We start from the raw sequence: 144,179 nt of genomic DNA on the forward strand, positions 1-144,179 counted from the left end.
GAGCCTCAGGCATGCTATCTACCCCCACCCATAGGCATGAAAATCTTTGCAGAACTACTATGCTATCTACCTCCCCAGCCCTTAATTTTAAACATATTTCCTTTATGCTTTATTATGATTTGTTTCATTTTACTGTTTTTATTTATCCATTTATTTATTGGATAAAAGCAAAGAAATTGAGAGGGAGAGGGAAGAGAGAGAGAGAGAGAGATGACTACAGCAATGCTTCACTCACTCATGACCTACTATGTCTCTCTGTCTCTCTCCCTATCTATCTCCCCTCCTCCTCTCAATTTCTGGCTGTCTCTATCCAGTAAATAAATAAAGATAATAAAAAATTTTAAACAATAGGTTAATGTTCTTCTTAAATCATTATCTTTACTTATTGGATAGACAGCCAGAAATTAAGAGGGAAGGGGGTGACAGAGAGGAAGAGAGACAGAGAGACACCTGCAACACTGCTTCACCACTCTGCAGCTTTCCCCCTGCAGGTGGGGACCGGGGGATCTAACCCGGGTCCTTGAGCACTGTAACATGTGTGCTCAACCAGGTGCACCCCCACCTGACCCCCTAATATTTTATATATATGGAAGCCAATGTGAAATCAATAAAAATATGTCTAAAAAGATCTCAGTGTTAGAGCACTGAACTTGCATTCCCTGAGACCCCAGAGGCTCCAGGCTTAACTCCCTGCACTGTCATATACCAGAGCTGAGTGGTGTTCTCATCTCTCTCTCTTTCTCATAAAGACAAGTACATAAACTTAAAAAAATAAATATCCCCAAGTATGCAACACATATATTACAAAAGAAACACATTTTCTGTTTTACTATCATTTTTACTGGTACATAAACCATGTGGGTACCTGAAATAAATCCCAACTTGACATTACATTTGGGGCGGGGGGGGGGTCTAATTTTTCTTTCATTGTACGTGTATGGAAAGTGATTTTTAAGTCATTTTGCTGTGGGGAACACATTACTTTTGTTGTGATTTAGTACAATTTGCTGTGTATTAAAATCCAATAGAAAATTATTAACTTTGGATATGCAATAATACTGGAGAGACCCAGAAAAAAGAGAGAGAGAGAGAGAGAAAGTCAACTCTAAGAAAGATCCTGGCAGCTATGATTAATGTTCTGTTACCAAGTCAGAGTAGTCACAGACTTAAATCCAATATATTAGGGAATTAACGTTACTTTACCTTTGACAAACACTGTTGTCTGAGGCTTATTATTTTTGCTGGAAAAAAAAAAAAAAAGAAACACAACTACCTTAATGGGAAAGCTTAATAGAACAGACTCCAAGGAGGAATACTAAGTAGAGAATGAGAGGAGAGGTGTGAGGAGAGGGGGAGGGTCATGAAGGATGGCTTCTTTCAGGAAGTGGGGAGTGTGCATTTTGTCTGGAACAAATTGTTTGTGAAGAGAGAGAGTAAAATGAACAAGAGGCCAAAAAAGAGGGAGAGGGTGGTGACCTAGCTTTGGACTTTATCTCAACGTGGTGGGTGAGGGGTGTGGGGGCAGGAGGAGCAGCTGAGTGATAAAATTAATGTGTGACTGAGAGAAAGCTCTCAGGTTGCTTTGTTGTTGTTTGTTTGTTTTTGCTTTTTCCTACCAGGGTTTATTGTGTACCTGCAAAGTTCCACACCCTCATTGGACTCCCTCCCCTGCCCTCCTCATAAGTGACAGAGTCAGGGAAAAAAACACAAAAACTGGTACAGCCACAGGCCCTTTGGAATGTAACTGAAATATGCCTACTAGCTGTCTACAAAATGGAGCGCCCCCAACTCTTCATCTGCACCATTCCAGCCTTTAGGTTCATGATTAGTCAACAATTTGTTGGGCTTTATGTTAACTCTCTTTTTAGCCACCAGGTTCCAGTTGTTACCATAATGCCAACCAGACTTCTTTGGACAGACAACCCCACCAATGTGTCCTGGAGCTCCGATTCCCCAGAACTCCGCCATAGGGAAAGAGAGAGGCAGGCTGGAAGTATGGATCGACCTGTCAATGCCCATGTTCAGCGGGGAAGCCATTACAGAAGCCAGACCTTCAACTTTCCACAATGACCTTGGGTCCATACTCCCAGAGGGATAAAGAATAGGAAAGCTATCAGGGGAGGGGATGGGATACGGAGTTCTGGTGGTGGGAATTGTATGGGGTTGTACCCCTCTTATCCTATGGTTTCGTCAGTGTCTCCTTTTTATAAATAAAATAAAATAAAATAAAATAAAATAAAATAAAATGTGACAGAGAGAGAGAGAGAGAAGGAAACGCAGTCCAGTTCCCCCTGAGCACAGTGCTCCTGGAGTGGCAGCGAGGGGCCTCGAACCTGGGTTCTCACATATAGTCAAGGTGCTCTTGACTGAGTGAGCTAAGGCTTAGGCTGCTATTTTTGAAGGATGGGTTGACAGAGGTTGAGTCTCTTGGGGGAGACAGGAGAGTACTAGCTGCTTTTCAGTGTCACAGTGGCTGAGATGTTGTGTACTGCAGATTTCGACCACTAGGGGCAGCATCGTCTCTTTCTGGGGACACTTCTTTTGTGCAAGAAAATTTCAGTAGTTTACTCTGTGAGTTTGGGGAATCATTTTCTGCATGGGTCTTCATTTTCTTCTAGAAATATCTGGAGTAGAGACATCTAAGAGCTTCAAATGTCGCAGTGCTGTGAGAACGAAGGTGGAGCAGTAGAGAGAATGGAGTTATAGTCCCGGACTGGACGTGAGTATCCTTCTCTAACTTACAGCAAACTGCAGACCCTCGTGGGCTGTCAGTTTCTCACTCTGAAAGGGGATGATGTGAGTGCTCCTCAACTGCTGACTGCACGCAGACACTCATCCCTCATCAGATCCTATTTGGAAACTCAAGGCAAAGAGTTGAACAGGCTGTGATAACTGGAGAATTTCACCATCCTTAAAAAAAAAAAATTTTTTTTTTTAAATGAGAGAGAAGTAGAAATAAAGATGCAGAGAGATCAAGACCAGAGCACTGCTCAGCTCTGGCTGCTGTTGGTGCTGAGGATTGAACCTGAGGGCTCAGAGCCTCAGGCACAAGTTTACTTGCATAATCATTATGCTTTCTCCCCAGCCTTTGAAATATTTGTTTTTATTTGATCTGACTTAGAGACAAGAAAGAGAGAGAGAGAGAAAGAGAGAGAGAGAGAGAGAGAGAACAACAGCACCATTCTGGCATGTGTGGCACAGGGGATTGACCCATGGAGCCTCAGGCATGCAAGTCCTGTACTCCACTAGATGAGCTATATTCCCAGTCACTTCACAGAGATGCTGATGGTGGTGCTAGCCAATAAATAAGGTTATTGCCGGGGCTCAGTAACTGCATGACAAATCCACCACTCCTAGTGGCCACATTTTCCTTTCTCTCTCTCTCTCTCTCTTCCTTCCTTCCTTCCTTTCTTTCTTCTTTTTTTTTTTTATAGGACAGAGAAAAATGGAGAGGAGTTAGAGAGAAAGAGACACCAGCAGCACTGTTTGCTTGTAGAGCTTCCTCCCTGCTGGTAGAGAGCAGGGGCTTATTATTTATTATTTTAAGCAGGACATTGCTCAACTCTGGTTATGGTGGTGTAGAGGATCGAACCTGGGACCTTAGAGCCTCAGGGTTGAAAGTCTTTTTTTTTTTTTTTTTTTTTGGGTTTTCCTGGGAAGGAATCAGAAAGCCGTTTCTAGGATTGACTTTTTTTTTTTTTTTTTGGTATTGTGTAGTCCTTTTATTTATTTTTTTTATTTAAGAAAGGATTAATTAACAAAACCATAGGGTAGGAGGGGTACAACTCCACACAATTCCCACCGCCCAATCTCCATATCCCACCCCCTCCCCCGATAGCTTTCCCATTCTCTGTCCCTCTGGGAGCATGGACCCAGGGTCGTTGTGGGTTGCAGAAGGTAGAAGGTCTGGCTTCTGTAATTGCTTCCCCGCTGAACATGGGCGTTGACTGGTCAGTCCATACTCCCAGCCTGCCTCTCTCTTTCCCTAGTAGGGTGGATCTCTGGGGAAGCTGAGCTCCAGGACATATTGGTGGGGTCTTCAATCCAGGGAAGTCTGGCCAGCATCCTGATGACACCTGGAACCTGGTGACTGAAAAGAGAGTTAACATACAAAGCCAAACAAATTGTTGAGCAATCATGGACCCAAAGCTTGGAAAAGTGGAGAGGAAGTATTAGGGAGGTACTCACTGCAAACTCTAGTGTACTTCTGCTTTCTTACTTTGGTGCCATACTCCAAACTCAGTCAATTTCTGCTTTGCGTTTCTACTTCTTCTTTTTTTTTTTTTTTTTTTTTTACATGCATAACATTCCCCAGATTCCCATTTAACAATACAACCCCGGTTGAAAGTCTTTTTGCAGAACCATCATGGTTCCTCCCTTATCTCAGAGTCTTTTATCTTATTTTATATTTTGCGCCCAGGGTTATTTCTGGGGCTCCTTGCCTGCATGACTCCACTACTCCTTCTCTCTCTCTTTCTTCCTTTTAAGATAGAAGGTGAGAAGGAGGGAGAGAGAGGCAGAGAGAGAAAGAGAAGTACCACAGTACCTCTTCAGCTCTCAGTGCTGCTATGTGGTGATCAGGGGCTCAGATCTGGGACCTGGCACATGGGGACATGGGTGCTCTCCTTCCTGAGCCACCACCAGGCCTTTTCCCCTCCCCTCCCTCTGTCCTTTTGAAAAACACTTTATTTATTATTTAGGATAGAGACCGAGAGAGATTAAGAGGAAAGGGGGAGAGAGAGAGAGAGAGGGAGAGGGAGAGAGACACCTGTAGCACTGCTCTGGTACTTGTGAAGCTTTCCTCCTGCAGGTGGGGATTGAGGGTTTGAACTCAGGTCCCTGAGCACTGTGATATGTATGCTCTACTGGGTGTGCTACCACCCGGCCCCATGAGTCTTTAAATCATAATATGGGGGCCAGGAAGTAACTTAGCAAGTGTGTGCAAAACTTTTTTTCTTTTTTCTTTTCTTTTCTCTTCTTTCTTTCTTTCTCTTTCTCTTTCTTTCTTTCTTTCTTTTTTTCTTTTAGGCAACTATTTTAAGAACCCAAGTGAATTGCAGACATAACAGGGGAAAGTCCGGGGCCTGATGGGAGCAGTCACCAGGGGTGCTTGACTCAGTACTCTGGCACCCAGTATCTCTGATTGCTGGGGCCTTCTTGAAGGTTCATGTGGTGTGAAGGGATGAAATGGGTTTGCTTGCTTTCATCATTGATTCCTTCCATTATTGATTCCACAAGTTTCCGGGGAGCCCCCAAGCATGAGAGCCCAGTCTCAGCCCCTGGAGAGACAGAGAGTGGAGACAGGCAAACACTTTGTGGGGGAGGCTGGCGGCAGATGGGGGAACATGTGTCAGCCCCAGAAGGAGAGGTACCACAGAAACAATACAGGGAGTAGGGCACTAAAGTAAAATCTCTGGGTGGAGGGCGAGGGCAGAAGTTCGGCTTCACTGGGGGGGAAGGGGGGGTTGCGGGAGGATGGGATGGGACACGGTCTTTTGGTGGTGGGACTGGTGTTTATGTTCACTCCTATTAATTTGTAGTCATATAAATCACTATTTAATTAATATGAGAGGGGGAAAATTTATTGAATGTCTCAAACTTTTTAATGCACAGACCATAGGCTGAGTCTTTGATATGTTGACTCTCTTAAAAGCTTAGACCAGGGAGAACAGAAGCAACTGATGGCACAGCTATATACAAATAATGTCAAAGGATATAAATTATGGTGATGTTGCCTATGATCCAGCAAATCCTAACAAAGGGATTTTTCAAAGTTAACCCAAATGCCAAATAATATGATTACAGCAATAACTACTTATTGCCTTCTTAAACCCTAAGACAGCAGGACCCTCCCGCTTCCTCTATAGAGCCTATATTTCCCCCAGGCCTGGAACTTCTAGGGTGGGGCTCACTTTCCTGCATGCTTCTCTCAATTCATACCAAATGATATTGCATCAGCCAATCCCAGCCTAATCAACGCAACGAGAACCACCTCAGCATGCTTCACATCAAACTGTGTCCAGAGATGTCAGGTGTGGAATGTCAACCCTTTAGCCTCATTACTCGGGTAAGACCTTTCCTTTCATAGTATTCTCTAATTCCATTTCAGGTGGTTCACTTCCTAACAAAGTCCCAAAACCTAGATATAGACCAGGTCCCATGAGATAGAGCATATGTCCACGTTTCCATAAATTAGGCAAAATATATACCTGAAAGCAAAAGTACACAATAGTCTGCAGTGAGTCAGTATAAAGTTCCTAATGAAATAGTGTCTACTTGGACTTAGAGACCCTCCTCACCTACTTCCTATTACACTTCCCTCACTCACTCCAAAGCTAACCTTATCAAAGCAAGGACTGCAAAAGTTGAATAAGGGCAAGAGACTGGCATACTTTAACGATGACTCTTTAGTCACTGTCAGGCCACCCCATCAGCTGGGGCCCTATTAGGGGAGTCCTGAGATTCCCAAACAGACATGACGGGCCTAGACCTTGAATAGATCCCTCTCTCCATTGTTACCGGTCGTCTCTATCAGGAATAACACAATTGACCCCTTGTGGGCCCCCATAGGACCGTGGCCTCAGTGTGGACCAACAATGGTAGAGACTGCCAGAATCACATCTGCCACACAGGTTGCTGGGGCTCGAACTCAGGACCTCAGGACTCATGGACAACACTTAGGGACCTTCACAGATGGTAGAGCAGGACAATGGTGTCTCTCCTCTCTTTATTTATTGGGGAGGATTAATGGTTTATAGTAAATACAGTTGTTTATTATGTGCAACATTTCCCAGTTTTCTGTAAAACACTCTCACCCTCTCCACCATCTTGCACAAGAACCTGGAATATCCCCACCTCACCCCCACCCTCCAATCCTTTACTTTGGTGCAATACAGCAAACCCAGTCCAGATTTTGTTTTGTGTCTCCCCTTTCTCAACTTATGTCGATGAGTGAGATCATCCCATATTCATCCTTCTCTTTCTGGCTGATCTCATTTCACGGGATTCCTTCAAGCTCCATCCAAGATGAAGTGAAGAAGGTGAGTTCATCATTCTTTATAGAGGAGTAGTATTCCATCTCCCCTCTGTCTCTCACTCTTCTCTCTCCTCTCTCTAAAAAAAAAAAAAAATTAAGAACAGAAGCTGGGTCAGGGAGGCCACCCAGCAAGGGTCTCACACAGGTGCAAGACTCTAGGCTCATTCCCCAGAAACTTATTTAAAAAAAAAAAAAAAAAGAGGAAGGTAAACGTATATTACAGATGGGGAGGGGAATAGTGTACTGGGCGTAAGAGCACATAGTGCGAAGTGACTCAAGAACTGCCACAAGGATCCTGGTTCGAGCCCCCAGCTCCCCACCGGCAGGGGGGTCGCTTCACAAGCAGTGAGTGAAGCAGGTCTGCAGGTGTCTGTCTTTCTCTCCCTCTTTCTGTCTTCCCCTCCTCTCTTGATTCTCTCTGTGCTATCCAACAACAGCAACAACAACAACAACAGTGAGGGAAAAAAAGATGGCCTCCAGGAGCAGTGGATTCATAGTGCAGACACCAAGCTCCAGTGATAACCCTGGAGGCAAATATATATATATATTACAAACATGGAAACACACCTTTGTAAACAAACTCCACCGACTGCAGACTTTCTCTGTTTTCTTGTCCAGTAATATAATATCAACACCTAGAGTGCTAACAAGACATAGTAGATGCTCACTAAACAGCTTTTGAACAATGTATCTCTTGGCAAGAAAAAAAAAGGAAAAATAAAGAAGAAGGAATCATGAGGCACAGAGTTTCATGAAGCCCTGACAGCAAGGAATGAAAGAACATTTGAGAGGGTACAGTGGGTTTGATTTTTTTTTTTTTCCATTTTGGTTTGCTTTTATTAACCTTGTGTAGTTTAGACATTTTGCAACTAATTCTATAGTGGAAAATTTTTAGGAATGAGTAATTTGGGGGGCCGAGAGGTGGCACACCCAGCTAGGCACACACTATTATGCACAAGGACCTGAGCAAGGACCTGGGTTCGAGCCCTCGGCTCCCCACCTATAGGGAGGGTGCTTCACAAGCAGTGAAGCAGGCCTGCAGGTATTTATCTTTCTCTCCCTCTCTGCCTCCTCCTCCCCTCTCAATTTCTCTCTGTCCTATGGAATAAAATAGAGAGGAAAAAAACAAAAAGATAGCTTCCAGATGCAGTGGATTTGTAGTGTCCACACCGAGCTCCAGCGATAACCCTGGTGGCAAAAAAAAAAGAAGAAGAAAGAAAAAAGAAAAAGAAATGAGTAATTTCTTAAAGTCTGCATTAGTATAATGAGATATTTTTGCAGCCCTAGAAATGTTTTTAGAATCAGCAGACATGTCTATGCCAACATGTTGAGTGGGAAAAAGAACTTGTTTGTGTGGAAAAGATCTAGTCTCCTATAGAAATGCTTAAGAAAAAAAACCCGTTAGGAAGAAATAGATCAATATATTAATAGCTGTTTGTTTTCTTACTACAGAACAATGAAATTATTCCAGTTTTCTTCTCTTCCTCGCTCTCCTTAATACTCTTTTTAGACTCTGAGAACTTTCCATAGTGATAAAGTGTCACTATTATAAAAAGAAAAGTTACAAGCTAAAAAAGAAGACAGATCTCTGGGGGAAATATGTTCTAATACATCAACTTTAACTCAGAATATAATTACACAAACCTCCTCACCTACTTCCCATTTCACTTCCCTTACTCCAAGGCTAACCTTATCAAACAAAGTAAGGGCTACAAAAGCTGGATAAAGTCAAGAGACTGGCATACTTGAATAATGGCCCTTTTGGTCACTGCCAGGTTACCCCACCATCTGGGGTCCTAGTCAGGGATCCTGGGATTCCCACACAGACATGATGCACCTAGACCTCTAACAGATCCCTCTCTCTACCATCACTGGTCACCTCCTTCAGGAACAACACAGAGGACCCTCTTGTGGGCCCCTATAGGACCTTACTCTCAATGTGGATCAACAATGGTAGGGACCATCCCATTCTCTGAAGGGAGATGGGGTCAACATACTCTACCACTTGAGGAAGACGGGTCCTGCAATGAGAGCAGCCTAGAATGTTCCTAGCTGTGACCACAGCATGTGATCTCAGACCTACAGGGATGCAGAGGATACACAGGCTCCTGTGAGATTGATGGGGTTTACAGTTAATGATATTTATATACTTTTCTCATATTTGCAAGCTACTCCCTTCCCTGAACCAGCTTTCTAGTCCTACTTCCAAATCTGACACCATTTCCCCTAGATAATGCTTTTAGCCCACCTACATGTTAGCTATCTGGCTCAGGCAAAAAATTGTAAAGTCATGGGCCCCTTGGAATATACCTAAAATAGACCTACTAGCTTTTTCCAAAATGGAGACTCCAAATCTCATCTGCTCCATTCTTTTTTTTTTTTTTTCCCCTCCAGGGTTATTGCTGGACTCGGTGCCTGCACCATGAATCCACCGCTCCTGGAGGCCATTTTCCCCCCCTTTTGTTGCCCTTGTTGTTGTAGCCTCGTTGTGGTTATTATTATTGCCCTTGTTGATGTTGTTTGTTGTTGGATAGAACAGAGAGAAATGGAGGGAGGATGGGAAGATAGAGAGGGGAAGAGAAAGATAAGACACCTGTAGACCCTGCAGGTGGGGAACCTGGATCCTTATGCCAGTCCTTGCACTTTGCACCACATGCGCTTAACCCACTGCGCCACTGCCCGACCCCCTCATCTGCTCTATTCTTACCTTTAGGTTTCTATTCATTTGTTCTGCCTTATATCTTAATGATTTTTCAGCCACTAAGTTGCAGATGCTACTATGATGCCAACCTGACTTCACTGGACAGAGGACCTTATCAATGTACCTTGGAACCCCACCTCCCCAGACCCCTGCCCTACTGAGGAAAGATAGAAACAGGCTGGGGGGGGGGGCTGGGTAGTAGCGCTGCAGATTAAGCGCACGTGGCACAAAGCATAAGGACCGGCGTAAGGATCCCAGTTCGAGGCCCCCATCCCCACCTGCAGGGGTCACTTCACAGGCGGTGAAGCAGGTCTGAAGGTGTCTTTCTCTCCTCTCTGTCTTCCCCTCCTCTCTCAATTTCTCTCTGTCCTACCCAACAACAACAACAGCTATGATAACAATAACAGTAATAACTACAAGCTCCACAAGGGCAACAAAAATGGGAAAAATGGCCTCCAGGAACAGTGGATACGTAGTGCAGGCACCAAGCCCCAGCAATAACCCTGGAGGCAAAAATTAATTAATTAAATAGAAAAAATAAAAAGAAACACACTGGGAATATGGATTGACCTGCCAATGCCCAGGTCCAGCGGAGAAGCAATTACAGAAGTCAGACCTCCCACCTTCTGCTCCCCATAATGATCCTGGGTCCATGCTCCCAGAGGGATAAAGAACAGGAAAGCTTCTAATGGAGGGGATGGGACTGTACATTAGGGTATGGCTTCTCTTTTTACTACTACTACTACTACTACTAATAATAATAATAATTTTTTTCAATGGAGAGGGGATAGGAAAAATAAAGAGAGACCCCCTGTGACCCTGCTTCACTATTGGTGAAACTTCTCATTCCCCATTCCCTCAGTTGAGGACAGGGACTTAATCTTAGGTCTTTGTGGGTGGTACCAAGTGCGTTCTACCAGGCATACCACTGGTCTGTTGGAGCAGAATCTGGGTTTCTGCACTCAAGAGTTCATCAGATTCAGTTTGCTCAGAAATGAGCTCATGGCACACTCCCATCCCTACCCCAAGAGCCCCTCCTTTCCAATGACCCTATTTCTGAGAGCAAGATGGCTTCTCGGTCTAGAAACTCAAGTCTTTGATTCCTGGCTAAGAGTCTCTGTGTTTATTATGCCACCTGGCTCTTTATTTAAAAAGGTCAGTGTGTGTGTGTGTGTGGGGGGGGGGTCAGTTGGTAGCACATCGAGTTAAGTGCACATGGTGTGAAGTGCAAGGAACGGCATAAGGATCCTGGTTTGTGCCCCTGGCTCCCCACCTTCAGGGGAGTCGCTTCACAGGCGGTGAAGCAGGTCTGCAGGTGTCTGTCTTTCTCTCCCCCTCTCTGTCTTCCCTCCTCTCTTGATTTCTTTCTGTCCTATCCAACAACAACAACAGCAATGACAACAATAATAATAATAACCACAACAAGGGTAACAAAATGGGGAAAATGGCCTCCAGGAGCAGTGGATTCATAGTGCAGACACTCAGCCCCAGCAATAGCCCTGGAGGAAAAAAAAAAAAAAAAAAGGGCAGTGGGTGCGGGTAGTTCCACATGAGGTAGAGAGAGATATGCCAGAGCACCACTCTGGTATGTGTGGTGCCAGTCTGTCTGCTTCTCCTGGCCTCAAGTTCCAGAACCTTTCCTGTCTGCACCCCCCCCACCCCCCATCTACCGGGTGCTTCCCTCTCCCACCACGCTGTTGTAGTACCAACACTCACCTCCAGGGGTGATGAGGTTCTTGCCCAGAAAATAGGGAGGTTCTGATGTCTCTTCTTGCAGAACAGTTGGTCGGCCCCCAAGGGACACCCATTCTCCAGAGCTGACACATGCAAGCCTAAGAGTTTCCTTCCTTTTCCCTCCCCCTTCCCATGCTATACCACATGCTCTGCTTGGCTTTAACATTGCTTAACTGAGGGCGGGGGAAACAGCTCACTTGGATAGTGCAAAGCTTTGCCCTGTGTGTGGCCCAGTCTTGAGCCCAGCCCCAGCACACTACAGAAAGCTTTGGTGCTGTGGTCACTTCACCCCCTCCACCCCCAACTTTCTCTCTCTCTTGTCTCTAGGGTTATCACTGGGGTTCCGTGCCTGCACTATGAATCCACGGCTCCTGGAGGCCATTTTTTCCAGTTTATTGGACAAGACAAGGAGAAATTGAGAGAGGAGGAAGAGATAGAGAGGAAAAAAAGAACAAAAAACACCTGCAGACCTGCTTTACCACTTGTGAAGTGACCCCTCTGCAGGTAAGGAGCCGGGAGCTCTAACCCAGATCCTGCGTGGGGTCCTTGTGCTTCATACTATGTGCACTTAACTGAGGCTGCCACCACCTGGACCCCTCTTCCTCTCTCTCTCTACCTTTCTGTCTCTATCTAAAAACAAATAAAATAACACTAACAGTAATCATAATTATATTATTGATTGAGGTGGCCGACAGAGCACCTGCTCCATCCAGCATACTTGGTGCCTGGGATCGAACCCAGGGCCTCACACATGCAAGCCTTGTATTTTGCACACCCAGCCACCATCCTGCTGACAGCAGTATTCTGCTTCAAAGACAAGAACACCATGGCTCAGAGAGATGGGGCCCTGGCCTGAAATCATGCAGCAGGTGACACAGCATCAAAGGCCCTGCCTGGCCCTCCCTGCCTGTTTGCTGGTCCCAAGCCCTCACTAGAGACCTCCTGTTTCCTCTGTAGGGGTGTGTGTGTGTGTGTGTGTGTGTGTGTGTGTGTGTGTCTGGGGGTCTCTCAAGCTGCTGTGATGCTCTGCCAAATACGGTAGCTTCCCACACAGAAAACTTCTCTCTCTCAGCTCTGGAGACTACAAGTCAGGTATCCAGGTATTAGCAAGGCTATGATCCCTCAGAAACTTCTAGAAGATTCCTTTCTTTCTTTTTCTTTTTCTTTTCTTTTTTTTTTTTTGCCTCCAGGCTTATCACTGTGGCTTGGTGCTAGCACTATGAATCCACTGCTCCTGGAGACTATTTTTCCCATTTTGTTGCCCTTGTTGTTATTATTGTTTTACTATTGTTATAGCTGTTGTTGTTGGAGGCAAAAAAAAAAAAAGACAGAAGAAAAGGAAGAGGGAGTAGGGAGAAGAGGATGGGGAACTACAAAGAGTACAGTGGTAATGTTTGCAACCAGCAACTATATTACAATGAATCTGGTGACTAGACCAAAAACCACTTATTGGTACACTTCAGAGGGGGGGCTTATATGGTTTGTGATTCAGATCTTGATTTTAAAAAATATGCTCCCCCCAAAAAAAAATCCAGGCACCCAGTTAAAAAAAAATCAGCATAAGCACTTACTGTGGAGAACAGTATGGAGAATCCTTAAACAGATACAAGTGGAGATGCCATATGACCCAGCAATTCCACTGCTAGGCATACACTCAAAAGATATAACACTGATTCAAAGGGAGACACACACCTGTGATTATAGCAGCTTTTAAAAAATTGTTTTTTTATTAGTGATCTAATGTTGATTTACAATTTATAGCTTTATTCACAACAGAAAAAAATTGGAAACAACCAAAATGGCCTTTGACAGGTGGTTGGATAAAAAAGTGATGGGACATATACTCAACAGAATATTATGCAGCAGTAAAAAAGGATGATATTGTGTCCTTTGGGATAAAGTGAATAGAATTGAAGTTGATGCTCACTGAAGCAAGTAAGGAGGTGAAGGACGGCTACAGAAGGGTTTCACTCATTTGACGAATATAGAGAACTGAATGTACACATGTGAAAAAACAAAATATCAACCTGTTTTCAAAACTGTGGGAGAACTAGAGTGGTCATCCATGAGGGTGGGGATGGAGACACAGAGCTCTGATGATGAGAGTGTGAAAGAGAGAGAGAGAAAGAAGGAAAGAAAGAGCCAGTCGGGCGGTTGCGCAGCGGGTTAAGCGCACATGGTGCAAAGCACAAGGACCAGCTTACAGTCCCGGTTGGAGCCCCGGCTCCCCACTGCAGGGGAGATGAAGCAGGTCTGCAAGTGTCTGTGTTTTTTCCCCCTCTCTGTCTTCCCCTCCTCTCTCCATTTCTCTCTGTCCTATCTAACAACGACGACATCAATAACAACAATAAAAAAAAACACAAGAGCAACAAAAGGGAAAATAAATATTTAAAAAAGGAAGGAAGGAGAGAGAAAGAAGAATCTAGCAACATAAATAAATAGTTCCCAAATAGTTTTAGTCCTAATCTGAAGTTCCCTAATCTGTTTGATTTTATTTCTTTCATCTTTTTGCAAAGCTGGCAGCTCTCTCTCTCACTCTCTCCGTCTTTAGCAAAGTTGGCAGGTTTTATTTAGGAAAGGGACCCTGCCAAACCCCAAGAGCTAGAGTCCCAAAGTGGGTGCCTCTGCTCTAATGCGAATTCAGTCCCCAGGCGCCTCAATAGATCCCCGAGCAGCAGATCCTGCCCCGCCCCCTACCAGGCAGCACTAGTTGAGTCTCGAGGGGAGCAAACCAAGCCCCGCCCCGCTCCGCCCCAGAGCAGAGGGCGACACCCCCAAGCCTGTTGGACCGTGGGACTTGCGCCGCTTTCGCCCAAGTAGTGTGCCCCAAAACTCGTTAGCCATGGCGGCGGCGGAGGCGGGGGTCCTTTTCCACAGAGCCCGGGACAGGACCCTGGACGCGTTCTCTTCAGGTACGGCCGGCGCCCAGCCCCGGGAGGGATGATGCCGTTAGGGCTGCGGAACCTTCGGCCCGGTGGCGCGCGCCTCCCGCCGGACCACTTCCGGTGCTGCACCCGTGGGCTGGGGGGACCGCAATCTGAGCGCACCGGCCGTGGGACCTCTCGGCTGACCTCGGCCTGACCTCGACTTGATCTGGGGGAGGGGAGCCGGGCTGCCGCGTGTGACTTCCGCCTCGGCAGAACGGGAAATAATGCTGAATATTCTAATTGTTATGTTGCGATAACAGAATGAGCATGATTATTAATATTCGCCGGGAGCTAGCTCAGCTGGCAGAGCGCACGCTGCCACCGCTGTGGTGTCTCTTCTCTTTCCTTCTCTGTCTCTCCTCTGCCTCTTTCCTTCACGGTCTCTCTCTTTTGTCTCTCCTTCACTGTCTTCTGTCTCTCTCCTTTTCTGTCTCTCACTGCCTGTGTCCTCCTCTGTCTCTCTTGTTCATGTCTCTCAACCTGTGTAAAAAGAAGAAGAATTGTAAGGGCTCCCAGCCCCAACAAAAACCCTGGTAAGGGAAAAAAAAAAAAAGATACTGCGTGCTCGAGAGATGAGGTCATTTTTATTTTATTTCTATTTCTCCCCTTCCTTTTTTTTATTGCACAGAGACGGAAATTGAGAGAAGGGGAAAGATAAGAGAGGGAGAGACAGACAGACAGACACACCTGCAGCCCTGCTTCACAGCTCTGAAGCTTCCCCCTGCAGGTGGGGAACAGGGATCTTGAACCCAGGACCTCGCACATGGTAGCGAGTGGCCACTGCTGTTGCTTCTTTTCTGTTATTTTTTACTGGCTGGACACTGCAGTTTTCAGGGTGCAGCTTCTCACCTCTGTGCTGAGACTGGGCACCTTCCCCCAGGTCCTACTGCCTCTCCTCCGCCTCCTGCTACCTCCCGGGTCTAGGTACTTCTTCATTTCTGCTATTCTTTCTTTCTCTCTTTCTTCCTTTTTTTTGGGGGGATTAGTGGTTTACAGGAAACAGTAAATATAGTTGTTGGTATATGTGTAAAATTTCTCAGTTTTTTATAAAATAGTCTCACCCCCCCAGGCCCCCCTCCACCATCCTGCACCAGGACCTGAAAGCCCCCCTCTTTCTCAGAGTCTTTCACTTTGGTGCAGTACACCACCTCTTATTATTATTATTATTATTTTTATTTTTAAGAGCTTTTCCCCTTTGATACTCCACAATCACAGTTACTTACCAAGTTATCCAGCGGGGTGTCTTCTTAGCATTTGATTGATTTAACATTGACTTGTGATACAGTCACACATTTTAGTTTTATTTTACGTGTCTGTATGTGTGTGTGTGTGTGTGTGTGTGTAAGAATGATCCATCATGGGTCGGGGTCGGGGGATAGATAGCATAATGGTTATGCAGAGAGGCTCTCATGTCTGAGGCTCTGAAGTCCCAGCTTCAACCCCCCACACCACCATAAACTAGAACTGGACTGTGCTCTGGTAAATAAAATAAAATAAAAATTAAAAGATCCATCATGCACCAGGCCCGTCACACCTGAAAGAGCCCTGTAGCTACTCCTCACCCATAGGCAATCCTTTGTCTATTTTATTTTATTTTTTGTAGAGCCAGAACTCAGGCCTGCAGAATGTCACCACTCTGCTTTTACATCCAGGCAGACAGAGATACACACACACACACACACACACACACACACACACACACACACCAGCGTTGAACTTCCCTGGGTGCTGTGGTGCCTTCCATGTGGTGCCTGGGTTTTGACCTAGCAAGGGAGGCGGAAGCCCCCGGTTTTATTGAAAGTGCTTCTCTGCTGTGGGTCTGATGCTCTGAGATCTGCCCAGCAAGTTGTGGGCAGAGGATGGGGGGACTTGCTATGGGGGGGGGCTGCTCTTTGCTGGGTTGGACCCTCCCAGGTGGCTTTGTTGCTGTCTCAGAGAGAAGAGCTGGTGGTGCTGGCGGTGCTGGAGGGGTGTTGCTAGTCCCCAGAGGTTCTGAGGGCCATTTGCTCAGCTTCCTGGTCTGTCCAGTTCCCCCCTCCCCCCCCATGGCTCTCTGCTCTTGGCATCAGGTTCCCTCCCAGCATTCAACAGTCTTGGCTTAGTAGATGTTTTCAAGTGTTATTTGTTTTAGGCTGGAGAGAGGGAGAGGGAGAGATAATACTAGCTGGGATGTAGCATAATGGTTCTGCAAGAGACTTTCAGGCCTGAGGCTCTGAGGTCCCTGGTTCAATCCCCTGCACCACCATCAGCTAGAGCTGAGCAGAGCTCTGGGAAAAACAAAAATGAATACCAAAAGCAAGCACCCCGCGCCCCTCCCCCCAGCACATGTGGCGCTGAAGACACTGGCAATGGACTGCCGCCCTGCGCCTCACCCGCCAGCTCTGTGGTCCCGGGAAGCTGCCCGGCTGCCCTGGCGGGTCTGGCCCTGCACGGCTGCCTTGTGTCGTGCCTGCCAGCGGTTCTTGTGCACACAACTCCTGCCAGGATGGTTTTCTTCAGCCTCTGTCTCCCTAGGGCCTTGGCCCTGGGCCTCTGTCTCCGCAGCCATTCCCATCCTGGGCACCACTCAGCTCAGCCCTCGGCCACACTGGCCTGGGGCTCCACCTTTCTGTTCTTGGCCACCCTTGACAGGGGAAGAGGAACATTCTAGGGGGATAGCAAGTGCAGGTTTTTTTTTTTTTGTATATTATTATAGAAATTTTTTTTTTCAGTGGGGCCGGGTGGTGGCGCACCTGGTTAAGTTCACACATTACAGTGCGCAAGGACCTAGGTTCAAGCCCCCGGCCCCCACCTGTAGGGGGAAAACTTCACAAGTGGTGAAGCAGGACTGCAGGAGTCTCTCTCCCTCTATCTCCCCCCTTTCCTCTCAATTTCTGCCTGTCTCTATCCAATAAATAAAGATAATAAAAATATATATTAAAAATATTTTAAATTTATTTATTTTTTATTTTCCCTTTTGTTGTTCTTGTTGTTTTATTGTTGTAGTTATTATTGTTGTTACTGATATCATCATTGTTGGATAGGACAGAGAGAAATGGAGAGAGGAGGGGAAGACAGAGAGGGGGAGAGAAAGATAGACACCTGCAGACCTGCTTCACCGCCTGTGAAGCGACTCCCCTGCAAGTGGGGAGCCAGGGGCTCAAACCGGGATCCTTAGGCCGGTCCCTGCGCTTTGCGCCACCTGCGCTTAACCCGCTGTGCTACCGCCCGACCCCCTACATTTATTTTTAAGATTTATTTCATTGGCTATATAGAGAGAAACTGAATGAGAAAATGGAGATAGAGGTGAGAGAGAGAGAGACAGACCTGCAGCTCTGCTTTACTGCCAATGAAGCTTCCTCCTTGCAGGTGGGAAGCGTGGGCTTGAACCTGGGTCCCTGTGCACTGTAACGTGTGTGCTTAACTGGCTTCAACTCCTGCTCTGTGCATGTTTCAGCCTGCGGTTTGGGGACTTGTCTGTGCTGGTCAGAGCGGCTTAGGTCACTCATTTCCATGTCCCCAGGTCACTTCTCCTCCCATGTGGCTCAGGAAATCCCTCTCCTGGGGGCTTCTTGCATCTGGCTTCCCAGAGGGTTCAGCCAAGGTTGGTGGGGGGGCTGTGAGAGGCCCAAAGGAGAGAGACCTAGAGTGCCGGGGTGCCCAGGCCGGCCGGGTCCTCCCCTCCTGAAGGTTGCTGCTTTTCTCTGACCTTCTCAGACTTGGGAGCCACTTCCTCTTCCCCCTGCAGTCATGTGGGGTGAGCACAGCTCTGCTTCCCTGTTTCCGCTCCCCAGTGTTCTCTCTGAAGCTGTCTTTGGTACCCCTCCCTATGGGGCACCCAGTCACCCAATATTTTGGGGGGACACAAGGGCGAAGACACCCTGGAGTGACCTGGGTTGCAGGGTTCAGTGACCCCCACTGTCGCTGTGTCTTAAGCTCCCTTTCCAAAGCCTCTGCACTGGGGTGCTCCCGCCTGCTGTGCCCTCTGGCAGAGTGTGAGACCCTGTTTCCTTTGCTGTGAGCTCCCTGTCCCTCAAGAAGGATTTTGGCACAAGATGAACCCTCACCCCCTGGGGCCTCTGACAGCCTTTGCGGGCAGGGGAGTGGGGTGTTGGCTGCTGGTGGGGCTGTCAGCTCACATTGGTGGGGGGTAAACTCAGGTCTGATGGGGGTTGCCCTGGGTAGTTGCATCTTTGGGGCACCACTGGGGCCCAAGCTGTGTGTACCTGGTTCAGACCCTGTTGGCATTGAGGGGGCAGGGCAGGAAGAGGAGGAAGGCCACTGGACACACCCAGGACAAGAGAAACAGGACTGGGAGCAGGGAGCTGGGCAGGTGGGGTGGACACAGGTGCCCTGGGGGCAGAGGGATGGGTGTGGCTGTGAGGTGACCTCCGGCAGGACGGCTAGAGGAGCTGTTGGCATCTGGTAGGACTGGCTATGAGGCTGTGAACCAACTGGGAAGCATTCTGCTTGAACAGAGCCACGGGGAGAGCAGACCAGCCGTGAAATGGCATCGAGGGAAGGAAGAAGGTCATCAGCTCAGTGGTGACCCACCATGGTGCCTGGGTCGCCCAGCCCGGTGCCTGCAGGGCCCCTGGGCTAAAGGGGTCACCTCCCCAGCAGGCAGAGTCTTCTTGCAAGAGAAGATACAGGGACTGGTGTCTCCTCCAGTCCAAGAGGTGTGATTGGGGCTGGGCAGTGGCACAGCTGGGTGAGTGCACACAGTCCAGTGCATGAGGACCCAGGTTCAAGACCCCTGTTCCCACCTGCTTCTCGAGCGGTGAAGCAGCTCTGCAGGTCTCTCTCTCTCTCTTTATCTCATCTCTTTCTCCTATTTATTTATTTATTTTAATTTTTGCCTTCAGTTATTGGGGCTTGGTGCCAGCACTACGAATCCACTGCTCCTGGTGGCCATTTTTTCTTTCTTTTTTTTAAATATTCAATAGAGGGGTGGGGGAGATAGAGAGAGAGGGAGAAAGGTAGACACCTGCAGACCTGCTTCGCAGCCCGTGAAGCATCCCCCCGGCAGGTGGGGAATGGAGATTGAACCTGGATCCTTGTGCATAGTACTATATGCACTTAACTTGGTGCACCACCGCCCAGCTCCCCTCTCCACCTCTCCACCTTCCCTCTCAATCTCTCTCTGTCCCTATCCAAAAAAGAAAGCAAACCAGCAGCGGTGGATCCTCACTGAGTAGACACCAAGCCTCAGAGATAACCCTGGCACAAACAACAACAAGGAGAGGTGCGATTAATATGGGTCACAAGGCTCAGATCAAGCCCTGGAGCCGCACGGCACTGCCAGCATGCCCCTCTAGACTGAGCCGGCCAGTTTGTCCCATGCAGCCAGTCTGAGAGGGAGAGAATGCCATCTTGGTTCCCTTCCACCTGCCACTCCCCCAGAGGCTGGGCGGCCCCAGGTTCTGCAGGCTGGCTGCCGGTGGGTTTGCTAAATGAGGGCCCACTTTCTGGGGAGGGGGCTACCAGTTCCCTGAGGTGGCTCTTATAAGGCCACTAATCGCTTTTGTGAGGGCCCTACCCTCCTGACCTGATCGCCTCTGACCCCACCCCCAGTGTCAATACCATCACACTGGGGGATTAGTCCTCAAAGCAAGGATTGGAGGTAGTGGTGTGGGAGGAAAAACCCCTGTCCCCATGGGTTCCAGTGCGCACCTGGGAGTGTGGTGTGCGTCTGCCAGCCGCCTCTGTGCCCTCTCAGCTTCTGTGGCTCTGCTGCAGGTGTCTGTGAAAGGTGAATGCCCCCCCCCACTCACCTGGGAAGCCTCACCCCCCACAGTGTGTGCAAGTAGCCCCTTCAGGCTGTTTTCTAAAGGAAGCTGGCCATTCTGCCTGCCCCTGGGTGCGGCTCTCTGGGCAGCCTGACCAGCGTCTGCTATTGTCTGTCTGATGGCTGCAGAGCACATGGTTGTAAAGGGGACTGTCACCATGCTGTATTTCCCTCGCTGCTAAAGGTTTGTGTGTGTGTCTGTGGTGGGGCGGAGCAGCCTTTCCTGGACCTGTGGGCCATTTGTCCATCTTTGAAGCAGTGTCTCTTCAGATCCTTTGCCCAGTTTTTAATTGGTGTGTTTGTGGTTTTAACTAGTGAGCTGTAAGCGTTCTTTGTGTGCTGGGTGTCAGACCCCTCCTGCCATCCTTCAGGCTGTCGACTCAGTTTCCTGGACGCCCTCTTTTGCAGCAGCATTTTTTGTTTTGACGGTATCTGAACTATCAGGCTTTAAAAACCCACTAAGGAGGAAAAAGAAAGAGAGCACTGCTTCGTCACTCATGAAACTCCCCCTCTCTGCAGATGGGGACCCGGGACTCAAACCTGGGTCCTTGTGCATTGTAATGTGTGCGGCTCAACCACCTGCGTCTCCACCCAACACCATACTTCTTGCCTCTGCTCCTTCCTCACCCCGTCACTTCCTCACCTCCTCTCTCTATTCCTCTTCCTTTGTATAAAGGTTGACTCATGTTTATGGGGGAGATAGTGGAAGAGAATGTGTGTGTGTGTGAAAGGGAGAAGAGGAGGGGAGAGGTTGCACTGCTCAGCTCTGCCTTGTAGGTGCTGGGACTGAACCTGGGATCTCTGGGGCCTCAGGCTTGCCAGTCTTGTGCTCTGACGTGCTGAGCTGTCTCCCTGAATGAAAAAATCCGAGGTTTCTGCTTCTCTTTCTCTCTAAATCCTGTGCACTTGTCTCTCCCTAATTAATGTGACCATATATATATATATATATTTTTTTTTTTTTACCTGATTTCTAGTATTATGTCTTCCCAAAGCATCAATCTCATTTTTATTAGAAAAAAAAATCCCCCCCTTTTTTCTTTTTTATGTTGTTATTTAACTTAAGAAAAGGGATTGGGAGTAGGGGCTGCTTGCTGCGTGTGAAAGGGTTCACAGCAGGAGCTGGGAACTGGTTTAAACAATACAAGGTTTATTAGGGTGAAACAGGTAAAAGGCAAAATAAGCACTTATCAGCAAGGGTTAAGACTACGCTAGGTCCATAAAGCTGAATATAGTTATCAGAGGTTTAGCCCCATAAGATAAAGAATTATCAGCTCTGGTAAAGGTTACTCATGGCTGTAGAGGGGTCTAAAAGTTTACCGGCTAGCAGAGTCACACATGTTCAGTTCCCAGGAGAAGCAGCCATGATGGAACCTGGCGCACCTCCGCCCTGAGATGCTTCTGAAGGGAGAAGCAGCAGCAGCCAGAGAGCGAGTTCCGGCTGGCTGTACTTTCCTTTGGACACCAGCACAGCCTGGATCCGTTCACAGTCCCCCACGCACCTGCACAGACCCCTGGGTACTCTGTCGCCGAGGCTGACGTCAGCACCGTGTCAGGACTTCCATCCATGGTCGCTGGCATACTGCGTCACCACATTTAAATATTATTTAAATATAATAAAATACAGAAAAAGAGAAACAGACAAGAGCACTGCTCAGCTCTGGCTTGTGGTGGTGCTGGGGATTAAACCTGGGACCTCAGACTTCAGTCATGGAAGTCTTTTGCAGAACCATTATGCTGTCTCTCCAGCCCAGGAACATCCCCCTTTTTTTTTTTTCCTTTTGCTTTCATTGCTACCAAGGTTATTGCTAGAGCTCAGTGCCTGCAATACAAAACCACCACTCCCAGTGGCCATTTTTTTCTTTCTATTTTATTTGATAAATTGATCGAAGAGAGAAGATAGATAGCAAGAGAGACACCTGAAGACTTGCTTCACTGCTTGTGAAACTCACCCCTGTGTCCTTGTACATTCTTTCCCTTGTTTGTTTTGTTTTGTTTTGTTTTGTTTTGTTTCGTTTCTATCGGAGCACTGCTCAGCTCTGTGCAGGGGATTGAATCTGGGCCTTTGGATCCTCAGGCTTGACAGTCTCTTTGCTTGACCATTATGCTATCTACCCCCACCTGGCCCCCATTTTTTATTATTTTTAAATTTTTGATAGACAGAGAGAGGGAGGGAGAGAGATACAGAGAGACATCTGCAGCACTGCCCTGCCACTCATGAAGTCTTTCCCCATGCAGGTGGGGACTGGGGGCTCAAAGCTGGGTCCTTGAGCACAGTAATGTGTATGCCTTACTGGTCCTGTTACCACCAGGCCCCAGGGCAAGGGTTTAGGAAGTGGCTGGGTGGGGTGATGAGGACCCCAGGTGGTGGGGGCTCGCTTTGGAGGGCACACACAGCAAAGTCTCAGCCCACGGGGTCTGCACAGCAGGCCACCATGCTGGGCTGTTGACAGAGGTGGCAGTGTCCTGTCCAGGGTGTCAGAGGAGGAGCCGGTCTTGAAGGACAGTGAGGCTCTCACCCACTTCCGGAAGAGCCTGTAGCTTCCACATGCCCCATGACACCAGCACATCACAGTCATCACAGTGACCTTTTTTTTTTTTCTTTAAAAAAAAAGATTTTGAGAGAAAAGGAGATAGAGGAGAGAAAGACAGACAGACAGTGAGTGATCTGGGGGGTGGCTCAGTGGATAAAGCATTGGATTCTCAGGCATGAGGTACCAGAGTGATGTCAGCTTCTTTCTCCTTCTCTCTCTCCCTGCCTATATTTCTCTGGAATAAATAAATACATTTTTTAAAAAGGTGGGGGTGGGTGGGCAGTGGTGCACCTAGTATCCAGTTAAGCACACATAGTACTATGCGAAAGAATACACACATGCATCTGGATTCGAGCCCCCTCTCCCCACCTGCAGGGGATGAACTTCACAGGCAGTGAAGAGGGTCTGCAGGTGTCTGTCTTTCCCTCTTTCTGTCTCCCGTTGCTCTCTCAATTTCTCTCTGTCCTATCTAATAAAATTTAAAAAGGAGGGGGCCAGGCGGTAGCACAACGGGTTAAGTGCACATGGCACGAAGCACAAGGACCGGCGCAGGGATCCCAGTTCAAGCCCCTGGCTCCCCACCTGCGGCGGGGGAGGGTCACTTCACAGGCGGTAAAACAGCTCTGCAGGTGTCTTATCTTTCTTCCTCCTCTTTTCTCCCCTCCTCTTGATTTCTCTCTGTCCTATCCAACAGCAACAACAATAATAACAACAACAAGGGCAACAAAACTGGAAAATAAATGGCAGGCACACAGAAGAGGCACCTGCAGTACTGCTCCACCACGTCTGAAGCTTTCCCCTGTAGGTGATGACAAGGGGCTTGAATCTGGGTGCTCACACATGGTCACCTGTGCACTGTACTGTGTGAGCCATTGCTTGGCCCCATTACACCGTCTTTTGAATTCGTTTACAAAGTTCACATAGTGGCCAGGGACATAGTTCAACTGTTAGAGGGCATTGGGTTTGCACACCGGAGGTTGATCCTAGGCACTGTATGTGCCCAGGAGGTGGTCTGGTCTTCCCCTTCTCTTTTTCATCTTGATCATGTGAAATAAGCAAATCATTTCTTTAAAAAAAAAAAAAACTGACATAGAAAATGTACTTGTGGATATTCCTATGCAAAGCAAGTTTCAGTCAGATCAAATGCTTGATGATATAGTAGTACTCAGTCCCCTATTGACATGATCAGAAGTTAGTGTCAAATGCTTCAAAAGACTATAAATTATGGCCTTGTTTTGATGCCATCTCAGAGATGCAATTTTCATGTAATATAAATCAATCGCACTTCATTCTCTGAGTCATTCTCCAAATCATGAGCTTATCTCAGAATTTGCATTGGTCCTTGTCAGAGTCACTAAGTCACCAGTTAGGCTCCCTGTTTGTATGCTTTTATCAACTTTAGAAAAACAATAACGAGCTATCTGTTGTACTTAAAAAAAAAAAATCATGGTTCAGAGTGACAACATCATGGTTCTACAAAACGACTGTCAGGCCTGTGCTCTGAGCTCTGAAGTTCAATCCGGGCCACTACCATCAGCCAGAAGTCGATCAATCAATAAAATGAAAAATCACTTTATTGTAAAGTGGTTGATTATGACAGTTGTTGTCACATGTGTACAGTTTCTTATCTCTCAGTGATTAAGTGTCTGCACAACAAACCCATCAGCAATTGCAGTCTTCCTCTGCCATTGTGTCCTGGGTCACCAGCTCCCCTTTTCAGCCCCTTTCTGCCTCCCTTGGCTCTGCTGTGAAAGACCTTAACTAGTCTGCATTCCACCCTCCCTTCCTCCCTTCCTCGCTCGCATAAGTCCCACATGTGTGTGAGGTCTGTTGGGATTCCTCCTGGTTTATTGCACTTAACATGATTCCTCCAAGTTCTGTGCAGGATGTGGCAGGTGAGAATGAAATATCCGCGTCATCTCTTACAGCTGAGTGGCATTTTCTGGTCTACCTCTGTCACAACTTTATTATCCACTCACTCAACTCTTGTGGGTTGTTTCAACCTTTTGGCTAATCTCAACTGTGCTGTATAGATCTCTTCAGAAATGTGCTTCTGTCTTTCTGTATACATCCCTGGCTGGGAGAGGAACTGCTGGATCCTATGGTTCTGAACTGTTGTAAATAAAATTAAAGGATTTTCAGGCAGGGGGTTTAGCATAATGTTTATGCAAAGAGACTCTCAGGCCTGAGGCTCCAAAGTCCCAGGTTCAGTCCCCCGCACCACCATAAGCCAGAGCTGAGCAGTGCTCTGGTAACAAAACAAAACAAAACAAAAAACAAAACAAAAAAATTTTGCTGCAGCTATGGTGCATAGTGAATTCAGCTGTGGGGCGGCTGGGAGTGGGTTTAAATAAATCAAAGTTTTATTAGGGTATAGGACAGATATTTCAGTACTGCAAAATAAGCAGTTATCAGCAGATAATTGTGGTTGAGACTATACTAGGCCCATAAAGCCCATGAAGTTCAGCCCCATGAGATAAACAATTATCAGCAGAGATAGAGGTTACTCATGGCTGTAGAGTAGAGTCTAGAGTGGACTGGCAAGGAAAGTCACACGTGTCCAGTTCCCAGGCTGCCGGGCTAGCGTGGGGGTGCCTCTTCCCGGGCATGTGCTCTCTGGGTTGGAGAGAACTCGACCGGAGCCAGCCTGGGCTGCTACTCACTCAGCGACACAGGAGAGAGAGTCTTGAACTCATGGCGGAGTGGTAATGCAATGTCTTTATTGAACAGAGAGACAACGCTTTTACAGGATAGAACCTGAAGTGGCAAGTCTGAACCGGAAATGGCTAGGAAAGGGAGTGGAGAAAGGCAAAAGCAGGCTGGGAAGGTAGAAGCTTCCTTAGCAACTGTTGCGAGAGTTTTTAACTGGTGGGATTAATGTGACCCTGCAGGCTGGGAGGGTCTTAAAGATAGATCAAAGGAATGGAATGGGTGGGGATCTTTCAGGCAAACCTATGATTATGTAAATAGGCCATAGTATCAGGAATGCAGGATGGATCGGGGGGGAGCTGGCTTAATGCCCGACACCAGGCAGCCATGGCAGACACCTCTAGCACCTCAGCTGAGATCCATCTGACCAGGAGAAAAAGCAGCAGCCAAAGAAACAGGACTACTGGCTGGCTGTGCTATTAAGTCTCTTCACTCCACCCACAATCCTTTGTGGGCTTACGCAGATCGTCCCCACCCACAATTCTGTGCGTCTGTGCAGATCATTGTGTGCTGTCCTATGGTCGGCTGGTATATTGCGTCACAACACTGAGCAGTTTCTAGGCTGTATTTTCTCAGGGATGGGTCCCATCTACATCCCCACCGGCAGTGTCAACGGGCTCCTGTCCCCCCCACATCCTCACGAGCACTTGTTTTCATCTTTTCTAATGTGTGTGACCTTCTCACAGGTGGCAAGTGGTCTCTCACTCTTGTCCTGATTCACATTGCTCTGATAATCAGTGCCTTCAAACGTGTTTTTTTCTTTTCTTTTTTTTTTCAATGTCTGTTGGCCATCTTGATATTTATGGTGGAAATTCTGTTTGTGTCCTCTACCCATTTTCTTTTCTTTTCTTTCTTTTAATTTAATTTTTTTGCCTCCAGGGTTATCGCTGGGGCTCGGTGCCTGCCCTATGAATCCACTGCTCCTGGAGGCCATCTTTCTCCATTATTGTTGCCCTTGTTGTTGGTATTCTTGTTATTGTTGTCGTTGCTGTTGTTGTTGGATAGGACAGAGAGAAATTGAGAGAGGAGGGCAAGACAGAGTCGGGGGAGAGAAAGACAGACACCTGCAGACCTGCTTTACTGCTTCTGAAATGACCCCCCTGCCTGCAGGTGGGGAGGCGGGGGCTCAAGCCAGGATCCTTAGACTGGTTTGTGTGCTTCGTGCCATGTGCTCTTAACTCGCGCCACCACCTGGCCTCCCCTCCCCATTTTTAATGGGACAGTTTGTTTTTCGGTTGCTGCATGTTGTGAGCTCTTTATCTTTTTTGGTGATTAGCCCTTTGCGTATGTCCTGTTTCTTTGGCTGCTGCTTCTTCTCCTGGTCAGATGGATCTCATTTACTAAAGGATTTCCCACTGGGACTCTTACCTTGAATTTGGGATTTGGGGATTCTTGAAACTTTGTTTTGAACAAGACTTATTTACTGAAGAAAGAGAGAGAACCAGAGCATAATGTTGGCATATTAATGCCGCAGATCAAGCTTGTTATCTTCTGCCTGTATGTCCTATGCTTGTACCACCAAGCCACTTTCTAGCAGGCAAGTCTTGGGAAATCGTTCCTCTCCTTCTATTTTTTCTGTCAGTCTCTCTCTTTTTTCTTCCCTTCCTTCCTCCTTCCTTCTTCTCTTCTTCTCCTCCTTCTCCTCCTTCTCCTCCTTCTCCTCCCCCTCCTCCTTTTCCTCTTTCTCCTTCTTTTCCTCCTTCTTCCATTTTTTCCCAGAGCACTGCTCAGCTCTGCCTAATGGTGGTACTGGGGACTGAACCTGGGAGCTCAGAGCTTCAGGCAATGAAAGTCTTTTTGCAGAACCATTATGCTGTCTCTCCAGCCCTCTTCCATACCCTCCCACCCCCCCCCATCATTATTAACAAGGGGAAAGAGATGAGAGTGAGAGAGGGCCGGTCAGAAGTGCACTTAGTTGAGTGCACCTGTTATAGTGTGCAAGGGCCCAGATTCGAGCCCTCGGTCCCCACTTCCAGGAGGAAAGCTTTGCGAGTGGTGAAGCAGCTGCAGGTGTCTCTCTGCCTCTCTCTTGACTTCTGGTTGTCTCTACCCAATAAATAAAGATAATAAAAAAAAGAAGAAACTTGTTGGTATGTTCCCTTCCCCCCGACCTCTGAGAAGAATTGGTCTGCCCCTTGCTAGTTTCGGGCCCCGCTTTCTCCCCGCCCCCTATGCTAAGGACGGGCAGAGTCCCAGCAGCAGTGGCGGAGAGAGGATGATGGGGGAAGCACATGGTGTGGTGATTTGCCTGTTCGTGAATAAAGATTAAACTGCAGCTTCTCAGCCCAGCTGTGTGTCCCCGAGTCTCTGTCTCTGGTTGTCTCTGTCTGCCACGGCGAAGCTAGCCCGGCCAGCTGCAGCCCCCGAATTTAACAACATATGGCGCCTACAATGTGGGACCGGACCTGCGCATCTCTCAGATAAGTGAAGACAATTTGGCTACCTATGCACTATGGCCTTCTCTTCTGCTTGTGAAGAGATCTCCAGAGGCATATGCCCTTTTTTCACTAGACTGTTTTGCTGTTTCTGGAACATTTATCTCTGGACCACTCTGTGGTTTCTGCCCAATGCCAGCCCGCAGGAGCCGGCTTTCCGCCGCGTGGCGCGGGGCACTGGGCGTGGGCTCCCTCCACACTGCTCGGCCTCTGGGAGCAGGGCAGCAGACATGGCAGGGCCATGGGGCAGGGCCACAGCAGCCTATCCTGGCCGCCACCCCGGGGCACCTCGGCCCACGCCTTCTGCACGGCTGGCCCGCCCGCCCTCGTGCTATGAAGTCTGGACAGATCCCGGTCCCCACGGAGACCTTGGGCGCCCCCTGGCCAAGATCTCCAGCTTGGGTCTGAAGGCAGACGAGCTAGAATACTCAGAGATTCGTGCAAAGATCGCAACCTACGATTCCTAGAAGTGGAGCTGCACGGGAGGCCACCTCCGGATGGTGAGCCCCCCAACAACTAAGACAGTACAGATCTAAATTCGTGTTTAAAATGACATGTCTTCGTAACAAAAGTTTCTCTCCTTGTATATTGAAGACCATGTGTATGTGTGTGTTTAAAGTTTGGTAACATTAAGGTTAAAAATGTAACTTTAAGGCTATATTCTTACCAGACAAAGTTAAATGAAAAAGGTTTTCAACGTAATTCTCATAAAGATAAAATTAACTTACATTTAAAGTCTGAGGTAAAACTTAGTTAACAATCAATATATTTTAACTAAGTTGGTCAAAACAAAACTTGTGCACACCTAGGGTGTGTCTCCATCTTGAATGGGTGTAACAAAAGGTTAAAAAGACATTGTTGATATGTGAAAGTCTCAAATTCCTTCTCAATTAGAAACATTAGATTGCGCTATGGTTATGCTAATGACAAGTTTTGTTTCATAGTAAGTAAATTGCAGCTGTCAAGTTCTCTACAAAAAAGCAGAATTCCGATGGCTGACATCCCCCATCAAGACAGCAAACACTGACTGCAGCCAGCTGCCTTTGGGACTCTAGGCCGTTCCCCGCCCCCATGCTATAAAATGCCCGTCAAGGCAAGTACGCCCCCCAGAGGCAGGAAATGTTTTTTTTTTAAGCTGATAAACTTTTGCCCACAGAGACAAAAAAATGGCCCCCCTCAGGCCCTCCCTTGGCAGCACACTGGTTCTTGTTACTCGCTTACATGTTTCTCTATGTTTGTGCCAGTTTCTTTTTTGAAAATGCCTGTACGATATAGGTTTCTGTTCACCCCACACCCCTGATACTGTGGTCATTTAGTTAAAAACAGAAGGGGGAATTGTTGGTATGTTCCCTTCCCCCCGACCTCTGAGAAGAATTGGTTTGCCCCTTGCTAGTTTCACGCCCCGCTTTCTCCCTGCCCCCTATGCTAAGGACCGGCAGAGTCCCAGCAGCAGCGGCAGAGGGAGAATGATGGGGAAGCACATGGTGTGGTGATTTGCCTGTTCGTGAATAAAGATTAAACTGCAGCTTCTCAGCCCAGCCGTGTGTCCCCGAGTCTCTGTCTCTGGTTGTCTCTGTCTGCCACCGCGAAGCTAGCCTGGCCAGCTGCAGCCCCCGAATTTAACAACAGAAACTGAGAGAGAGAGAGAGAGAGAGAGAGAGAGAGGAGAGAGAGAATGAGTGAATGTGAGTAAGAGACCCAGAGCATCACTCTGGCCTGCACTATGCTGGGGATCAAACTCAAGACCCCACGCCTCCAACATTCTAGCCACTGCACCACCTGCCAGACCACTGGACTTCTTACCAAGAATCCTGACTGACTTTTGAAAGCCTCCCCTTCAGATAGTCCTGGGTAACACCAAGAAATGTTTAGGGCCAGACACCTGAGCCGGAGATAGCCAGGGACCAGAGCATGGCAAAGAAAAGAGGCAGATCACAGATCACAAACACCAAACCAGGCCCAGCTGAGTCACCCTTAGGAGCACAGCAAACCCCCAGGATCACCATCTGTCTGTGATCTAACACCTCACAGCCTCCGGAGAACACTTCCTGCAGGAGCCGGAGGCCAGCACTTCTCTCTTGAGTCTGCACACACCTCATCCGCAGACAGGCTAGGAGGCAGGTGCCAATGCCCTGCTCTGGGACCGACCAGAGGCTCTGCCCTTGCATCTGCCTCCCCCCTGTAGCCTGGGGGGGAGTGGGGAGCAGCCCTGCCCCCCTCTCCATGTCTTCTTCCTGACTCCTATCTCCCCCCTCCCCAGACAATTCTATATCTCTGTGTGCTTCAACCTACCATTAAACTTGTCTCATTTTTTAAAAATCACCTTATTTCTCTTTCTTTCTTTTTTTTTATTAGTAATTTAATACTGATATACAAAATTTTGAGACAACAGGGGTATAATTCCACACTGTTCCCACCAGCAGAGTTCTCTGTCCCCATTCCCTCTATTGGAAACTGCATAGTTCTCCAAGGTCACAGACATGGGTTGTCTATGATTTCTGTATCTCTCTTTATATGTATTTGCCCTTTTTATTCCCGATGGTCTTGTCTTCTCTTCCTTTCTAAGTCGCACCTACAACTGTTACTACTTCTGAGTGCCCTTTTTCTTTCCTCTTTTCTCTCTGGGTCCTGATGGAATTGGAGTTCAGAGTCCTCTGGTCATCTTCTCCTAACATTTCTCCCCCTCTGAAAGTATGGACCAAAATTATTTATGGGGTGTAGAAGGTGTATTTACTTTATTTTAATGACAGAGAAACAGAGAGAACAACACATACACACACAACCACATACACCCAGAGCTCTGGCTTATGGTGGTTCTAGGGATTGAACCTGGGATCTCAGAGCCTCAGGCATGAAAGTCATATGCAGAACCATTATGCTGTCACCCCTGCCCTGCAGTCAAAATTTTTTTTCTTTGACTAAGAAAAAAAAATGCTTTCTTCTTGTGTGTGCCTCATAAACTTCTGCGTGTCTGGTGGTATAGTGGGGCATGAGGAATGGACCTCAGTTTCCAAAGGTGTGTGACCTGGGTTGCCCGGACAGGACTGAGCAGACACAGAAAGGCGCCGGAACCCTCCTGGCTCCTGAAGGTGTCAGCCACGTGCTGTTATATTCGCGTCCTAGGTCATGCATATACTCCTGAGAGTTCATCTTCGTGCTGTAAAAGCTTCCCCTCTCCAGGGGCACAGCAAATAGGAATCTGCAAACATTCCTCCCCCTGGAACTAAGTGGTGCACACCTCCAATAGCTTTCATTCAGCCTTGAATCAAATTGAAATGAGAGCAAAGACCCCAAGCTTTCCTGCCGGGGGACCTTGATGCGGATCCAGGTGCCTCGGAGAACACAGAGCCTCTCGCAGCAGAGTGGGTGCTGCTGTGTGAGCTGTCGCTCACGTTAGGTCAGATCTATTTATTCTGCACCTTGTCAACGTAAAATTGAGATTCCACCCAAGTCTTGGTTAAGTAAACAAGCAATAACTGAAGATTTATTTTTAATGTCTCCAAGGACTTCCAGCTTCACTAATACCCAGACTCTTTTGCAGGAAGCCACATGTGTTAAAAAGGTTTGCTGTGCAACAAAGGCAACAAAAGGGAAAATAAATAAATTAATTAAAAAACAAAAACAGAAAAGATTTGCTGTGGAAAACGGTTTCTCAAGGCCTCTCACTATGGAAGGCTGATTCATGTGCCGAACTTGAGGTAGCACTTATCTCCCCACGGGGTTCTGATGAACTTGTCCCATCTGAACAGCTCTGCACACAGCCCGAGAATCAGGCCCAGGGCCCAAAGCCCGGCTGGGGGTGTGGGTGGAGAGTTATGACGATGCAAGTAACAGAGAAGTGAAACTCACCACTGACCTTGGACACACAGTGGAGTCCTCATGATGCCAACTCATAGCTCTTATTTTTAATTTTTATTGGGATGAATGGCTTGCAGTCAACAGTAAATACAGTAGCTGGTACATGTGCACAATTTCTCAGTGTTCTGAAAAACACACTCCGCCACCCCTCCACCCCCAGCATCTTGCACCGGGATCTGAGAGCTCCCCTCACCCCTTATCCTTTATGTTGGTGCGATACACCAAATTCAGTCCATGTTCTGCTTTGTGTTTCCCCTTTTTCTTATTTCTCATCCCATATTCTTCCTTCTCTTTCTGGCTTATCTCACTTAATATGATTCCTTCAGGATGAGGTGAAGAAGGTGAAGTCACCATTTTAAACAGCTGAGTGGTATTCCATTGTGTATATAGACCACAGCTTGCTCAGCCACTTATCTGTTGTTGGACACCTGGGTTGCTTCCAGGTTTTGGCTATTACAAATTGTGCTGTTAAGAACATATGTGTACACGGATCTTTTTGGATGGATGTGTTGGGTTCCTTAGGATATATCCCCAGGAGAGGAATTGCAGGATCATAGGGCAGGTCCATTTCTAGCCTTCTGAGAGTTCTCCAGACTGTTCTCCACAGGGGTTGGACCCATTGACATTCCCACCAGCAGTGCAGGAGAGTTCCTACGCCTTCAACCTCTCCAGCATTTGTTGTTGCTGTCGTTTCTGATGTCTGACATTCTCACAGGAGCGAAGTTGCATCTCAAGAGAGGCAGAGAGAGAGATTGAGAACAATCACAGCATCAAAGATTCCTTCAACATGGTGAGGGGCCAGACTTGAAGCTGGTCACACACATGGCAGAGCAGTGCACTATTCTTGCCGCCTCTCTGACCTCTGGTGGCTGACCTGCAGCTGTCTGAGGCTGTGTGGACAGAAGTCAGAACCTGGGAGTTCGGAGCTACACTTGGACCTCAGTGAGCAGCTTCCACCTGGGATCTGAGGCTGCGGGTGTGGAGGGCTAGGCCGGGCAGTCAGCTGGGCTGGGCTCTTTCGGCTTCCCTCATGCCCCTCCCAGCTGCCTTCACCAACCAGTCGCTCAGAGTGTGCCTGTAGTGTGAGGGCAAGGCCAGAGCCAGGGGCAAGTCAGGCTTCTTTCCAACCTGATCGGTTCCATCTCCGATGGCTTTGTCACTGGGCTGGGTGTGACTGGCATGCAGGAAGGTGCACACAGGCATGTGTGCAGAGTCATGATTGGGGCTTGTGCACACTCTGAGGCCATAAGCCAGAATCACGCCTGTCTTCACGCAGTTTCCGGTTAGTATTATTATTTTCCTTATATTAGGATAGAGAGAAATTGGGAGGGAGGCAGAGAGAGACAGAGACCCGCAGACCTACTTTACAGCTCATGAAACTCCCCCTCTGCAGGTGGGGGCTGGGGGTTTGAACCCAGGGTCTTGCACATAATAACGTGTGTTCTTAGCCTAGTGTGCCACAGCCCAGCCTATTATTATTATTATTCATGTGTTGATTTTATATGAGGTGGAGAGAGTGTCACACTCTGGTATGTGCACGGTCGGGGATTGAATCAGGAGCCTCAGGCTCTACTCCTATTGAGCTCAGGGCCTTCCTGCCACACAGCTGGGGCTCAGTGATTAGGAGCTGAGGTGTTTGTAGGTGCTGGAGGTACCCAGGAGTAGCTCGAAAGAGGGGTTGAGGCCCAGCACCTGGGGTTCACTCTGAGGCAAAGGCAAGCTACCCCCGGGTGGAGAGGGTGGCCCTGGGTTTAATCAGGTCAACCTCCCCGCCCCCGGTCCTGAAAGCCAAGGGTCTGGAGCTGTGTTTCTCTGAGCATGGCCACCACTTCCTCCTTGAGCCCTAGAGGCCCTGAGCTCCCAGGCTGGGCCTCTGACGTCAGGGTTGCTATCAGAGCCTATGGCCTGTGTGTCCCATTCCCCCTCTACCACTGGGCCAAGCCTTGACCCCTGCACCCCTCTCTGGGGGCTCAGAAACAGTGGGTCCCCAGTCAACACATTCTGGGTGAGCAGTTGAGTCAAACAGAGATAAGAAGGTTCCAGGGTGCTTTGTTTGTTTGTTGTTCTAGGGGATTGGGACCTGGTCTTGCTCTGGCAGAGGACTATCAGACTTCTCAATATTGCTCCTCCAGGGAATGTTTTAGCTGGAGAGTGTTCTGCCCCTCGCCCCAGCCCTAGCCCCCACTCATACAGAGTCCACGAGAGATGCTGCCCACAGAGCATTCCAGCTCAACTGAGTCAGGCCCTGGCAGAGGACAGTGGAGGGCAGAGCCCCAGTCTAGAGGCCTTGGGCCCGGCCCACAGGGGCAACCAGAAGAGCAAACCCTGATCATTTCACTTCCAGGGCTCCAGTGCCCTTCCCAAGAGCCTAAAGCACCCCCCCCCCCCCACGTGCACACATAGCCCACTCCTGCCAGTAGCCCTCACTTCTTCTGATGCCTTGTAAAGGTTAACATCGATTTCCCATTTTTTCTCTTCTTTTTTTTTTTAAACAATTTTATTTTGTTTTATTTATTTATTTTGCCTCCAGGGTTATTGCTGGGGTTTGGTGCCTGTACCATGAATCCACTGCTCCTGGAGGCTATTTTATTTTTATTTTTTTGGCTAAGACAGAGCAGTTGAGAGGGGAAGGAATATAGAGAAGGAGAGAGAAAGACAGACATCTGTAGATCTACTGCACTGCTTGTGAAGTGACCCCTTGGCAGGTGGGGAGTTGGGGTCTCTAACTGGGATCCTTGCGCCTGGCCTTGCACCTCACACTATGTGCGCTTGACCTGGTACACCACTGCCTGGCCCCTACATTTTTATTTATTTGTTTTAGATAGAGACAGAGAAGGATCCAGAGGGGAGAGAGAAAGAGAGACCCCTTCTACAACCCTGCTTCACGTTTGGTAAAGCCTTCCTTCCCAACCCCGCAGGTGGGGACCAAGGGCTTGAATCTGGGTCCCTGTTGTGCCAGTTTTTTTTGTTTTTTTTTTTTTACATTTTTCTCATTGACACATTTCATGAAAACATTTCTGCACCGTTTCCTACCAGACAAGCCAGAGCTTCAGAGCGGAACAGCAGGGAGGTGGCACTGAGCTTGGCACTCCCGTGCCTGATGCACTTTACTTTGTCGCCATTCTTAGTGTAGCACCTCCCACAGCTTTCAGTTTGGGGGCTTCCCTTTTTAACCCATTTTTAAAAAAAAATTTGTGACTAATAGAGGTTTATAAGATTGTAAGGTTTCAGGGTACACTTCCACATCACCACCCTCCAACTTCTGTGCCCCCAGCCACCCGACAGTAACCCCCTGAGTTCCCACAAGTCTCAAGAGAGTTTGTTTACCTCTGCTTTGTTTTCTGATTTTGCTAGTCCATGTGTTTCATCTCTCTAGGTTCCTCATGTGAGTGAAACCATGCGGTCGTTGTCTTTCATCTCTTTTTAAAAAAATTTTTTAAAAATATTTATTTATTTTCCCTTTTGTTGCCCTTGTTGTTTTTCATTATTGTTGTAGTTATTGTTGTTGTTACTGATGTCGTTGTTGTTGGATAGGACAGAGAGAAATGGAGAGAGGAGGGGAAGACAGAGGGGGAGAGAAAGATAGACACTTGCAGACCTGCCTCACCACTTATGAAGTGACTCCCCTGCAGGTGGGGAGCCGGGGGCTTGAACCGGGATCCTTATGCTGGTCCTTGCACTTAACCCGCTGCACTACTGCTTGACTCCCCTTTCATCTCTTTATTTCACTAAGCATAACCACCTCCGGTTCCGTCCGTTTTGTCCTAAAGGACACAATACCATATTTTTTGATTGCAGAGTAGTATTCCATGGAATATATATCCCATAGTTTCTTGTTGTTGTTGTTTATTTATTTAGCCTCCAGGGTTATCTTGGGGGCTCAGTGCCAGCACTACGAAGCCACTGCTCCTGGCAGCCATTTTTTTCCATTTTATTGGATAGGACAGAGAGAAATTGAGAGAGGAGGAGATAAGAGAGAGGGAGAGAAACATAGACACCTGCAGACCTGCTTTACCACTCATGAAATGACCCTCCTGCAGGAGGGGATCGGGGGCTCAAACCCAGATCCTTAGTACTATGTGTAACCAAGTATGCTACCACCCGCCCCCTCCCATAACGTCTTTAGCCAGTCATCTGTTGATGGACATCTAGGCTGCTTCCACTCTTTGGCGATTGTGAATAATGCAGCTATGAACACAGGGGTGCATATGTCCCTTCAAAGTAGTGTCTGAAGGGCCAGGAGGTGGCACACCTGGCTAAGCTCACACATTACAGGTTCAAGCCCTTGGTCCCCTACCTGCAGGGGGAAAAGGCTTCATAAGTGGTGAAGCTGGGCTGCTGTCTCTTGCCTTCTCTATCTCCTCCCACCCACCCCCCCAAAAAAATCAATCAATAAATGCCTAAGAGAGGCATTGCAGGATCATAAGGAAATTCCACTTTTGTTTAAGGACTGTCCATGCAGTCTTCCAAAGGGGCTGCACCAGTTCGCATTCTGGGGACTCTTTGTAGTTCTAACTATCCCTCCTCTCTGTGGCGCGTTCCGTGCCTCAGGGCTGCATGTAGGCCGGCTCGTTCTCAAATACACAGTCTGGTTGCTAGGCGGCCTCAGCTCACTTGGCTCCCCCCGGCCTGTGGGCACCCCCAGATCCCCGGTGTAATCAGTGTAACTCAGAATCTCCTCGACTGTGACGGGAAAATGGAAGGTTTCAACCGCAGCTTATTAAAATGACCTGTTTTGTTTCGGGGGGGTGGGGGTTGGAGAATAGATCGGTCCAACTCACATGGTTACTTGACCACTTTCCTTGGCAGGTCTTATAATATTTCTTCCCCTTTTTAAACATTTATTTTACTTATCTAATTTTCCTTCTCTCTCTCTCTCTCTCTCTCTCTCTGTGTGTGTGTGTGTGTGTGTGTGTGTGTGTGTGTGTGTGTGTGTGTGTGTATGTATGTCTTGTCTACCTACAGAGGCGGAAAGGGAGTGGAAAGGCCCGTTCTACTTCATCCAGGGTGCAGACCCGCAGTTCGGCTTGATGAAGGCCTGGGCTTCCAAGGACTGCGACCACGGTGGGGACGAGTGGGGACAGGAGATCCGTCTGACAGAACAGGCCGTCCAGGCCGTCAACAAGCTGGAGCCCAAGCCCAGGTTCTTTGTTCTGTGTGGGGACCTCGTTCATGCCATGCCAGGTAGGACGCCCGGTGGTTCTTGTCGCCTGTCCCCCTCCACCCCATTCATTGCCGCACCCAGGTGGGGAAAGGAAAGGGTCTTCTCATCAGAGGCCCTCCGTGGGTGACAGAGTCTGCGCCTGCACACTGCGCACACGCACTCTCTGTTCTGAACTTGGTGGCATAGGTCATGGCCGCTGGGCAGAGCGGCCATCTTAGTAACGGGAGCTTAACCTGAAAAGTGAAACTTTGGTCTATGCCATCATTTCTTCAGCTCCCAGGGACATGGGTGAACTGCTTTCAAGGCACCCTGCCCTCCCAAACACAATCTTTCCCTCTGGTTTCCTCTCTTCTTAGACTTTTATCTCCACTTGCATGTGTTGAGCTTTTTTCTCTCAAGTCACAGGGATCTAACGGGTTAATGGGGTTTTTTTGTGTGTGCCTCCAGGGTTATTGCTGGGGCTCGGTGCCTGCACCATGAATCCACTACTTCTGGAGGCTTCCCCCCCTTTTGTTGCCCCTGTTGTTTATTGTTGTTGTGATTATTATTATTGTTGTTATTGATATCATCATTGTTGGATAGGATAGAGAAATGGAGAGAGGAGGGGGAGAGAAAGATAGATACCTGCAGACCTTCCAGGGGGAAGCTTCACAGGCACTGAAGCAGTGCTGCAGGTGTCTCTCTCTCTCCTCTGTCTTCCCCTTTCCTATTGTTTTCTCTCTGTCTCTGTCCAGTAAATAAATAAAATATTTAATAAAAAAATAATAGTGGTCTGGGAGATAGTGCAGTGGATAAAGTGTTGGACTGTCAAGCATCAGGTCCTGAGTTCAATCCCTGGCAGCACATGTACCAGAGTAATGTCTGGTTCTTTCTCTCTCTCCTCCTGTCTTTCTCATTAATAAATAAAATCTTTATTAAAAAAAAGGCTTCAGGCATGGCTGGATCCAGGGGCTCAGAAGACTTGGTCCCTGGGGTGTTCCACTTTTCCTACCTCTGGGCTCACTCCCTTCTCATCATGCCCTTCTCATCATCTGTGTAGACTGTGGCTCAGGACCTAACGCCAGTCCAGAAACCAGGCGCCTTAATCTTGGTGATCTGGTCAGAATTCCAGCCCAATGCCCAACAGCTCACGTGGGCCCTCAAGCCAGGGTGCGGGGTCAGCTCCCCAGCCCCCAAGAACAGAGTGGACCCTCTAAGGAAAGAAATAGCAGAAATAGCAGAGGCCTTCTAGAAATCCTCCCCACCTTTATTTTTGGTTTCACTCTCACATCACCCTTCCTTCCCCGGCTTCAGGCCTGTAAGCAGATAGAGGCAGCACTGCCCACGAGGCTCCCCCGGCATCCTCCTGTGCATAGCGAAGAGGACCCAGAGGTCACCACAGGACACACCCTCGGGCCCGGCCTCTTGCCTTGACTTCCCGCTGGCTGCTGAGCCTGGCCTCTGCCGTAATCATGGTGCGTCCACTCCTCCTGGACAGACTTTCATGTGGTAGCCCGTCTGTCCATCTGTCCATCCACCACAAGCTCAGAGGGAAGATCTGAGTGTGGAAAGAGGGCCACCTGGGCAATCAGTCCTAAGCCTCTCCACCTCCTTCTGCTGTCTACAAAGTCACTGAGGGCGGGTGGGCACCCAGGGTGCCATCCCCAGAGAAGCAGCTTGTCCTGCTCTGGAGTTTGCCCGAAGTGGGAAGGCCAGGGAGAGGGAAACAGAGGCAGTGGAGCAAGACCTGAATGAGGGTGTGGGCAGGTGTGGGATTGTGATGATCTGGAAAGAGCCTCCCTCCCCTTATGTCCCCCGCCACCCCCTCTGCCTCCCGGGAGCAATAGGAGCTCAAGACCTCAATTTGGGGTGCTGCTAAGAGAGAGGGCAGTCATCCTGTCACCTGTGTGCTAGTGGCACCCCCAGCAGCTCGCACAGAAATGCACCAGCAGGGCGTGCCGAGCTTGGGCAAAGCCACACCTTGAACTTGGACTAACATGGCCCTGAACTCAGCCACTCTCAGGGGCTCTTCACCCCCTTCCTGGTCCTGGGGTGCCAAGACTGCACAACAGTCAAGTGACACCCCAGTTTCAGAAGGGGCTAGGAGCTGCAGCAGGGCTTGGAGTCCTGGTGTAAAGGACTCCCTTGTGGAGGGTCTGAAGGGCACTGAGCTGGTGTTGTGGGGAGAGTCCAGACACCGGTGCCGGTGCCTTCACTCTGGGCCCCACGGCTGCTTCCCTCCTGCTGTTATTGGACCCTCAGAAAGTGAGATCCCAAATCCAACTTTTTTTTTTCTTTCTTTCTTTTTTTTTTTTATTTAAGAAAGGATTAATTAACAAAACCATAGGGTAGGAGGGGTACAACTCCACACAATTCCCACCACCCAATCTCCATATCCCACCCCCTCCCCTGATAGCTTTCCCATTCTCTATCCCTCTGGGAGCATGGACCCAGGGTCATTGTGGGTTGCAGAAGGTAGAAGGTCTGGCTTCTGTAATTGCTTCCCCGCTGAACATGGGCGTTGACTGGTCGGTTCTGTCCAGCACTTTCTTTTCTTTAAAAACACTCTTAGGGGACTCCCAGAATTACATAACATGTTCTCGTGGCTGTTTACCGGCTGGTTCCAAGTTCTGTTAATGTATTCAGTCATACTGCAAACTCGTCTCTGAACTGCAGGCATCTCCACCACGCAGCTACTGCTTAACAGAAATACATGTGGGGCAGGGGCTGGGCGGGGCCTGGGCATACCCAGGTGAGCGCACAGAGTACCGAGCCTAAGGACCCGCACAAGGTCCAGGTTTGAGCCCCAGGCTTCCCACCCGCAGGAGGGATGCTTTACAGGTAGTGAAACAAGTCTGCAGGTCTCTTTTTCTCTCTCCCTATCTCCCCTTCTTCTCTCAATTTCTCTCTGTCCTATTCAATAAAATGGAAGCAATGGCCACCAGGAACAGTGAATTTGTAGTGCCAGCACCGAGCTCCAACACTAACCCTAGAGGCAAAAAAAAGAAAGAAAGAAAGAAAGAAAGAAAGAAAGAAAGAAAGAAAGAAAGAAAGAAAGAAGGAAAGGAAAAGGGAGTCCGGCGATAGCGTTGTGGGTTAAGCGCACATAGCGCAAAGCGCAAGGACCAGCATGAGGATCCTGGTTCAAGCCCCTGGCTCCCCACCTGCAGGGGAGTCGCTTCACAGGTGGTGAAGCAGATCTGCAGGTGTCTATCTTTCTCTCCCCCTCTCTGTCTTCCCCTCCTCTCTCCATTTCTCTCTGTCCTATCTAACAATGACAACATCAATAACAACAACAGTAACTACAACAACAGTAAAAAAAAGGGCAACCAAAGAGAAAATAAATAAATATATATTGAAAAAAAAAAGAAAGGAAGAAAAAATACATGAGGGACGTAAGTAAGTTATAAGAAGGGAGTCTTTCTGGGTCTGCCCGACCAGCTGGGCAAAAGACCCCAACGATGAGAACTGGTGGAATTCTGAGTGCCTGCTTCATATTCAGTCCTGCCTGAGCACAATGAACCATGGGGTTCTGACTCAGCCAGCGAAAGGACTGCCTTGCATGCCGCAGTCTGGGCTTTACCAGATGCTTTGAAACTAGTTTCCATTTTTCAACATGCAGGTCATGGCTTCCCTCTCAGTGAGCTCAGACGCTGGGAAAAGCGATTGTCTGTCTGCTCTGCCGGTCCAGCACCCTGTTAATTTGCCCACGCCTGGGCTAATGGACAGATAAAAGCAGAAGGTGGACTTGTCATTCTGCCGTAAATGTCATCTTGGGCCACGTACGCCATTTTAGGCTCAAGCTGGAGAAGGCCCTTGTGTAAGAGTCATGCCATTTCTTCCTTCTTTCCTTTTCCTTTTTTTTTTTTTTTTTCCCAGTTCTGGTTCATGGTGGTGCAGGGGACTGAACCTGGGACTTAGCAGCATCAGGCATGAGAGCCTCTTTGCATAACCATTACACTATCTACCCCCACCCGAGTAGAGTTGTGCTTTTCCTAAAAAAAAATTGTGACACACCTTCCCCCCCTGTAAATACTGTCACCTTGTTCAGCAACATGATCTTACTGTGTTCTGACCAAGAGCTGGTTGCCAGCACGGTGCTGGATGTGGTTATAACAGAAGTGAGAGCCCCTCTGTGGAGCTGAGACTCTGGTGAAGGAAGCATAGGAAGCCTGGAGTTGGGATCTGGCTCAGGACAGTGTGCTTCCACCAGGCCTCATGCATTTGCTGCCACTGAGGGACACGGGACACTCCATGTGAAGTGGTCCCCGCACTGCCAGGAGCGTCCTTGCCCCTCCTGGACCTAGTGAAGCCATCAGCATTCTAGCTCGGTCCCAGTGAACTTTCCGGAACACCGGGTTTGCCACGCACGCCCTAGACTCGGCTGCTCAGGGCCCTGCATTTCCTGCTTTCTGGTGAAGGGTGTGCAGTGGGTCTCTTACAGAGATGGTAGCGTGGGCTGAGAGACCTGCCTTTGCTGGAGACAGCAGCCTCAGCTCCCACAGGCAAATGCTTGTCCTGTGCAGGTGTTTGCTTTCAGAACAGCAGCGTGAGTGGCGCTGTGCGGCCTGTACCGTGTAGGACCTTGACCAGAACATTCAAGAAGCACTTCCGTACATACCACGCCTGTATGTGCTTCACAAGAGTCTGTGTGGCTGGGAGGAGGGGCCACAATGGGCCCTTTGATCTGGGCCAGGTGCCTTTGCTTGACTCTGACCAGCAGCACAAAGTGCAGAAAGCTCCAGACAAGAAGTAGTGTTTGTTTTTGTTTTTCTCCTCTTGGGTTCAGAAATAGCCCAGTTGGCAGTAAAACAGGTATGAACTGCCACAGCCTGTGCAGACTAGACTCTGTGTCCTTTTGCTTTTCGTTTTTTTAAAGATTTATTGGGGGGGGGGTAGCTAGCATAATGGTTATGCAAAGAGACTCTCATGCCTGAGGCTCCAAAGTCCCAGGTTCAGTCCCCTGCACCACCGTAAGCCATAGCGGCTCAGCAGTGCTCTGGTGGAAAAAAAAGAAAGATTTATTTAGTGGCCAGGTGGTGATGCACCTGGTTGAGTGCACATGTTACAGAGCACAAGGGCCCAGGTTCAAGCCCCTAGTCCCCACCTATAGATGGAAAGCTTTGCGAGTGGTGAAGCAGGGCTGCAGGTGTGTCTGCCTTTCTCCCTATCAGCTCCTTCCCTCTCAGTTTCTGGCTGTCTATCCAGTAAGTAAATAAAGATGAAAATAAAATAAAAAGATGTAATTATCTATTAATAAGAGCTTGAGAGAGAAAGAACCTGCACCATTGCTCTATCACATGTGATGCGGGGACTGAACACAGGGCCTCTCTCATAGCAGAAGCAGTGACCTCTCCCCTCTGACTTCATGTCAGCATGTCACCCCCCCACTCCCCAATGTCTGCCGGGTAGCTTCGCGGGAGAGAGACCAGGAACTCGTGGTGGCGTGGTAATACAATTCTTTATTCATTCGGGGGCTCCACAGTCAGGTGTGAGCACAGCAGGTTAAGCTACATGGCGCCAAACCGCAGTGGCTGCCTCCCACTCTGCACGCCAGCCCTTCTCCAGGTTGGGACGTGGGAGAGAAAAGAGAGCGAAACCAGGAACAGAAGTGGGCTTTACAGGGTAAAAACGCAAGTGGCAAGTCTGGAACGGAGATGGCTGGGAAGGGGGTGGAGTAAAGAAAGAGCAGGAAGGTAGAAAGCTCCCGTAGCAACGGTTGCTAAGGTTTAAACTGGCGGGATTAATGTGCCCTGCAGGCAGGGCGGGTCTCGGGTAGAAAGAAGATCGATCAGGCAAAACAATGATTATGGAAATAGGCCATAGTGTCAGCAATGCAGCATGGAGCGGGGGAGCTGGTTTAATGCCCGGCAAAAGTTAACTTCCTCAGCCTCACTGCAGAGTTCCAAACTGAAAGTGATCCCAGGCATCCAGTATTTGAATTTTCAGGACCATTTCTCTTGGCACCCAAGTGACTTTGTCATGAAAATGGGATTTTGAATTCAGAAGTGACTCTTGTTTAAATGTGATTTAGCGGGCCTGGGGTCTTGCACAGGCATGGTTCTGTCACTCCTGGGCAGAGTTTTTTTTTTCTTTTTTTTAGTTTTTATTTATAAAATGGAAACGCTGACAAGACCATAGGATAAGAGGGGCTCAACTCTACACAATTCCTACCACCAGAGCTCCGTATCCCATCCCCTCTCCTCATAGCTTTCCTGTTCTTTTTTTAAAAAATATTTATTTATTTTATTGTTTATTCCCTTTTGTTGCCCTTGTTTTATTGTTGTAGTTATTATTGTTGTTATTGATGTTGTTGTTGGATAGGACTGAGAAAAATTGAGAGAGGAGGGGAAGACAGAGGGGGAGAGAAAGATAGACACCTGCAGACCTGCTTCACCACTTCTGAAGTGACCCCCCTGCAGGTGGGGAGCCGGGGCCTCGAACTGGGATCTTTATGCCAGTCCTTGTGCTTTGCACCATGTGTGCTTAACCTGCTACGCTACCTCCCGACTCCCAGCTTTCCTATTCTTTAACCCTCTGGGAGTATGGACCCAAGGTCCTTGTGGGGTGCAGAATGTGGAAAGTCTGGCTTCTGTAATTGCTTCCCCGCTGAACATGGGCGTTGACAGGTTGATCCATACTCTCATCCTGTATCTCTCTTTCCCTAGTGGGGTGGGGCTCTGAGGAGGTGGAGCTCCAGGACTCATTGGTGGGGTCGTCTGGCGGGCAGACTTTTTTTCAATCTTCTGTTTGTTAGAGACAAACCAAGATGGAGAAAGTGGGAGCAAAAGCAAAGCACCGCCCCACCATCCAAGGCTCTTCCCTGGTGGCGCGATGCCTCTTTGTGTTGCCAGGGCTGGCACTCAGTGCCCTGTGTGCGGTGAGGCCTGGGCTGTACACTGCACACTGTCTCCCTGCCTGCTGCTCAGAGAGAGCCCCTTGCTGGAGGACGGGTGTGTGCACAGAGATGGCATGTTGTGCGCTGTGGGTGTGTGGGCAGGCCCGGCCGCAGGTGGAGAAGGACAGGGCTCTGCAGGTGTCCCTGGAGAGGGAGGGGCTCCTGGTGGGGGGGCGGTGAGGAAGGGGAGACACACAGTAGGAGCCCCTATAAACATGACCGTGGTTTTCCCACTGACTGAGACTCAAGACAGACCTGGAATATTCTGTTTGTGTCCTGTTTGGTAGCTCCACCCCTTACATTAGCTGTGAGAGCCTGGACCAAGATCCCCTAAACCCTGCCCACCTGGGTGGACGCTGCTGACTGCAGTGGAGGCAACAAACACAGGCAGGGCCGCCTGGCCCTTTGTCCTGAGTCATCCATGCGGCCAGCCCGGGTGGGCGGGGCCCCGGCAGTGCGACACACACGCTGGCACTAGACAGGCGGCGATAAGCGAAGCCTCCCAGGCACACTGTTGAAAACCAAAGCCAGGATTAAGTCTCCAGCCAGGGAAGGAAGGGCTTTATCTCGTCTTTGCAACTTTGACAAGCTCACTGCCCGCCCTGGGGCTTCGGTATGAGTTCCTGAAGAGTGTGTGTGTGTGTGTGTGTTTCATGCCTTAAGCTTCTGGGCGTTTGTTTGGGTTTTGTTAAAGGTATTCAGGGGTGCTTGCTTCTGTAGCACACCTGCTAAACTGGGAGCTGCAGGGAAAATGAGCCTGGTCTCTGCACAAGGACGGCATGCAGATTCATGAAGTGTTCCATTTTTTTCTTTTTTAAAAAAAACATAATGGGTTACAGTGCACAGTGGCCGAATAAATTACAGTACATTTCCCAGCATCCTTAGCGACTAGCGCACAATAGATAATCCAGTGCTCATATCTGGAATGAATGAGTGATCAGCTCACTTAAGAGTGGCGTTGAAGGGCAGGGGTGGTAGATAGCATCATGGTTCTGCAAAGAGACTCTCCTGCCTGAGCTCCAGAGCCCCAGGTTCAATCCCCCATCATCAGCCAGAGCTGAGCAGGGATTAGGTCAGACAAACAAACATATTGGCATTGAAGGTCTGCTTTATGCTAAAGCATTTTAAAAAATCCATGACTGGCCTAGAAATCAGGAATGAGGGTTCAGGGAAACAAGAAATGATTTTTTTTTGGGGGGGGATGGAGCTGGAGCTTCACACACATAGATACTTTCACTGCTGGATCCAGCTACCTCTTCATTTAGAGGGAGCGATACCAGTGCCCCGAGCTTCCTCCAATGCTGTAGCATCTCTGGTGTGGTGCTGGGACTCAAGCCTGGGCTACATTTAATGCTAAGGCATCCAACCTTCCCAGTGAGCTCTCTCTTCAGTTCCAAAATCATTGCTTATGACATGTATACACCATAAACAATCTCTCTAGATCTAGATAAAGATATATGTATATAAAGCCAGAGTATCGCCCTGGCGTATACAGTGCTGGGGGTTGGAGTTTGGGGGGGAGCGCTCCCCCTTGCAAGTCCTGTGCTCTACTGCTAAGCTACCTCCTGAGGTTCATGGACTTCTATCCTTCTAACCTTCTTTTTTTAATTAATTAATTAATTATTTTATTAATCCCTTTTGTTGCCCTTGTTGTTTTATTGTTGTAGTTATTGATGTCGCCGTTGTTGGATAGTTCAGGGAGAAGTGAAGAAAGGAGGGGAAGACGGAGAAGGGGAGAGAAAGACAGACAGCTACAGACCTGCTTCACGGCCTGTGAAGCGACTCCCCTGCAGGTGGGGAGCCGGGGGCTCGAACCGGGATCCTTACTCCAGTCCTTGCACTTTGCGCCACCTGCGCTTAACCCGCTGCGCACCCTCCCAACTCCCTATCCTTTTAATCTTCTATAGGCTTCAACTCCTATACCTATAGCTCTGTCTTACCATTGTCTTATTAGATTTCTCAAAATCATACAGGTTAGTTTGTGAACCTGTGGTCCCCGTAGGGATTTCAGGCCCCCACCCAGAATAAACAGTGATACCCCCGTCCCCGGGCTGGCATGCCGGCAGCCTTGGCTTCAGTATGAAAGACATTCTGTCCCCGTCCCCCAACCCCCAGACCCCCTCCCCAGTCCGTCTGCAAAGTACTTTTATGTCATTCTGGCTGCCAAGGCCATCACTGGGACTGTGTACCTGCACAATCCCATCACTCCTGGAAAGAGTTTATTTTTAGAGGGTGAGAGACAGAGAAGGAGAGATACAATGGCCCCGCTCAGAACTGCCCCTGTGTGGGTGCCCCATGTGGCGGCTGGGGGCTTGAACCCGTGTCCTGGCACGGAGTGGAGCGTGTGCTTCGCCCCCCTCAGGAACCTTTACATCAGTGTTTTCCTGCAGTGAGTTGCATTTTGGGGTGGGAGCTCACAGGGGGTCCAGTCTGATCACCACAGTGAGCCAGGGCTGTCCTGCTGCAGCTGACCCCACGGGCATGGGGACTGGCCACCATGGGCAGACTCTCTCCAGCTCTGAAGTCAGATCCAATGGGCTTTAGCCGCACTGGGGGGAGGAGAGGGCCAGCTAGGCCCCCAGAGGTGGCTCTCCATCTCCACAGTTGCTAGAGCAGCCCCCAAGCCCATTGCATCCGACTGCTCCAGGCGGCCATGTTTTCCTTTCCTTTATTTAAAATTTTGTTTTAATTATCTTTATTTATCATTGAATAGAGACAGCCAGAAATCGCGGGGAAGGAGGCGAGAGAGAAGGAGAGAGACAGAGACACCAGCAACACTGCTTGACCACTCGCAAAGCTTTCCCCCTGCAGATGAGGACAGGGACTCAAACCCAGGTCCTTGCACACTGTGACATGTGCGCTCCGCCACATGGCCCCTTTCAGGACAGGGACTCAAACCCAGGTCCTTGCACACTGGAACATGTGCGCTCCGCCACCTGGCCTCTTTCAGGACAGGGACTCAAACCTTGGTCCTTGCGCACTGGAACATGTGCACTCCGCCACCTGGCCCCTTTCAGGACAGGGACTCAAACCCAGGTCCTTGCGCACTGCAACATGTGCGCTCCGCCACCTGGCCCCTTTCAGGACAGGGACTCAAACCCAGGTCTTTGCGCACTGCAACATGTGCGCTCCGCCACCTGGCCCCTTTCAGGACAGGGACTCAAACCCAGGTCCTTGCGCACTGCAACATGTGCGCTCCGCCACCTGGCCCCTTTCAGGACCGGGACTCAAACCCAGGTCCTTGCGCACTGCAACATGTGCGCTCCGACACCTGGCCCCTTTCAGGACAGGGACTCAAACCCAGGTCCTTGCGCACTGCAACATGTGCGCTCCGCCACCTGGCCCCTTTCAGGACCGGGACTCAAACCCAGGTCCTTGCGCACTGCAACATGTGCGCTCCGCCACCTGGCCCCTTTCAGGACAGGGACTCAAACCCAGGTCCTTGCGCACTGTGACATGTGTGCTCCACCACCTGGCCCCTTTCCTTTTTTTTCTACTTTAGTGCCAGGCTAGCTTCGCGGGCAGGAGACGGACGACCAGGGACTCATGGCTGAACTGGGAACGCAGTTCAATCTTTATTGATGAGCGGGGATGCAGTTCAACAATCTAATCTCTTCTATCTCTTCATCAGAAAGCCCTGTCTTTTATATCTCCTGAGGCGGAAGTGTCAGGAAGAGGAAATACGTAGGATGGGGGTGGGGAGAAGGACAATAGCGTGAACCAGTGGGGATTAAACCAATGAAAACAATGATTATGTAAATAGACCACAGCCTCAAGCAGTGTAACAGAAGGGGTCTTAGAAGCAGGATTTAGAAGCATACCAACACTTTAGGACAGAGAGAAATTGAGAGGGGAGAGGGAGATAGAGAGAGACACCTGCAGACCTGCTTCACTGCTTGTGAAGCTTCCCCCCTACAGGCGAGGAGTGGGAGCTTGAACCCAGGTCCTTGTGCATGGCAACGGGCGCTCAACTGGGTGCACCACTGTACAGCCTCTACATTTGTTTTAAAGACTTATTTGTGCTCATGGGAGAGAGGCAGGCCAGGGCACAGCTCTGAGGCCTCCTGCACGTGTGTCCTGTGTTGCATTGCTGCCCTGTCTCTTTTTCCTGCCCTGCAGAAGGGCTTCATGTAATAATCACATGGAATAAACATGGTGGTTTTAAAATTTTTTTTTTTAAAAAATTTATTTATTCCCTTTTCTTGCCCTGGTTGTTTTATTGTTGTAGTTATTATTGTTGTTATTGATGTCATCATTGTTGGATAGGACAGAGAGAAATGGAGAGAGGAGGGGAAGACAGAGAGGGGGAGAGAAGGACAGACACCTGCAGACCTGCTTCACCGCCTGTGAAGCGACTCCCCTGCAGGTGGGGAGCCGGCGGCTGGAACCAGGATCCTTATGTGCTTTGCACCACCTGTGCTTAACCCGCTGCGCTACCGCCTGACTCCCACACGGGGGCTTTTATTGAAGCCAGGCCTGGAGTTCAGTCCCCAACACCACATATGCCAATGCCATGTTCTCTCTCTGTCCCTAATGCACACACACACACACAAGCTGCATCTCTTTTCTGTCTGCTGCCCGGTGTCTGGCTCAGTGAGAACCGAGAGAGCCCAGCTTCACTTGTGGGTTTGTTCCGTGAGGTGGATGAGAAGGCACAGGTGGGGGTCAGGCAGCTGGCCCAGAGTACACACGCTCCTGCAGGGAGAGAGCCAGGGCCACAGGGAGGAAGCAGGAAGCAGCAGACAGCTGCCAGGGGCTGTTGTGCCCCATTGATTCCTTCCCATCAGCTGGGGAGAAGAGGGAGAAGCTGTCCGAGAGACAGAGTCGTGTCCATATTCAAGGATACAAGGGCTGGATAGTGTCACAGCCGGTGACACACACAGTACAGTGCACAAGGACCTGGGTTCGAAGGGAGGAAGGGAGGAAACAAACCCACTGGGAGTAGTATATTCCTTGTGCAGTCATAAAGCCTTGGTAATAATCCTAGTGGCAGTAAAATAAATAAATAAGTATAAAAGAAGAAAGATATAGTACTTCCCAGAAAATGACATACTTAAAAGGAAAACTTTATGAAGATTTCCCCTCTGGGACACTAATATAACAACCCAAAAGACATTTCTAGAGGCAGTACTTTATTTATTATTATTATTATTATTATTTTATTTTATTTTATTTTACCAGAGCACTGCTCGGCTCTGGCTTGCGGTAGTGTGAGAGACTGAGCCTGGGACTCTGGAGCCTCAGGCATGAGAGTCTCTTTGTATAACCATTCTGCTATCTACCCACCTCCCCACCCCCCACCCTGAGACTTTTTTAAAAAAAATTTATTCCCTTTTATTGTTGCCCTTGTTGTATTTTTTTTAAAGATTTTATTTATTTATTCATGAGAAATGATAGGATAAAGACAATAAAACCCCGACATTATTCTGGTACGTGTGCTGCCGGGAATTGAACTCAGGACCTCATGCTTGAGAGTCCAAAGCGTCACCTTCCGGACTACATCCCTTGTTGTATTTTATTGTTGCAGTTATCAGTGTTGTTGTTGGATAGGACAGAGAGAAACGGAGAGATGAGGGTAAGACAGAGAGAGAGAAAGACAGACACCTACAGACCTGCTTCATCTCTTGTGCAGCGACTCCCCTGCAGGTGGGGCTTGAACCGGGATCCTTACGCTGGTCCTTGTGCTGTGCACCACCTGCACTTAACCCACTGCGCTACCACCCGACATCTGACATTTTTCTTTATCCTTTCTTACCAGGATTTATTTAACAAGAGACACAAAAGCACTGCTCGGCTCTGGCTTAGATGCAGGTGGGGAATGAACCTAGGAACACAGAACCTTGGGCATAAAAGTCCGGTGTACGACAGCTGTGCTATTTCCCCTCCCCAGGCCCTCTGCCTCCCCCCCACACCCTCCACACACACACACACACACACACACCTTTTAAAAAAAAGGATTTATTTCAGGAAAGAAAGCCTGAAGCACTGCTCAGTTCTGGCTTATGTCCTGCAGGAGATTGAACCCGGGGCCTCAGTCCTGCAGGCCCAACGCTCCACCACCGGGCTCTAGCTCCCCAACCCTAGAAGCAAGTTTCTTTCTTTGTATTTACTTTTTAATTTATTTTGGACAGAGACAGAAATCGAGGGGGGGAGAGATAGAGAGGGACAGAGACAGAGAGACACCTGGCAGATCTGCTTTACCACGTTGGGTCGGACTGGGGGCTTGAACCCAGGTCCTTGTGCACTGTAATAATTATACTATGCCAGATATGCCACAGTTGGGACCCTCTTTTCTCCTTTCTTCACCACTGTTTCTATTTGTGATTATGGTGGGCTTGTAAGCTTACAGAATTGTAAAATTACAGATCACAAGATTGTAAGATTACAGAATCTAGTTCCACACCAAACCCACCACCGAAATTCTGTCCCCACCCTCCCAATGATAACCACTATAGTTCTCACAAAGCCCTTAAGACTGTTTAGTTACCTCAGGTTTTCTTTTTTCTTTCTCTCTCTTCATCTTTTCTTTAATTTTTTTTTGTAAGTTCATGTGTTTCGATTCTACATATGAATGAGACAGTTGTACCTGTTTTGTCCCGAAGGACACAATCATCATCTTTGACTGCAGTGTTATATCCCAACTGGTTACTCTCCCCTAAATTATTTTTTAAAAATATTTATTTATTCCCTTTTGTTGCCCTTGTTGTTTTATTGTTGTAGTTATTACTGTTGTTATTGATGTCATTTGTTGGATAGGACAGAGAGAAATGGAGAGAGGAGGGGAAGACAGGGGGAAAGATAGACACCTGCAGACCGACTTCATGTCTTGTGAAGCGACCTCCCTGCAGATGGGGAACGGGGGTGGGGGCTGGAGCCGGGGTCCTTACCTAGGTAAGGACCAACCTAGGTGACTAGGAATATAACCAATTAGGTTGAATCTTTTTGTTTTGCAGAATGTAGCCAACCAAACTGTATCTTTCATTTTGTATTCACTTGCACCTTGGTGTCCAGGATTGGGCGTGGAGCGCAACCAATCCACCTCTTCCTTCCTTTTACATGGACCTTGATGATTCACAGTGTGACCAATCCGTTTGCACAGTGCCCTGTATTTGAGAACACCTGATTGGTTACCTAGTAACCGATCTAAATGTACTTTTCCCAAGCCCTCCATGTAACCAATCAGCTTGCTCCATGCCCACTCTGAAGGGAATATAAGCGGCTTCCCAAATCATGCGGCTGTCTAGCGTGCCTGGAGCCTGCTGGTTTCCACCAGGGTTCGTCCCTTGGATCTGCTGCACCTAGAGCTAAAACACTATAGAGCTGTAGGGCAGTACACGACCCGTGGATGGGCACTGAGGCTGATTCCACGCTTTGGCTATTGCGCATTCCCCTGCAGGTGGAGACCAGGGGCTTGCGTCTGGGTCCTTGCATACTGCAGTGAGTGTGCTTAATCAGTTGTGCCACCACCTGGTCCCAACCCCAGTTTCCACCTGCAGTTGGGGGAAGGTTCATGAGTGGTGAAACCAGGCTGCAGGTGTCTCTCCCTCTTTTTTTTTTCCTTCTTATTGGGTAGGACAGAGAAATTGAGAGGAGAGAGAAAGAGGGAGGGGGAAGATAGGGAGAGAGAAAAACAGTTTCACTGCTTGTGAAGCCACCCCTCCCCCTTGCAGGCGGGAAGCCTGGGGCTCTAAACGGGACTCTTACACAGGTCCTTGCGCTTTGCTTCATACTATGTGATTAACCCAGTGTGAACCCTTCTCTCTCCCTCTCTATCTCCCTACCACCTCAATTTATCTCTGTCTCTACCCCACGTACATAAAAAATTATTTTAAAAAAAGATGTCTGATAGAGCCAGGGCGCTGTTTGGCATCCCTCGGTAAACAGCCACCGCAGACCAGGCTGGCATCTTCCCAGCGCGCTCTGACTGATGGCCCCAGTTCCGCCTTGCCTCTCCTTGTTCTGGCTCTGCACCCTCATTTCCCGGAATGAGGACATTTCTCCTCACTGATGGGCCTGTTTCCTACAGCCAAATGAGACTGAAAAGGAGTGAGATCCCAAGGGAGCTCAATTATCAGGGAATTGTGATTAGAATGTGAAGTGGAAAACGAGAGAGAAGGGGGAGTGGGGGACGGACACTTAGATGCCAGCACTGCTGGCCCTGTGGGTGACTCCGAGAGTGTTCCAGTTCTGTGCTGCAGCACCAGTTTCCCCAGTTTCTGACTGGAAAATGACAGCGAGTCCTGTCTAGTCTGTGGAAAGAAATGACTCCTCTGCTTGAGGTACATTATTTAGGTGGAGTGCTGTTGTCGCCCATAGACGTTCCCAGGGAGATATATATATATATATATAGCCTCCAGGGTTACTTCTGGGGCTCGGTGCCTGCACTACGAATCCACTGCTCCTGGAGGCTATTTTTTTTCTTTTTTTTTCCCTCCAGGGTTATTGCTGGGCTCAGTGCCTGCACCATGAATCCACTGCTCCTGGAGGCCATTTTCCCCCCTTTTGTTGCCCTTGTTGTGGTAGCCTCGTTGTGGTTATTATTATTGCCATTGTTGATGTCATTCGTTGTTGGATAGGACAGAGAGAAATGGAGGGGGGGAAGACAGAGAGGGGGAGAGAAAGATAGACACCTGCAGACCTGCTTCACCGTTTGTGAGACAACCCAAAAACATGTTTTATTTACTTATTTATTGGATAGAGACAGAGAGAAATTGGGAGGGAAGGGGGAGATAGAGAGGGAGATTGAGAGACTCCTGCAGACCTGCTTTACTATTCATGAAGCCTCCCCCCCAACAGGTTAGGACTGGGGGGCTTGAACTTGGGTCCTTGTGCGTTGGAACAGGTGCACTCAGCCAGATGCGCCACCTCCTGGCTCCAGGTGGAGATTTTGTACTGATGACACAATAGGTAGCGACTGCTGAGGCCCCTCCCTTGGAGGACATCACCCTCCCAAATCTTTTTCGCCTCCCAAGAAACATTGAGGTGCCTACCTGCCCTCCCAGAACCTCCTGTTCTGCCCAGCTCCGTTCCTGCGCTCCTGTAGCTCTTTGGGCTGCTGGCACAGATTCAGCAGCGAGCTGGCTTGGGAGCCACCTGTATATCAAGCCGGGGCTGCTAGATGGGACATTAAATGACTCTTGTCTAATAATATGTATAATTTAAGAACCTGTGGAACCCGATTAAGCTTGCTCTGTTAGCTCCGCGGTGCCCAAGCGCTACATGAGCAATGTCTATGCTCACAGTGCGTTTACAAACCTCCATTAATTAGGAGGAGGGAACAGCAAGGATCTGGGGGGCAGGGAGGGTGAGGGCCGGTAGAGTCTTGGAGCCTAAGGAAGGTGAACGCCGCTAATGAACAGGATAGGTCATTTCTCACGTCAGCCTGTGCCGTCCTGAGCCCGGCCTGGTGCTGCTCGGCCCAGCTGCCCTGGCCTGTTGGCAGAAGGAGCCAGGCAGTATGATTTCACCTCATTCTCTCATCTGTCTGTCTGTCTCTACTCACTAAAAGTCACTGAGCGCTTGCACCCGCTCCCTGTGCCCATCCCCAGGGTCTCCAGGGGCTCTCAGGGCAGAGAGAAGGGTGAAGGAAGTTCACCAGCTGTGGGGATGCCGCCCCAGCGCTGGAGGGTACAGCAGGCACGGTGCCCATCCGCTCAGTGTGGTGGCTTCTGGAAGGGCTGCCCCAGCACTGGTTCTGTTGGGCTGCATGAGGATTTCCACAATGGAGTTGAATCAGAAGGTGTTTAGGAACGGGGCGGGGGGGGGGGGGCGACCAGGGGGTGGCACGGTGGTAGGACTTGCAAACAGCAGTCCTGACTTCAATGTACTTTATATGCCAGAGAGAGGCTCTGGGCTATTTGTTCATTCTCTCTCTCGTTATGAATAAGTCAGTTTTTCATGACGCTGCCAGGGTTATCTCTGGGGCTTTGCAGTGCCTGCATGATTCCGCTGCTCCCAGTAGGCTCATTCCCTGCCCCCATAGATGGTGAGGGGCAGAGAGAGAGAGAGAGAGAGAGAGAGAGGGAGGGAGGAAGAAGGCTGCCACAGCACTGTAGTTCGCCTCCACTGTAAAGCCCCCCTACCCCCACCCACCCCAGGAAGGTGTCCCCCTATGGCAGCTGCAGACTTGAACCCCAGTATCTGAACATCACCTTGGTTTTTTAGGATGAGAAATAGGTTGAGGTTCCAGGTAGTGATGGCCGATAAATAAAGATAATGAAAAGTTAAAAAAAAAAAAGTGTTGGTGGTGACAACTGGGAATTTGGCTGTTTTCCTTTCTTTCTTTCTTTCTTTCTTTCTTTCTTTCTTTCTTTCTTTCTTTTCTTTTCTTTAAAAAAATTATCTGTCAGGTGGAGGGGCAGGCAGTGGTGCACCCAGTAGAGCACACAAGTTGCCATGTGCAAAGACCCGGGTTCAAGTCCCCTGCCCAATCCCCCCCCAGAGGAGAAGCTCATGATCAGTGGAGCGGCGCTGTCTGTGTCTCTCCTTCCTCCTCTCTGGCTCCTTTCCTTATCTCTGTCTGTCTCTCACCCTCTATCAAAAAGAAAGAAAGAAAGAAAGAAAGAGAGAGAGAAAGAAAGAAAGAAAGAAAGAGAGAAAGAAAGAAAGAAAGAAAGAAAAGGTTTCTGTGTCAGTTCAGGAGAGCAGTAGAGTGCTCACTAGCCACACACAGGTGCTGAGGTTCGAGGCTGCCTCCTTGGTATTCACTCCTTTCAAAACTGTCAAGAAGAAAGGGCAGTGCACTGGGTTGAGTGCACATGTTACCAGACAAGGACCAGAGTTCAAGCCCCCAGCCCCTACCTGCAGTGGGGAAACTTCACGAGCAGTGGACCTGTGTGGCAGGTGTCTCTGTCTCTCCCTCCCCTCTGGATTTCTCTCTGTGTCTCTATCAAAAATGAACAAATGAAAAAAAAAATGAAAGAGAGCTCTTAAGATGGAAATGAGGGTCCCAGGGTGCTCAGCCTGAGAGAGGAGTTCTCTTGCCTTCAGACAAGACCCAGTTGGCCATCTCAGTGAGCTGAGAACCTGGCCTGCTCAGTCACAGTCCAGACTTCCTTTCTCACCATTTCTATTATTTTATTTATTCTTATTTATTTGATAGGACAGAGAGCAATTTTGCGAGAGAAGGGGAAGATAGAAAGGGAGAGAAAAAGAGGGACACCTGCAGACCTGCTTCACCACTTCTGAAGCTGCCTCTCTACAGGTGGGGACTGAGGACTCGAACTCAGGTCTTTGTGCACGGTAACGTGCTCTCAGCCGGGTGCACCAGTGCCCTGTCATCCTGTTCGTGGTTTGAACTAAAAAGATTTGGGTTGGAAATGAAAATTAAAAAAAAAAAAAAACAGCTTCTGGAAAGAAGCAGATCTTGACTGGCTGATGTCTATAACCTTTCACCTCTTTTCCAGTGGTCACTTCAGAAGCCAGGCTGGGGCGGGGGTGGGGTAGAAACTGGCTCAGCGGGCAGAGGGCCTGCCTTCCATGGACAAGGCCCCGGATTCAACCCCAGCACCAAAGACACCATGACAAAAATGGGTGGAAGTCCATGGATGGTGGAACAGTGCTTTGCTCTCTCTCCTTTCTCATTTCTCTCTCCTCTCTCTCTCCTCTCTCACTCTCTCTGTCTCTCTCTCCTTCTCTTTCTACACACACACACACACACACACACACACACACACACACACACACACACACACGTTTCTCTCTCTAAAAAAGAAAATTTTCAAGCAACTGGTCCAGGGAGGTGCCTTAATCATATTTCACTTGTGGAAGATTCTGCATTTATTCCCTGGGGTGTTCTCCTTGACTCCTTCTTTATCATTAGATACAACAATTTGCCACCTGAAAACGGTTTTGTGTTTGCTTCAGCCAAAGCTCTGCTCTGTTCTGCTCTAGCTGTTGGCAGCGCCAGGGGTCCAGCCTGAGCTTTCGAGCTTGTGAGTCCAGTGTGCCCCCCACCCCCACACTCGTTCATCTGCAGGCCTGCCAGGAAAGCCCTCCAGTCACCAGTTTGAGTTGCTTAATCAATTTGAGCTACTCAAAACCCACGCCAGTGGATTGATGCCCATCTACCAGGAGACAGCGGCCTGAAGGAACAGAAGGCAGTTGAGGGGGTTGAGTGGGAGCTGTTGGGATGAAGCCGGGCTTCCCTGTTGGTGGGGCTCAGGCCTCCATTTCTCAACCAGCTAGGCGGCTTGTTAAAAACCCACAGACAGAAGCTCAGGTTCACATCTTGCTCTAAACCAACACCGGGCAGGACATGTCCACCCAAGTCCCAGCTCCAGTCAGCAAGTTTCTTTCTTTCTTTTTTTTTTTTTAATTTTTATTTATAAAAAAGAAACACTGATAAAAACCATAGGATAAGAGGGGTACAACTCCACACAGTTCCCACCACCAGAACTTAATAGGTTTGAAGAGGGGGCCTTTTCTTTTTCTTTTTAATATTTTATTTATTTATGAGAAAGACAAGAGGAGAGAGAAAGAAGAGAGAGAAAGAACCAGACATCACTCTGGAACATGGGCTGCCAGGGATCAAACTCAAGAACTTAAGCTTGAGAGTTCAATGCTTTATCCATTGCACCACTCCCGGACCATGAGGGAGCCTTTTCTTTTTAAAATAGTGCTGCAGCACTCTCATTTTCTCCCTCTCTCTCTCTCTCTCTCTCTCTCCCTCCCTCCCTCCCTCCCTCCCTCCCTCCCTCCCTCTTTCACTCTTTCTCCCTATCTCCCCTTTCCACCTCAGTTTCTACTAACAAATGATAAATAAATAAAATTTTAATGAAAAAAATAGTGCTCTCCCCTCTGCCCTCTGCCTGCTGCGTTTGACTGTGTAGACTCTGATGAGTCTAAACTTGATGCTCCAGGCACAGTCGTGTTCACCGGCTCATTAGCTCAGGGCGTGCAGGGAAGGGCTGGGGCCTGGAGCGCAGACAAGACTGGGTCTGGATTCTGGTACAGCCCTTGCCTCATGCCAAGCTTCTGGGCAGCTCGCTGGTATTTCTGACTCCATTTTTTTTCTAAAGTATTTTTATTGGGGGACAGGCTGTGGCACCTCCAGTTGAGCACATACATGACCATCTGCAAGGGCTGGGGTTTGAGCCCCTGCACGCCACCTGCAAGGGGGAACCTTCACAAGCTGAGCGGTGAAGCAGGTCTGCAAGTATCTCCCCTCTTCCCCCCTCCCTCTCTACTTCTCCCTCTCCTCTCAATTTCTATCTATCCTATTAAATAAAATAGAATTTTTTTTAAAAAAAAGGGAGGAAATGGGGGAGCTGGGCGGTAGTGCACTGAGTTAAGCGCACATAGTGCAGAGTGCAAGAAATGGCGTAAGGATCCCGGTTCGAGCCCCTGGCTTCCCACCTACAGGGGCGTCGCTTCACAAGTGAAGCAGGTGTCTCTCTTTCTCTCCCCTTCTCCATCTTCCCCTCCTCTCTCAATTTCTCTCTGTCCTATCCAACAATAGCAGCAGCAACAACAACAATGGGAAAAAGATGGCCATCAGGAGCAGTGGATTCGTTGTGTAGGCACCAAGCCCCGGCGATAATCCTGGAGGCAAAAGAAAGAAAAAACAGTGGCTTCATCTAGCAGTGGATTCATAATGCAGACATCGGAGCCCAGCAATATAGGCAGAGAGAAGTTGCGAGGGGACGAGGAGATAAAGAGGGAGAGACAGAGACACCTGTAACACTGCTTCACCACTCATGCTGCAAGTGGGGGGTGGGAGACCAGGGGCTTAAACCCAGGTCCCTGAGCACTGTAATGTGTGTGCTCAGTGAGGTACCCCTGCCCAGTCCTGTCTCCGTGTTATTTGTGAGTCATTCAGCAGAGCAATTTCTCATCCCTTTCATTATTGACCCTTACTGAGGGTCAGGGATTGGGCAACATTTTTTTTTAAGTTTTAAAACCTTCCAGCTCGCATTTTCATTTTGAACTCAAAAAGCACAGAGGACACTGAAAATAGCCTGAAGATGACTAGAATGAACACACATAGACCGACCAGCCCAACAACAAAATCAAAAGGTGACATTTCTGCTGAAGTTGCTGAGTACCCGTTTGCGTCAAGGATTAAGGATGTGAGACAGAAAGTTTCCAGGTCATGGCGGCTCACGTATAGTGTCCTTTCTGGTGACAAGTTTGGAGATTCCAGGAACCCAGACTTTCCTAGCTTTATGCTTCTTCATTTTAGGGTGTGGCCTCTGCTTTCAGACATACAGAACGGCTGCTGGGGCTGCAGCCATAACATGTGAATCCCATGAAGGCTGAAAGACCAATGGCAATAGGGAGTTTTCTGAGAAGACCTATCCAGTGCCTTCCCTTCCAGAAGCTAAGAATTATATTAGAAAATGTAGTTATTAGCAGAGACTTTCTGCTGCTCAAAGTGGGAGAAGGGGTTGGAGATAAGGAGCTAGCAGCCCCTCCACCCTCACCCCCAGAGGTAAACACTGCCCTAAATTAAGAATTTTGTCTTTAAATTGCATTTCTACCTTTTTTTTTCTTGCCTCCAGGGTTATTGCTGGGCCTGGGTGCCAGCAATACGAATTCACTGCTCCTGGAAACCATTATAGAAATGTGGGGGCTGGGCGATAGCGCAGTGGATTAAGCGCACGTGGCACCAAGCTCAAGGACCAGTGTAAGGATCCCGGTTCGAGCCCTGGCTCCCCACCTGCAGGGGAGTCACTTCACAAGCGGTGGAGCAGGTCTGCAGGTGTCTATCTTTCTCTCCCCCTCTCTGTCTTCCCCTCCTCTCTCAATTTCTCTCTGTCCTATCCAACATCGATGACAGCAATAACAACAGTAAAAGTAACAACAATAATAAACAACAAGGGCAACAATAGATGATCAGGAGTTGGGCGGTAGCGCAGTGGATTAAGCGCACATGGCACAAAGGGCAAGGACCTGCGTAAGGATCCCGGTTTGAGCCCCCGTCTCCCCATCTGCAGGGGGATCGCTTCGCAAGTGATGAAACAGGTCTGCAGGTGTCTGTCTTTCTCTCCCCCTCTCTGTCTTCCCCTCCTCTCTCGATTTCTCTCTGTCCTATCCAACAACAACAACGTCAATGGCAACAATAACGATCACTAAAACAAGGGCAACAAAATGGAAAAAAATGGTCTCCAGGAGCAGTGGATTTGTAGTATAGGCAGCGAACCCCAGCAGTGACCCTGGAGGCAAAAAAAAAAAATTAAAAACGCCCCACCTGCATGGGGAAAGCTTTGCAAGTGGTGAAGCAGGGCTGCAGGTGTCTCTCTGTCATTCCTCCTCACTATTTCCCCCTCCCCTCTCAATTTCTGACTATCTCTATCCAATAAATAAATAAAGATAATTAAAAAAATTTAAAAAAGAAAACAAGAAATAAATTAAAAACGGGGCCCAGCAGTAGCGCAGTGGGTTAAGTGCACATGGCACGAAGCACAAGAACCAGCATAAGGATCCTGGTTCGAACCCCCTGCAAGGGGGTCGCTTCGCAAGTGATGAAACAGGTCTGCAGGTGTCTGTCTTTCTCTCCCCCTTTCTGTCTTCCCCTCCTCTCTCGATTTCTCTGTCTTTTCCAACAATAACTACAGCAACAACAACAATAAACAACAAGGGCAACAAAAGGGAATAAAATGGCCTCCAGGAGCAGTGGATTCGTAGTGCAGGCACTGAGCCCCAGCAATAACCCTGGGGGCAAAAAATATATAAAATAAAAATAAAATAATAATAAAAAATTTAAAATAAAAAACCCTGTTCAAGGTTTTTCTCTCAGACTGGTGCAAAAAGGAACTGCCCCCATCCCTGCAAGCATTGCAACTCTCTCTCTCTCTTTAAGAGATGTTCCTTTTTATTTTTATTCCCTTTTGTTGCCCTTGTTTTTTTTTTTAATGTTGTAGTTAGTATTGTTTTTGATGTCGTCGTTGTTGGGTAGGACAGAGAGAAATGGAGAGAGGAGGGGAAGACAGAGAGGGGGAGAGAAAGATAGACACCTGCAGACCTGCTTCACCGCCTGTGAAGCGACTCCCCTGCAGTTGGGGAGCCAGGGGCTCGAACCGGGATCCTTATGCTGGTCCTTGCACTTTGCGCCACGTGCACTTAACCCGCTGCACTACTGCCCCACTCCTGCAAGTCTCTCTTTTGGGGCTGAGGAGACAGCACAGTCAGAGCACGGAGCACTAGCACAGAGAGGTCTAGGTTCAATCGGCGGTAGCGCCGAGAACCAGAGCTGCATGGTCCTCTGGCCACACAGTCAAGTGTCCTGTCTTTGTGTCTGACCTGGGCTGGTTCCCAGCATGCTCCTCTTCCTCGGCATGGAGCAAAAGTGCATCCTGGCTGTGGCTTTTATTTCTTCCTTGCTGTCTGTGCCGAGACCAGTGAAGCCTCTTCCCACGAGCGTTCTGACCACATGGGCTCCCTCCTCTCTGAACTGTCTGTTCATTTTCTCTTCCACTGAGGTGTCAGTCTGTTTCTTAGCAAGTTGGAGTGGTTCCATGTATATATATATGGGTCAGCCCTTTGGCAGTTTTCACTGGCTACTGCTTTCTTGCCTTTTTTTTTTTTAAACTCTTTTTAAAAAAAATTTATTTATTCCCTTTTGTTGCCCTTGTTTGTTTTTTTTTATTGTTGTAGTTATTATTGATGTCATTGTTGTTGGATAGGACATAGAGAAATGGAGAGAGGAGGGGAAGACAGAGAGGGGGAGAGAAAGACAGACACCTGCAGACCTGCTTCACCGCCTGTGAAGGGACCTGCCTGCAGGTGGGGAGCCGGGGGCTCGAACCGGGATCCTGACGCCAGTCCTTGAGCTTAGCGCCACCTGCGCTTAACCCGCTGCGCTACAGCCCGACACCCCTGCTTTCTTGCCTTTAAAAGTTTGTTGTTGTTGTTTGTTTTGCCTCCAGGGTTATTGCTAGGGTCTGGTACCTGAGTTATGAATCCACTGCTCCTGGTAGCCATTCTTTCTTTCTTTCTTTTTTAGATAAGGCAGAGAGAAATTGAGGGGGTGATAAATAAGGAGAGAGAAAGATAGACACCTGAAGACCCTGCAGGTGGGGAGCTGGGGGCTCAAACTGGGATCCTCGTGCAGGCCTTTGTGCTTCATACTATGTGAGCTTAACCCGGTGCGCCAAAGTTTTTGTTTTTTTATGAACTTTATTTTGTTTAATAGGACAGAAAGAAATTAAGGGAGAGGGGAATATATAGTGAGAGAGAGAGAGAGGCCTGCAGACCAACTTCATCAATTGTGAAGCTGCCCCCCTGCGGGTGGAGACCAGGGGCTCGGACCTGGGTCCTTGTGCATAGTGATATGGGCATTTAACCAGGTGTACCACTACACAGCCTCTTAACTACTTTTTTTCTCTCTGTGTCTTCCTTTTTTTTAAATTTTGCTTTTTTTTTTTTTTAATGAGTGAGAGATGGAGAGAGAGAGACCCCACAGAGCACTGCTCAATTCTGGCTTATGGTGGTGCTGAGGATAGAACCTGGGACTTCAGAGCTTCAGGTGTGAAAAGCTTTTGCAGAACCATTATGTTGTCGCCTAGCCCACCTTTTTATCCTTCTTCTTCTCCTTCCCCCCCCCCCCCCCAGCCAGTGCTTCTCTGGGGCTTCATGCCTGCATAATTCCTCTGCATTCAGCAGATACTTACTCTGTCCAGACAGGAGAGAGACCGAGCAAGATAAAAAAGAAAAGATGAGGCCGGGTGGTGGTGCACCTGGTTGAGTGCACATGCTACAATGTGCAAGGACCTGGGTTGAATCTCTGGTTCCCACCTGCAAGGCGAAAGCTTTGTGAGTGGTGAAGCAGGGCTGCAGGTGTCTCTCTTTCTCTCTCTCTCTTTATCTCCCCCTACCCTCTCTACTTCTGGCTGTCTCTATTTCAATAAATAAAGATAATTCAAAAAATTAGAAAGAAAGAAAAAGGAAGGAAGGAAGGAAGGAAGGAAGGAAGGAAGGAGAAATGGCACAGTACTGCTTCCCTGCCTGTGAAGATTGCTTCTTGCCTGGTGCTCAGATGTCAGGCCAAGTACTTGAACCTGCGTCCTTGAGCATGGTGTGTTCTACCAGCAGAGCCATCTGTGATCTTTTCACTTGCAAGACTGAGGGTTTTTTTTTTTTTCTAAGCATAAGTTTCAAGTTTCAGCTTCTTTATTTTTGGCCAGCGCACTTTCTTGTTTTGGTTGGCAGATTTTTTTTTTTTGGGGGGGCGGCTAAAGTCACTGAGAATTTGTGTTGTTTCTAAGAGGTCTGAGGCTCTGTAATGTTGTTCCCTTTAGTTGGCTTGAAATGTCTTTTCCTGTGTGGTAGTGGTTGGTTTTGTCTAATTTAATTTTTTTTTTCCTGGCTGATGTGGGCAGTGACCCCAGTACCAAGTAGTGAGTCTATCCAGGTATGGGAGGTGGGGTGAGGAGTTGTGTTCACAAGCTCAGCCCTGCGCTGACATCCAGCAACCTGGATTCTGGGAGGCAGCGTGCAGGGAGGGCTCCCATAGACCATTCCTGGATCTAAGAGCCTCCCAGTGCCTGAGCCTTAACAAACAACAGGGTCCCAGCTGAGCACCTCTCTCCTGGTGTGAGCCTGACATGTTGAGAAGGACCAGGCAGAGTCTGCCTGGCCACCCCTAGTCAAAAAGCAGGGCTTGGGGTCTCTGTGAGCTTACTCAGTGGACGGCGCATGGCATATGCTGTCACAGCTCCCCACGGGGAGCCTGGCGTGTCCCCCGTGACTGCCCTGCAGCCCTTCCCTGAGCTCTCCCTGGGTACTTATGCTCAGTCCACTTGCAGCCTCCAGCACAAATATGTGCAGACCCTCCCAGCAAGCCTTTAATAAGCTTGGGGGTGACCCCCACAGCACTGTCCTTTCCCTGCAGGCATCTAAACAGTCTTAAGAAGGTGACATGGAACAGCGTTGTCAGCAGTGCCCTTAACCACCTCCCACCCCTGCCTGTCCCAGACCCAGGCCCCTCAGTGAGCCCCAAGAGAGACCAGCAGGAAGGGCCACATTGATGGGGAGGGAGGTACCGAGTATCCCCCTCCCCCACGCTCTTGGGCAGGAGTATTTTATATCATCATAATTAGTGAGATAAATCCTCCTATATTCGTCTGAGGCTAGCAATAATCCATCCACCCGTTCATTTCATTTCATTATGTTTTTATTGCCACCACTGTTATCTCTGGGGCTCAGTGCCTTCATAGTGATTCCACTGCTCCCGGTGGCCTTCTCTCCACCCTCTCCCCCCCTTTTTACCCCTTTCATTTATTTGATAGAAATTGAGGTGGTAGGGGGGGATAAAGAGAGAGAGAGAGGAAAAAGAAGCATCTGCTGTCCTGCTTCACTACTCGTGAAGCCTCCTCCCTGCAGGTCGGGATCCAGGGCCTGAACCCAGGTCCTTGCTTCTGGTAATGTGTGCTCAACCAGCTGTGTCACTGCCCAGCCACTCCTTGTTTCTTTATGATCAGTTTAGAATATAATCGCTTTTTTATCCTTTTTTTTTTTTTTTTTTTGCCTCCAGAGTGATCGCTAGGGCTCGGTGCCTGCACTAGGGCACCCGATTTGTTCCATTTTATTGGCTAGGACAGAGAGGAAGTGAGAGAGATAGAGAGGCAAAGAGAAAGATAGACACCTACAGATTGGCTTCACCGCTTGTGAACCGGACCCCCACAGGTGGGGAGCAGGGGTTCAAACCCAGATCCTTGCTCAGGTCTTTGAGCTTCATACTATGTGTGCTTAACCGGGCACACCACTGCCCGGCCTTGCATCTGTATCCTTAATTGGAAATCATCTACATTCTCAATCCTGTCTGGGAACTAGAAAATCAAAGCTCATTTAGCTGACTTTGCGTTCCAGCTTTCCTGTGGCGCTGCTGGTTGGATGTGATGCCTCCCTGTCCCCTACCCCCACCGCCAGGAGCCTTGTGTTGAAAGACTGATTCCTCCTCCAACGGAAAGGGATGGTTTCAGGATCTGGGGCCTTTGGGAAGGGACTGGGGCTTGAGGGTGGGGCCCCCGCAAGTGGAATTCATGTCCTTTCCACAAGGGGCATCAGCAGACACTTACTCCTCTCCCTGTCACGTGAGGAAGGACAGGTAGAGCGGCCAGCCTTGTGTGACCCCAGCAGGCTGTCACCGGAGCCCAGCAGACAAGCACCTGTCCCCCGACTGGGACTGCCTGCTTCCCGGAGCTCAGTCACTGCAGCCCCAGCTACTGTGCTCCGGATCCCTTTGGTTAGAGCTGCTTGCCGGGCCTGCTGTCGTCCACAGCTGGTCCCTCCCTTCCCTGGCAGGTCATTTTTTGTGGAGCCGTCACATCAACGTGTTCGCAGACACGTGCTGGTAGTTATTCAGCCCTTCGCCCGCCCCCCAGCATGATGGTCTTTGCTGTCTGATGCTCAGCTCTCCTTTCTGTCTCGTGTCTCGCGTCTGAAGGACCTTTGGCCTCGGCTCCCTGAGAGAGTGAAGCCAGCACTTGGCCTCCCAGAGCAAAGAGTCAGAGCCCAACAGTGAAGCCTGTCTCAGCAGAAACAGTCTGCTAGTCATCTCGCAGCTGGAATTTGGGGCGATGGTATCTTTTTGATTATATTATTTTATTTACATTTTTATTTGTTTGATAGAAATTGAGAAGAGAAGGGGGAGGGAGAGGGGGGAGAGGAAAAAGAGACACCTGCAGTCCTGCTTCACCACTTGTGAAGCTTCCCCCTTGCAGGTGGGGACAGGGGGCTTGAACCTGGGTCCTTCTACACTGTAATGTGTATGCTCAAGCCAAGCACACCACTGCTCTGACCCTGAGGGATTTTATCTTTGGGGTGTCACAAGGTGATGATTTCTAGTCCAGGGCCCTGCTCCATCAGCTCCATCAGCTCCTAGCAGCTTGGTCCCTGCGCTTGAATTTTACCCTGAGTGGTTCGCACCGTCTCTTCCCGTGTGAATGGGCAGGGTGCCTTGCCAGGTGCTTCTGCTTTTCACCATTCAGGAAAATCTCCGCGTTCTTGTCTGGAATCAATGAGACACCGATCGTCTGTGTTCATGTCACCACCTTCAGCGACGCCTCAGCGAGCCAAAATACCCAGGGACGCTTGTCCCTGTGATGTGTATCTTTTTGTTTGTTTGTTTTCTTTTTAGTAATGTGTGTGAGGGTTTTTGTGTGGTTATAAAAGTAAGAGATGCCCAATTGAAAGGCATCTAGGAAGCAGAGGAAGGAGAGAATCGCTCATGATTCTGTGCCGCACAGAGGCGGTGAGTGTGAACCCCCTGCATCCTCCCCTCACCCTATCCTGGGCAAATACCTCTGTACAGGAGTGGGGGGGCAGTTCAGGGCCACTTTGCCCTCATGGCATCAACAAAGCTCCACCGTCTACCATCCTTGTGTGTGTGTTGGGGTGAGGACGTGCCTCCACTGAATTCCTCATGCCTTTCTGAGTTCTGAATTCTCATGCTCACAGAAACCAGTGACCCCGGAGGTAGAAGTATTTCTGCCCTGTGTATCTACAGGAGCATTCTGGTTTTGTGTCTTTTTCAGATATATAGATGAATTAAGAACACAGACTGGGGACTAACCCCCCACCCCCCTGCCCCGACTTTGTATGACTCTGTGAGTATAGGATTATATTTGGGGTTGTCAGAAGGATTAAATTATGTTCAAGTCAAATTAAACCTGAGGAAATTTAGCCTCATAATGACTTAGCATTTAATAATATCCTAACATGTACTTTTGCAGTATCCCAGCCACTGAGCCTTGAAGTACCCTAGCATTTATGCTTATGATATCACAGTTCTCAACCTGGTAATGGCCCAGCTTCTAGCCTGGCCATGTCCCCAGCTTGTGCCCCTTCCCCCTTTGGGATTGAGCCCTGGTTTCCCTCTGGCCCTCTTGCCACTCAAGGAGGGAGATGGGTGGCTGGGTTGTCAGTGAGGAGTCCCAGCTGTGGTCTCTGCCCACTGTGGTGGCTGGTAGACCAGATGACTGGCAGGTTCCAAGCCCTCAATTCAGCTGAGCTTCCAGATACAGAATGCTCCATCCTGGAGGCCCCTCTCCTGGACCTGCCCTCTGCCCTCTGCCCTCTGCCCTCTAAGCTCTTCACCTACCCCTCCTGCAGCTCAAAGACTGCGTGGCCCCATTTCTTCTCCCTTGTTGCCGGCTGTTGTTCCAGTGTGGCTTTGCTCAGTAGGGTGGCAGTAGCATGAGGAGGGGCCCAGACAGCTGGTCAACCAGGCCTGGCTGGCTGAAGCTGGCTGAGGCCCGGCTGGCTGAGGTGCTCAGCACACATAGGGGCTCTTATGAGCAGCGGCTGGTGTGGTGTTTACCGTGGTTTCTTATAGCCTGAGCTGAGAGCCCTTGGCTTCATGTGGGCAAATGCTCACACTACCACCCGGGCTCACCTCACCTCATTCTTGGGGTTCCTGAGAATATCATGGGCCTGCAGACCCTTCATCTTTATGTCCCCTGAGTGTCATCTGTCACAGATAGGTTTATTTATTTATTTATTGCCACCAGGGTTATTGCTGGGACTCAGTACCTCACAGTTCCACCATTCCTGGTTGCCATTAAAAAATTTGGGGGTGGGTGGGTTGGGGTGGGGAGAATACAGGTCCAAAAAGGATGACAGAGGACCTAGTGGGTGTTGTATTATTATATGGAAAACTGGCAAATGTTATGCATGTAGAAACTATGGTATTTACTGTCAAATGTAAAACATTAATTCACCAATAAAGAAATTTAAAAATATATATATATTTTAAAAATTTATATTTATTTATTCTCTTTTGTTGCCCTAGTTGTTTTATTGTTGTAGTTATTATTGTTGTTATTGATATCGTTGTTGGATAGGACAGAGAGAAATGGAGAGAGGAGGGGAAGACAGAGAGGGGAAGAGAAAGACAGACACCTGCAGACCTGCTTCACTGCCTGTGAAGCAACTCCCCTGCAGGTGGGGAGCCAGGGGCTCGAACCAGGACCCTTCCGCCGGTCCTTGTGCTTAGCGCCACATGCGCTTAACCCGCTGCACTATTGCCTGACTCCCATATATATATTTTTATAGGGGACCAGGCAGTTGTGCAGCTAGCTGAGCACATGTTACAATGGGCAAGGACCTGGGTGCAAGCCCTCAACCCCCACCTTTGGGGGAAAGCTTTGCAAGTGGTGAAGCAGGGCTGCAGGTGTCTCTGTTTTTTTTTTCTCTCCCCCTTCCCTCTCGATTTCTGGCTGTCTCTATCCAATGAATAAATAAATTAGGTAAATAAATATAATAAAAATGAATTTAAACAGTGAAATGTTACTGAGAATAGTGGATTTGTCATAGAGGCACCAACCCCCAGCAGTATGTCCGGTAGCAGTAAATAAGAAAGGGCTGGGAGACAGCATGAAGGTTTTTCAAAGAAACTCTCATGCCTGAGGCCCAGAGGTCACAGGTTCAATCCCCAGCACCACCATAAACCAGAGCTGAGCAGGGCTCTGGCCTTTCTCTCTCTTTTTGTATCCTTCTCTCTGTACCTCTCATGAAAAAAATAATACATATAATAGGGGAAAAAACAGTATCAAACATTTAATGATAGAAATAAAAGGGAGGAGAAAGGAGAGGAAGGGAACAGAAGGGAGGAAGGAAAGCTCTCTGGAGCAGGACGGAGACTCCCAGCACTGCTGCCGTGATCCTGGGTCCCGCCGTGGGGGACCCCTTGCAGACACCGTGGAGATGGAGGGCAGCGGCGTTGCTGTGCTGGCTGTGCCTCTAGCCGAGCCTGGTCATTATTTTCCTGTCAGAAGCCGGAGCTGTAATGGGGAAGAGGGACCAGGACACCTGTGTTCTGGGAATGAAGTCATCTGCCGGGAGGCCCCATAAGCACTGAATCTTGACGTGTCCCCATTCTGACATCAGCCTCACAGCCAAGACCCCATCTCAGCCCTCCCAGGGCCCCACTGCCACGCCTGAGTAATTAGGATGTTGTTTCACCAGGAGCCGTCCCAAGCACACGCTGCTATTTATTTTTAACCTCCCTGGCCCCTGCAGGCTTCATCTCGGGTAAGCGAACCTGAGGACAATCTAGAGTTGTGTGCAGGCACCGTGAGCTGACTGTCAGGCGTGCTCTGCTCAGAGCTTGGTAAAGGCCAGGAACCGAGTGAGCAGAAGGGACCCCCCCCAAGATCTGCTGGGCACAGAGAGACAGAGACAGCTGTGCCTGAGAATGGCCAGGAGGATGGAGCAGTCTCCTCCAGGAGCCTGAGCACAGGGCCTGAGAAGAAGGAGCAGAACAGGAAGCAGTGGGGGTCGGGCGGTGACACACCCGGTTAAGCAAACACAGTACAAGGATCCGGGTTTAAGCCTGTGTTCACCACCTGAAGCAGGGATGCTTCACAAGTGGTGAAGCATGTCTGAAGGTTTCTGTCTTTCTCTCTCCTTCTCTATCTCCTCTCCCCTCTCAATTTTTCTCTTGTCTCTATCCAATAAAATGAAAAAAAAAAGGCTGCCAGGAGCCCCAGCAATCACCCTGGAGCAGAATAAGAGGCAGCTGAGTGTGCCCCGGCTCTCTCTCTCTCTCTCTCTCTCTCTCTCAGACAAATATATATATATATATATATATATATATATATATATATATATAATACTTTCATTGTTTATATGTTTTAGGAAATCAAATTCATTTAAAAAATAGCTAGGAGAGGCTGGGTGGTGGCACGTACTGCAAAAGGACCCCAGTTCAAGCCCCTGCTCCCCACCTGCAGGGGGGGAAGCTTCATAAGCAGTGAAGCAGGGCTGCAGGTGTCTCTCTCTCTCTCCTTTCCTAGCTCCTCCTTCCCTGTCAATGTCTGTTGTCCCCACTACATATATATCAAACATTAAAAATAGCTAGAGAAACAACTCAGTGGGAGAGAGTGAGCATCACTTCTTGTGGCGCCCTCCCTGGAATCCCAGCGCCATAAATAATCAAACAAGAGAGAGCAGGAAAGCTAAGAGCTGACATTTGCCTTCCATCTACATTAAAGCTCGAAATTAAATTCTGCTGCAACAGGAAGAGAGCACAGAGTTTTTACGTAGTTTTTACGTAGTAGATTTTTCATGCCTGAGGCTCCAAGGTCCCAGATTCAAATCCCCAGCACCAGTATAAGCCAGTGACTTACTTCATAAGAGGTGAAGCAGGTCTGCAGGTGTCTATCTTTCTCTCCCCCTCTCTGTCTTCCCCTCCTCTCTATATTTCTCTCTGTCCAATCCAACAATGACAACAACAACAACAATAACTACAACAATAAAAAAAGAGGAAAAGAAAAAAAAAGCTTAAAATTTAGAAAAAGGAAAATAAAGAACTGTTGCTAATATTTCATATCCTAACAGCTCTGTGTCACTCAGTGGACTTGGACTGCTTTGAGCATGGGATTCCTTTACATGTGCCCAGCTGAGTATGTTTTTTGATGAGAGAGAGAGAGAGAGAGAGAATGTGTGTGTGTGTGTTGGGCAGGATCCAGGGGAATGAACCCAGGCCCTCCTGCATCCATGTTGCCACCACTAAGTGCCCTCCCCAGGCCAGTTTTTCTATTCATTTTAAGAAGGGAAAGGAAGAGAGAAACACTGGAGCCTTAGCTCCACCATTCCAGGAGCTCCCCCAGGGCTGGCATGGTGCTCCCATGCGGTGCCAGGACCCAAACTCAATGCCTCGTGCTGGGCAAGGTGTGCCCCCCCGCCAGCTGAGCTGCCTCCCAGCTCCGGATGCCCCTTTTTCTCTGGTGTCAGTGGCTGAGGTGAAGACACGGCCACCTCCACACACACCCCCCCTCGTCCCTCCCAGGCACACGCTGGCGGAAAGAGCAGACAGAGGACTTGCAGCGGGTGCTCGCGGCGGTGGACAGCGACATCCCGCTGGTGCTGGTCAGCGGCAACCATGACGTCGGCAACGAGCCCACGGCCGAGAGCGTGGAAGAGTTCCGGCGGACCTGGGGCGACGACTATTTCAGCTTCTGGGTGGGCGGCGTGCTGTTCCTGACGCTCAACTCGCAGCTGCTGGCAGACGCCTCGCGCTGCCCGGGCCTGCGGGCCGCCCAGGACGAATGGCTGGAGGGGCAGCTGCGCCAGGCCGGGCAGCGGCAGTGCCGTCACGCCGTGGTCTTCCAGCACATCCCGCTGTTCCTGCAGAGCATCGACGAGGACGACGACTACTTCAACCTGGCCCGCGACGTGCGCAGGGACCTGGCCGACAGGTTCACCAGGGCAGGTAGGGCCTGGGGGTGGGGGTAGGGGTGGGGGACAGGCTTCCAGGGCCTTCTGCCCCTCCGCAGCTGGGCTCAGAGGACACAGCAGCTCCTGGCAGAGGGAGGGTGGGGGCTCACACCAGCTCCCAGGGCGCCACTGAGATGGGGGTTCCTGGAGGCAGGGGCAAGGGGTTCAGGGTCCGAGTGTGGTTGAATGGGCCCTGGGAAGCCACCCAGTGTCACATGTCCAGGGGAATCCTGGGACTTTCCCCCAGTTCTCAGGAAGCAGAAGAGGCAGCCTGTCAGATCACGGGCCACCCGCTGTCCCCTTTGAGCCCCCAGCTCCGATGGCCCTGGCCTGGACCTATCCCTTTCTCCTGCCCATGGCCCCTGTGAAACCAGGGTCTCTGCCCCTCTTCTGAGCCACCTGTAACATGCCAAGCTTCAGTCCTGGGAGCAAAGTGTCTCTTCTGGATCTGCCCCTGACGTCGTTCACCCATCTTTTTCTAAAGTGTAGATGCAAGGAGAATGGGCAGTGGTGCGCTCAGCGCGTGCAGCAGGGAGACTGGCGAGCGGAGCAGCAGGTCTGCAGGTGTCTGTCTCTTTCCCTCACTGCCCTCCCCTCTTAATTTCTCTCTGTCCTCTCAAGTAACAATAAAAGAAAGGAAAGACGGAAGGATAGAAGGAAGGAGAGGGAAGAGGAGGGGAGGGAAGGAGGGAGAAAGGAAGAGAGAGAGGAAGGAAGGAAGGAAGGAAGGAAGGAAGGAAGGAAGGAAGGAAGGAGCGAGCTTCTGGGAGTTGTGGGTTTGTGATGCCAGCGCCGAGTCCTAGCAATAACCTTGGTGGCAAAAAATTAAGAAAAGAAAAAGATATAGCCCTCATAGCAACAGGTGGACGCTGAGAGAAGCACTCCCCTTCCTCTCTGAGCCCCGGACACCCACTTGTGCGGCACACAGTGGGTCCACCTCTGCTTCCAAGATGGCCCTCGAAAAGCCAGCTTGATCAGAGATGATTTTCCAGCCATTCCCGGAGGTGAAGTTGGGAGCCATCCGTAGAGGCCTTTGCAGTGCAGAGTGGGTCTGGAGGGGATGTGGGGACCCAGGGAGAGGAGGGAGGATGTGGGGGCCGAGTCAGGAGTCAGGGCATCCACCTCTCCAAGACAGTGGATAGGACCAGGGACCTGGGACACTGGGTGCCGCCTGACAGATGCTAAACGCTGCTGGGTCTCATGAGGCTTGTGGCTCTGGGTGCCAAGGCCCTGGTGGGCAGATTTGGCAATTAGGCAAAAAACCATCTGATCAGTTGATCTTTTGTGCAGGAGTTAGTCATTTCACAGAATTCTAGTTTTTACCTGTAATACTCATGCTTTACGTGAACGAAAGAGAGCCAGCTCAGCTGGCTATAGTGTTATTTTACTTTATTTCATTTCATTTTATTTTATTTTATCTCCACGAGGGTTATTGCTATTTTGGTACCTGTCTGACTCCACTATTCCCTGTGGGAACAGTGTGGAATTGTACCCCTATCATCTTAAAATCTTATAAATCAACATTAATTCACTAATACAAGCTATTAAAAAATAAACCAAGGCACACCTGGTTAAGCGTGTGCATGCAAGGATCTGGGTTCAAGTCTCCCACCTGCAGGGGGAAAGCTTGACGAGTGGTGAAGCAGGGCTGCAGGTAGGTGTTTCTCTGTCTCTCTCTCTCTCTCTCTCTAGCTCTTCCACCCCTCTCAATTTCTCTCTGTCTTTATTCAGTGATAAATAAAAATTAAATTAAAAAAGCAAAACGAACAAAAAGTTAATCAAAAAATAATATTCTATTCAAAAAAAGGAAGGGAGGAAGGAAGGAAGGAAGGAAAGAAAAGAAGAAAGAAAGAAAATCATGAGCAGGACCAGGAGATAACACACCTGTGAAAGCATTCACCCAACTGTGCACGAGGCCCTGGGTTCAAGCCAGGGCACTACATCAGAGCCCTATGGATGGTGGAGTACTGCTGTGGCATCTATCTCTGTCCTTATACGCCCCCCCCCCCAATTCCATATAATTCCCACCACCAGAGTTCCATATCCCAATCCCCTCCCTTGATAGCCTCCCTATTCTTTATCCCTCTGGGAGTATGGGCCAGAACTCTTTATGGGGTGCAGAAGGTGGGAGGTCTGGCTTCTGTGACTGCTTCTCCGCTGGACATGGGTGTTGGCAGGGCCTGCACTAGTTTGCATTCCCACCAGCAATGTAACAGCTCCAGATAAGCAACTCTTTTCACCAAGAAGTGTGTTTGGCTGCAGTCCTTTCAGGAAGGTGGAGATTTTAGGCAGCAGCACCTGGCACTTCTCCTCTTACCAGAAAGAGGTGTCAGTGGTGTTAGAGCTCCGGGAGTGGGGGCTGGGCCTGCATGAGGCCCAGGCTCTGTCCCCAACACTGCGGACGCCTGAGTGGTGCTCTGGATCTGTCTCTTATACATGAATCTGTTTGTTTTGTTTGGATTTGATTTGTTTTCTTTAAAAGTCTTTTAAGGGTAGGGATAGATAGCACAATGGTTATACAAGGAGACTTGTCATGCCTGAGGCTCCAAAGTCCCAGGTTCTATCCCCCACATCACCATAAACCAGAGCTGAGCAGTGGTCTGGTCAAACAAACAAACAAGAGTCTTTTAAAAGAGAGGATTAATTTGAGAGTGTGGAAAACAAGGGCTGGGAAGATGGCATCATGGTTCTGCAAAAGTCTCTCAAGCCTGAGGCTCTGAGGTCCCAGGTTCAATCTGCAGCACCACCATAAACCAGAGCTGAGCAGTGCTCTGGTCTCCGTACTTCTCTCCCTCCCCCTCCCCCTCCCCCTCCCCCTCCCCCTCCCCCTCCCCTCCCCCTCCCCCTCCCCTCCCCCTCCCCTCCCCCTCCCCCTCCCCCTCCCCCTCTCCCTCTCCCTCTCTCTCCACCCCACCTTATTAAAATAAACTATTAAAGAGAAAAAAAAGATTTTGGTAGCACTGGATTAAACAGGGGAGTCCCCAGGGAGCTCAGCAGTAGAGTTGCATCAACTCTGGCTGAGGAGCATGTGGGTGAACACATTCTCGAGCTCGTGACTCACACACGCAGGCACGGTCAGCAGGAATCCAGCAGATGTGTCACAAGACAATGCCAGCCGGTGGCCCTGCGGTGCTCTCTGTAAAGCACGTGTTTAGAAGCCACCCGAGTGATTCCTGCGTTGTTAAGCCAACCTGTGTTGCGAGGTTGTAAACATCCCTTGTTAAACACAGACAGTGACTAAACATTAACGATTGAGAGCCAGAACATCACATGCCAAGCCCGGGGATCAAACTCTGGGCCTCCTACTTTTAAGTCCAAGATTCTAGGCCCTGCGTGGGCCACCTCTCAGTCTGCCAAACACCCCACCCCCCACCCCTTTTAAGCATCTGTAGAATCCAAAGGTTCTGGGGGCTTGTCATCTTGAGGAAGTTTAACCTCTTTAAGTTGCATTTGAGGTGCCAGGTGGTGGTGCACCCAGTGGAGTGCACAGGTTATTAGTAAGAGCAAGGACCCAGGTTTAATCCCCCAGTCCCCTATCTTCAAGCGAAGTAGTACTACAGGTTATCTTTCTGTTTCTCTCTTTCTCTCTCTGGTCCTCTCCTCTCAATTTATTTCTGTCCTGCCAAAAAAAGAGAGAATAACATTTTTAAGTTGCCTTTGGTCTCCGTGCCAGGAGGCCCCGTCTTTTGAAAGTTTTTTTTTTAATTGCTACCAAGTTATCACTAAGACTTGGTGCAGGCACTACAAATCCACTGCTCCCAGTGGCCTTTTAAAATTTTTTTTCCTTTTTAAATTTTTCTGTCTTCTTTGATAAGACAGAGAAATTGAGAAGAGAGGAGGAGAGAAAGAGAAACCTGTAGACTTACTCCACCGATCATGAAGCTTCAGTGCAGGTGGGGAGCAGGGGCTCCATCCGGGTCCCTGCATGTTGTTAACTGTGCGCTCAACCGGGTGTGTCACCTCCAGGCCACTTCTTTGCATGCTCTGATCAGCTCACTGTGAAATATACTCAAGCCACCTGCCTTCTGCACGCCCTCCTCTGGGGGACGAGATAAAAAACCAACTGCCAGAGCTGCGTCTGGTAGGTAACGGTGGATGGCGTCTCTCTCTTTCTCTGGAGGGATCTTTTGAGCTAATTACTGTTAAAATCAAGTCTTTCGATTGTATGCGTCGGTCCTGGATTTAAGTCAACATTTATTCATTCAGCCGTCAGCCAGGGCCCCCAGGACAGGAGCGGGAGAGGCAGAGAGAGGTCCGGCTCTGCTCGTGGGTCAGTCTTCCATGGAGAACGAGGCTCTTGCCCAGAAGCCAGGTCACGGGGCCTCAGTGAGGAGCCACAGGCGCCGGCGGGAAAGCCGGGTCTGTTTCACTTTGCCAAGTCAAAATATTAGCACTGCTCATTTTCAGGTCCTGTTTTAAAAACAGCAATTAGTGTCATTTCCATCGGAGCAGTGGGATTCCTCTGTGAAATGGAAGTATCTCAGGCTCGTCCTCCCTTTTCTAGTTCAGAATATATGTGTTTTCCTTTAAAGTGTCCTGGTCTTAATTCATTGAAAAGTTCTTTTTTTATTAAATTTTTTTATTATCTTTATTTATTTGTTGGATAGAGGCAGCCAGAAATTGAGAGGAAAGGGGTGATAGAGAGCTTGAGAGACAGAGAGACACCTGCAACCCTGCTTCACCACTTGTGAAGCTTTCCCCCTGCACATGGGGAACGGGGGCTCAAACCTGGGTCCTTGCACACTGAAACCTGTGCGCTCAACCAGGTGTGAAAAGTTCTTCTGAGAAAGTTCTGAAACAATAAAACAAAACAGAAGCAAGCAAACTGTAAGACTTGTGAAAACTATAGTGGTCATCTGTGGGAGGTGGGAAGGTGAGGTCACAGAACCCTGGTGGTGGATGTGGTGTGAACGATATACACTGTGATCTTACAATCTTATAACCTACTATTAATCACAATTTTTTTAAATGAATAAAAAATACAATAAATAGAATATTGAAATAAAAAAGATTCCACGACAGATGAAAAGTTCTTCTGAGAAATGGAAGAGATTCATAGCTTGTTTTTGTGCTGTGTTGTGCTGTGTTGTGCTGTGTTTGTGCCGCCAGGGTGACTGCTGGAACTTGGTGCTTTCTTGGCTCTGTTGTTCCCCAGCAACATTTTTCCCTCCCATCCTTCCTTCCCTCCTTCTTTCTTTTTGTGTAGAAGCTTTTTAGTTTCATGTAATACTATCAAATTTCTATTTATCTTGGATAGTCAGAAATTGATAAGGGTGGGAAAGATAGAGAAATAGAGAAACACCTGCAGGACTTCCGGGAGGCGTGGCCATGGAATAACTGGGACCAAATCACCTCGTCTCAAGCCAACAAATAAACACAGCAAGAGACCCAACTGAAGTCATAATCTACAGCCGAAAGTTCTGCAGCCTCAGGGGGGTCTTGGGTGCGGTTGGAGCGAAAAGGGGGTGCCTGGGCGCTGGTTGAAGGACAGCAAAGTCAAATCAGAGCTCTGGGAGCAGCGGCCACTGAACCACACCGTTTTGGCGATTTCACTTTAGGCACAGCAAGCAAGTAACACTGTTGCTAGTGCCAGGAGAAAAGAGACAGGGGCTTAAAACCTCTCAGTCTTCGACTCAGAGGGGCTTTAGCCTTCTGAATTTAAGGCAAAAACACAACATAAAACAGGGCATTTGGGACCACAAGACAGCCCAAAGCAACCCCCCCCCACACACACACACTCTATCCCACCCACCTCAGATCATACAAACAAGAGAAACCTAGAGATGACAACATCACCACCTGCTGGCCATCAATAACCAGCACAAAAAAATGTGCAAGCAGAGAAATAGAACAGCCAACTGTGCTGTATCAGCCAGACAGAAGTGAAACAGAGACAATCCAAGGAATTACAGATTTAGAGAGACTCTCAGAGACAGACTACACAGAGCTCATTGGGAGGGTTTTATGAAGAATTTAAGCAAGAATTAAAGAGCATGTTACTATGGAATTAAAACACACGAGAGAGGAACTTATAACAGAGTTCACTAAGAATCTTCAAATCTTGAAAGAAGAACTTCAGTCAGAAATCCAGGGAACAGCAGACCCTCTAACTGCAATCCATGCCCAGGTAGAAGGCTTAGGAAGTAGATGCATACATTCAGAAGAAAGAATCTCCAATCTAGAAGATACGGCCAGCCCACTCTTTCAATTCAAAGATGAGGGAGAGAAATGGTTCAGAAAGACTGAAGCAACTCCCTGTGAAACTGCAGACTCCTTCAAAAGATCGACTATAAAAGTGATTGGTAGGGAGTCGGGCTGTAGCGCAGCGGGTTAAGCGCAGGTGGCGCAAAGCACAAGGACCGGCATAAGGATCCCGGTTCGAACCCCGTCTCCCCACCTGCAGGGGAGTCGCTTCACAGGCGGTGAAGCAGGCCTGCAGGTGTCTATCTTTCTCTCCTCCTCTCTGTCTTCCCCTCCTCTCTCCATTTCTCTCTGTGCTACCCAACAACGACAACAATAATAATAACTACAACAATAAAACAACAAGGGCAACAAAAGGGAATAAATAAATTAAATAAATATTTTTTAAAAAGTGATTGGTATATCTGAAGAGAAGGACAAAGCCAAAGGCCCAGAGTCCATTTTCAAAGCCATTTTAGCTGAGAACTTCCCTCACTTAGGAAACCATCAGAACATTCTCATTCAAGAGGCAGAACAGTCACCCAGATTTATAAATACAAAAAGACCAACATCAAGGCACATTATTATAAAACTATCAAAAGTCAATGATAAGGTAAAAATTTGCTGGCTGCTAGGGAAAGGAAAGAAGTTACATACAAAGGCAGCTATCAAGACTTTCCTCAGATTTCTCTTCACAAACTCTAGAGGCAAGGAGAGAGTGGAATGACATATTCAAAGTTCTAAAGGAGAGGGAATTCCAGCCACTGTGAAGCTTCCCTCACCCCCCTGCAGGTGGGGAGCAGGGGCTTGAACTTGGGTCTTTGTGTGTAGTAACGTGTATCCTCAACTGGGTGCACCGCCGCCTGGCCCCCTTGATTAGGGGCCCTCTAAATCATTCTTTGGTGGCATTAGTAAGAAATTCCTTGGGGGGGGGGGCAGGTGGTGGTGCACCGGGTTAGGCACACATAGTATGAAGCACAAGGACCGGTGCAAGGACCCTGGTTTGAACCCCAGCTCCCCACCTGCAGGGGGTCACTTCACACAGTGTAGCAGGTCTGCAGGTGTCTATCTTTCTCTCTCCTCTGTCTCCCCCATCTTAGTTTCTCTTTGTCCTATCCAACAACAACAACAGTGAACAATAACAGCAACAACAACAGACAAAAGATGGCCTCCCGGAGCAGTGGATTTGTAGTGCAGGCACCCAGTCCCAGCAGTAACCCTGGAGACAAAAAAAAAAAAAAAAAAAGTTCCTCTTGATTTTAAAGCTGAGATCACACATGAGAGCATTTCAGCTCCTGTCATCAGACATTTCTCCCCAGCATCGGGACAGAGCTCACCTGGCCCAGCACAGACCTCGCTGTGTGTGAGGCTTTGGGTTCCAGTTGGTCCCACACAGGGGCACCGTGGAGGTTCCGAGGATGGAGGAGCAGTGATGTGGGGCCTGTCCTTTCTCTGTCTCTGTGTCTTTCTCCCTCTCTCTTCTTAAGAAAATAAAGAGGGGCTGGGTGGTGGCATACCACATGAGCTCACATGTTGCCATGAGCAAGGGCTGGGGTTCAAGCCTCTGCTCCACCTGCGGGGGGAGAGGGCTTCATGAGCTGTGAGGAGGGCTGCAGGCGTCTGTCTCTCCTCCATGTTCCCCTCCCCTCTCAATTTGTCGTTATTCGATAAATAAGCTTTTTTATAAAGTGAAAATGGGGGGGGGGGGGAGGGAAGAATTGGACCAGGGAGGATTCTCAGCAGTACTATTGTCTCCTCGCCTCTTTAAAACACTTTCTTAAAGGTTTATTTTATTTATCCTAGGAGAGAAAGAGAAAGGGAGGCAGGGAGGGAGGGAGAGCCAGCATGCCACAATGGGGAGTGAACTCAGGACCATAGGATTTAAAAAAAAAATTCTTTACTTTTTAGAAGAGGGGAGAGAGAGAGACATCGAGAGAGAGAGAGAACCTCACTGAAGCTTCCTTCAGTGTGGTGGAGGCCGGGCTCAAACCTGAGTCGCACACGTGGCAAAGCAGCGCACTATCCAAATGAGCTATCTCACTGGCCCAGGAACTTAAGTGCTTTTACCTTTGTAATTCCACCACTGCACCATCTCCCAGGCCACCCCTTTGAAGCATTTTAAAAATAAATATTGGGTGATGGGCAGTAGCGCAGCGGGGTAAGCACACATGGCACGAAGCACAAGGACCCGCAATGTAAGGATCCCGGTTCAAGCCCCCGGCTCCTCTCCTGCAGGGGAGTTGCTTCACAGGCGGTGAAGCAGGTCTGTAGGTGTCTATCTTTCTCTCCCCCTCCTCTCCATTTCTTCCTGTCCTATCCAACAACAATGACATCAATAACAATAACAACAACAATTAAGAAATGAGCAACAAAAAGGGAAAATGAATAAATACATTTTTAAAAAATTTAATTTAAAAGTAAATATTAATAAATGGGGCAGTTGGGGGAGGGAGAGAGACCCCTGAAACATTACTGTGGCTTGTGCAATGTGGGTGACTGGATTTATGGGGGTCCCTAGCCCTCTGGCCTGAGGACCCCATCCCTTCATGCTGAAGCTAAATACCTCTGGTCCAGCAGGCAGTCATGATGGAGGATGTTGGCTATTGCCGTATAAAACTTACATAATTACGTTTTTCTTTTTGTGTGTGAACTGAGAGAGCACATCTCACACGATGTTAATATTTGTGGTCTGTGGGTGGTGGGAATATAAATGTTATTTTCTTTCTGGGCTCCTTTGGAATCTTCCAAGTTTCTCAAACAAAACGAGAAGAGAATCATAAAAAGCATCCCTGTCGTGAGGGCTTAGGCAGGAGTCAGTAGAGTGTTTCTGTAAAGGGACAAATGATCTATGGCTTAGACTGCGTGGGCCCGGGGACAAAGAGGAGGTGATCACCCTGGTGTCTAGATAGAACCAAATGCAGCCTTTAAGAAAGTGGGATGCTTTCGAGTTCCCAGATGAGCCGGGTCAGCAAACAGGTGACCGTGGTCTATCCATTCTGGTTCGGGTACTTGGACTAAACCACTTCTGTTTTGGTTTTGCTACCAGGATGATTTCTGGGGTTCAGGGGCTGCATGATGAATCCACCACTCATGGAAGCCCCCCCCCCTTTGGTACCTTTTATTTTTTTAATTGATTTAATAATGATCAACAGGGATGTAGGATAAGAGGGGTACAATTCCATACCATTCCCTCCACCAGAGTTCCACATCCCATCCCCTCCATTGGATGCTTTCCTATTCTTTATCGCTCTAGGATCATGGACCCAGGATCATTAGGGGGTGCAGAAGGTGGAAGGTCTGGCTTCTGTAACTGCTTCTCCACTGGACACAAGTATTGGCAGGTCGATCCATACTCCTAGCCTGTTTCTATCTTCCTGGTGGGGCAGGGCTCTGGGGAGGTGGGTGGAGCTCCAGGACACATTGGTGAGGTCATCTGCCCAGGGAAGTCAGGTTGACATCATGCAACCTGGTGGCTGAAAAGAGTTAAGATATAAAACAGAACAAATTGTTTAATAATTAGGAACCTAAAGATAAGACTATAGCGGATAAGATTTGGGGTCTCCATTTTGGAAAACTCTAGTTACGTCTATTTTGGGTATATTCCAAGGAGCCCATGACTTTACTAAATTTTGCCTGAGCCTGACAGCAAACATGCAGGTGTGCTAAAGGCATTGTCTGGGGAGATAGTGTCAGAGTTGGAAATAGGACTAGAAAGCTGGATCAGGGAAGACAGAAGCTCCCAAATATGGGGAAAATGTATAAATATTATTAGCTATAAATCCCATTGATTTGATCTGGGGCCTGTATTCAGCACAGGAGTCTGTGTAACCTCTGCTGGGGCTTGGTGCCAGTACTATGAATCCACTGCTTCTGGAGGCCGTATTTTTTCCACTGTTGTTGTTGGTGTTGTTATTGTTGTTGCTGCTGCTGCTGTTGCATAGGACAGAGAGAGGTTGAGAGAGGAGGGGAAGACAGAGAGGGAGAGAGAAAGATAGACACCTGCAGACCTGCTTCACCACCTGTGAAGCGACTCCCCTGCAGGTGAGGAGCTGGGGGCTCAAACTGAGATCCTTGCACTGGTCCTTGCCTTTGCATTGTGTGCGCCTAACCCAGTGCACTACCACCTGATTCCAGTAACTTTTATTTGATAAGACAGAGAGAAATTGAGAGGGATGAGAAGAAGGAGAGAAACAGAAAGACACCTGTACACATGCTTCACTGCTTGTGAAGCTTTCCCCCTGCATGTGGGGACCAGGGCCTTGAACTCGGGTCCTTGGGTATTGTAATATGAGAGCTCTGCTTGGTGTGCCACTGCCAGGCTAGTGTGGGGGTGCCTCTTCCAGGGCACGTACTCTCTGGGTTGGAGAGAATGCCACCGGAGCCAGCTTGGGCTGCTGCTCACTCAGCAACGAGAGAGATGACTCAGGAATAGACTCGTGGTGGCGAGGCAATTCAGTTCTTTATTGATCAGAGAGCCAAGGCTTTTAAAGGGCAGACTCGGAAGTGCCAAGTTGGAAACAGAAATGGCTAGGAAAGAGGCGGAGAAAGGCAAAAGGGGCTGGAAAGGTAGGAACTTCCTTAGCAACTGTTGCGAGGGTTTTAACTTGTAGGATTAATAATACCCTGCAGGCAGGGAGGGTCTTGAGGGTAGAAAGAAGATAGATCAAAGGAATGGAATAGGTGGGGATCTTTCAGGCAAAACAATAATTATGTAGATAATAAGTCTGATAAGACGAGAGGATGGATGTCCCCTCAACTCAAGCCCTGCCAAGCTCAACCACATCCTCACAATTTCCTGACATGCCACCAATTTGACTCCTCCAGAAGAGGATCCTCCTCAACTCTGAGTTCTACATGGAGACCCAGGTGTCAGAGTCATGATTCAACCCAGGACAGAGTCGCTATAACAATACCCATTGCTTTCTGACTGACCTTTAGGGCTCCCTGGGGCAGGACTGATGGCTCCCCACTCCCTTTCGGGGCTTTGACCGTGATGAGAGTGTCTGTACCATGGACATGAGTAAACATACTACAAATCAGGCAGCAGATGTGCAACTGTCACTTGCTTGTCTCCTGCCATCCCTGGAGCCGCCTGCAGTTTGGGATGGTGGTGGTGGTGGGGGGTACAGGTTGGATATTCTGCCCACAGAAAACCCCCTCAGCCTCTGTGACAGCTTGGGGTCAGCGCCCAGCGTTGCTGCAACCACCTCCCACCTCCTACCCACCTCTACCCCTCATCTCTGTGCCCCTGGGCCCTGGCCCACCGCTGCCTCTGTCCGTGGTGCCCTTTGTCATGCCTTGTCCTGGTGGGAGAAGCTTGCAGTCAGCTTCCTAAACCTGTGCCCTCTCAACTACACTCTAGGATTAGCCTTCTTCCTAGGCCTGTAACTCCTCCCCCTATAGCCTCGAAGCCCTTTCTCCAGCCTCCTCTTTCCTTCCCTCTCTCCCTTGCTGGGTCTTATCTCACTCTGCTTGGGCCCCAGTGCTTCTCTGTACCATGTGCTAGTAACACACACTACACAGGAGTCATACCATGTGCTAATAACACACGCTACACAGGAGTCATGCCATGTGCTAATAACACACACTGCACAGGAGCCATACCATGTACTAATAGCATACACTGCACAGGAGTCACACCATGTGCTAATAACACACACTGCACAGGAGCCATACCATGTACTAATAGCATACACTGCACAGGAGTCACACCATGTGCTAATAACACACACTGCACAGGAGCCATACCATGTACTAATAGCACACACCGCACAGGAGTCACACCATGTGCTAATAACACACAGTATGCAGGAGTCATGGACTATGTGACTCTGATATCGCCTATGTAGCCTTCTCCTGTGTCATGCACCCACCGACTGCAGGCACTAAAATATGATGCTGTTTTGTTTCTGCAGAAGCCAGAGCCCCAGCCCCTCATGAGCCCTCAGGCGCTAACCTCTCCCTCCCACCCCCCCACCCCCGCAGGCATCAAGGCCGTGTTCTCGGGCCACTATCACCGCAACGCCGGGGGCAGCTACGGGGACCTGGAGATGGTGGTGTCCTCGGCCATCGGCTGCCAGCTGGGCCAGGACACCCACGGGCTCCGAGTGGTGGTGGTGACCGCCGATGCCATCGTCCACCGCTACTACAGCCTCGATGAGCTGAGCAAGCAGGGCATCGGAGAGGACCTGCTGGCCTTGTTGAAGGACAAGTGACCACTGGGAGGACAGCTCCCAACCCCCTCCCCATGGAGATCATGGCAGACAGACAGGTGGACATGCAGCTTGTGGCTGCAGGCACAGGGCCAAGCTTGGAGCCACCCTGAACTCTCTCCAAACACAACTGCCCTCCCTGATAAATAATAATAATAATAAAGGTGGGGAGCCTGGAAATAAATAAAAGAGTGTCAGTTGGCTTTCGCTCTGGGTGTGTGACTCAGTCCCAACGCCTGGAAGCAGGTTGTGCGCTGGCAGCATTTGGTCCATGGCAGCCTCACAGCTGACGGTGATCTCTGAGGACTCCCTGAGAGTGTGGGTGCCAGGGAGGAGTTACCCCATCACCCTCCTCACACTGGGAGGCACCTTCTACTGCCAGACCACTGAGGCCCATTTCAGCCTGGGACCCACTCACTGGCAGCTTGTTCCAGGCATCTTGTTGCTGCAGACGCCTTCCCTTCCGATGGCAGAAATCGCCGGCATGGCAACGGGCCACACACCAACATTTCAGCCCAGAGAACCAGCTCCGGACGCCTGAAGCCACTGGACGACTGGAGTTCTCCTGCCGTCAGAACTCCCCACCCAAAACTCCGCTGTGACGGCACAGGTAAGCGTCTGTATATTCAACATCACGGAAATGAATCAGGATTCCGTGGGGCAACACCAGCTCAGCCATGTTGTGGGCTGTTGCTGACGCTGGCTCACTGCCCTGTTGCTGTGACCCTGAGCGGGTGGGTCCCACTGGGTGCTGCTGCAGGGGTCTGCTCCGTGGTGTCTTTCTGTGGCCCCTCGTCCTGCACCATCTCATCCTCCAGGTCTCATCTGGCAGTTGTCCCTGGGGAAGGGGGACCAGGAGCTCTCACTCCCCCCAGCCAGGAGCATTTAGTCAGCCCACTACAACTTCAGAACCCACCTGGCACAGGTGAATCTCGGGATCCATTCAGCCAGAAGACTTGCTTTTTAAAGTTTTTTTCCCCACCATGTAGTGAGACGGCAAGAAATTAAATGGGAGAGATAACTGGATGTGTCAGCTAGAGGAAACAAAAGACTGTCGGTTAAACTCAGAGTGCATGGCTCTGTGGCAGTGTAAGTGAGTGAATCCCAAGGGGACAACGCTCTCCTCCAGGTGTTGCCTTGGATCGGCTGTTATCTTTATAACTGGTGGGTATCCGAGATCAAGAAGCAGAACCCGCTAGGAGGCCACAGACTCGAGGCCTGAGACGTGGCGTCTTTCCATCCTCGATCCCAGGAGTTTGTCCCAGGACTGTGCTCACAGCTCATGAGAGAGGCTCTGGAGGCCAGGACCAAAGTGTCTGATCACAGCAGGTGGATGGAGTCCTCTACTATATGACGTGTGTAGAAAGCTCTAGACAGTGGTGTTTGGGGCTTGGGGAACGATGCAAGAGAATTAAAAGTGATAGAAATGCAGTGAAGTCGTCTTACCCAGAAACCTGTGGTCGGAAAGAACCGATTCAAAACACAGCGAAGATATCTCAAGAACAGGAAATGGGGGAGATGGTGAAGCACCCATTAGAGCACACATGTTACTGTGCATAAGGACCAGGTTTCAAGCCCCCGGTCCCCACCTGCAGTGGGAAGTTTCATGAACAGTGAAGCAGTACTGCAAGTCTCTCTCTCTCTCTCTCTCTCTCTCTGTGTGTGTGTGTCTTCCCCTCCCCTCTCAATTTCTCTGTGTCCCTCTTCAATAAGTAAGTAAATAAATAAAATACTTTTAAAAAAACTGAATAGGGATTCAAGGCCTACCAAGGTAGCTCGCTCACCTTCATGGGGCACCTGCTTTGTCATGTGAACGTCCCGGGCTCAATGTCAGCCTTCACACATTTCCCAATGTGTGAAGGAAGCTTTGGTACTGTGGTGTCTCTCTCTCCCCCTCCCTCCCTCTGTCCCTCCCTCTTTCCATCTCTCTTTCTCTCTCTCTGATTTTCTCTATCTGAAAAGGCCAGCTCAGAGCAATGAAACCCCAGAGATGAAATTTAGCATAGGGTGTGTATGACATTCTTTCCTTCACCCAGCGCCATTCATGCTGTTCCTGCACCATTCCAGGGCTCGAACCCAGGGCCTCGACTATGGCGAGGTGCGTGCTCTGGCCGGGCAAGCTAACCCCCAGTAAGTGAGTTGATCTCCAGTTTCCATCAAGTTTCTTTTGGGGCCACAGAAGCTGGGCCAGAAAATGAGAGTGAACTCAATGGAACCAGAAAGCAAAGGTTCTGCCTCGTGTGTGACCGCCAGCCCCTGATAGCTACAAAGCAGACACGAGTTTGCAGCCTGAGCATAATCCCTCCAGGACCTGTCACCTTATGTACCTGCAAAAGAGACGGAGTTATCTGTGTCGGCAGAGGCCACACACACACACACACACACACACACACACACACACCACGATTGATAATGCAGCCTGTGAATTCTGGAGAAAACGGAGCCCAAACACCATTCGCATTTGTCTGAACCCTTAGTACTAATTCCCCCAGGCAGTGCCTCAAACAGCTGGTGCAGTCGTGGAGCTAAGTGGCAATATTGTATTGAGCCGGGTGTGTGTGTGTGTGTGTGTGTGTGTGTGCGCGCGCCAGGGGAATCCCCCGCTGGGGCGAGTTCTATTAAAAATGCTCAGTAGCTGACGCAGGGGGTTTCTTGTTCAGATAGGCTGAGCCGTTGGGGTGGCACAAGTGGAAGATAGTGCTTGACAGGTAATACTGATCTTTTGGATGACTTCATATAATTCCAGCTTGTGCCAATGGAGAATTCTTAGGGGTGTGTGTGTGTGTGTGTGTGTGTGTGTGTGTGTGTGTGTGTGTGTGTGTGTTGGAATAATAATGAGCTCTGAAAAATATTTAACTAGCTAAATTCACTTTCAGATTTCTACGCTCACTTTCTTCTTTTTTAAAAAATATTTTATTTATTTGTTCATGAGAAATGATAGGAGAGAGAGAAGCAGAACCAGACATCACTCTGGTACTTGTGTTGCTGGGGATTGAACTTGGGACCTCATGCTTGAGAGTCCAAAACCTTATCCACTGCGCCACCTCCTGGACCACCTCACTTTCTTCTTTTTAAAAAAGGTTTATTGTTGGATAGGACAGAGAAATTGAGAGGGGTTGGGGAGGGGGAGAGAAAGAAACACACCTGCAGCTCTGCTTCTCCACTCATGAAGCTTCACCCTTGCAGGTGGGGACTGCGGGGGCTTGAACCTGAGCCCTTGTGCATGCTGACAGCTGTGTTTAACCAGGTGTGCCACCACCCAGTTAAACTCTCCCACTTTCTTTGTAACACTGGTGACTTCAGGTCCCCCAAAGTTCATAGGCCGAAGCCCCCGCTCTCCATATGATGGAGTCTGGAAGTGTGAGGCATTTGGGAGGTGACCAGATGGGGTCCCCAGGGTGGGGCTTCTCTGTCTCTCACTGTGCCCTTTGAGAACGGAGGAACACAGCTGTCTGCACCCCAGCAAGAGTGCTTGCTGGCAAGCTGAACACACAGCTGTGGCCTGTCTCCATGTGTGTTGCCACAAAACCCTTCCTGATCGCTGCCCCACTGTGGGTGCCTGGACTGTTCTTATAAACGGCATTTTGGCGAATGCAGGTGCGATGGAGCTTCAGAATAAACATCATTTACTATTTGTTATACATCACTATTTATTTTGGATAGAGATAGAGAGAAGTTGAGAGGATGAGAGGGAGAGAGAGATACCCGCAGCACTGCTTCACCACTTCTGAAGCTTCCCTAATGCAGATGAGGACCAGGAGCTTGAACCTGGGTCCCTGAGCACTGTAATGTGTGTGCTCAACCAGGTGCACCACCGCCTGACACCCCATGTCTTATATTCTTTGTATTGAAGACATAGGCCTGGGGTTGCTGGGACGTATGATAAGTCTCCTGTCAGCATCTTGGCTCCCCTCCGGCCCTGCCCTCTCCTCCACACCCTGCCCAGCACCTGGTGCACCTGGCCTCTGTGACACAGGCTGCTCTCACAGGTGGGAGGGGACACGGCGTTGGGGTCACCGGCCACGTGCAGCCTCCTCTCACCTCCCCGTCAGACATCTTCACGTCTTCATAGGAGGAGGGTCTGCTTGTTGCTTCTGCCTGTTTCGGGCTGGGTGATTTGACTTTTTGTGGTTGAGTTTTATGAATTCTCTATCTCAGATAGTCATTTCATGTTGACTATTTTATGTGAAGAGTTTTTTTTTTTTTTTTCATTCAGTAGGTTGTCTTCTTATTTTACTGGGAAATTTTCCTTGAGCAGAAGGGAAGACTTAGGTTATTATTATTATCATTAGTGATTTATAAAACTACAAAATAATAGGGATACAATTCCACAGTTCACACCACCAGAATTTTGTGTCCCTATCACACTCCAGCAGAAACTGCACTAGTTCTCCCCAGGCCACAGATATGGTTTGAACATTTATATATATATATATATATATATATATATATATATATATATATATATATATAATTTGTTTGGCCCATTTGTAGTCACTTCCTTTCCAAGTCACAGCTACATCTACTATATTTAAGAGTGTCCTTCCCTTTTCCTATTCTCTCTCAGATAAGCGAAACAGTGCCTGACTTCTTCTGGTGTTTTCCAGATTCTCTTCCCTTTGAGAGCTGGTATAAAAACAAAGATTCCTGGTGACAAGTTTTCGAGTTCAGAGCCCTCTGATCATCTTCCTCTAATAGTTCCCCTTTCTGGGAGTATGGACCAAAATTCTTTTTGGGGTGCAGAAGGTGGAAGCTTCTGTACTTGCTTCTCCACTGGGCATGGGTGTTGGCAGGTCGATCCACACTCCCAGCCTGTTCCTGTCTCTCCCGAGTGGGCAGGGCTCTGGGGAGGTGAGGTTCCAGAACACATTGGTGAGGTCGGCCGTCTGCCCAGGGAGATCAGGATGGAATCATAGGAGCATCTAGAACTTGGTGGCTGAAAGGCAGTAAAATATAAAATAGGACAAAATAGAAGCCAAAGAGTAGATTATAGCAAATGAAAATAGGGACCTAGAAAGAAAGAAAATAGGGACCTGAGGGTGGAAAGAAGCTGGGATATCTATTTTAGGTGTGCTCCCAGGCACCTAGGACTTTAGTATTCTTTGCTTGAGCTTGACAGCTAAGACGGAGGTTGACTAGAAATATCTTCTGGGGGCGGGGGAGACAGCATAATGGTTATGCAAACAGACTCTCATGCCTGAGGCTCCAGAGTCCCAAGTTCAATTCCCCCACACACCATAAGCCAGAACTGAGCAGTGCTCTGGTGTTTCTCTCTGTGTCTCTCTCTGTCTGGATCTCTCTCAAAAATAAAAAAAATAGTGGTCCAGGAGGGGGCACAGTGGAGAAAGCATTGGATTCTCAACCATGAGGTCTCAAGTTCAATCCCCGGTAGCACATGTACCACAGTGATGTCTGGCTCTTTCTCTCTCTCGTCCTATCATTCTCATGAATAAATAAATAAATTCTTTAAAATAAATAAATAATAAAATAAATAAAATATTTTAAAAAGAAAGAAAGAAATATCGTCTGGGAGGATGGTGTCTGAGTTAAGAATAGAATTTGAAAGCCGGGTTAGGGTAGAGAGTAGTTCCCAAACTTGAGAGGAATATGTCAATACAATGAGGTGTTCACCATATCCAGCGTCCATGTCTATTCACAGACAGCACGGGTGCCTGTGTGACCTCTCAGTCCCTGTCAATCTGAACTCCTTGGTCACAGCTGGGGAGATTCTAGGCTGCACTCATTTCAGGACCTGTCTTCCTCGAGTGGCAATAGGCTCACTGGGGCTGTGATGAGTGTGGCAGCCCCTACCATTGCTGCTTTCTAGTGAGGGCAAGGTCCTGGAGAGGCCCACAGGAGGGCTTAGGATGACGTTCCTGATGGAAGTGGCCGGGGATGGAAAGCCTTAATTTTTACAAACTCAATATGATTAGGCCAGCTGTTGGCTCACCTGGTAGAGCGCACATGCTACCATGCTCAGGGACCTGAGTTCCAGCCTTCAGGGGGGGATGTTTCACGACTAGTGAAGCAGTGCTGCCAGTGTCTCTCTTTCCTCTGTCTCTTTGATCTCTGTCAAGGAAAAGGAAAAAAATTAGTGGCCACCAAAGGCAGTGGGAAAATAAAGTGAGGTACAAGTCATGCAGAAATGATATTAGAGTGCAAAGGAAAGCTCCCGGGGGCAGACCCAGGAGAGCTGTGAAGAGAGAAAAAGCCCAACTCGGCCTCTTCTCTCGAGTCCCATCTGTTCAATAGATCACACCTGGGCTGGCTTCCCATTGGTCCACTGACATCACTTGTCTTCCCTGTTGGTTCCAGCTCCCCACGTGTGATTTCCTTTCATATATATATATTCCTTGTTGTTGCCTTGTTGTTTCATTGTTGTAGTTATTATTGTTGTTGTCACTGATGTCATTGTTGTTGGATAGGAGAGAGAGATATGGAGAGAGGAGGGGAATACAGAGGGGGGAGAGAAACATAGACACCTGCAGACTTGTTTAAATGCCTGTGAAGTGACTTCCCTGCAGGAGGGGAGCCTGGGACACTACCCAAGATCCTTACACCAGTCCTTGTGCTTCACACCACGTGTGCTTAACCTGCTCAGCTACCATCTGACTCCTGTGATTTCCTTTCTAAAACTCCTCCCACCATGTAAAGCTACTTCCTTCGTGCTCTTCAATAACTGTCATACTACTTCACGGTGCAACCTTTAAGTTCTTCTCCACTGGTCTGGGGTAAACAAGTGATAGCATGAAACAAACTGGCCATGTCCTGTCAGAACTGTCCTTGACATTACCACACTGAGCACTGTACTCCCCATCCCTGACATTACCACACTGAGCACTGTGCTCCACCTCCCTGACATTACCACACTGAGCACTGTACTCCCCCTCCCTGACATTACCACACTGAGCACTGTGCTCCACCTCCCTGACATTACCACACTGAGCACTGTGCTCCACCTCCCTGATATTACCACACTGAGCACTGTACTCCCCCTCCATGAAATTAACACACTGACCACTGTACTCCCCCTCCCTGACATTACCACACTGAGCACTGTACTCCCCCTCCCTGACATTACCACACTGAGCACTGTACTCCCCCTACCTGACATTACCACACTGAGCACTGTACTCCCCCTCTCTGACATTACCACACTGAGCACTGTGCTCCCCCTCTCTGACATTACCACACTGAGCACTGTGCTCCACCTCCCTGACATTACCACACTGAGCACTGTACTGCCCCTCCATGACATTACCACACTGAGCACTGTACTCCCCCTCCCTGACATTACCACACTGAGCACTGTGCTCCCCCTCCCTGACATTACCACACTGAGCACTGTGCTCCACCTCCCTGATATTACCACACTGAGCACTGTACTCCCCCTCCATGAAATTAACACACTGAGCACTGTACTCCCCCTCCCTGACATTACCACAGTGAGCACTGCACTCCCATCCCTAACATTACCACACTGAGCACTGTACTCCCCCTGCCTGACATTACCACACTGAGCACTGTACTCCCCCTCCCTGACATTACCACACTGAGCACTATACTCCCCCTCCCTGACATTACCACACTGAGCACTGTACTCCCCCTCTCTGACATTACCACACTGAGCACTGTACTCCCCCTCTCTGACATTACCACACTGAGCACTGTGCTCCACCTCCCTGATATTACCACACTGAGCACTGTACTCCCCCTCCATGACATTACCACACTGAGCACTGTACTCCCCCTGCCTGACATTACCACACTGAGCACTGTACTCCACCTCCCTAACATTACCACACTGAGCACTGCACTCCCCTCCCTGACATTACCACACTGAGCAATGCACTCCCCTCCCTGACATTACCACACTGAGTACTGTACTCCCCCTGCCTGACATTACCACACTGAGGACTATGCTCCCCCTCCCTGACATTACCACACTGAGCACTGTGCTCCCCCTCCCTAACATTACCACAATGAGCACTGTACTCCCCCTCCCTGACATTACCACAATGAGCACTGTACTCCCCCTCTCTGACATTACCACACTGAGCACTGTGCTCCACCTCCCTGACATTAACACACTGAGCACTGTACTCCCCTCCCTGACATTACCACACTGAGCAATGTACTCCCCCTCCATGACATTACCACACTAAGCACTGTACTCCCCCTGCCTGACATTACCACATTGAGCACTGTGCTCCCCCTCCCTGACATTACCACACTGAGCACTGTGCTCCCCCTCCCTGACATTACCACACTGAGCACTGCACTCCCCTTCCCTGACATTACCAATCGAGCACTGTACTCCCCCTCCCTGACATTACCACACTGAGCACTGTACTCCCCCTGCCTGACATTACCACACTGAGCACAGTACTCCACCTCCCTAACATTACCACACTGAGCACTGCACTCCCCTCCCTGACATTACCACACTGAGCACTGCACTCCCCTCCCTGACATTACCACACTGAGTACTGTACTCCCCCTCCCTGACATTACCAAACTGAGCACTTTACTCCCTCTCCCTGACATTATCACACTGAGCACTGTACTCCCCCTCCTGACATTACCACACTGAGCACTGTACTCCCCCTCCTGACATTACCACACTGAGCACTGCACTCCCCCTCCCTGATATTACCACACTGAGCACTGTACTCCACCTCCCTGACATTACCACACTGAGCACTGTGCTCCCCCTCCCTGACATTACCATACTGAGCACTGTACTCCCCCTGCCTGACATTACCACACTGAGCACTGCACTCCCCTCCCTGACATTGCCACACTGAGTACTGCACTCCCCTCCCTAACATTACCACACTGAGTACTGTACTCCCCCTCCCTGACATTACCAAACTGAGCACTGTACTTCCCCTCCCTGACATTACCACACTGAGCACTGTACTCCCCCTCCTGACATTACCACACTGAGCACTGTGCTCCCCCTCCCTGACATTACCAAACTGAGCACTGTACTCCCCCTCCCTGACATTACCACACTGAGCACTGTACTCCCCCTCCCTGACATTACCAAACTGAGCACTGTACTTCTCCTCCCTGACGTTACCACACTGAGCACTGTACTCCCACTCCCTGACATTACCACACTGAGCACTGTACTTCCCCTCCCTGACATTACCACACTGAGCACTGTATTCCCCTCCTGACATTACCACACTGAGCACTGTACTCCCCTCTCTGACATTACCACACTGAGCACTGTATTCCCCCTCCTGACATTACCACACTGAGCACTGTAATCCCCCTCTCTGACATTACCACACTGAGCACTGTATTCCCCCTCCTGACATTACCACACTGAGCACTGTACTCCCCCTCCCTGACATTACCACAGTGAGCACTGTACTCCCCTCCCTGACATTACCACACTGAGCACTGCACACCCCTCCCTGACATTACCACACTGAGCACTGTACTTCCCCTCCCTGACATTATCACACTGAGCACTGCACTCCCCCTGCCTGACATTACCACACTGAGCACTGTGCTCCCCCTCCCTGACATTACCACACTGAGTACTGTACTCCACCTCCCTGACATTACCACACTGAGCACTGTACTTCCCCTCCCTGACATTACCACACTGAGCACTGTACTCCACCTCCCTGACATTACCACACTGAGCACTGTATTCCCCCTCCTGACATTACCACACTGAGCACTGTACTCCCACTCCCTGACATTACCACACTGAGCACTGTACTCCCATTCCCTGACATTACCACACTGAGCACTGTACTCCCCTCCCTGACATTACCACACTGAGCACTGTACTCCCCCTCTCTGACATTACCACACTGAGCACTGTACTCCCCTTCCATGACATTACCAAACTGAGCACTTCACTCCCCTGACAATACCACACTGAGCACTGTATTCCCCCCATGACATTACCACACTGAGCACTGTACTAAACCTCCCTAACATTACCACACTGAGCACTGCACTCCCCTCCCTGATATTACCACACTGAGCACTGTAGTCCCCCTCCATGACATTACCACACTGAGCACTGTACTCCCCCTCCCTGACATTACCACACTGAGCACTGTACTCCACCTCTGTAACATTACGATACTGAGCACTGCACTCCCCTCCCTGACATTACCACACTGAGTACTGTACTCCCCCTCCCTGACATTACCAAACTGAGCACTTTACTCCCTCTCCCTGACATTATCACAATGAGCACTGTACTCCCCCTCCTGACATTACCACACAGAGCACTGCACTCCCCCTCCCTGATATTACCACACTGAGCACTGTACTCCCCCTCCCTGACATTACTACACTGAGCACAGTACTCCCCCTGCCTGACATTACCACACTGAGCACTGTACTCCACCTCCCTAACATTACCACACTGAGCACTGCACTCCCCTCCCTGACATTACCACACTGAGCACTGCACTCCCCTCCCTGACATTACCACACTGAGTACTGTACTCCCCCTCCCTGACATTACCAAACTGAGCACTTTACTCCCTCTCCCTGACATTATCACACTGAGCACTGTACTCCCCCTCCTGACATAACCACACTGAGCACTGCACTCCCCCTCCCTGATATTACCACACTGAGCACTGTACTCCCCCTCCCTGACATTACCACACTGAGCACTGTGCTCCCCCTCCCTGACATTACCATACTGAGCACTGTACTCCCCCTGCCTGACATTACCACACTGAGTACTGCACTCCCCTCCCTGACATTACCACACTGAGTACTGCACTCCACTCCCTAACACTACCACACTGAGTACTGTACTCCCCCTCCCTGACATTACAAAACTGAGCACTGTACTTCCCCTTCCTGACATTACCACACTGAGCACTGTACTCCCCTCCTGACATTACCACACTGAGAACTGTGCTCCCCCTACCTGACATTACCAAACTGAGCACTGTACTCCCCCTCCCTGACATTACCACACTGAGCACTGTACTCCCCCTCCCTGACATTACCAAACTGAGCACTGTACTTCTCCTCCCTGACATTACCACACTGAGCACTGTACTCCCACTCCCTGACATTACCACACTGAGCACTGTATTCCCCCTCCTGACATTACCACACTGAGCACTGTACTCCCCCTCTCTGACATTACCACACTAAGCACTGTATTCCCCCTCCTGACATTACCACACTGAGCACTGTACTCCCCCTCTCTGACATTACCACACTGAGCACTGTATTCCCCCTCCTGACATTACCACACTGAGCACTGTACTCCCCCTCCGTGACATTACCACACTGAGCACTGTACTCCCCTCCCTGACATTACCACACTGAGCACTGTGCTCCCCCTCCCTGACATTACCACACTGAGCACTGTGCTCCCCCTCCCTGACATTACCACACTGAGCACTGCACTCCCCTCCTGACATTACCACACTGAACACTGTACTCCCCCTCCCTGACATTACCACACTGAGCACTGTGCTCCCCCTCCCTGACATTACCACACTGAGCACTGTACTCCCCTCCTGACATTACCACACTGAGCACTATGCTCCCCCTCCCTGACATTACCACACTGAGCACTGCTCACCCCTCCCTGACATTACCACACTGAGCACTGTACTTCCCCTCCCTGACATTATCACACTGAGCACTGCACTCCCCCTGTCTGACATTACCACACTGAGCACTGTGCTCCCCCTCCCTGACATTACCACACTGAGCACTGCACTCCCCCTCGCTGACATTACCACACTGAGCACTGTACTCCCCCTGCCTGACATTACCACACTGAGCACTGTGCTCCCCCTCCCTGACATTACCACACTGAATACTGTACTCCACCTCCCTGACATTACCACACTGAGCACTGTACTTCCCCTCCCTGACATTACCACACTGAGCACTGTACTCCACCTCCCTGACATTACCACACTGAGCACTGCACTCCCCCTCCCTGACATTACCACACTGAACACTGTACTCCCCTCCCTGACATTACCACACTGAGCACTGTACTCCCCCTGCCTGATATTACCACACTGAGCATTGCACTCCCCTCCCTGACATTACCACACTGAGTACTGCACTCCCCTCCCTAACATTAACACACTGAGTACTGTACTCCCCTCCCTGACATTACCAAATTGAGCACTGCACTCCCCCTCCCTGACATTACCACACTGAGTACTGCACTCCCCTCCCTAAGATTACCACACTGAGTAATGTACTCCCCCTCCCTGACATTACCAAACTGAGCACTGTACTTCCCCTCCCTGACATTACCACACTGAGCACTGTACTCCCCCTCCTGACATTACCACACTGAGCACTGTATTCCCAGTCCTGACATTACCACACTGAGCACTATACTCCCCCTCCCTGACATTACCACACTGAGCACTGTACTCCCCTGCCTGACATTACCACACTGAGCACTGCACACCCCTCCCTGACATTACCACACTGAGCACTGTACTTCCCCTCCCTAACATTATCACACTGAGCACTGCACTCCCCCTGCCTGACATTACCACACTGAGCACTGTGGTCCCCCTCCCTGACATTACCACACTGAGCACTGCACTCCCCCTCCCTGACATTACGACACTGAGCACTGCACTCCCCCTCCCTGACATTACCACACTGAGCACTGCACTCCCCCTCCCTGACATTACCACACTGAACACTGTACTTACTCCCCCTCCCTGACATTACCACACTGAGCACTGCACTCCCCTCCCTGACATTACCACACTGAGTACTGCACTCCCCTCCCTAACATTACCACACTGAGTACTGTACTCCCCCTCCCTGACATTACCAAACTGAGCACTGTACTTCCCCTCCCTGACATTACCACACTGAGCACTGTACTCCCGCTCCTGACATTACCACACTGAGCACTGTGCTCCCCCTCCCTGACATTACCAAACTGAGCACTGTACTCCCCCTCCCTGACATTACCACATTGAGCACTGTACTCCCCCTCCCTGACATTACCAAACTGAGCACTGTACTCCCCCTCCCTGACATTACCACATTGAGCACTGTACTCCCCCTCCCTGACATTACCAAACTGAGCACTGTACTTCTCCTCCCTGACATTACCACACTGAGCACTGTATTTCCCCTCCCTAACATTACCACACTGAGCACTGTATTCCCCCTCCTGACATTACCACACTGAGCACTGTACTCCCCCTCTCTGACATTACCACACTGAGCACTGTATTCCCCCTCCTGACATTACCACACTGAGCACTGCACTCCCCCTCCCTGACATTACCACACTGAGCACTGTACTCCCCCTGCCTGACATTACCACACTGAGCACTGTACTCCACCTCCCTAACATTACCACACTGAGCACTGCACTCCCCTCCCTGACATTACCACACTGAGGACTGCACTCCCCTCCCTAACATTACCACACTGAGCACTGTACTCCCCCTGCATGACATTACCAAACTGAGCACTGCACTCCCCTGACATTACAACACTGAGCACTGTACTCCACCTCCCTAACATTACCACACTGAGCACTGCACTCCCCTCCCTAATATTACCACACTGAGCACTGTACTCCCCCTCCATGACATTACCACACTGAGCACTGTACTCCCCCTCCCTGACATTACCACACTGAGCACTGTACTCCACCTCCCTAACATTACCACACTGAGCACTGCACTCCCCTCCCTGATATTACCACACTGAGCACTCTACTCCCCCTGCCTGACATTACCACACTGAGCACTGTACTGCACCTCCCTGACATTACCACACTGAGCACTGCACTCCCCTCCCTGATATTACCACACTAAGCACTGCACTCCCCTCCCTGACATTACCACACTGAGTACTGCAATCCCTCCCTAACATTACCAAACTGAGTACTGTACTCCCCTCCCTGATATTACCAAACTGAGCACTGTACTTCCCCTCCCTGACATTACCACACTGAGCACTGTACTCCCCCTCCCTGACATTACCACACTGAGCAGTGCACTCCCCCTCCCTGACATTACCACACCGAGCACTGCAGTCCCCCTCCCTGACATTACCACACTGAACACTGTACTTACTCCCCCTCCCTGACATTACCACACTGAGCACTGCACTCCCCTCCTTGACATTACCACACTGAGTACTGCACTCCCCTCCCTAATATTACCACACTGAGTACTGTACTCCCCCTCCCTGACATTACCACACTGAGCACTGTACTCCCCCTCCTGACATTACCACACTGAGCACTGTGCTCCCCCTCCCTGACATTACCAAACTGAGCACTGTACTTTCCCTCCATGACTTTACCACACTGAGCACTGTACTCCCCCTCCTGACATTACCACACTAAGCACTGTGCTCCCCCTCCCTGACATTACCACACTAAGCACTGTGCTCCCCCTCCCTGACATTACCACACTGAGCACTGTACTCCCCTCCATGACATTAACAAACTGAGCACTGTACTTCTCCTCCAAGACATTACCACACTGAGCACTGTATTCCCCCTCCTGACATTACCACACTGAGCACTGTACTCCCCCTCCCTGACATTACCACACTGAGCACTGTACTCCCCCTCCCTGACATTACCACACTGAGCACTGTACTCCCCTCCATGACATTAACAAACTGAGCACTGTACTTCTCCTCCCTGACATTACCACACTGAGCACTGTACTCCCCTCCCTGACATTACCACACTGAGCACTGTACTCCCCCTCCCTGACATTACCACACTGAGCACTTTACTCCCCCTCCCTGACATTACCACACTGAGCACTGTACTCCCCCTCTGTAACATTACCACACTGAGCACTGTATTCCCCCTCCTGACATTACCACACTGAGCACTGTACTCCCCCTCTCTGACATTACCACACTGAGCACTGTATTCCCCCTCCTGACATTACCACACTGAGCACTGTACTCCCCCTCCGTGACATTACCACACTGAGCACTGTACTCCCCTCCCTGACATTACCACACTGAGCACTGTGCTCCCCCTCCCTGACATTACCACACTGAGCACTGTGCTCCCCCTCCCTGACATTACCACACTGAGCACTGCACTCCCCTCCTGACATTACCACACTGAACACTGTACTCCCCCTCCCTGACATTACCACACTGAGCACTGTGCTCCCCCTCCCTGACATTACCACACTGAGCACTGTACTCCCCTCCTGACATTACCACACTGAGCACTATGCTCCCCCTCCCTGACATTACCACACTGAGCACTGCTCACCCCTCCCTGACATTACCACACTGAGCACTGTACTTCCCCTCCCTGACATTACCACACTGAGCACTGCACACCCCTCCCTGACATTACCACACTGAGCACTGTACTTCCCCTCCCTGACATTATCACACTGAGCACTGCACTCCCCCTGCCTGACATTACCACACTGTGCATTGTGCTCCCCCTCCCTGACATTACCACACTGAGCACTGCACTCCCCCTCCCTGACATTGCCACACTGAGCACTGTACTCCCCCTGCCTGACATTACCACACTGAGCACTGTGCTCCCCCTCCCTGACATTACCACACTGAGTACTGTACTCCCCCTCCCTGACATTACCACACTGAGCACTGCACTCCCCTCCCTGACATTACCACCTGAGCACTGTACTTCCCCTCCCTGACATTACCACACTGAGCACCGTATTCCCCCTCCTGTCATTACCACACTAAGCACTGTGCTCCCCCTCCCTGACATTACCACACTGAGCACTGTGCTCCCCCTCCCTGACATTACCACACTGAGCACTGCACTCCCCCTCCCTAACATTACCACACTGAGCACTGCACACCCCTCCCTGACATTACCACACTGAGCACTGTACTCCCCCTCCGGACAATACCACACTAAGCACTGTGCTCCCCCTCTCTGACATTACCACACTGAGTACTGTACTCCCCCTCCCTGACATTACCACACTGAACACTGTACTTACTCCCCCTCCCTGACATTACCACACTGAGCACTGCACTTCCCTCCCTGACATTACGACACTGAGTACTGCATTCCCCTCCCTAACATTACCACACTGAGTACTGTACTCCCCCTCCCTGACATTACCAAACTGAGCACTGTACTTCCCCTCCCTGACATTACCACACTGAGCACTGTACTCCCCCTCCTGACATTACCACACTGAGCACTGTGCTCCTCCTCCCTGACATTACCAAACTGAGCACTGTACTCCCCCTCCCTGACATTACCACACTGAGCACTGTACTCCCCCTCCCTGACATTACCAAACTGAACACTGTACTTCTCCTCCCTGACATTACCACACTGAGCACTGTACTCCCACTCCCTGACATTACCACACTGAGCACTGTACTTCCCCTCCCTGACATTACCACACTGAGCACTGTACTCCCCTCTCTGACATTACCACACTGAGCACTGTATTCCCCCTCCTGACATTACCACACTGAGCACTGTACTCCCCCTCTCTGACATTACCACAATGAGCACTGTATTCCCCCTCCTGACATTACCACACTGAGCACTGCACTCCCCCTGCCTGACATTACCACACTGAGCACTGTACTCCCCCTGCCTGACATTACCACACTGAGCACTGTACTCCCCCTCCCTGACATTACCACACTGAGCACTGTACTGCCCCTCCCTGACATTACCACACTGAGCACTGTACTCCCCCTCTGACATTACCACACTGAGCACTGTGCTCCCCCTCTCTGACATTACCACACTGAGCACTGTACTCCACCTCCCTGACATTACCACACTGAGCACTGTACTCCCCCTCCATGACATTACCACACTGAGCACGGTACTCCCCCTCCCTGACATTACCACACTGAGCACTGTGCTCCCCCTCCCTGACATTAGCACACTGAGCACTGTGCTCCACCTCCCTGATATTACCACACTGAGCACTGTACTCCCCCTCCATGAAATTAACACACAGAGCACTGTACTCCCCCTACCTGACATTACCACACTGAGCACTGTACTCCCCCTCCCTGACATTACCACACTGAGCACTGCACTCCCCTCCCTAACATTACAACACTGAGCACTGTACTCCCCCTGCCTGACATTACCACACTGAGCACTGTACTCCCCCTCCGGACAATACCACACTAAGCACTGTGCTCCCCCTCTCTGACATTACCACACTGAGTACTGTACTCCCCCTCCCTGACATTACCACACTGAGCACTGTACTCCCCCTCCCTGACATTACCACACTGAGCACTGTACTCCCCTCCCTGACATTACCACACTGAGCACTGCACACCCCTCCCTGACATTACCACACTGAGCACTGTACTTCCCCTCCCTGACATTATCACACTGAGCACTGCACTCCCCCTGCCTGACATTACCACACTGAGCACTGTGCTCCCCCTCCCTGACATTACCACACTGAGCACTGCACTCCCCCTCGCTGACATTACCACACTGAGCACTGTACTCCCCCTGCCTGACATTACCACACTGAGCACTGTGCTCCCCCTCCCTGACATTACCACACTGAGTACTGTACTCCACCTCCCTGACATTACCACACTGAGCACTGTACTTCCCCTCCCTGACATTACCACACTGAGCACTGTATTCCCCCTCCTGACTTTACCACACTGAGCACTGTACTCCCACTCCCTGACATTACCACACTGAGCACTGTACTCCCCCTCCCTGACATTACCACACTGAGCACTGTACTCCCCCTCTCTGACATTACCACACTGAGCACTGTACTCCCCTTCCATGACATTACCAAACTGAGCACTTCACTCCCCTGACAATACCACACTGAGCACTGTATTCCCCCCATGACATTACCACACTGAGTACTGTACTCCACCTCCCTAACATTACCACACTGAGCACTGCACTCCCCTCCCTGATATTACCACACTGAGCACTGTACTCCCCCTCCATGACATTACCACACTGAGCACTGTACTCCCCCTCCCTGACATTACCACACTGAGCACTGTACTCCACCTCCCTAACATTACCATACTGAGCACTGCACTCCCCTCCCTGATATTACCACACTGAGCACTGTACTCCCCCTCCCTGACATTACCACACTGAGCACTGCACTCCCCCTCCCTGACATTACCACACTGAGCACTGCACTCCCCCTCCCTGACATTACCACACTGAACACTGTACTTACTCCCACTCCCTGACATTATCACACTGAGCACTGCACTCCCCTCCCTGACATTACCACACTGAGCACTGTGCTCCCCCTCCCTGACATTACCATACTGAGCACTGTGCTCCCCCTCCATGAAATTAACACACTGAGCACTGTACTCCCCCTCCATGAAATTAACACACTGAGCACTGTACTCCCCCTCCCTGACATTACCACACTGAGCACTGTACTCCCCCTGCCTGACATTACCACACTGAGCACTGTACTCCCCCTCCCTGACATTACCACACTGAGCACTGTACTCCCCCTCCCTGACATTACCACACTGAGCACTGTACTCCCCCTCTCTGACATTACCACACTGAGCACTGTGCTCCCCCTCTCTGACATTACCACACTGAGCACTGTACTCCACTTCCCTGACATTACCACACTGAGCACTGTACTCCCCCTCCATGACATTACCACACTGAGCATGGTACTCCCCCTCCCTGACATTACCACACTGAGCACTGTGCTCCCCCTCCCTGACATTACCACACTGAGCACTGTGCTCCACCTCCCTGATATTACCACACTGAGCACTGTACTGCCCCTCCCTGACATTACCACACTGAGCACTGTACTCCCCCTCCCTGACATTACCACACTGAGCACTGTGCTCCCCCTCTCTGACATTACCACACTGAGCACTGTCCTCCCCCTCTCTGACATTACCACACTGAGCACTGTGCTCCACCTCCCTGACATTACCACACTGAGCACTGTACTCCCCCTCCATGACATTACCACACTGAGCACTGTACTCCCCCTCCATGACATTACCACACTAAGCACTGTACTCCCCCTGCCTGACATTACCACACTGAGCACTGTGCACCCCCTCCCTGACATTACCACACTGAGCAATACACTCCCCTCCCTGACATTACCACACTGAGTACTGTACTCCCCCTCTCTGACATTACCACACTGAGCACTGTGCTCCCCCTCCCTGACATTACCACACTGAGCACTGCACTCCCCTCCCTGACATTACCACACTGAGCACTGCACTCCCCTCCCTGACATTACCACACTGAGTACTGTACTCCCCCTCCCTGACATTACCAAACTGAGCACTTTACTCCCTCTCCCTGACATTATCACACTGAGCACTGTACTCCCCCTCCTGACATTACCACACTGAGCACTGCACTCCCCCTCCCTGATATTACCACACTGAGCACTGTACTCCCCCTCCCTGACATTACTACACTGAGCACAGTACTCCCCCTGCCTGACATTACCACACTGAGCACTGTACTCCACCTCCCTAACATTACCACACTGAGCACTGCACTCCCCTCCCTGACATTACCACACTGAGCACTGCACTCCCCTCCCTGACATTACCACACTGAGTACTGTACTCCCCCTCCCTGACATTACCAAACAGAGCACTTTACTCCTTCTCCCTGACATTATCACACTGAGCATTGTACTCCCCCTCCTGACATTACCACACTGAGCACTGCACTCCCCCTCCCTGATATTACCACACTGAGCACTGTACTCCCCCTCCCTGACATTACCACACTGAGCACTGTGCTCCCCCTCCCTGACATTACCATACTGAGCACTGTACTCCCCCTGCCTGACATTACCACACTGAGCACTGCACGCCCCTCCCTGACATTACCACACTGAGTACTGCACTCCACTCCCTAACAATACCACACTGAGTACTGTACTCCCCCTCCTGGACATTACAAAACTGAGCACTGTACTTCCCCTTCCAGACATTACCACACTGAGCACTGTACTCCCCTCCTGACATTACCACACTGAGCACTGTGCTCCCCCTACCTGACATTACCAAACTGAGCACTGTACTCCCCCTCCCTGACATTACCACACTGAGCACTGTACTCCCCCTCCCTGACATTACCAAACTGAGCACTGTACTTCTCCTCCCTGACATTACCACACTGAGCACTGTACTCCCACTCCCTGACATTACCACACTGAGCACTGTATTCCCCCTCCTGACATTACCACACTGAGCACTGTACTCCCCCTCTCTGACATTACCACACTGAGCACTGTATTCCCCCTCCTGACATTACCACACTGAGCACTGTACTCCCCCTCTCTGACATTACCACACTGAGCACTGTATTCCCCCTCCTGACATTACCACACTGAGCACTGTACTCCCCCTCCGTGACATTACCACACTGAGCACTGTACTCCCCTCCCTGACATTACCACACTGAGCACTGTGCTCCCCCTCCCTGACATTACCACACTGAGCACTGTGCTCCCCCTCCCTGACATTACCACACTGAGCACTGCACTCCCCTCCTGATATTACCACACTGAACACTGTACTCCCCCTCCCTGACATTACCACACTGAGCACTGTGCTCCCCCTCCCTGACATTACCACACTGAGCACTGTACTCCCCTCCTGATATTACCACACTGAGCACTGTGCTCCCCCTCCCTGACATTACCACACTGAGCACTGCTCACCCCTCCCGGACATTACCACACTGAGCACTGTACTTCCCCTCCCTGACATTATCACACTGAGCACTGCACTCCCCCTGCCTGACATTAACACACTGAGCACTGTGCTCCCCCTCCCTGACATTACCACACTGAGCACTGCACTCCCCCTCGCTGACATTACCACACTGAGCACTGTACTCCCCCTGCCTGACATTACCACACTGAGCACTGTGCTCCCCCTCCCTGACATTACCACACTGAATACTGTACTCCACCTCCCTGACATTACCACCCTGAGCACTGCACTGCCCCTCCCTGACATTACCACACTGAACACTGTACTCCCCTCCCTGACATTACCACACTGAGCACTGTACTCCCCCTGCCTGACATTACCACACTGAGCACTGTACTCCACCTCCCTGACATTACCACACTGAGCACTGCACTCCCCTCCCTGATATTACCACAGTGAGCATTGCACTCCCCTCCCTGACATTACCACACTGAGTACTGCACTCCCCTCCCTAACATTAACTCACTGAGTACTGTACTCCCCTCCCTGACATTACCAAATTGAGCACTGCACTCCCCCTCCCTGACATTACCACACTGAGTACTGCACTCCCCTCCCTAAGATTACCACACTGAGTACTGTACTCCCCCTCCCTGACATTACCAAACTGAGCACTGTACTTCCCCTCCCTGACATTACCACACTGAGCACTGTACTCCCCCTCCTGACATTACCACACTGAGCACTGTATTCCCCGTCCTGACATTACCACACTGAGCACTGTACTCCCCCTCCCTGACATTACCACACTGAGTACTGTACTCCCCTGCCTGACATTACCACACTGAGCACTGCACACCCCTCCCTGACATTACCACACTGAGCACTGTACTTCCCCTCCCTAACATTATCACACTGAGCACTGCACTCCCCCTGCCTGACATTACCACACTGAGCACTGTGCTCCCCCTCCCTGACATTACCACACTGAGCACTGCACTCCCCCTCCCTGACATTACCACACTGAGCACTGCACTCCCCCTCCCTGACATTACCACACTGAGCACTGCACTCCCCCTCCCTGACATTACCACACTGAACACTGTACTTACTCCCCCTCCCAGACATTACCACACTGAGCACTGCACTCCCCTCCCTGACATTACCACACTGAGTACTGCACTCCCCTCCCTAACATTACCACACTGAGTACTGTACTCCCCCTCCCTGACATTACCAAACTGAGCACTGTACTTCCCCTCCCTGACATTACCACACTGAGCACTGTGCTCCCCCTCCTGACATTACCACACTGAGCACTGTGCTCCCCCTCCCTGACATTACCAAACTGAGCACTGTACTCCCCCTCCCTGACATTACCACATTGAGCACTGTACTCCCCCTCCCTGACATTACCAAACTGAGCACTGTACTCCCCCTCCCTGACATTACCACATTGAGCACTGTACTCCCCCTCCCTGACATTACCAAACTGAGCACTGTACTTCTCCTCCCTGACATTACCACACTGAGCACTGTACTTCCCCTCCCTGACATTACCACACTGAGCACTGTATTCCCCCTCCTGACATTACCACACTGAGCACTGTACTCCCCCTCTCTGACATTACCACACTGAGCACTGTATTCCCCCTCCTGACATTACCACACTGAGCACTGTACTCCCCATCTCTGACATTACCACACTGAGCACTGTACTTCCCCTCCCTGACATTATCACACTGAGCACTGCTCTCCCCCTGCCTGACATTACCACACTGAGCACTGTGCTCCCCCTCCCTGACATTACCACACTGAGCACTGCACTCACCCTCCCTGACATTACCACACTGAGCACTGTACTCCCCTCCCTGACATTAACACACTGAGCACTGCACACCCCTCCCTGACATTACCACACTGAGCACTGTACTTCCCCTTCCTGACATTATCACACTGAGCACTGCTCTCCCCCTGCCTGACATTACCACACTGAGCACTGTGCTCCCCCTCCCTGACATTACCACACTGAGCACTGCACTCCCCCTCCCTGACATTACCACACTGAGAACTGTACTCCCCCTGCCTGACATTACCACACTGAGCACTGTACTCCACCTCCCTAACATTACCACACTGAGCACTGTACTCCCCCTCATGACATTACCACACTGAGCACTGAACTCCCCCTCCCTGATATTACCACACTGAGCACTGTACTTCCCCTCCCTGACATTACCACACTGAGCACTGTGCTCCCCCTCCCTGACATTACCATACTGAGCACTGTACTCCCCCTGCCTGACATTACCACACTGAGCACTGTACTCCCCCTCCATGACATTACCACACTAAGCACTTTACTCCCCCTCCCTGACATTACCACACTGAGCACTGTACTCCCCCTCTCTGACATTACCACACTGAGCACTGTACTCCCCCTCCATGACATTACCAAACTGAGCACTGCACTCCCCTGACATTACAACACTGAGCACTGTACTCCACCTCCCTAACATTACCACACTGAGCACTGCACTCCCCTCCCTAATGTTACCACACTGAGCACTGTACTCCCCCTCCATGACATTACCACACTGAGCACTGTACTCCCCCTCACTGACATTACCACACTGAGCACTGTACTCCACCTCCCTAACATTACCACACTGAGCACTGCACTCCCCTCCCTGATATTACCACACTGAGCACTGTACTCCCTCTGCCTGACATTACCACACTGAGCACTGTACTCCACCTCCCTGACATTACCACACTGAGCACTGCACTCCCCTCCCTGATATTACCACACTAAGCACTGCACTCCCCTCCCTGACATTACCACACTGAGTACTGCACTCCCCTCCCTAAGATTACCACACTGAGTACTGTACTCCCCTCCCTGATATTACCAAACTGAGCACTGTACTTCCCCTCCCTGACATTACCACACTGAGCACTGTACTCCCCCTCCCTGACATTACCACACTGAGCAGTGCACTCCCCCTCCCTGACATTACCACACTGAGCACTGCAGTCCCCCTCCCTGACATTACCACACTGAACACTGTACTTACTCCCCCTCCCTGACATTACCACACTGAGCACTGCACTCCCCTCCTTGACATTACCACACTGAGTACTGCACTCCCCTCCCTAACATTACCACACTGAGTACTGTACTCCCCCTCCCTGACATTACCACACTGAGCACTGTACTCCCCCTCCTGACATTACTACACTGAGCACTGTGCTTCCCCTCCCTGACATTACCAAACTGAGCACTGTACTTTCCCTCCCTGACTTTACCACACTGAGCACTGTACTCCCCCTCCTGACATTACCACACTAAGCACTGTGCTCCCCCTCCCTGACATTACCACACTGAGCACTGTACTCCCCCTCCCTGACATTACCACACTGAGCACTGTACTCCCCTCCATGACATTAACAAACTGAGCACTGTACTTCTCCTCCCTGACATTACCACACTGAGCACTGTATTCCCCCTCCTGACATTACCACACTGAGCACTGTACTCCCACTCCCTGACATTACCACACTGAGCACTGTACTCCCCCTCCTGACATTACCACACTAAGCACTGTGCTCCCCCTCCCTGACATTACCACACTGAGCACTGTACTCCCCTCCTGACATTACCACACTGAGCACTGTACTCCCCCTCTCTGACATTACCACACTGAGCACTGTACTCCCCCTCCCTGACATTACCACACTGAGCACTGTACTCCCCCTCCCTGACATTACCACACTGAGCACTGTACTCCCCTCCCTGACATTACCACACTGAGCACTGCACACCCCTCCCTGACATTACCACACTGAGCACTGTACTCCCCCTCCGGACAATACCACACTAAGCACTGTGCTCCCCCTCTCTGACATTACCACACTGAGTACTGTACTCCCCCTCCTGACATTACCACACTGAGCACTGTGCTCCCCCTCCCTGAAATTACCAAACTGAGCACTGTACTCCCCCTCCCTGACATTACCACACTGAGCACTGTACTCCCCCTCCCTGACATTACCACACTGAGCACTGTACTTCTCCACCCTGACATTACCACACTGAGCACTGTACTCCCCCTCCCTGACATTACCACACTGAGCACTGTACTTCCCCTCCCTGACATTACCACACTGAGCACTGTACTCCCCCTCGCTGACATTACCACACTGAGCACTGTACTACCCTCCCTGACATTACCACACTGAGCACTGTATTCCCCCTCCTGACATTACCACACTGAGCACCGTACTCCCCCTCCCTGACATTACCACACTGAGCACTGTACTCCCCTCCCTGACATTACCACACTAAGCACTGTACTCCCCCTCCCTGACATTACCACACTGAGCAGTTTACTCCTCCTCCCTGACATTACCACACTCAGCACTGTACTACCCCTCCCTGACATTACCACACTGAGCACTGTATTCCCCCTCCTAACATTACCACACTGAGCACTGTACTCCCCTCCCTGACATTACCACACTGAGCACTGCACACCCCTCCCTGACATTACCACACTGAGCACTGTAGTCCCCCTCCCTGACATTACCACACTGAGCACTGTATTCCCCCTCCTGACATTACCACACTAAGCACTGTGCTCCCCCTCCCTGACATTACCACACTGAGCACTGTGCTCCCCCTCCCTGACATTACCACACTGAGCACTGCACACCCCTCCCTGACATTACCACACTGAGCACTGTACTCCCCCTCCTGACATTACCACACTAAGCACTGTGCTCCCCCTCCCTGACATTACCACACTGAGCACTGTACTCCCCTCCTGACATTACCACACTGAGCACTGTACTCCCCCTCTCTGACATTACCACACTGAGCACTGTACTCCCCCTCCCTGACATTACCACACTGAGCACTGTACTCCCCCTCCCTGACATTACCAAACTGAGCACTGTACTCCCCCTCCCTGACATTACCACACTGAGCACTGTACTCCCCTTCCCTGACATTACCACACTGAGCACTGTACTCCCCTACTGACATTACCACACTGAGCACTGTACTCCCCCTCTCTGACATTACCACACTGAGCACTGTACTCCCCCTCCCTGACATTACCACACTGAGCACTGTACTCCCCCTGCCTGACATTACCACACTGAGCACTGCACTCCCCTCCTGACATTACCACACTGAGCACTGTACTCCCCTTCCCTGACATTACCACACGGAACACTGGACTCCCCCTCCCTGACATTACCACACTGAGCACTGTACTCCCCTCCCTGACATTAGCAAACTGAGCACTGTGTTCCCCCTCCCTGGCATTACCACACTGAGCACTGTATTCCCCCTCCTGACATTACCAAACTGAGCACTGTACTCCACCTCCCTGACATTACCACACTGAGCACTGTACTCCCCCTCCCTGACATTACCACACTGAGCACTGTACTCCCCCTGCCTGCCTTTACCACACTGAGCACTGCACTCCCCTCCTGACATTACCACACTGAGCACTGTACTCCCCTCCCTGACATTGCCACACTGAGCACTGTATTCCCCCTCCCTGGCATTACCACACTGAGCACTGCACTCCCCTCCTGACATTACCACACTGAGCACTGTACTCCCCTCCCTGACATTACCACACTGAGCACTGTACTCCCCCTCCCTGACATTACCACACTGAGCACTGTACTCCCCCTTCCTGACATTACCACACTGAGCACTGTACTCCCCCTCCCTGACATTACCACACTGAGCACTGTACTCCCCCTCCCTGACATTACCACACTGAGCACTGTACTCCCCCTCCCTGACATTACCACACTGAGCACTGCACTCCCCTCCCTGACATTACCACACTGAGCACTGCACACCCCTCCCTGACATTACCACACTGAGCACTGTACTCCCCTCCCTGACATTACCACACTGAACACTGTACTCCCCTCCCTGACATTACCACACTGAGCACTGTATTCCCCCTCCCTGATATTACCACACTGAGCACTGTACTCCCCCTCCCTGATATTACCACACTGAGCACTGTACTCCCCCTACCTGACATTACCACACTGAGCACTGTGCTCCCCCTCCCTGACATTACCACACTGAGCACTGCACTCTCCTCCTGACATTACCACACTGAGCACTGTACTCCCCCTCCCTGACATTACCACACTGAGCACTGCACTCTCCTCCTGACATTACCACACTGAGCACTGTGCTCCCCCTCCCTGACATTACCACACTGAGCACTGCACTCCCCTCCCTGACATTACCACACCGAGCACTGCACATCCCTCCCTGACATTACCACACTGAGCACTGCACTCCCCCTCCCTGACATTACCACACTGAGCACTGTACTCCCCTCCCTGACATTATCACACTGAGCACTGCACTCCCCCTCCCTGACATTACCACACTGAGCACTGTACTCCCCTCCTGACATTACCACACTGAGCACTGTGCTCCCCCCCCCCCAGAACATGCCAGGGAACTTGCATGGTCTGAGGTAGACAGAGACCCCACTTCCAGTGGACTCTATTTTCCCTTTTGATTAGAGGGTGAGACACAGTGCGAGAGAGGCAGAGAAGGACAGACAGCACAGTGGTGCTCCATGCTGGAGCTCCTGTGTGATGGTCAGGGACTAAGACCACAACCTTCATCTCAGCTGAGTGTGCATTCTACCAGTTGAGCACTTCCCCGGTTTCCAGGGGATGCTAGTTTTTATTTATTTGTTTATTTTTATTTTGTTATATAGAAGCAGAAAAAAGAGGATGGAAAGGGGAGACAGAGGGGAAGAGAGAAACAGGCACCTGCAGATCTGCTTCACAGTTTGTGAAGCTTCTCTCCTGCAGCTGGGGATTAGGAGCTTAAAGCGGGGTCCTGGTGCACTGTAAGGTGTGCACTACTGAGTGCACCCCCTGCCGTGTTAGTTCTGACAGAGGATGAGGGTGAAGGCAGTAATGACAGCTGGCAATGGTGAACTGAACCCAGAGCACAGTATCACTGGCTCCTCTGACCCTGTCCGCCAGCTTATTTCCTGCACTGGGTCACCGGAGTGAGAGAGGGAGCAAGTCATAGAAAGCAACAGAGCCGCAAAGAAGCCCAGTTGGCCCTGCGGACATGGGGCTGTGGCAGAAATGACAAAGGAGAGTGGAGAGACAGAAGGAGTGCAAACAGGGCAGATAGACTCTGGCTGGATGGAGGTAGTGTCATTGCAGAGCCGGCCTTTGAGGTCTACAAGGGTCTGTGGCACCTTTAGTCTCTTGCCCTTCCCCTCCCTCTCTATTCCCTCTCCCTCCCTCCTCCTGGCAGCCTGGCAGTGATGCCCCAGGAGGGTGTGGGGGGTTGTCAGCCCCCTGACATTCAACTGCAGGGAGCCCTGCCTCCCCTCCCCGTGGTGGAACCCATGACTGACACCCCACCCACCCCTGCGGTCATGTGGCCCCTGCTATTTCCATCACCCCCACTTTTAGCTCCACAGGAAACAGAAGGGGGGTCCTTCCTTTTCCACTGGTAATGGCCCCAACCCCCCCAGGTGGCTTTCCACTGTCTTGCTGGATGCAAAAGGAGAGGGTGACTCACCCCACAGGCTGTGAAGGGATCACAGAGCAGAGGCCACCCCTCCGTCCCCCCACCCCACAACCCCTGTGTTGGGGGGGTTCTTCCCTGCCACCACCACATGCGCAACCCCACAGACACCCATCACAGCACAGCATGACTCCCCCAATTCTCCTGACACCCACCACCACCTCAGATCTGCACTCTCTCCACATTGAGTTAAGGTAGCCCTGTCAGGTTCCCCTCCTATGGTCAGAGAGAGGCCCAGCCATGGGGCAGGGTGAGCACAGTCTCCTGAGCTGCCCGCTCTGTGGTGCTCTATCAAAATATGATGCTGGATACCAGAGGGCCCTTTCGCATCTCAGTGTTGAGAGAGAAAACTTCAGAGCCCCTTCCCAGTGAGTCGAGAGACCTGGAGATGGACACGCACACACACACGCCACACTCCAGCCGTGGGCTGTGCTCCGTGTCTGCGTCTCTCAGCAGAACTTGAACAGTGTTCTGCAGCCAAATGTCTGCACCACCTCGGAGCGTGGAACGAGAAACACCGAAAGCATCTTTGAAGGGGGAGACACAGATCATGGCCCTTTGTGCCAAGCACTGTGGGATTGCTGTGGGACCCTGTGGCCACACATCCTACGGTCTTCTGGGGGGGGGGGGGTGTTTGTCACGGGTGCAGTTTTAGTGTTTGGTCTCAGGGTCAGTCAGCTCAGGACACCCACCAGATGCCTGGCCCAGAACAGGAGTTTGAAGCCAGAAGGAAGAACGGGAGACCACAGGAGGTGCGCCTTCGTTCCTCTTGTTCTAGCCAAGCCCACAGCAATCGGGATTACACTTCAGCAGAGAAATCGCCAATGTGCCCATAAGAATCAGGCATTATGATTTGGGAGTCTGCGGTCCTCAAGAAATCAGGGATTAAGAAATCGGGGTGGGGGTGGGGGCGTCTCCAGCAGTGCTCAGCACAGACTGGATGCTGCTGGAGAGAAGAAAGACATGTTTCTGTAATCCCCACGCAAGGACGAGCCGGGACACGGGTGCACGCCCTACACCCCCTCTCCAGGCGTGCGTGCTCAGGCATGTACACATATTGTATGTGCTCACATGAGCACCCCTGTACCCTGCATCCAAACCCGGAAGCCCAGCACCCTGTATCCCAGCACCCCAGCCCAGCACCCTGTACCCCAGCACCCCAGCCCACAGGCTGGGTTTCTTGGGGGATTGCTTTAAAGCCTTGACCTGGATTATGGGGACCCCCTGAGCTCCAGGGAGCCTGAGTGGTTAGAAAAACTCACCCCCCAATTCCAATATGGGCAGATAGGCAGGAGATAGAGTTTATGACCTGACTCCTTGTATACTTGACAACACACACACACACACACACACACACACACACACAAGCATGGAGCTAGGGTTGTGAGTACTTCCAAGGTGTGCACATTCACAAATACCCCAACTTCATGGGGACAACAACCCCCCCAGACCCCAGCCGACGCTGTGGCCTCCCCGTGTCCCCACCACAACAGCCCATCTGTGCGGGTCCTGCCCAGCGTCTGGCCGCCTGCACCAGTGACTGCGTCCTCTCAGCTTCTGACATGCAGACCCTGGGGGCAGTCAGGACTGAGGCCAGTGTGCATGGTGGAAGACAAAGGAAGTGCATAAATCCGTCTCCCACAGGTGTTCACTTTTTAAAAAATAGTTTATTATTTAACTACTATTTTAAAATATTTATTTATTCCCTTTTGTTGCCCTTGTTTTATTGTTGTAGTTGTTATTATTGATGTCGTCGTTGTTGGATAGGACAGAGAGAAGTCGAGAGAAGAGGGGAAGACAGAGGGGGAGAGAAAGACACCTGCAGACCTGCTTCACCGCCTGTGAAGTGACTCCCCTGCAGGTGGGAGCCAGGGGCTCGAACAGGGATCCTTAAGCCGGTCCTTGTGCTTTGCGCCACGTGCGCTTAACGCCACGTGTGCTTAACCTGCTGAGCTGTCACCTGACTCCCTATTTCATTATTTTTGATGAGAGAGAGAGAAAGACACCAGAGCACTGGTTTAAGGTAGTGTTGGGACTGAACCTGGGACCTCAGAGCCTCAGGCAGGAAAGTCTTTTGACATCACCACTAGGCTGTCTCCTCAGCTGTCATTTTTTTATTTGATAATTTGCTGTCATTTCCAAACTCCCCAGCAGGGGCATCTGAGGTTTGAAGACGTGTTTAAAAACACGTATTTAATGAGATAGGCAGAAATGCCAGAGCACTCTGCAGCTCCTGCTGACGGTGGTGCTGGGGATTGAACCTGTAACCACAAAGCTTCTGGCAGGAAAGTCTTCTGCAGAACCACTATGCTGTCTGCCCATCCCTGAAGGTGTTTGTAAGCAGGGTCCCGGTAATGAGAACGCTCAGCTCCACTCCCCACCTGCAAAGTATCTGGCCCTGGTGAGTAAGAGCCCCGTTGCCCACTAAGGAAAGTCTAGTGGGGTGGGGGGAGCAGTGATACACTACCAGGAGAATAGTCCAGGTTCAAGGCCCCGCTCCCCACCTGCAGGGGGGCTGCTTCAGGAGGAGTTAAGCAGGTCTGCAGGTGTTTCTCTATCTCCCTCTCTGTCTCCCCCTCCCTTCACAATTTCTGTCTGTCCTGTCCAATAAAATAGAAAGGGGTAAAAAAATGGCCTCTAGGAGCAGTGGCTTTGTTGTGCAGGCAGCGAGACCTAGCAGTAACCCTGGTGGCAATAAAAAAGAATTAAATCAAAAATAATAAAAAAAAAGAAAAGAAAAAGAAAGTCCAAGCACAGGCTGAAGGGGTCTGGTGGAGGCGCCTCTGAGCCTGGTGCTGAGCCTGACAACACAAGCGATGCGATACAGGGAGCCTGGGAACGGGGTCCCCACACTGGCCTCTGTGTGTGTGTGTGGGGGGGGTGCAGGTGGTCAGTGAGCACGGCCCTGGCGGATGCAGGTGAGTCCTGCAGGTGTGGGGACGCCCACCCCACCCTCCGCCCCACCCAGGAGGAGGGCGCCCTTGGGAGCTAGGCCCCAGCTTCCTGCCTGCTGGCTCAGACCCCATGGCTGCCCCTGGGAGCCAGAGGTGAGTGGCCCCATCCTCTCACTGCACATGACCAGGCCTCTGAGCCCCCTCCACTGCCCGGGACTCACTTGGCCACAGTTTCGAGGTGGAGGTGACGGGTGGGGGGGAGGTGCCATCTGTGGAGTGAACTGGGGGAGGAGTGAGAGGGGGCATGGGGGTTAACACAGAGTGGGCTCTTCAATGACAGGATTGGGGGCTGTGCCCTGAGCGTGGGAGGGATGGCCAGAATGGGGGGGGGTAGTCAGGGGTTGCTGACTGCCCTCCCGTTGCAAGTTCATTTATTTGTTGTTGTTTCTAGTCCAGCTTATTGGGAGGGTAATAATAAGGTGCCGACTTAGTTGTCACTCGTGTGCAGTTTCTCTCCTCATGAGAGGCGTTCGCCGCCTCACTCAGCACCCAGTGGCAGCTTCCTCCACTGTGGGTACTGGGCCCCCAACCCCCTTTCCGCCGCTTTCCTGCCCCCCCTCTTATAAATTATTTATTTTTAATTTCATGAGAAATCGAGAGGGGAGGGGAGATGGAGAGGGAGAGAATGAGAAACACCTGCAGACCGGCCCCGCCTCTTGTGAAGCTTCCCCCCCACCTCACAGGTGGGGCCCGGGGGCTTGAACCCTGTTCCTTGCGCATGGTGACTCAAGTGGGCTTGCTACCTCCGGGCCCCTTGTCTCCCCCACTTTGGGGTTCTGCTGCAAGAGGCCACAGCTAGTCTGAGCTTCACCCTGCCCCCCCCTTGGTTCCTTAAATCTCACCTGTGAGTCAGGCTGATGGTATCCCAGCCCCTACCCCTCCTCATCTCACATGATTGCCTCAGGCTCCACACGGTGGCAAGGAGAAAACTGATCATTTTTCACAGCTGAGTTATATTCCATACACCCCCCTCAGAGAACGCCTAGGGATGCAGAGAGGAGAGTGGCACCCCGTCTCCGCACCCCTTTGCAGTCTAATGAGGACAGCCACCGCCACCTGAGTGACACCTGGCCTCAGGGACCTCTAACCTGCCTCCACCTTCCCCAGTGAACCTCCCTGGAAGAGCGCCTTGATATGGGGGTCCTTGCTGGAGGAGCTGAGGGCCTGGAACCTATCCAGCACCTGGTGGGGGAGCTCCTCTCGCCACCCACCTGAGCTGGGGTATCAGACACAGTGTCTGAGTAAAAGGGAACAGGGTCACCAGCAGCTCTGGGTGTAGGAGCCTGGGAAAATCGGGGCAAAGGTCAGCTGCCCTTGCTTTGGTGGAGGCAGGTGAAAAGCGTCAGTAACTGACCCTCACCCTTTGGCTTGAGCGAGACTAAGGGGCTGGGCTGCCGGAGGAAGGGGCCTTGACCTTTCCCAGCAGTCAGGGAGGATTTCCTGAAGGAGGTGGTAGCAGCAGATAATTAAGGTCCCTGGCAGGCACAAGTCAGGGTATTTACCAAGGGAGCAGCCCTTCCAGGACATTGGTGGGCCCTTCCCGGACGGTGGCGGGGGCGTTGTTCACTGAGCAGCAGCTCTCAAAGTGGCTTCTGGCCCTGTAGGCAGCACTGCTGGACATTGATTAGGCTGGGCAGTGACACAGTCTGTCGAGCACAAGGACCGTGATTCATTTCTGTAAGGGGCGGGGGAGGAAAGAGGAGTCAGGTGGTGGTTTACCCGGAGGAGCACATGTGTTACCATGTGCCAGGACCTGGGTTCAAGCCCTCCAGTCCCCACCTGCAGCCAGGAAGCCTTACAAATGTTAGGCTGCAGGTGTCTCTCTCTCCCTTCCCTCTCAGTTTCTGTCTTTCTATCCAGAAGAGCTTGAAAGAAAGCAAGGAAATAACAAGGCAAAGAGACCACTGGAAATGATGGATATTCATGCAGAACAGAGCCCCTGTGATAATCCTAGTGACAATGTCAGCGCTCTGGTCTGACATCTGGAGGGGGCCTGGGGGTGTGGGGGCACGCTTGCTCCCCTCTGCAGCCGAAAGCTACTGGCCCTTTGGTCCCCCAAACACTCCCACCCTGTGTGGGCCTGGGTGTTCAGGGGTGGGGAGGGCACGAGGTCAGTGACTGGGCCTTTGGAACCCCCCCCAGCCACTTCCTGTCTGTGAACTGGTGGGCGGGGTGGAGGGAGGGGTAATGCAGACATCAGTGCGGCTCTGTGAGTGGAAGCTGGGGCTTCTGGTCAGTCCTGCACTGATTCCCCGTGTCATTTACTGTCCAGACCAAGAGGTGATGCCTGATTAGAGAGCAGCAGGGACAGAGAGGGACTACCACTGCGGCAGGAAGACTGGACGGCACATTGTGGGAGCACTACGGAGGTGAGTCTTGAGAGCCTGGGACGTCGGCAGCCCTGGAGGCTGACCCCAGGGGCAGGTGGGCACTGGGAGCCATTGCCCAGAGGTGACATGTACCCGTGGGACCAGAGGCTTAGACTTGAGTGTCACTTTAGCCAAAGCACATTTTCAAGCCCTGCCCTCGGTTGCTGGGTCTGGAAAGACTCGGGGACACAGCAGGACCTTTGAACTGAAACCAAGGTCATGGTTAAGGTACATCTTTGGCCCTTGAACTTGCTGGGGTTCTGAGAGCTCCCCCCACACACACACACACCATTAAAGAGCCACCTAGAACCTTAGACTCCTCCCCCCCATCAACTATGAATAAGCTGTTGAACAGAAACCAAATCGGAGAGGAAATTTGCAAGGCCGGGGAGATGGCATAGTGGCCATGCAAGTAGGCTGCCAGGCCTGAGGCACCAAAGGTCCCAGGTTCAGTCCCCAGCACCACCATAAGCCAAAGCTGAGCAGTGCTTTGGTGGAGAAGGGGAGGGAGAGAGACGAGAAAGAGAGGAAGGGTTAGGGAAAGTAGGAAGAGGAGGTGGAGAGAGAGAGAGAGAGAGAGAGAGGGAGGGAGGGAGGGAGGGAGGGGAAAGAAAGAGAAGTGAAAGAAGGGGGAGAGGAAAGGGAGAGAAAGGAAAAAAACATCAGCACCAGACTCCCGGATCACCTGTGTAACTTCTGAGGGGAAATCCGCGCGTAGGCTGGACCCACAGAGTTCAAAGCCGTGTTGTTCCACACTCCAGCCTGCTTCCTGTGAAAAGTTAGCATCTGGATTTAGATGTGGTCCGAGAGTAAAAGCACACACCCACTTAGGCAAGAATGAGAATCAGTGGACGCATGTGTGCACGCCCATATAATGTGTGGATTGTCTGTGTGTGCATCTCTCTCTCTCTCTCTCTCATAATCGCTTTGCCAGAGGCCGTGCTGCTGCAGGTACTCGTTTTCCTGTGAGCTGTGTTTTCCATTTGCACGTAACTTTTTCTTGTTGAATTTTAGCTGAGTGTGTTCATTTCTACTCTGTTTTGCATCCTGAGTTTGGTCATTCCTGGCTACAACATTCTTATATTTTGCCCAGTTTTTCATATCACCTACTTGGTACAATCACGGCAAGTCTGGAGTTTAATAAACATTTGTGTTTGGGATGTTTTTAAACAGCCATATTTAATGTTTAAAAAAAATCAGATAAAAAAAAAACATGGTGATATATTGTTAGATAAATTACATTTTCTTCTGGTTAGTTTTGCTTCGTATATGTGAATTCTGGAAAGTTTTGATTTGTATGCCTGGTTCGAATATACTCTGGGAGCTTCATGTGCCTTTATTTAATTAATTAATTTTTTTTTGCTCACCTAATCGGTTGTTAATGTTTTACATTTTGGCTCATTTCTGTTCTAAAAATAGCATCTCCTTGTGATTTCTATCTCCTTGATTGTCACTGGGGGTGGGGGGGCAGATACTTCCTTGGGTCCAGTGGCTGTTCATTTTGGAAGTTTCCTCTCTAGCTGTTAGAAGATTGTTTACACATGGGCTTGTGGAAGGTGTTTTTTTGTTTGTTTCCTATGTATTCAGTGTGGTTTCTGTCGCGTTTGAAGGTGAAGTTTTCTGCCCATTTGTCTCAGCTCCGTGGGCCTCAGTGTCAAGCAGCTTGAGTGCCCGGTGTGGCCGGACAGGTCTTGATGCTGAGCAGCCGTTTTCCTGGCTGCTCATTTGCTCTTTGCCGACTTCACCTGGGCCAGACGTGGCAGGTGGTGCTGCGCGCTCACGAGGCCCTGGGGGCAGCAGCTCATTAAGGCCAATGATTGGGGCCAGGCGGTCAAGCACCTGGGTGATTGCACGTGCTACCTGCTCAAGGGCACAGGTTCAAGCCCCCTCCACCTGCAGAGGAGAAGCAGTGCTTCCACAAGCAGTGAAGCAGGGCTGCAGTATTTCCCTTTCTCTCTCTCCCCCTGCCCCCCTCCCTCTCTCTCCTTTCCCTTTTGATTCCTGTTTTTTTATTCCAAATAAATAATATTTCTCCCTTTTGTTGCCCTTGTTGCTTATCGTTGTTGTTGGATAGGACAGAGAGAAATGGAGAGAAGAGGGGAAGACAGAGGGGGAGAGAAAGATAGACACCTGCAGACCTGCTTCACCGCCTGTGAAGCGACTCCCCTGCAGGTGGGAAGCCGGGGGCTCGAAGTGGGATCCTTATGTCGGTCTTTGCGCTTCGTGCCACATGTACTTAACCTGCTGCGCCACTGCCTGGCTCCCAAATAATATATTTTTAAAAGACGAGTGACTGAATTTTATCCTCTTATGCTTCATTATTTTTTTTGGGGGGGTCATAGTGTATGTTTTCTATTGCATAATATGTTTTCAATGATTCACACATTTCTTTAATATATAACGTGATAAATATATATACACATATATATACAGTCGACGCTCATTTATCATGGTGGATCCATCCCAGAATACCATCTGTACCTGGTGTTGGAGCATTTGCAGGGTGCTTGAATACACAGGCCCCCAGTCCACACGTGCAGGCACTTTAATGTCAGTTGTAACACAGGGTGTGTGATCGACTCACACAGCTGAGCCTGTGCTCTATCATTTTTCAGTCTCGATCAACTTTTTTTTTTACCTCTAAGGTTATTTATTGCTGGGGCTCGGTGCCTGCACCATGAATCCACTGCTCCTGGAGGCCATTTTCCCCCTTTTGTTGCCCTTGTTGTTTATTGTTGTTGCTGAGGGGAGAATCCTGCCCCTTGGCCTTGTGATGCGGTTGTGGAGAAGGGAAGAAACGCTAAAGGACCTAGAACAGGTGGGACGGTTCACCCTGAGGGAGTTTCCCGTCGGTTAGGGGACCCACTCTCACATCAGCACTGCTGCTTACCAGCTGGTCACCCACACGTGGGCATCTGGGTGGGCACCGGAGTGTGGTTCATGCTTGTGGGCACTGGGCAGATGTGTGTGGAGGGGAGGAGGCAAGGGGCAGGATTCTCCCCTCTCGTGTTTTGTTTAGTATCTTTACAGATGTAACCCCACTCTACTGAGGGAGCATGGACCCACAGGACAGCGTCGTCACGAGGCCCCTTTGTAGGTGTGGCCATATTTCACCACACACACACACACACAGACACACACGATCTCCAGAAGGTGTGCAGTGCTCAGCCTCTCAGTGGTGTGTGCAAATGTGCGAGCACATTCAGGCTTAGGGCTGCTTAGCTGGATAGTCTTTTATTTTTTCTTTTTGCATTCAAGATTATTATTTCTGGGGAGTCGGGCTGTAGTGCAGCGGGTTAAGCGCAGGTGGTGCAAAGCTCAAGGACTGAAGGAAGGATCCCGGTTCGAGCCTCTGGCTCCCCACCTCCAGGGGGGTCACTTCACAGGTGGTGAAGCAGGTCTGCAGGTGTCTATCTTTCTCTCCCCCTCTCTGTCTTCCTCTTCTCTCTCCATTTCTCTCTGTCCTATCCAACAATGACAACAACAACAACAACAAAAAACAAGGGCAACAAAAGGGAATAAATAAAATAAATATTTAAAAAATATATTATTACTGGAGCTCGGTGCCTGCACTACGAATCCATTACTCCTGGTGGCCATTTTTTTACATTTTATTGGATAGGACAGAGAAAAGGAGAGAGGAGGGGGAAGACAGAGAGGGAGAGAAAGATAGACACCTGCAGATCTGGTTCACTGCCTGTGAAGCGACTCCCCTGCAGGTGGGGAGCCGGGGGCTCAAACCTGGATCTTTACGCCAGTCCTTGCACTTTGTACTATGTGCACTTAACCCGCTGCACCTCCGCCCGGCCCTCGATGGGGTCTTATTCTATTTACTTTGTAATATTTTATTTCCTGGACAGAGAAGTCACAAGTGTAGGGGGAGACAGAGAGGGAGAGAGAACGAGAGCCACCTGCAGACCTGCTGTACCACTCGTGAAGCTTCCCCCCCATGGGTGGAGAGCGGAGGCTTGAACCTGAGTCCCAGCACTCTACCAGGTGTGCCACTGCCCAGCCCCAGAATCTTCTTTTTATTTCTCCAAGTGGCATTTCTGACTGCTGATGACGTTGCGCGTCTTTGCACGTGCTCTGTGTGTGTGTCTGTCCTTGTCTGCGAGTCTCTCACAGCCACTGCTTACACTCCCTCCTTTCGCTGTTGTCGCTAGAGCTCTCCTGCTCCAGATCAGCTTTTTTTTTTCTAGATAAAAAGACACACATGGGGTGCGGGGCAGGTGGTGGTGCACCTCGTTGAGTGCACATGTTACAATGTGCAAGGACCCAGGTTCAAGCCCAGTCCCCACCGGCAGGGGAAAAGCTTCACGAGTAGTGAAGCAGGTCAGCAGGTGTCTCTCTCTGTCTCTCTCCCTCTCTATCTCCCCTCTCCTCTCAATTTCTCTGTCTCTAGCAAATAATATTTTTTAAAAAGAAAGAAAAAGAAAACCCCCGAGGGAATGAACCCCTTTCTCTTAGGACACACTGAGATAAAGTTTAGTCAAACTCAAAACCACTAAGCTAGAACAGTAAGACAGGAGCAGGTGTTCATAACCCTGGGCTCTAGAGGCCGTACAGATAATGATGGCTTTTCAGTCACCAGTGGGCTTCACCTCTCCGACTCATTTTTATTCTCCCAGATAGACAGACAGACAGACACCACAGCACTTAGGCTGCCCCCACCCACCCCCACCCGTGTGGTGGAAACTAGGCTCGAACCTGGGTCATTTATGTGGAAAAACAGGTGCCCTACCCAGGTGAGCTAGTTTATTGACCCCAAATAAGATGCTTGAAGTGTAAGAGATTGATAAATCTGACCACACTGTGAGGTTCTGCAACACAAAATACGGCACACGGCGAGCTGCAGACACCGCCTAGAATATATCTGTGACGTAAAAAACACAAGCTGTGGGGCAGTCTCTCTTGAGGAACAAACCTTTTTATATTGGTATAAAAAAAATCAAGGGGGGGTAGATAGCATAATGGTTCTTGAAACAGACTCTCATGCTTGTGACTTCATAATCCCAGGTTCAATCCCCCGCACCACAATAAGCCAGAGCTGAGCAGTGCTCTGGTTAAAAATAAATAGTGGTCCGGAAGGTGGCAGAGTGGATAGAGCATTGGATTCTCAGCCATGAGTTTGATCTCCAGCAGCATATGTACCAGAGTGATGGCTGGTTCTCTCCTCCTATCTTTCTCATGAATAAATAAATAAATAAATTCTTTAAAAATAGTGATGATAATAATAATAAAATCAAAAGATAGCTCACTTGGATAGCAGACCTGCTTTATCATGCACATGGCCCAGGTTCAAACCCAACCTCCAGCCCTGGGGGAACCTTGTTGCTGTGCTGATTTCCCTTTACCCCCATGTGTATCTTTATTATTGTTGTTGACGTTGTTTTATCTACTTATTTATTGGATAGAGACAGCCCAAAATTGAGAGGGAAGGGGGAACTAGAGAGGGAGAGACAGAGAGACACCTGCAGCCCTGCTTCCTCACTTGTGAAGTTTCCTCCTGCAGGTGGGGACTGGGCTTGAACCTGGGTCCTTGCACATTGTAACATGTGCACTCAACGAGGTGCACCACCACCTGCCCCGCACCCCATGTGTGTCTTTTTATCTAGAAAAAAAAAAGCTGATCTGGAGCAGGAGAGCTCTAGCGACAACAGCGAAAGGAGGGAGTGTAAGCAGTGGCTGTGAGAGACTCGCAGACAAGGACAGACACACACACAGAGCACGTGCAAAGACGCGCAACGTCATCAGCAGTCAGAAATGCCACTTGGAGAAATAAAAAGAAGATTCTGGGGCTGGGCAGTGGCACACCTGGTAGAGTGCTGGGACTCAGGTTCAAGCCTCCGCTCTCCACCCATGGGGGGGAAGCTTCACGAGTGGTACAGCAGGTCTGCAGGTGGCTCTCGTTCTCTCTCCCTCTCTGTCTCCCCCTACACTTGTGACTTCTCTGTCCAGGAAATAAAATATTACAAAGTAAATAGAATAAGACCCCATCGAGGGCCGGGCGGAGGTGCAGCGGGTTAAGTGCACATAGTACAAAGTGCAAGGACTGGCGTAAAGATCCAGGTTTGAGCCCCCGGCTCCCCACCTGCAGGGGAGTCGCTTCACAGGCAGTGAACCAGATCTGCAGGTGTCTATCTTTCTCTCCCTCTCTGTCTTCCCCCTCCTCTCTCCTTTTCTCTGTCCTATCCAATAAAATGTAAAAAAATGGCCACCAGGAGTAATGGATTCGTAGTGCAGGCACCGAGCTCCAGTAATAATATATTTTTTAAATATTTATTTTATTTATTCCCTTTTGTTGCCCTTGTTTTTTGTTGTTGTAACGTGAGTGCTGAACCAGGCGCACCACCTCCTGGACCTCCTTGGATGTTTTCTAAATGCAAAGCTGATGGCTCAAAATAAATGACTGAAGACCTTCCCCCTCTCCTTGTGTGGCCTGGCCACTCTACGAGAGCACAGACTCACTTCGCAGAGGGCGCCTGTCCCTTCCTGCTCCGGCACCACACCAGGTCTGTTTGAGACCGGATGGACCAAGTGACCTTTCATCCCCCACGCCCAGCTGGCTGGACTCTCCTCTTCAATCACAGAGTTAAGTTTGTCCAAATGCAAGAAACGCCTTGCTGGGACTTTGCATTAAATGCAGAGCTGGGAACTTTTGACCTTTTTCTGATAGTCTTCTCACTCCTAAGCATGGCCCGTCACCCCCGTTGATATGAGACACTTCTTCTTCTTCTTCTTCTTCTTCCTCTTCCTCTTCTTCTTCTTCTTCTTCCTCTTCCTCTTCCTCTTCCTCTTCTTCTTCTTCTTCTTCTAGCGTTTGCCCTTCTTCCGTAGCCAGTTAACAGCGTCAGGTTGAGCCTGATGTAAAGTTTCGAGACCTCCTTTGAATCTGGAGAGGTGGCAGTCGTAGACACTTACAAGTCAGTCCACGTGTACGATCCTCAGGCGGACAAGATAGCACATGTGGATAGTGTGCCTGCTTTGCCACACACAACCCAGGTTCAAGCCTGGCCTCCACCTCACTGGAGGAAGCTTCAGTGTCTCTCTCCACCCCCCAACCTCCAGTCTCCCTGTCTTATCTGACAAAGTCAGTCTGAAATACTGAAGCCCTGGTGATAACGGGGGAAAAGATGTACTATTCATATATATATATATATTTATTTTCATATTTTAAATATATTTATTTTCCCTTTTGTTGCCGTTACTTTTTATTGTTGTAGTTATTATTGTTGTTGTTATTGATGTCATCGTTGTTGGATAGGACAGAGAGAAACGGAGAGAGGAGGGGAAGACGGGGAGAGAAAGATAGACACCTGCAGACCTGCTTCACCGCCTGTGAAGCGACTCCCCTGCAGGTGGGGAGCCGGGGACTCAAACTGGGATCCTTACACTTCGTGCCATGTGCGATTAACCTGCCGTGCTACCGCCTGACCCCCCATTTTTCCTATTTTTATGGGAACATTAATAGTTTACAGTAAATGCCATTCGCGGTACATGTGTATAGTTTCTTAGATTTTTGCACAGACTCTTACCCCAGTCTAGGTCCTCCTCCGCCATCATGCATCAGAACCTGAAAGGCCCCAACCCCTGTGTTCCCCTCACTTCCCCCACGCCGAGTCCTTTACTGTGGTGCAATACACCAACCCCAGTCCAAGTTCTGCTTTGTTTCCCTTCTGTTCTCGTTTCTCAGTTTCTGTCCATGAGTGAGATCACCCCATATTCATCCTTCTCTTTCTGGCTTATCTCACTTAACATGATTCTTTCAAGCTCCATCCAAGTTGGGGTGAAGAAGGTGAAGTTACCATTTTTAATAGCTGAGTAGTATTCCATTGTGTATATAGACCACAACTTGCTCAGCCACTCATCTGTTGTTGAACACCTGGGTTGCTTCCAGGTTTTGGCTATTACAAATTGTGCTGCTATGAACAGATCTTTTTGGATGAGTGTTGGGTTCCTTAGACTATATCCCCAGGAGAGGAATTGCAGGGTCATAGGGTAGATCCAATTAAATTGTTTTAAATTTTATTTCCAATAGAGACAGAATTTAAGAGGGAAGAGGGGGGTGGAGGGGAGAGAGACAGCTGCAACACTGCTTTACCAACTGTGAAGCTTCCTCCTTACAGGTGGGGACAGGGGGTTTGAACCTGGGTTCTTGTTCTTGACCAGGTGCACCACCACCCAGCCCCCAAAGATGCATCATCTCAACTCTCACAAAGCTTTGTGGCTATGAATTCAACATTTAAAAGCTTCCCCCTTCATCTTACTGGATGTGTGTTTAATATCGTCACATTCTTAATGAACGGTCTTTCTACTCCTTGTTCTCAGAAGGCTGGCTCCAGCCTTGGGTCCAGCCTGCCAGGCACAGGGTGACATGGCCCTGCCTGCCCTCCTAGCTGAGGTCTGGTCCCTCATGGGGTGGGCGCATTTCTGAAGCTGTGCATCGGACCCACTAATTGGCGGGTTACTTCTTGTGCTAGTGACACGCTGTTCTATTCATGGCTGCTGGGTGTCATCAGCACACGCACGTGGCTTAGTCACCAGCAGTCACTTCTCTAGTTCTCCTCCTCCCCATTCGTCTCCTGTCTCTTCCTCAGCTTCGAGAGTGTGAGCGGCTCAGCTGGACAGAGCTTCCCCACCCCCACCCCCAAAAAAACAACCCTATCCCCTTGAGTCCTGACATCAAAGAGAATCCTGTGACCTGTGGTGGTTAAACTTTGTTTTGTCTTCTGGGGTATTTTCAGAGAGTAGCCTTCTTACATTGGAGACTTTGAGAACATTCCGCAACTCTGAATTTCCTTAAAGACTGTCTTCTTGGTGTTTTAATTCCATGTGTGTATGTGTTTTATTTTTTTAATATTTGTTTTCCCTTTTGTTGCCCTTGTTTTTTTATTGTTGTTGTAGTTATTACTATTGTTGTTATTAATGTCATCATTGCTAGGACAGAGAGAAATGGAGAGAGGAGGGGAAGACGGGGAGAGAAAGATAGACACCAGCAGACCTGCTTCACCACCTGTGAAGTGACTCCCCTGCAGGTGGGGAGCCAGGGGCTTGAACCGGGATCCTTATGCTATGTGTGTGTGTGTGTGTGTGTGTGTGTGTGTGTGTTTTAAGGATTCTTTTCTCCTCCTCCTCCTCCTCCATCCTCTGATCTTCTTTCCTTTCTGGCCTTCAGGCCATGCTTCTGCTTTTTGGAACCGATGAATCATCCCAACTCCCCTCATTCCCACTCCCACCCCCTTGTCTTGAGTGTTCACTGACTTAATGTGCCATCAGTGCAGGGGCACAGGGCCTGCATGGGGACTCCACCACTCCTAGTGGCCAGTTGTTTTTTGTTTTGTTTTTAATAGAAACAGAAAGTGTTGTTATATGGAGAACTGGGGAATGTTAGGCATGTGCAAACTATTGTATTAACTGTTGAATGTAAAACATTAATTCCCCAATAAAGAGATAGAAGAAGAAGAAAGAAAGAAACAGACGCCAGCAGCCCCGCTCCATAGCTCCTGAAGCTTCCCTCCTGCAGGTGAGGATCAGGGGCTTGAACCCAGATCTTTGTGGATGGTAGTGTGTGTTCTATACTGGGTCACCCACCACCCTGCCCCGTAATACTTAAATCTTGGTGGTGGTGGTTGTTGTTCAGTTTTTTCCTTCTGTGCCTTGCCCAGCCCAGGATCACTAAGATTCCACCCCCATGTTTCCTAGACTGTTTCATGGTGGGAGGAGTGGGCTGTGGGACACAGTGTCCCTAAGACTTTGCTCCATCTTACTCCTAGGTGTGGTGTCTCCCTCTGCATCTCTCCTCTCTGTCTCTCCCTTCATCTAAAAGCAAAAGGCTGTTGGGAGCAGTGGACCATCTGCAGGGGTGAAGCCGCAGTGACAATGCCCAGGAGTGAGCAGTGAGGGGGAGGGCAGCCACCTATGAGGATTCAGGTGTGCCCACTGGCATCCAGCAGCTCTGATGGTCCCTTTGCTCTGAGGTGACAGCCCCACTCTGGCCTGTGGTGCTGCTGGGGACTGAACTAGGGACTCCCGAGCCTTGGACAGGAACATTTTTTTTTCTCAATTTTTTGTAAAACCATTTGGGGCTTGAACTTAGGTCGTCAGGTGCAGTGAAGTCCGTGCTCTGATAGGGCCAGTTGGTTGGTGGCACACCTGGCTGAGCACACACATTACAGTGCACAAGGACCCAGGTTCAAGCCCCAGGTCTCCCCAGCAGGGGAGAGCTTCACAAGTGGTGACACAGTGCTGCCTATGTCTCTGTCTGTCTCTCTCCCTCTCTGTCTCCCTCTTCCTCTCGATTTCTATGTCCAATAAATAAAAGAAAAAATAGCTTTTAAAGTCCATGCTTTAACATGTGAGCTCTCTCCTACTCCCTGTAAATGGCATTTAAAAACTCATTTATTTATTTATTTAATCTAGTAAAGACAGAAATTGGGAGAGGAGGAAGGGAAGGAAGGAAGTGGGGGAGAGAAAGACATCTGCAGACCTGCTTCATTGCTTGTGAAGCATCCTGCCTAAAGGTGAGAATCTGGGACTTGAACCCAGGTCCTTGCACATTATAACATGTGTGCTCAACTAGGTGCTAACTGGCATTTTTAAACATCATTTTCCAATTACTCACTGCTAACTTAATAGAAATTCTACATGTCTGTGTGTGGGGGGGGTTGTCATATCCTGCAATGCAATACGACAGCTAGATTGACTTACTAATTCTAGAAGGGTTTTGAAATTCTCGGCAGACTTTCTTAGACTGTCCACATACACAATCATGTAATTGAAAACAATGGCTCAACCTCTGCCGTCTGTTACCTCCACCTCTGCCCAGGACCCCCTGTCACATGGAGACACACATGTAGTCAGAGCAGGGCTGGGAAGACAGCACAGTGGTTCTGCAAAAGACTCTCATGCCCGAGACTCTACGCTCACAAGTTCAATCCCCAGCACCACCATTAGCCAGAGCTGAGCTGTGCTCTGGTGACAAAGGAAAAAAGCGGTTAGTCAGCACAGACCCTGGGCTGGCCCGGCTTCAGGGAGGTGGTGCTCAAGTTGAATAAAGGAATTAATTTTTTATTGTATTTTATTGTTGCCTCCGGGGTTATTGATGGGGCTCGGTGCCTGCATCATGAATCTATTGCTCCTGGAGCCTGTTTTTTTCCCCTCTTGTTGCTCTTGTTTTACCGTTATTGTGGTTACTATTGTTGTTATTGATGCCATCGTTGTTGGATAGGACAGAGAGAAATGGAGAGAAGAGGGAAAAATGGAGAGAGAAAGACAGACACCTGCAGACCTGCTTCACCGCTTGTGAAGCGACTCCCCTGCAGGTGGGGAGCCGGGGGCTCGAACCGGGATCCTTATGCCGGTCCTTGTGCTTCGCACCATGTGTGCTCAATCTGCTGCACTACCACCCGACCCCTAAGGAATTAATTTTTTAAAATCCTTGAATATATCAATAACCATTGTTTCGGTGTCCTTGTCTACTGATTCCCTCCTTCCTGTCCTTTCTGGGGGTGTCTCCACACTCAGCCTCTGCCTCGTGCTTGTGAGTCCCTCCCTGCTTCTGCTTGGCTAGTCTGGGTGTCCCTGTGGGCTGGCAGCCCAGAATCTGGCACTGGTATCTGGTGTGGCTGCTTCATGAACTGCTATTCCATCTTCATGCACTGGGCTGGGCCTTTGGGCTTGGACCTTGACTGTAGGGGCTCCTGGAGCCCTACTGGCTTATTTTTATTTTTATTTTTTTGCCTCCAGGGTTATTGCTGGGGCTCAGTGCCTGCACCATGAATCCATTGCTCCTGGAGGCCATCTACCCCCTTTGTTGCCCTTGTTGCCTTGCCATGGTTATTATTGTCGTTGGTGTCGTTCATTGTTGGATAGGACAGAGAGAAATGGAGAGAGGAGGGGAGGATGGGGAGAGAAAGACACCTGTAGACCTGCTTCACTGCCTGTGAAGCGGACCACCCCCCCCCTACAGGTGGGGAGCCGAGGGCTCGAACCGGGATCCTTACACGCTGGTCCTTGTGCTTCGTGCCACATGTGCTTTACCCACTGCGCTACTGCCCGGCCCCCTTTTATTTGATTTTTTAAAAGAACGATTTATTTAGGGGCATGGAAGATAGCATAATGGTTATGCCTGAAGCGCCAGGGTCCCCAGGTTCAGCCACCAGCTCTGGTGAAGGAGGAGGGAAACAGGGAGGCTGTTAGGAGGGAGAAGTGCCAGAAGGAGGAAGGAGGAGAACTACAGCACCAACGACGTCAGGACAGAGAATGAGAGAGGTCCAGGGCGCCACTCCAGCATAAGTGGTGCTGTGTTGTTAAAATTCCTTGGCTCTTGCCGGGCGGGTCTAGCTTCGCGGTGGTGAACAGAGACGCGGAGACAACGGCTGGGCAGGGAAGCTGTATTTCTTTATTCAGGAACAACGATTCATAAACTAAGACAAACTAATCACCAAACAGAACTCGGCTGTCTCTTTGCGGCGGCGCAAGCACTCTCTCTTACTCTCGAACTCGGGAACCCTCTCTTACTCTGGAACTCAGGAACTCTCCAACTCTGGCACTCCCCGAACTCAGGAACCCAGGAACTCTGGCACTCTGGAACTCTGGCACTCAGGAACTCTCCAACTCTCGCACTCCCGAACTCTGGCGGGGTCCCTGGGGGCGGGGCCAAGCTGGCCCGCGAAATTAACTGGACTGATCTAATTCTCTTGGTGGGGGAGAACTAGAACCCAATGTAAAGCATACAACAGTGCTGAGGATCAAACCCGGGATCCTGTGCCTGCATACCCCATGCTCTGCTGCCCACAAGCAGTGAATCGGGGCTGCAGATCTCTCTCTCTATCTTTCTCTCTCTCTGTCTCTCTCTCCCTCTCACTCCCTCCCTCCCCTCTCTCCCTTTCTCCCTCTCTCACTCTTTCTCCCTCTCTCTCTCCCTCCCCTCTCTCCCTTTCTCCCTCTCTCACTCTCTCTTTCTCCCTCTCTCTCTCCCTCTCTCACTCTCCCTCTCTCACTCTCCCTCTCTCTCTCTCACTCTCCCTCTCTCTCTCCCTCTCTCACTCTCCCTCTCTCTCCCTCTCTCTTTCTTTCTCCCCCCTCCCCCTCTCTCCCCCTTTCTCTCTCTCCCTCTCTCTCCCTTCTCTCTCTCTCCCTCTCTCTTTTTCCCTCTCCCTCTCTCTCCCTCCCTTCCTCCCTCCCTTCCCCTCTCTCTCCCTCTCTCTCCCTCTCTCCCTTCCTTCCCCTCTCTCTCCCTCTCCCTCTCTTTATCACCCCTCCCCTCTCAATTTGTCTCTACCCAACACATAAATGATAAAAATGTAAAGCTTTATGTTGTCAGTGTGACACCAAGGCCTTGTGTATGTGTGAAGCCTCTGAACAACATCACAAACCCAAGTTTCTTTTCTTTGCTTTTTATTTATTTATGAGGGAAGAGAAAAATCACAGAGCCAAGCACAGCTCAGCTCTGGCATCAGGCAATGCCGGGAACTGAACCAGTGGCCTCTGCGAATCAGGCGTGCCAGTCCTGTGCGCTGACAGGTTGAGCTGTCTCTATGGCCCAGGCGTCTGCATCCTCTCTGAGCCATGGCTGGGCTGAGGATGTGTTGACTGCATTTCATACTGAGTCTCCGGTCTCTGACTTCCTCCTGCCTGAAGGTGGAGTCCCAAGTGGGAGGGTCCCTAAGCTGTGGGGGCCAGGTTGTGTGCCAAAGAGATCTCCTTGTTCGGCTGCCTCCGTTCCTCTGTTTCTGAGCAGTTTCCACCATTACTGAGTGCGGGGCAGGGAGGCCCAGCTGTGGCTCTAGGCTGTGGACTGTGGGCATCGTTTCCCTCCTGTTATCTGTTACTAGATCCTTGCTCACCTCTGGCTCATGGTGGTGCTGGGAGCTGAACCTGGGATCTGTGGGGCCTCAGGCATGAAAGGCTTTTTGCATAACCCATTATGCTATCTCCCCAGCCCTTTATTATTTATTTTAGTTATTTTAATGAGAGCGAGGCACTAGAACTCTGCTCACCTCTAGCTGATGGTGGTGCAGAGGATTGAACCTGGGATCTCAGAGCCTCAGGCATGCAAAAAAGCAGAACCATATGCTCTCTCCTCATTCTTGAGTCTCTTACTTACAGATAGCATCCCTTTTCTTTTTTAATTTTCATTTCTCTGCACATTTTTAGATTTTTAAGATTTATTTTTTAAATGTTATTTTGGGTAGAGATAGAGAAATTGAGAGAGAGAGAGAGAGAGGGAGAGAGAGAGCTAATGAAGCATCCCCCCCCCCCTGCAGCTGCAGACCAGGGGTTTGAACCAGGGTCCTTGGCCCCTGGTAACATGTGCTGTACTGGGCATGGCTACCACTGCCCAGATCTTAGTTTATTTTAGTGACAGCACTGCCCAGCACTGGCACAGGGTGGTGCTTGGGATGGGACAGGAGGCCCCCAGAGCCTCGGGTATGCAAGTCCTGTGCCCTGACGCTGAGCTATGTGCCAGCCCCTCTTATTTGTAAAGACTCTGCCTGGTTCAGGGTTCCGGCTTTGAGCCCCACCCAACACTGGGGCCACCACACAAAAGGGGAGCTAGCAAGCAGTGAGGTGCCTCCCTCCCTCTCGATCTCTCTGCCTTTCACCTGTTAACTGAAATCGGGGGTGCTGGGGTTCTTGTATGTGAGAAAGAAGCCCGGTGCCTGGCGGGAGGCAGAGGTGGATGGAAAGAGAGGAATAACTTGCTTGTCCAGGATAAGCTACAGTTTATAAGGTGGAGAACATATATGCTTTTCAACCTTTGCTGAAACCTTTAAAATTAAGCTTCAGCTTTATTATCTTATTGAAAGAGAACAGTGCTCAGAGCGCCACTCAGCTCTAGTGTACGGCATTGCTGGGGCCTGATCCTGTGGCCTCGGGTCCGCGAGTCCAGTGCACTTGTCACCATGCTGTCTTGGCTCAGCTTCCAGGTGGGCATCTGCTGCCCAGGACACTGGTGCTGCCCCTCATGCCCGTGTCACCAACTGGAGGTCAGTTATGGCTTCTGGGGGCCTGTGGCCTCAGTGTGTCTGTCCCTGGGGTGGCACAGAGCAAGGTGTGTCTGTCCAAGCCTTGCCCTCTGGCTGCCTCCCTAGAGGGAGCTGACCTCACAGCAAGCCCTGCTCAAGCTCCCTCCCTCCCAATCTCTCTTCTCTTTCTTTTTTTTAATTTTTTTTTAATATTTATTTTATTTATTTATTCCCTTTTGTTGCCCTTGTTGTTTTATTGTTGTAGTTATTACTGTTGTTGTCGTTGTTGGATAGGACAGAGAGAAATGGAGAGAGGAGGGGAAGACAGAGAGGGGGAGAGAAAGATAGACACCTGCAGACCTGCTTCACCGCCTGTGAAGCGACTCCCCTGCAGGTGGGGAGCCGGGGTTCGAACCGGGATCCTTATGCCGGTCCTTGTGCTTTGCGCCACCTGCGCTTAACCCGCTGCGTTACAGCCCGACTCCCCTCTCTTTTCTTTCTTGCTCTCTCTCTCTCTCTCTCCTGATCTCTTCCCCTCCCTCTTTCCTGCTCTCTTGCTCTATCCTCTGCTCTTTCTCTTGTGCTCTCCTTGCATCTGCTTTCTTGGTGGTGGCCCTGAAGACTGCACCTCTCTGGTCCCCAGGAACCATCAGGAACAGACATGGCAGCTAGACGCAGGGAGCCCCTCTCTCAGCACCATGGTCAGCACCCAGGGAGCTCCATGGATGGTGGGGGAGGGCTGTGGGGTCTCTCCTCTTAGAATAGGTGGGGCCTGGGTGCCTACAGCTGGTGAGCTAGCTCACCTGGACAGTGTCTGCTGCTTTGTCACGTGTGAGACCCAGATTCGAGCCTGGTCCCCAGCCTGTGGAAGGAAACTTCTGTGTTGTGGTCTCTGTCTTGGTCTCAAAAATCAAACAGAAGATAAGGAAGCCAGCATTCCTGGTGCCATCCCACATCCCTATGGGCTTTAAGCCAATACAGACTGCCTGGGGGGGTTGTGACCCCCTTCTCACAGGGCACCTCAGCTAGGCCCTGAGCCATATCCAGTGGCCACTGACAGTGTCTTCCTCTGTGGGGAGCCAGGCACCCCCGGGTGGGGGCAGCCCCAGGTGTCTGTACTGTCCCCCACTGCTGCATCCATCCCCAGCCATGCCCACTGTGGACACAGGCCCACCTGCATTCTGCACTCAGGGCAGTGGATGAATATGGAAGGTTGTTGTTTTTTTTTTATTGTCACCAGGGTTATTGTTGGGGCTTGATGCCAGCACTATAAACCCACTACTCCTGGTGGCCTTTTTCTATTTTATTGGACAGGAGAGAAATTGAGAGTGAGGGGGAGATAGGGAAAAAGACACCTACAGAACTGCTTCACTGCTCATGAAGTGTTCCCCCAGCAGAGGGGGAACAGGGACTTGAACCCGGATCCTTGTGTGTGGTGATATGTGCGCTTAACCATGTGTGCCAATGCCCACCCCTCCTTTTTAAAATAACACATGGTGTTATGTACACATGTGTACATGTGTGTATATATATTTTTTCTTCACATGTTCACCTGAACAGGAGGGAGCTCATTCATTCTTGGTGTAGAGCCAGGACCTTGATTTTATTTTAATTCGGATGGAGACACGATAGCACCAGAGCTTCCTCTAGAGACACAGTACCTCCCATGTGGTGCTGGGGCTCAAACCTGGGCTGCACACAGCTCAGTACATGTCCTCTCCTGTGAGCAATCTCTCAAGTGAACTTACATATTTATTCAGTGCTGAAGCTTCTTCCCTGAGTTCCCTATGAACTTTTTTTTTCCCAGAGAGGAAGACCTGGAGGAGACACACCACAGCACAGCTCCACTGCTTGTGAAACTGCCCATTTGTAGACTGCTCCCTTGAGGTGGCCCGGGGCTCAAACCCTGCCCCTCACATGTGGCAAAGCATGTGTCCTACCTGCTGAACTATTCCCTGCCCCCTGTTGTGCATTTCCTGTCAAAAACTTGAGAGAACGACAGTCCAAGCATCTGTTATAAAAAGTCGCCATGTTTATTCCGCGCCATCGGGAGGTTTGAGTCCACCCGGCTGTCGCAGAGTCACCACGGCCCGTCCCAGGAGGAGAGCTCCCTGTGAGGGAGTAGAAAAGTAGACACGTTCGCAGAGAAAAGTCTTGCGTGTAAACCTGGATGGGGGAGGGTCATCAGTGCCGCCTTCCTGGGGGGCCTATGTGGACTCCAGAAATATGGAGGGTCCCTCCTGCCTTCAAGAGCCGCCGTCTCCAGGAAGTCTGCTAGGGGAGTGGGGGACATGGGTTTTGTGGGCATCCGGGGTGGCAGAGTCCCCTGCAGAGAGTGCTGTGGGGTGCCTTCCTTCCTACGGGCAGCCCTGGTATGCATACCCCCCACATGGGGCCAGAGGGAGTAGGGTACATCCTGAGGGGCTGTCTGTGGGGGGGGGTCCTCTAGCTCTCAAGTATCTACTGCTGGATTTGGGGGATCTCCCTTCACACATGAAGGCCAGAGGAAAGGCAAGCGACCCATGGAGGTGGGCGCTGAGGGGGGGAAGGCTGAGCCCCCCCCCCCGCCTTTGTGGGGGACCACAGGAAGACTTGGCACAGACCCACTGGGCACAAAGCCACTGCCCAGGGTGCACGGGGTTGTGGGGACAGAGGGAGATGGGGCGCCATGTTAGAATGGTTCTGTGCTCAAGACCCAGTTCTGGAGTAGACGCCTGGCTGGAGGTGGGGTTGGCCCCCCCATGTGGCCAGGGGTCCCCCAGGAGGTCCAGGACAGTTATTGCCATTGAGGTTGAAGCTGGAGTGTGGGGATGCCCTGCCGGGGTGCCTCAGCCAGTCTGGATTCTTAGGGGACAGTGTTGGGCCATTGCAGGGTGGTGCTTCTGGAAGGGGGGACACCTCTGTGGGGGCCCATCATCACATGGAGCCTGAAGGTGGGGTTCTTTGGCCTGGAGCCCCATGACCCCAGCCTACAAGTGGGTGAAGTGACCTTGGCAGGGGTGAGGGAGAGTGTTAGCCATCACTAGAAGCCGGTTCCAGCGCTGGAAACTTCCCCCACACAAACTGGGGTTACCAGGCTTCGCGCAGTAGCTGTGCCCCACCCCCACCCCTGGTGTGACTGTGCCCTCGATGCCAAGGCTCCTGTATCCTGTGGCCACAGAGCTGGTGCCACCACCAGAGCTTGTCCCCAAGCCCTGCCTGCGGCTCCCCTAGATCAGGTGGCCTCTAGTCACTGGGAAGGCTTGGGGGTTTCCGGGCTCCTGGGGTAGACGGGGAACCCCCTGCTTGTCCATGGACCCCTACACCCCAACTCTAGGTGGGGCTGTGACCCCAGCTTTTGGCCACCACTCCTCAGTCACAGCAGCAGGCTGGCCTGGGTCAAGGGTCAGAGGTATGGGATGAACCCAGCTGGTCCATCCCGGCACCTGGTTCTCTCTCTCTCTCTCAGCGACAGGCAGCTCCGTGTTTCCTGAGTTTGGTTTCAAGGGGAGAAGAGTGGGCAGAGAGGTGACCCATGGTGGTGGCCCTGGATGGGATATGGAGACACCAGGACCCCGCCTCCCCTGAGCTGGGGCCCACAGCTGGCCTGGCCTCTCTGCAGGTAATGCTGAGCACTGTCCATCCCAGAACCTGAGGAGCCAGGCTGTCCTGCCCCCCAGGTGTTTGTCCTCCGCCTCCCCTTCTCTGAACACTGGGCATTCTGTTCATTAGGGTGCAGAGCAGGGTGGGCAAGGACCTCCAGAACCTTCTCTGATTCCACAGCTCAGGCGTCCAGGAGCGGCTTGGCCGGCATGGTGTGCGTGTGTGTGCGCTAACAGGTTGAGCGGGCTCTATGTGGAAGGTGACCACGGTGTAAAAGGGGAGCAGCCAGCCAGCCACCTAGCGGTGCCCAAGGATGGGGTGAGAGGCAAACAGAGCCAGACCCCTTTCTCCACTCAGGCCCAGCCTCAGCCCCTTGTCTTGGCTTTGAATTTGGGGTGCAGCCCACGCCTGGCCAGGCTGGGGCTGGGCACCCACAGAGACTGGCCTGGGGAGCCCCCCTTTCACATGGGCAGGACAGAGGGGGTGGCATCTGGGGATGCAGCTGAGTGTCCTGGCAGTCCTGGTGGTTTTGAGGAAACTGGGGGTTGGGAGGTGCAGGCACAGCACAGTGGGTGCAGGGTCCCTGGACACCTCTTGGGCGCCTCCAGGTTCCTCTGCACCCCGGGAGTAGACGCGGGGACCCCCATCTCAAGGTGGCAGGTCCAGGTCGCCATGTAGGCTGGTTCTCCCAGCAGGATGCGGCTTCAGGAGGGCACAGCCCCCGTTTCTGTGGGCATGCTCTCGGCTGCACTGAATGAGCTTCCGTCAGTTGGCAGGACTACAGGGCTGCTTCCTTCCAGAAGTTTCCTTGGAGCCCCCTCTGGCCCAGGGCGGCCTGATTCTCCGGCGTCTGTTTCTTGATCCTTCTCAGGCTCCTCGTGCCTCTGAGATGAATGCAGGGGGGTGGGGTGGGGGGCTGTGTGCCCAGGCCCTCCTCTGGGATGACAGGAGTGGAGGCCCCATGAGGGGCACTTGAGGAGCGGGGGGCTGGCGGGCACCCCCAAACCTTGTCTTTAGGGGACCCTCAGTGTTGGTGTCTGTCCACAGAGCTGCACCCCAGGACCTCCTGGTGGTCCCTGGAGTCCAGGTCCCCTTCAGAACCCTGAGGCCTCTCTGCCTGTGAAGCCAAGCCCCAACTTCCAGCAGCCACTGTGGGGGTGGCGGGGATGGGGTCCTTCTTGGGCCCGCCCAAGGGGGCACAGGCAGTCACACTGACACAGGGCACAGGGTCTCAGTCACTCTAATGGTCATTCGTGTCCCCGTGGGGGAGCGTGGGTCTGAGCCGCCCCCGCCCAGCCATGTCTCAGGCCAGAGTCCCCCTCCTGCTGACCCCCAGCTTGAGGAGAGGCCCAGGGAGTCCCTAGGGGCAGAGCCACGGTCCAGCGCGTCCAGCCTCCAATGGGACCATTCTGACCGGGCGTTGGGCGTCGGGAGGGTGGACGTGGCAGTCGCCTCGGAGCCGAGGTCAGAGGTCGCCACTCTGGGGCTCCACGCTGCGTGCCTCCCGTGGATGCCCGCGGGCCAGCTTGGGGAAGCGGGGGGCCGCCCGGGGCCGGCTGCTCCTACCGGGGGGCTCTCCAGGCGGGGGGAGGTCCCTGCAAGACAAGGGGAAGAGGGTGAGACAGCCTCAGGCCACTGACTGGATTCCCGCTTACTATTTTTATATTATTTACGTATGTTTTTGTTAGAGATAAACTGTGAGAGGCGGCCGGGTACCAGCATACAAGGATCCGCACAAGGACCCCAGCTCGAGCCCCTGGCTCCCCAGCTGCAGGGGGGGGTCGCTTTGCAAGTCATGAAGCAGGTCTGCAGGTGTCTATGTTTCTCTCCCCCTCTCTCCTCTCGGTATCTCTGTCCTGCCCTATTAAAAAGAAAATGGTGGGGCAGGGGTAGATAGCATAATGGTTATGCAAAGAGACTTTGATACCTCAGCCTCCAAAGTCACAGGTTTGATCCCCTGCACCACATTAAGCCAGAGCTGATCAGTGCTCTGTTAATAAAAAGAAAAAAAATGGCCTCCAGGAGCGGTGGATTTGTAGTGCAGGCACTGAGCCCCAGTAATAACCCTGGAGGCAAAAAAGAAATGGGGAGGGTCATCAGCACCCCACCTTCCGGGGGGGGCCTGTGTGGACTCCAGATATATGGGGTCGCTCCTGCCTTCAAGAGCCGCCGCTACCAGGATGTCTGCTCAGGGAGTTAGATGGCAAAATATTATCCAAAATAATAAAACACATTTTAAAAATGAACATTAAAAAAGGATTTCTCATGGAGAGGCCTGGAGCACAGGCTCTTAGCAGCCCTTCAGTCCTCCAGAGTCTCTGATCCCTCCTCCTCCCCTGGTGCCTGGCTGCCCCTCCTATTTGGGCATCCCCACCTGTCACATGGGAGTGACAGTCACCCACAAGGTGGTGCAAAGCTGTTTTTATTTCCCCTTAATTATCATTTATTGGGTAGAGACAGACCTGCAGCAAAGCTTTCTCCCTGTAGGTGGGGCAGGGACTTGAACCTGGGTCCTTGCACATGGGAACATGTTCGTTCATCCAGGTGCGCCACTGCCCAGCCCAGATTCTGATCTGTCCATGGTTCAGTTGGGTGCCTTTGGGGCACCCTTGGGGGGGCCAGGGGACAGCAGCTGTGACTGCAGAGCTGGCCAGCAGGCACAGGCTGGGGCTTCCTGGGTCCCCCATGGCACGCAGGGAAGGAAGCTGAGTTTCTGGAGTGAGCACAGGACTCATCCCACAGGAAGGGAAGCTGGTGCTACTCTCAGGAGATGGGGGTCTCCCACTGCCCCCCAAAAGTGTCAGCCAGGGGTACCCCCAGTCTGGCAGTACCCACTCTAGTCCCAGGAAGCTCACTTTCACATGCCCCCTACTCCAGTCTCCTGCCTGCTAAGCCGAGTCCCTGAAGCTGTCCCCACATGGAGTCATGGGAAACACAAGGTACCGGGGGAGAGGCACTGAGCCCAGGAGCTGCCAGGCTGTGTATCCCAGTGGTCAGTGCTGGGCCCACAGTGGATACAGGTGTCTCCCCCTCTTCCGCTCTCTACAAGCAGTGAGGGGCCAGGGGGTGGCTCACCCAGTGAAGCAAACGTGTTATCATGTACAAAGGACCTGGGTTCAAGTCTCCTCCCCCCCTGCAGGTGTGGACGTTTCAAGAACAGTGGGCAAGTGTCTCTGTCAGAGAAAGAAAAAACAAGCCCGCTGGTGACAAAATCCTTCCAACAAACAAAGCCCAAGAAGTGAAAAGAACTGAAAACGGCATGCTGGGAGGCCATGCAGAGGCCTGTTTCTTTCTCCTGTGGGTCGGTTAGCACTGAAGCCTCCCCCCGCAGCACTAACACTGCCATGTGGCACCCAGGGCGAGGCGGACACGCTGGCAGGTGAGCTCTCTCTCTCCAGCTCTGGGTAAGTAGGTGGCCTGGTGACAGCCTCTTTGTGTCACAGTGGGGCCCCCAGTCGAGGGGTGGGACTAAAGCCGCCTCACTCTGTGGCCTGGGAAGTGGCCTCGGGCCCCGTGACATTTCTAAGCCCAGGGGATGAGGAACGTGTGTAGGAGGAGCCTGCTTGTGACACTGGGCAAGGGACAGCCCCCCCATCCTTGGGCTCCCAAAATAGTCCTTGGAGGGGCAGGGAGATAGCACAGAGATTGTGCACAGAGTTCCGTGTCCGGGGTCATGGATTTGAACCCCAGCTTCGCGAGCAGCCAGAGCTGAGCGGCGTTCTGATCCTTTCAGAGAAGCTCAACATCTAGTTAGATAGCAGCTGCACACACAGGCTCTGCCAGCCCTGCCCCAGGCCAGGAACAGACTGCTGGGTGGAGAGTTTTCTAGAGAGGCCCAGGGCAGGGCTCCCTCTGTGTGAGCACAGCCGGGGGGGGGGGGGGGGGCTTGGCGGGCTCCAACACTGTGCCCTTGAGGCCGTTCACACCGGCACCCCTCCTCTCTGCAGAGTCTCCCCCACACCCTCGCTGTGCCCAGGCTGCGTGGGATGGAACTGTCCGGTGGTGGGTGAGGGGGTCACAGAGAGCAAGCGAGCACATCCTGTGCCCTGGTGTCCCTTCTGCAGTGATGGGGACCCTAGCTGACTATGAGCCTCTTCCGGGCACAAGTCTGTACCCAAGCAGCCAGCCGGAGGAAGCCCACACGGCCACAGTCAGTCCCCGCAGGGACGGGCCAGGCTCATATCTCCTCCCCAGAGCCCTTCACTCGCTGCTCATCTCCTAGCAGTGGCAGCTGGAGGGGTGCAGGGGCCACGCAGCCTAGTCCTGCCCACTCACCCACTGCTTCTGCACCAGCACTGAGGAGGGCTGCCCACTGCCTGGCCCCTGCCAGGGGTTAGGGTGGACTGGACGGGGCTCCCTGCTTCCCCGGGCAGTCACTGGAAAGATGTCCTGAGTCGCTGCATAGCTTCTAGAAACACAGGTCTCAGTCTCCACCCTCCCAGGGCTGCCCCCCTGCATGAGCACAGCCCCACCTCCTCGGCTGTATGCCAGGCTCTAGTGACCTATTTGCCGTTTCTGCACAAGAAAGCACTTCACAGTCCTGTAGCATGCTGGGGGCAGCAGCTCCTTTCCTGGTGGGACAGTGGTCCTCAGTACAGCTGTGGGCACAGGGGGCGTCCTGTCTTGGATGGAGCTTGAAGGCATCATCTCACTTACAGGTGGAACTTAGGACAGAGGAACCGGACGGTGACGTACACGTCATCATGGGTAAGGACCGGGGTTCAAGCCCTTGGTCCTCACCTGCAGAGGGGACCCACAGGCAGTGAAGCTTGGACAGGATGTGGCGAACGATAGTGGGAAGGCATCTGGGGTGTGGGGGAGTGTTTTGTACCCACGTGCCAACACCTGTGCCTTCTCTGCTCTCCCTCCAAGAGCCCACAGGTGCCAAGCTTGTAGCCCCGGTGATGGCCCCTCCACACCTGTCTCGACACAGGCAGGAGACCCCCAGGTAAGCCACACGCCAGCCAGCCAGCCAGCGAGCTTGTGCTATGTGCCCACCCCCTCTTCAGAAGAGGAATCTTGAGGCTGAGAGAGGTCACCTGGCCCCAGGTGAAGAACACACATGGGGGCTGGGGAGATGGCATAACGGTTGTGCAAAGAGATGCTCATGCCTGAGGCTTCAAGATCCCAGGTTCAATCCCCAGCACCACCAGAGGCCAGAGCAGACAGTGCTGGGGGGGGGGGGACACGCAGGTCCCAATCAGCCCTGCTAAACCCCAACTCTCAGTGCTGGGTGGTCCACTGACCACAGGTGGGGAGAGGGCAGGTGGTGGCTGTTTGCTCGATTTGTAAATAAAGTTTTATTGGAACACAGCTCACCTGTTCATTTCCATGCTGTCTAAGGTGCTTTTTCCTCTCCCATGGGATCTTGCAGGGACCAAGTGGCTAGCGGAGGGGAAGGGATTTGCTCCTGGTCCCTAACTTTCAGCAGGGCACCCAGCAGTGAGGCCTCTCCCTGCCCTATGCTGATGGGTATGGAGCCCTCAGCCTCCAACTGCAGACTGAAGGACAGACCTGTCAACAGCTGCTGGGGGTGAGGGGACACAGATGCGGGAGTGTGGCCCCTGGGTCTCTGGGCTAGTCTAGTGCACAGGGAACATCGAAGACACACACACACACACACACACACACACACACACACGCTGAGAGAGAGGACTGGGTCCAACTCACACCCAAGTGGCTGAGCTGTGGGACCCAGGTCTGCCTCCAGGTTATTTAAAACGGGTTTTTCAGCCTTGATGTATGTCCCTTCCCCAATTGGGACTGATGCGGGTGGCGGTGCCCATGGTGATAATCCACCAGCCCCTCAGATCGCCTGAGCATGGGTTTCAGGTTTTGTTTTTTTTTGGAGGGGGAGCAGTTCATCCTCTGCAGCCCTAAGCACCTGCTGGGGCTCAAACCCAGGGTCTGACTCCCCTCAGGTCACTGATTCCTGTGCTGTCACCCCCTGCATGTGCCAGAGTGAGGCTCTGGTTCTCTCCCATTAGTAAATGAATCTTTCTCAGAAAGGGGGTGAGGGGGAGACAGCATCATGGTTCTGCAAAAGACTCTCATGCCTGAGGTGCTGAAGTCCCAGGTTCAGTCCCCAGCACCACCATAAGCCAGAGCAGTGCTTGGAAAGAAAGGGAAGAGAGGAGGGGTTGGTGGGGAATGAGGGCTGTGTGCTGCCTGCGGCCTTCCCAACACGGCTGAGTCGCTGTTGCTTGTTCACCCTCAGCCCAACAGGACAGGAGGCAGCAGGCCTGAAATAAGCTCATCTGCCTCCCCAGCTCAGAGCTGCATTTTCAACTGCTCCAATGGTTAAAAATAAAAGGTGTGAAGTAGGGTAAGCCGCTGGCATCTTGTCTGAGTTCCTAACTCGGACCCTCTCAGGCTGGAGCAAGGGGTGAGACCAGGCTGAAATGGCTCCCCCGGGGGGCGGCACACACCAGTCCCGGTCTACAGATGGGGAAACTGAGGCACAGAGAGGTCAGGGAAATGAGGCAAGAGTGATGACCCTGAAGCTTAAGTCCTATAAAAAGGTGTTCACAATGCATAAGGACCCAGGTTCAAGCCCCCTCCTCCGCCCCCGCCTGCAGGAAGGAAGCTTCACAAGCGGTGAAGCAGTGCTACAGGTGTCTCTCTCTCCCTTTCCTCTCTGTCAAATAAAAGGTGGAGGGGGGGCCACTGGGTATAGGGAGTTTGTTTCCAGGCACCAAATAAAAGCAGAGAGATTCACAGGGCTCTGGCTGCACAGCTTACCAGGGTGAAAAGAAGGGGAGCTCTGTGGAAAGGAGCAGTGACAGGGAGACTAGTCCCATCCCCTGAATGCTTCTACCTCCTCAGCTCCAGGTTCACCCTGCTTCTCAGGAAGCCTGGCATACACTGTGCCCACACCTGGAACCCCAGGTCCAGGGGCAGCCTTCTGAGGTGCACCTCCCACCAGGCCCATTGTACAGATGGGGAAATCGAGGCCCAGGCCCCAAGTGGGTCGCAGCTGAGATGGCTGAGCCGGGAGACGGTGTGACCTGAGGGAAGCCGGGTCACTGGACATCCTCTGCCTGTCCCTTTCCTGTGACAGACACAGAGCAATCTGGTCCCCAATCCCAATGGTCTGGTGGTTTCCTGCCTCCCCAGGAGTGTGTGACAAGGACACCCCCAGCTGTCACAGCAAGTTCTCAGTTGTGAGATGGGGACAAAAACCAGGGCAGTCGGTCTTGCCGGGGAAGGTGGCCCACTCAGAGGGGGTCCTGGGTTCAAGCAGTCCAAGCACAGAGAAAACCCTCATCCCCTGGCCCCCAGCCCTACAACTTCCTTCATCCCCCTCCAAAGGCATTTGGACAGCACTGCTCAGCACCCAGGAACTGCCCTAGGCTTTGTGCCATGACAGGCCACACAGAGGGGACTTCCAGCCTGTGACCTTGGCCAGAGCCATCAGAGGGGTGGTGGGGCCAACACCTGTAGGGGACCCATAGTCCAACCCAGAGCGCGGAAGTCCCCTGGCTTTGCTGTGACACTGACAGGCCACAGAGGCTGCTGAACCCTGAACACTCAGCTTTGAGGGCTGGGGTATGAGGGGAGGCTGGGGGGAGAGTGCATGCCTTGCCCTATGTGAGGTTCTGGGTTTGAGTACCAGCAGCACATGAAGCATCATGGAGAACACAAGGAAAGTCTGTGGATGGCGGAGAGGCATCTGTGTCTCTCCTTCTCTGTCTGTCTGTCTGTCTGTCTGTCTAGGTCGGGCCCGGGAGGCTGCTCAGTATCGAAGTCCTGACTCCCAGTACTGAGTGGGAAAAGAAAATAGGGCCTGCACATTAAGTCACAAAGGGGGCCTGACTCAGTGTCCGTCCTGGTGGGGAGCTGCCTGCTTCCCCCCAAAACACCCCCAACAGTGATGGGGGAGGCAGGGCAGAGCAGAGAAGCATTAGGCCAGAGCCGTATCGGGGAAGGGTTTCTCTCCAATTCAGATTCGCTTGTCCTCACACCCCCTCAGCTTTGCCCCTCATGTCCACCTACTGTGCCAACAGGGTTGGCCTGGCAGATGGCACACACATTACTATGCACAGGACCTGGGTCCAAGCCCCCCGCTTTCCTCTATCTCTGTCTCTCACCCTCTATTTAAAAAAACAGCCACCAGTCAGATGACCTCACCAGTGTGTCCCAGACTCTCACCTCTCCAGAGCCTTACCAACCAAGGGAAAGACTGACACAGGCTGGGTATGGACCGACCTGCCCATGTCCATGTCCAGCAATTACAGAAGCAATTACAGAAGCCAGAATTTGTACCTTCTGCTCTCCATAAAGAATTTGCCCATCGGGAGTCGGGCGGTGGCGCAGTGGGTTAAGCGCACGTGGCGCAAATCGCCAGGACCTGCGTCAGGATCCCGGTTCGAGCCCCCGGCTCCCCACCTGCAGGGGAGTCGCTTCACAGGCGGTGAAGCAGGTCTGCAGGTGTCTGTCTTTCTCTCCTCTTCTCTGTCTTCCCCTCCTCTCTCCATTTCTCTCTGTCCTAGCCAACAACGACGACATTAATAACCACAACAATGTTAAACAACAAGGGCAACAAAAAGGAAAAGAAAAAAAAAAAGAAAAAAAAAGAATTTGCCCACGTGCTCACTCCACAGGGCACCCCCGCCCTGGGAGCTTGCTTCCAGGGACAAGCTCTCCCCTCAAACCCTGAGCCAGATTTCTTTCTGCTGCCTGCCTCTCCCATGGAGCTCCTGTCCCTGGCTGTCCCTTCTGCTCAGCCCTTTCCCTGGGTGCCCTTCCACCATCACCACCCCAGACACTCTACCCTGATGACTCCATGGGGCACATGCCCAGAGAGATCTGTCTGGGGGCTGGAGAGCATGATGGCCCCAAGTGCCCCGTTGCTCGATTTTTTTAGATAGGCTTTTTTCTATTAAAATATTATAATGGAGACAGAAAGACAGAGAGAAAAGTGAGGCACCTCTAGTACTGTTTCACTGTTTGTAAATTCTTCCCCTTTGCAGGTGGGCAGTGGGGGCTCGAACACCCCTGTCCTTGCACACAGTTAATGTATGTGTTCTACTGGTTACATTCCCCCCCAACCCCTGCATCCTCCCTCCTGAGTTATTCTTAAAATCCATCCAACACTCCTCATATCACTGATTCATTATGCCTTGCTTAATAAACAATAAATACCCGCCCGGGAATATTTAGAGAACTGTAGGCTGCGGAGAAAGTTCCAGTGGTGGAGCCCAGGAGTAAGCACCCCTGGGCATCACCGCTCAGGCCCTAACACAGGTGGAGGAGGCACTCAGCATGGGAGCGGGTGCTGCCAGCACTCCTAGGCCCTGCATTTCCTGGGCTGCCACTCATATCCAGTGCACAGTGATGAGGCCCTGATGTCAGCTGCAGAGGTGACTCGGTGTTTGCAGCAGACATAGCCACACACACTGACAGCTGAGAGCAGAGCTCACAAAACCTTTCTGAGACCCCACAGCCCTACCCCACCAATCCACGGGGCTCCCTGGGTAATGTCCATGGTGCTGAGAGCACCCACAATCCTGTGCTGCCATCCAGGGTGCTGTCCATGGTGCTGAGAGGACACACACACACACACACACACACACACACACACACACACACACACACAGAGTCCTGCCCCAATCATCTATGGAGCTCCCTGGGTGCTGTCCATGGTGCTGCCATGTGGTCTTATACCAGTTCAGGGCCTCCAGCATGGAAATCTGGTACCCTACCTACTGAACTCTC

General features: G+C 50.7%; 2 protein-coding genes, 1 long non-coding RNA gene and 1 other non-coding gene across 5 annotated transcripts in view; 3 read left to right on the plus strand and 1 right to left on the minus strand.

The window, feature by feature from the left end:
* The first annotated feature begins 14,214 nt into the window (after positions 1-14,214).
* On the plus strand, positions 14,215-82,498 carry CPPED1 (calcineurin like phosphoesterase domain containing 1). 2 transcript variants are annotated; one of them, XM_007529534.3, is made up of 4 exons: positions 14,215-14,383; positions 36,664-36,882; positions 69,472-69,894; positions 82,065-82,498. In XM_007529534.3, exons 1-4 carry the CDS (start codon positions 14,314-14,316, stop codon positions 82,292-82,294), a joined length of 942 nt encoding a protein of 313 aa, XP_007529596.2. In that variant the 5' UTR covers positions 14,215-14,313; the 3' UTR covers positions 82,295-82,498. The 2 variants fall into 2 exon arrangements, with proteins under 2 accessions (XP_007529596.2, XP_060028932.1); XM_060172949.1 differs by lacking the exon at positions 36,664-36,882.
* LOC132533237 (U6 spliceosomal RNA) lies at positions 44,444-44,548 on the plus strand. The gene has a single exon (XR_009545138.1). It is a non-coding gene; the product is annotated as a U6 spliceosomal RNA (small nuclear RNA).
* A 50,394-nt stretch (positions 82,499-132,892) lies between the features above and the next one.
* The window catches only part of SNX29 (sorting nexin 29), a 248,126-nt gene continuing 236,839 nt past the window's right edge, over positions 132,893-144,179 (minus strand). Inside the window, exons 21-22 of the mRNA XM_007534624.3 lie at positions 135,435-136,057; positions 132,893-135,378 (exon numbers count right to left, since the gene is read on the minus strand). Coding sequence (XP_007534686.2) covers positions 135,928-136,057 — 130 coding nt within the window. The 3' untranslated portion in view covers positions 132,893-135,378; positions 135,435-135,927. The remainder of the gene's footprint in view (positions 135,379-135,434; positions 136,058-144,179) is intronic.
* Positions 137,823-139,632, plus strand: LOC132533098 (uncharacterized). Its single transcript, XR_009544982.1, has 3 exons — positions 137,823-137,841; positions 139,121-139,169; positions 139,335-139,632. It is a non-coding gene; the product is annotated as an uncharacterized LOC132533098 (long non-coding RNA).

The sequence above is a fragment of the Erinaceus europaeus genome, chromosome 15 (assembly GCF_950295315.1).
Source record: "Erinaceus europaeus chromosome 15, mEriEur2.1, whole genome shotgun sequence".
Classification (NCBI taxonomy): domain Eukaryota; kingdom Metazoa; phylum Chordata; class Mammalia; order Eulipotyphla; family Erinaceidae; genus Erinaceus; species Erinaceus europaeus.

Excerpts from the sequence above, each read along its gene's own strand:
- CPPED1 (XM_007529534.3), top strand. The coding sequence starts at position 14,314 with ATGGCGGCGGCGGAGGCGGGGGTCCTTTTCCACAGAGCCCGGGACAGG. Across the intron at positions 14,384-36,663 it reads CCTGGACGCGTTCTCTTCAG|AGGCGGAAAGGGAGTGGAAA; the intron begins GTACGGCCGGCG and ends GTCTACCTACAG. Across the intron at positions 36,883-69,471 it reads CCTCGTTCATGCCATGCCAG|GCACACGCTGGCGGAAAGAG; the intron begins GTAGGACGCCCG and ends CGTCCCTCCCAG.